This window comes from Callorhinus ursinus, unplaced genomic scaffold, assembly GCF_003265705.2.
Source record: "Callorhinus ursinus isolate GAN/ISIS: 27379988/994484 unplaced genomic scaffold, GSC_fseal_2.0 scaffold70, whole genome shotgun sequence".
NCBI lineage: Eukaryota > Metazoa > Chordata > Mammalia > Carnivora > Otariidae > Callorhinus > Callorhinus ursinus.
Window position 1 is genome coordinate 1 of NW_027397132.1, and position 141,181 is coordinate 141,181.

General features: G+C 44.7%; 6 protein-coding genes and 1 non-coding gene across 37 annotated transcripts; 2 read left to right on the forward strand and 5 right to left on the reverse strand.

Annotated features, from left to right (window-relative positions):
• Nucleotides 1-3,495: 3,495 nt before the first annotated feature.
• ZSCAN25 (zinc finger and SCAN domain containing 25) lies at nt 3,496-15,907 on the reverse strand. 4 transcript variants are annotated; one of them, XM_025863750.2, is made up of 7 exons: nt 15,841-15,907; nt 14,245-14,354; nt 12,740-13,155; nt 11,381-11,582; nt 10,692-10,783; nt 9,107-9,233; nt 3,496-5,226 (listed from the first exon to the last, which is right to left on the reverse strand). In XM_025863750.2, the coding sequence occupies exons 3-7, from the start codon at nt 13,124-13,126 to the stop codon at nt 4,394-4,396; spliced, it is 1,641 nt and encodes a 546-aa protein (XP_025719535.2). In that variant the 5' UTR covers nt 13,127-13,155; nt 14,245-14,354; nt 15,841-15,907; the 3' UTR covers nt 3,496-4,393. The 4 variants fall into 4 exon arrangements, with proteins under 4 accessions (XP_025719535.2, XP_025719536.2, XP_073742375.1 ...); XM_025863751.2 differs by having other exon boundaries at nt 12,740-13,189; XM_073886274.1 differs by lacking the exon at nt 11,381-11,582 and having other exon boundaries at nt 12,736-13,155.
• Nucleotides 15,908-20,425: 4,518 nt separating this feature from the next.
• On the reverse strand, nt 20,426-52,980 carry TMEM225B (transmembrane protein 225B). 5 transcript variants are annotated; one of them, XM_073886335.1, is made up of 9 exons: nt 51,918-52,280; nt 51,555-51,716; nt 34,388-34,609; nt 32,521-32,599; nt 30,990-31,200; nt 29,346-29,492; nt 28,852-28,923; nt 28,388-28,525; nt 20,426-20,778 (listed from the first exon to the last, which is right to left on the reverse strand). In XM_073886335.1, the coding sequence occupies exons 3-9, from the start codon at nt 34,549-34,551 to the stop codon at nt 20,606-20,608; spliced, it is 984 nt and encodes a 327-aa protein (XP_073742436.1). In that variant the 5' UTR covers nt 34,552-34,609; nt 51,555-51,716; nt 51,918-52,280; the 3' UTR covers nt 20,426-20,605. The 5 variants fall into 5 exon arrangements, with proteins under 5 accessions (XP_073742436.1, XP_073742438.1, XP_025719529.1 ...); XM_073886337.1 differs by lacking the exon at nt 28,852-28,923 and having other exon boundaries at nt 29,314-29,403; nt 51,918-52,980; XM_025863744.2 differs by lacking the exon at nt 28,852-28,923 and having other exon boundaries at nt 51,918-52,251.
• An 867-nt stretch (nt 52,981-53,847) lies between these two features.
• ZNF655 (zinc finger protein 655) lies at nt 53,848-70,605 on the reverse strand. Of its 10 annotated transcripts, none has more exons than XR_012376283.1 (7): nt 70,214-70,602; nt 68,632-68,769; nt 67,353-67,438; nt 66,821-66,947; nt 59,673-59,777; nt 57,043-59,158; nt 53,848-55,468 (listed from the first exon to the last, which is right to left on the reverse strand). XR_012376283.1 is itself a non-coding variant. In XM_073886329.1 (7 exons), exons 2-7 carry the CDS (start codon nt 68,765-68,767, stop codon nt 55,309-55,311), a joined length of 693 nt encoding a protein of 230 aa, XP_073742430.1. In that variant the 5' UTR covers nt 68,768-68,769; nt 70,214-70,599; the 3' UTR covers nt 53,848-55,308. The 10 variants fall into 10 exon arrangements, 8 of the variants coding, with proteins under 8 accessions (XP_073742430.1, XP_073742429.1, XP_025719523.1 ...); XR_012376282.1 differs by having other exon boundaries at nt 53,848-55,542; XM_073886329.1 differs by having other exon boundaries at nt 57,043-57,121; nt 70,214-70,599.
• Nucleotides 70,606-74,429: 3,824 nt separating this feature from the next.
• LOC112816937 (uncharacterized) lies at nt 74,430-79,360 on the forward strand. Its single transcript, XR_012376285.1, has 3 exons — nt 74,430-74,558; nt 75,533-75,721; nt 77,443-79,360. It is a non-coding gene; the product is annotated as an uncharacterized protein (transcript).
• A 5,972-nt stretch (nt 79,361-85,332) lies between these two features.
• ZKSCAN5 (zinc finger with KRAB and SCAN domains 5) lies at nt 85,333-107,719 on the reverse strand. 8 transcript variants are annotated; one of them, XM_025863731.2, is made up of 7 exons: nt 107,633-107,719; nt 105,895-106,410; nt 101,542-101,680; nt 97,043-97,125; nt 96,632-96,767; nt 90,870-91,478; nt 85,333-87,644 (listed from the first exon to the last, which is right to left on the reverse strand). In XM_025863731.2, exons 2-7 carry the CDS (start codon nt 106,306-106,308, stop codon nt 86,518-86,520), a joined length of 2,508 nt encoding a protein of 835 aa, XP_025719516.2. In that variant the 5' UTR covers nt 106,309-106,410; nt 107,633-107,719; the 3' UTR covers nt 85,333-86,517. The 8 variants fall into 8 exon arrangements, with proteins under 8 accessions (XP_025719516.2, XP_025719517.2, XP_025719519.2 ...); XM_025863732.2 differs by having other exon boundaries at nt 105,895-106,407; nt 107,633-107,680; XM_025863734.2 differs by lacking the exon at nt 107,633-107,719 and adding an exon at nt 106,670-107,244 and having other exon boundaries at nt 96,632-96,764.
• A 5,108-nt stretch (nt 107,720-112,827) lies between these two features.
• On the forward strand, nt 112,828-122,410 carry ZNF394 (zinc finger protein 394). The gene is made up of 3 exons (XM_025863757.2): nt 112,828-113,477; nt 115,647-115,782; nt 121,327-122,410. Exons 1-3 carry the CDS (start codon nt 113,025-113,027, stop codon nt 122,406-122,408), a joined length of 1,671 nt encoding a protein of 556 aa, XP_025719542.2. The 5' UTR covers nt 112,828-113,024; the 3' UTR covers nt 122,409-122,410.
• Nucleotides 122,411-127,642: 5,232 nt separating this feature from the next.
• Nucleotides 127,643-139,776, reverse strand: ZNF789 (zinc finger protein 789). Of its 8 annotated transcripts, none has more exons than XM_025863760.2 (5): nt 139,673-139,776; nt 137,118-137,195; nt 132,321-132,447; nt 130,265-130,378; nt 127,643-129,011 (listed from the first exon to the last, which is right to left on the reverse strand). In XM_025863760.2, the coding sequence occupies exons 2-5, from the start codon at nt 137,184-137,186 to the stop codon at nt 128,008-128,010; spliced, it is 1,314 nt and encodes a 437-aa protein (XP_025719545.1). In that variant the 5' UTR covers nt 137,187-137,195; nt 139,673-139,776; the 3' UTR covers nt 127,643-128,007. The 8 variants fall into 8 exon arrangements, with proteins under 8 accessions (XP_025719545.1, XP_025719549.1, XP_025719546.1 ...); XM_025863764.2 differs by having other exon boundaries at nt 139,709-139,728; XM_025863761.2 differs by lacking the exon at nt 139,673-139,776 and adding an exon at nt 139,486-139,650.
• Nucleotides 139,777-141,181: the final 1,405 nt, after the last annotated feature.

Below are 141,181 nucleotides of genomic sequence, written 5' to 3' on the forward strand. Positions count from 1 at the left end.
TGAGTTCTAGTTTCAAAGCATTGTGGTCTGAAAATATGCAGGGAATGATCCCAATCTTTTAGTACCGGTTGAGACCTGATTTGTGACCTAGGATGTGATCTATTCTGGAGAATGTTCCATGGGCACTAGAGAAGAATGTGTATTCCGTTGCTTTGGGATGGAATGTTCTGAATATGTCTGTGAAGTCCATTTGGTCCAGTGTGTCATTTAAAGTCTTTATTTCCTTGTTGCTCTTTTGCTTAGATGATCTGTCCATTTCAGTCAGGGGGGTGTTAAAGTCCTCCACTATTATTGTATTGTTGTCAATGTGTTTCTTTGCTTTTGTTACTAATTGCCTTATATAATTGGCTGCTCCCATGTTCGGGGCATAGATATTTACAATTGTTAGATCTTCTTGGTGGATAGACCCTTTAAGTAGGATATAGTGTCCTTCCTCATCTCTTATTACAGTCTTTGTTTTAAAATCTAGTTTGTCTGATATAAGGATTGCCACCCCAGCTTTCTTTTGGTGTCCATTAGCATGGTAAATGGTTTTCCACCCCCTCACTTTCAATGCGGGGGTGTCTTTGGGTCTAAAATGAGTCTCTTGCAGACAGCATATTGATGGGTCTTGTTTTTTAATCCAATCTGATAGCTTGTGTCTTTTGATTGGGGCATTTCGCCCATTTACATTCAGGGTAACTATTGAAAGGTATGAATGTAGTGCCATTGTATTGCCTGTAAGGTGACTGTTACTGTGTATTGTCTGTGTTCCTTTCTGGTCTATGCTGCTTTTAGGCTCTCTCTTTACTTAGAGGACCCCTTGCAATATTTCCTGTAGGGCTGGTTTCGTGTTTGCAAATTCCTTTAGTTTTTGTTTGTTCTGGAAGCTTTTTATCTCTCCTATTTTCAATGAGAGCCTAGCTGGATATAGTATTCTTGGACATGCCACCATCTCTAATGTGTTCTTACCAAAATATGAGAAGTGAATCTCTGTTACACCTCTAAACTTGTAAGTTTTTAGTTAATACAGAGGGCAGAGAACTATATTAAATAATGTCATGGGTATGCAAACAGCAAAATTCAAAGACAAGAAATTCTACAGGATGAATAATGCAGTTGTTTCAATGAATGAATTTCAAGAGAAAAAGAATAGGAACTAGAGATTATAAGACTTAGAAGACAAAGCAACCAATTGCACCTTATGGATCTTATTTGGACCGTAACTCAAATACGCTTTTAAAAAAGTATGTAGTTGGGGCACCTGGGTGGCTCAGTTGTTAAGCGTCTGCCTTCGGCTCAGGTCATGATCCCAGGGTTCTGGGATCAAGCCCCACATCAGGCTCTCTGCTCAGCAGGAAGCCTGCTTCTCCCTCTCCACTCACCCTGCTTATGTTCCCTCTCTCGCTGTGTCTGTGTCAAATAAATAAAATCTTAAAAAAATAAAATAAAAAATAAAAAGTACATGGTTTTTAAGAAAACATTAATTACAAATTAAGGAATTATTCCTTTTTATTGGTATGATAATAGTATTGTGGGTTTTCTTTTTCAAAGAGTTCTTACCTTTCAGAGGTACACACTTAAATATTTATAGACAACATTTGGGAGTTGTTTCAAAATACTTCAGTAGGGGTGGAAGACAGGAAGGGGAGGTTGAAAAAAACCAAGACTGGCTATGAGTTTATGATGGGTAAAGCCAAATAATACATGGGGATTCATTATATATGTTTGAAATTTTCTATTATAAAAAAATTTCTAAATAGAAAAACATAGAAAATAAAATATTTAACATTTGAATAAGTAACAAAAGTATTACTAAAATTCCATGGAAATATTTTTTCTTTTGAGGCTTTTTCGAGGCATCATCCATAAATTTTGGTCTCAAAGCAGATAGGGGAACCTAAAAGAAAAAGCCAGCAAGGCCTAGCTCCTACCAAAGCTTCTCTGAAGAGATTCCAACTGGTTGAAAACCCTAAGTCCTATTTGACTAAGGATATGATCAAAGAGAATCTACAAATTTAATTTAGGTGAACAGAAAGACCACTGATGAGCAACTCCCAGCCTGTAGCGGCCCCAGACTCCTTGACTAATTTTGGAATATAGACCTCCTAGAGAAGACCAAACTCAGGCCACATCAGCCCCAGGTCCTACAGACCACAAGCCAGAGACTTAGGGAAAGCCTTCCCCTGGGTTTGGCTGCAAGGTGGCTGTAAGCTTAGCCAAGCTTGTCTGGGAAGTGGGAAAAAAAAGCTGATTTTACATCTGGACCTCAATATTGCTAGGTAGCAGCAGCCTAGTGTCTCAGACAGTGCATGACATCTCTAATACACTCATGCCCTGACTACTGCAGGCTCATGGGGATGGCTGAGAGGCCAAGAAGTCATCTGCTAAATTAAAATGACACATCATGGCTATCTACCATGGCTATGGCTATCTAAGAAACATGTGATAAAATAATGTGTTTCAAAGTAGACTGAGTAATGCAACTCTGTGTTGAAGTCATCATTTATCTTAATTTACAATGAAAAAATGGGGAGAAAAATACTCAGGAAAAGAATCTAATACTAAAAGGCACCACAAAGGACACCTGGATGGCTCAGTCAGGCATCTACCTTCGGCTCAGGTCATGATCCCGGGGTTCTGGGATCAGCCACCATCGGGCTCCCCCTGCTCAGCAGGGAGTCTGCTTCTCCCTCTCCCTCTGACCTTCCCCCTTGCTCGTGCTCCGTGCGCACGCTCTCTCTCAAATAAACTTTTAAAAAATAAATCAATAAAAATAAAAACAAAAGGCACCAGAAGGCAAATCACATCTTGTAATTATAGTACTCAGACTCTCACTCGGCAGCCAGCATTTGAAGGCACAGCACTACAATGCTGCTGTGTGGTCCACGTTCATTACACAGAATTTTAAGCAGAATATTCCAGAATTTTAAACAGAAAGGAAACTCTTTAGTGATGGCAAAATAAGAAAGCATAAACAGTTACAAATACTATACCTTCTCATTATTATGTATTTTTAAATGCCTACAAACATCTTTATTTTTCCTAAACTGGCACTCATGCAAAACAGATCACTACCACCTCATCATCCATAGTTGGCGACCAAGATCCTCTCAGATGACAAGGAGATGTATCAACAGAGACTATTTAGTAACAAGGGGTAGGTGACGAATGAATTTCAAGGCAAGACACTGACAGGACCAAGAACAAAGGCACAGATCCCAGATCCAGTGTTTATGGGAGTATCCACAGGTTCTACCTTAGATGGTTCTGAAGATCAAATATATTCACTAAAATGTAAGCTCTACAAGGTCAAGGATCTTTTCCCCCTATTTTATTAACTGATGTATGGCAAACACCAAGCCGAGTTCCTGCTGGGCCTCAACAAATATGTGTGGAATGAATAAAGAATAGAAAAAAAGGCACCTTATATACTGTAAAATACCATCAAATATAGGGTATTAATACCAGTTCATCTTTTGGATTCATTTAATTAGATCTTTATATAGAACTGAATGTTTTTTAAAATACTTTCATGTTTATTCAGTGATCAATAACAAAATATTAATTTACTAATGGATGGGTGAACAGTTGTTACAGTACAAGGAATAATGGGGAAACTTTACAGATGAGGGTACAATTGTACAGAGACAAAGGGGGTTACAAATAAAGTAAAATCAACAAAGCTGCCTGAGAGATCCCAACTGGGGAGGGAAAGATCCAGGCACCTGAGCAGCAGGGCAGAACAAGTGAGCACCAGAAGACTATCCTCTCACACAGCACTTAGCACAAACATAACTTGGAACGCCTGGAGTTATTAATGGTTCTGTGTTTTTCCATTGCTAAATCACAAGCTCCGGGAGGTTCAGGGCTCATGTGTCTTGTTCACCACTGTGTTCCCAGCACCAAGCACAGAGTAGCTGTTCAATAAATATTTGTTAAATGGAAAAGAAGGAAGGCAAAGTCTGAACTAATGATCTTGCAGGTAGATACAGCCCTCGTAACAATGAGGTTTAAGTTTCCAACGTGGGAGAAAATTTTGCTTTAACTACCAGACTTAAGAGGTGGATATGAACATTCCACCAAAGGAGGCTCTGAAATTCAGGATATCCTTTCCCCAAAAGACGGTGAGAAACTGTTCACATCACTTGGATAAAAGACATGAGGAGCTGTGCTCTCTGGAAACTCAAAATAAATCAGGTCTTCCCCTGGTTCTGTTTTCAACAAATGGGAAGAAAATGGGTCAAAGTGCCTTTCTGCACCCCATCACTCTTCAGCCCCCACTTCAAAGCCCTTCAGTGAGTAAAGACGAATGCATCCTCCAATGAGGTCTCCCTCCATTTGTGGTCCTGAAAGGTCCTGCACCTTCCAGGACCTTCCATTCACAAAAAAGGTGCATTTCAGCATGGCACCCTTACTGCACCAGGGTCTCCTGGCGATGCTGAGTTTTCTGGTGCCGATTGAGGATGGACCTCTGGTTAAAGCTCCTCCCGCAGGCAGGACAGTGGTAGGGCTTTTCCCCAGTATGGATCCTCTGGTGTCTGACCAGCCGCTCCCCTTTACTGAACCGCTTCCCACACACCTGGCACCCGTACGGCTTCTCGCCTGTGTGGGCTCGCCGGTGCACAGCCAGGTTTGCGTTCCTGCTGAAGCTCTTGCCACACTCACAGGTGTAGGGCTTTTCCCCCGTGTGAGTTCTCCGATGCACCTGCAGATGCTGCCTCCGGCTGAAGCTTTTCCAGCAGTCACCACACTTGTAGGGCTTCTCCCCCGTGTGACTCCTCTGGTGGACCTCGAGGTGGTGCCTCTGGCTGAAGGTTTTCCAGCATTCATTGCACACATAGGGTCTCTTTCCCAGGTGTGTTCTCTGGTGCTTCATGAGGTACTCTCTCAAGGTGAACCCCTTCCCACACTCGACACACCCATAGGATTTCTCTTCTTCATGAGTTCTCTGGTGTCTGACAAGATTTGAGCTCCGACTGAAGCCTTTTCCACACTCGGGGCACTGAAAAGGCTTCCAGAAGGAGCTGTGGGTCTTGAGGTCATCCGGCAGGGGTATGACGCCATGCTGCTGAGGTGGCGGCCCTGGCATGTTTCCCACAGAACTGCTGGGCTCCTGCTCACAGCTTCTTCCCAGCTCAGGGCTCTGAAGTGTGGCTTCCCCAAACCTCTCTGACGTCACCCGAGCAAGCGCCCCCTTGAGGTCTGCCGGCTGGGTTTTAGACTCCTTTTCCTTGCTCCCAATGCCTACAGGACAAAGGAGATACAGGCTGATTCTACAGCAACTATGAAAGTAAATTTATACGTTAGAATTTGGCTCCTAACGTATCCCCCTAACAATTCCTTCTTTTTCCCTTTGACTGACAACCTCAAAACAGTTTCCTTTCACTGACTCTAAAACCAGACTTTGCTCTACTTCTCTCCATCTGTTACTGACTGAATGTTTGTGTCCCCAACCCCCCAAATTCATAGGTTGAAGCCCTATGCCCTAATGTGATGCTATCAGGAGATGGGGTGTTTGAGAAGTAATTAGGTACAGTCATAAGGGTGGAGCCCCCCAAATGGGATTAGTGTCCTTATAAGAAAAGGAAGAGAAATCAGAGCACTTTGCACACACAGGTCATGTGAGCATGATTCCTCATGATAGGATTATTGCCCTCGTGGAAGAGGCAGAGACACAGATGGATCCCTCCATTGTCTGCCATGTGAAGACACAGGGAGGTGGCAGCCAGGTGCAAGAGAGGAAGAGGGTGTTCTCCAGACAATGAATCTACAGGAACCTTCATCTTGAACTTCCAGAACTCTGAGAAATAAATGTCTGTTGTTTAATCCACACAGTCTATAATATTCTATTGTAGCAACCCCGAGCTAAGACAATCTCTGTACCTTTTAACAGAACAGTCTGCCAAATTTTAACAACCACTCACTTAACGTTCTACTAACTCGGACTTTCATTTCCTTCTAAATCTAACTCAATGATTTCCTTGAAGAAACCAGCCCTGCTTGCTCTCTTCAGCGATTATATACTGAATTAGCACTTTGCTTATCCTGCACTTATTTACACACAATCTTGTTGAAAATGCTATTTTACATTCATCAAGGTGTTCTGCCTTCCCTAGAGATTACAAACCTATTCCAGGGATGGTGAACTACTTGGGAGTTCTCCATATCCTCCCTACACTTGCTCAGCAAGTGGTCCCTGCTCACGCTGCTCCCTCCGCCTAACCAGGTTTTATCAATCTGGGTCTCCTGGAAGCCTGGCATAGGCTTACTGGCTGCTGGATGAATGAACAAACCCACTCTGTCACTGACTTCTACCAGACTGAAATGCCCGTGAATGCTACTGAAATGCCCCAACCTGTCTAGACGTCCTTCCTCTGATCCCTCTTTCATTCTCTCTAAATTAACTCAACAATTATTTACAGAACAGGAGGAAGGCGGAAAAAAAGGGAAGGCTCTAGGGAGCAAAATAGCCAAGACAAAAAAAAAGAGAAACAAGGGGCGCCTGGCTGGCTCAGTCCGTGGAGCATGCGACTCTTAATCTCAGATTGTAAGTTCGCGCCCCAGGTTGGGTATATAGATTACTTAAAAATAAAATTTTTAAAAAAGGAGAGAGAGACAACAAGCAGCACTTAAGGATGGAAAGGGTCCTTTCAGGTGACATTGCTAAAATGCAAAAAGAAAAACATCACATGCCTCCTGACCTAAACAAAGATGAAGGACTCTCACCTCTGATGGATTCTTTTGTAAATTTCCCAGGAAAGTAAAACTGCACAAAACATTAAGTATAGAGTTCAAAGAATTTTCATAATGAACACAACCACGTAAACAGCATCCAGCTCAAGAAACATGACCAGCATCCAGAAAGCCCTCTCCCATGCCCTCCAGTGACTATATCCTGCCCCCCTAGGCAAACATGCTACCTGGACTTCTACCGCCATAAAGTGCTTTTGCCTGGTCTTGAACTTTATGCATTGGATTCAGACATTGTTTATGGCTGCTTCTGCTCATTATTATGCTTTTAAGATTCACCCCCATTGTGGAATATACTATAATTACACTATGTTCTTTTTTGTGAGTGTACGGTATTACACTGTAAGGATGTATTGGAACCTATTTGTTAACTTGGCTGACGTTCATTTGGGTAGTTTCCAGTTTTGAGGTGTTATGAATAGTAAAACTGAAACTAAATGTAAAGCACGAGCTTTACCTAGACCCTGAGGAGATATGAGTATGCATATTACATGTCATGGAATTCTGGTTTCTCAGGCCCAATCCTACACAGCTGTCAATGCAGGAGCCACACGTTCATGGGGACTAAATCCCAGGATGATCTGAAGGTTGAGACAGCCAGTAGAAAGTATGCGTGGGAAATGGACCTCAGCCCACCAAGACAGCATAAACACTTAGGGAAGTGCTTAGGTTTTTTGAAACAATGAGAAAAGGACAAACATACAGCCAGACTCCCTAGCACAGTCAGAACGGCCAAGGGCATGTAAAAACCCTCTAGCAGTAGGAGGGCAGAATCTTCCAGCACACAGCAGCGTTGGTGGCAGAATTTTGTCCCTGAGGGGAACCAAGGTGCAGGAATGCTAATACCACCACCTGGGGCACACTGCAGGAGCTCCTGCGCTGCACAGTTATGTCCGAGGGTTTCCACGTCCTCTGCCATTACAGAAGTCTTACATCTCTTTGTAACGTATGTTGGCAGCCTTTGGCCACTCACATCACTGCCATGGCATGACAACCCTGTCCTGGACCCAGTTCTCCTAAGTCCCTCCTCTAAGTGCCCCTTACACTACTCCGTAATGACCATTATCACATACACTTGGGCTCTTCATCCGAGCTGCTAAGATCGTAGAGGCAAGGACCTTTAAGACTTCATAGTCGCCGGCAGAATGTTGGTCACATAGTAAGTGCCAAAAAAATATTTTGGAATGAAAAATAAATGAATGTTGACTGACTCACAAAGAAATAATATTTGTAGAGCTAATATATAACACTACTATATTCGCCAAACATTAATCCTCACAACGCCATGAGATTTCCCATTTTGCAACTGAGAAACCAGAGCCCTAAAAAGGTCACCTGTGGTGTCCAAGGTCACAATCAGTAAGTGATGGAACCAGGATGGATTCTCATGTGCTAAAGGCAGTACAGTGATACTCTCACTCATCCCTCAACATGTTTCAAGATGAAAATGGGCCAGATGGGGTGGGGTCAGTAGATGAGCAGTCAGTACATAGAAAGTTATGAAAGGAAAAGAAGCAGAGGGAACGAAGGAGAGGGCCATTCCCAACCACGTTTCTTTTCCTCCCTCCCTCCAGCCGCAGAGATTCCTCTCCACTCTGGCAGTCCCTAGCCCCCTGCTCCCCGGCTTTCCTACCAGGGCCTCTCCTTGTACTTCCCTGGGCTCGCTCTTCCCTCCTCTCCTGCTGCTCCTCCTCCTGTGGGCTCTTTTCATTTGCATCATGGTCTCACCCTTCCAGCTCCAACCCCAGGTAAAACCTGGCCACCACCTGAGACAGGCCCAGCCCAGGCTCTGCTCGCTCTGTGACATGGGAGCACATGGACCTCTCCGGTTTTTAACATCCTTCTGTCCATCCTCCTGCCATCCTCTGCACACACACCTCATGCTCTGAAGGCTTCCCTGCCATTAGTCCTGCCCCAACACAAAACTGCCAAGGTGGGGCCAGCACCCAGAGGGCACTCAATAAATCCCTACTGAATGAACAAGATCAGAGGATCATCTTTTGCCGCTCTTTTGCTCTCGAGCCTGGGTACTCTTCAGTCACAGACAGAGTAGGTGCTCCAGGAATCCTAACGACCGACCTGTCTCTTCACAGCCTGGTGTTTTCTTGCCCCCTTGTCCGCACCTCTCCTCACAGGAAAGCACATGGCCAGCTCCTTAAACCTGGATCCACGCTCTTTCCTTGGACCCATTTACTCATCTTCTTTTGTCAGTAGTACCAGGTTCTGAAATCTGGGGCAAGGGCAAGAACTCTGACCTGGTCTAGCTAAAACTTTGGGCAAGGTTTATGCCTGTGTCATTTCCTATTCCTGTTTTCAAAATTCCAAAATTGCAAAATTCCTCAGTTTCTTACCTTTAGGATGGAAACAGTCTTACCTGGAGCTGAGACCCCACAGTCCCGGGGCTCCACGTATTCCCCAAAGCAGTCTATCTGAGCTGGGGTCACATGCCTCCACTCCTCCTCAGGGAAGGCCAGGGCCATATCTTTAAATGGCCCCAACCCCTGAAACAATAGGAGATTACTACAGATAGAAAAATAATCCTAAGGTAGGAAGAGTCTAAAAGCAGGACAACAGGGGACAACATTTTATGGAAGAATGGAGCAAGAAAACGGAAGGAACTGAGTCGTTAGTGGTCTTGGGGGCAGAAGGGCCTACCTCTTGACAGTTTAATGACAGGGAAGTAATGGATTCATCTGAGCCCCTGTATTTCCGAGACTTTGCTGCAGCCACCGAGCTGATACCCTCACAACCACAGAACCCAATTCCCATTTTTCAAGTGCCTCCATTCAAGCCTCAGAGCAGATCCACTCATCTAAAACTGATTTTTCCCTCAGAGGTAAGTAAATATTTGGGCAGGCCTTGTCTTAAGAACAATGTTGTGTTAAAATAAATTCAATATCATTCAACACCATGAAGAACTATTATAGGAGAAGGGGAGGGTCTGGCAAAATTAAAACATGTTGTCATCCTTTATCTCCATCCTAGGAAAACAGGAACAGGAAATGACACAGGCATAAACCTTGCCCAAAATTTTAGTTAGACCAGCCCTGATTCATTTTTTTTTCCTGCCAAATGACAGCTTTCCTTCTACAAGAACTCTTCACTTTAAAACCACTGTCCCCGGGGCGCCTGGGTGGCTCAGTCATTAAGCATCTGCCTTCAGCTCAGGTCATGATCCCAGGGTCCTGGGATCGAACCCCGCATTGGGCTCCCTGCTCGGCGGGAGGCCTGCTTCTCCCTCTCCCACTCCCCCTGCTTGTGTTCTCTCTCTCGCTGTCTCTGTCAAATAAATAAAAAATCTTAAAAAATAAAAAATAAAATAAATAAATAAATAAATAAAACCACTGTCCCCTTCAGAAAGTGCCTTGCTGGAAATCCCCCACCTCCCTGGTAACAGCACCCAGTGGACATGGCAAGAGTGCCCCATCTGTGCTCTTTACCCCCATCTGTGGCAGGCAAAGAAGTGCAAACAAGGCCAAAACTCCTGGTGTAGCCAGGATGGGGGCCAGTGGGACCACTCTGCTCAGTGCTCCAGGGAATCCCGAACGGAGGGTTCAGAGGAAGAGTAGCAGCAGAAGTATCCATAAAGGCTATCTGCAAAGGGTTACTGACCAAATGCCACAGCCTAGATCAAGCCTAGGGGGTTTCTATCAATAAGGTCTTCTTCCTCACAATTAAAAGAGTAATCCTGAGTCAAGCAAAAAAAAAAAAAAGACAGAGCAATAAAAACGAGTGTATTGAGCCTTATGCCTGGACCCTTAGGGTTGACCCATAAGGCTCAACTCAAGTTAACTGAGGATGATAAAGTGGAGAAAACAAAGCTGTCATATCCATCAGAACAAGAAAGGTGGAATAATTCAACCTGTGGATGGCACTTCGTTGTGCAGAGAAACCTTAGGGAAAGTGAACCTCATTCAAAACAATGTCATGGTCCCCAGAAGGACAGAGGTACAGCTCACCTGGGATCCAGCGGTAAGGAACCCAGCTGCCATCTCTTGGTCCCTGGTGTTCACTGGAGGGAGGCCAGGACCAGCCTGAAGACCTGGCAGAGCTAAGCAAAGGGAAAAAAGCATGAGCAAGATTAGCGCTGTCTTGCAGTTAGCTTGTTCAAAGGTGTCCATTGCCTGACAAATAGAACCCTAAGAACCTTAAGGAGACTCCATACAGATGGGGTTTGGGTACAGCCTACCCTGTTCTCAACCAAGAAGACAATCCCAACCCAATATGTCCTGCCCCTTGAAGACCAGCCATGCTCCCTGGTCACACTCTGGAAATAACCCCCTTTGAGATTCAGTAACACAATGAAGTCACATATTACTTTTAGGGATATGGTTTGTCTGCCCACTTACAAAATATCTCCTACATGTCACCTGCATATTTCCAGGAGGTTTCTAGAAAGGGATGTGAGGGAAAAGAAAAGAAAAGAAACGGAAAGAGAGCATAATCCCAGGTATCCCCTGCAGAAATCAGAGTCAAGATATAGAAAACAATTTCATTTCATCTGTTTCCTACTGAAGTCAAGGAAGTAACCAGGAAAACTCATAATTACAGCCCACAGGTCATTTAATTTATCAACTGCTGGACTTGTAAAGGACGGAGTCACAAAGCAGTTTTCTGTGTCCTTACTTCTTTACTGTTTGCATCTTACCCTGCTCCTGGAAGGGTTGGGTCCCAGCTCCAGGATCCTGACTGAGTTGCTCCTCAGTGCCTTGGTCTAGGCCTTGAACTCCTTCCCCATGAGGCATCCCCCACTCGGGCTTGATCTCCACTGGCCCCAGGTGGACACCTGGTTCCCAAGGGCCTCTGCCAAGTGCTGTCTCCTGTTGTTCTCCCTGCACGTGGCATGGAACCTAAGGACAATCCCCAACACCTATTAGAATGAGGCCTGGGTGAGGGATTTGAATTAAGACCTAAAAAGAGAACCAAGAAAAGAACTATTCCAGCTGCAAGGGAGGGGAAGAAAAAGCTGGCTAGGTTCTTTCCCAGGATGTCAGTGGGAAGGTGAAAAAGAGGCTAACCTCTTTTTATCAGGCTCTATGCAACTGTTATGTGTCCCTGCCATTTTGTAAGGGTCCCTTCAGCCTGACCGAATTCCACCATGAATAATATCACAAAGAGGCTAAATACTGTTTGGTTGAGAACTTTAGCCCAAAACACTCCCTACTAGGAAAAAAAATCCCCCAATTATAAATGCTAAAAGTAAAAAATACAAACCTTGATTCCGTAGCGAATTAGCTAGTGAGAAAAACTTGCTCTAAAAATAGCAAGGAAAATCAGGACAACTCACATTGAGACACAGTCACAAAAACAGGCCCTTTTTGGTCTACTTTAAAGCTCCTGGGTTGGGAGTAAAAAAAAATTCTTAGGGTTATGGAGGAAGTCAGGGGTAACTACAGGAGGAAAAGGAAGGATGAAGTGAAGAAAGATGGTTACTTGCAAGCAAAACAGTTAAGTCCTGCTCTCTTCCCTCCCAGCCAACAATCAGGTGACTGTACCAAAGAGTCACAGACATGTTGCCAAAGTCCCAAGGAAGCATCTGAGATGCAACTGCCTGGTATTACCAGACCACCACCACAGAATCGCTAACGTGAGCCACTTGAGCACTGTGCAGACCATGCTTCTTAGTAAGAACATTCACCCAAGTGGAATTCTCTGCATTCCCACATGCATCTCTGCCCAAAGAGGAATGAGTCTATGAGGGACCTTAAAACTGGTCACAACTGCCTTCTTTAGGCCTGAGGCTCACAAGGGAAATATGGCCAGGCCTCTGTCCTGATGACCAAAAAGGAAGCTAACAGCCCTTCTACAGGCCCTGCACCTTCCCTGAGAATGATTTTTCTTCCTGAAAACTCCACTGCCCTCCAAACAGTACCTCAGGGAGTCTGGGAGCAGATGAAGGAGACTGTCTACCTCATCTACTCCCCCTGCTTCCTCAAACTTTTCAATTCTTTACATCTCCCCTTCCCACACCAATGAAATAAGACCCAGATACCCCCTTCTCACCCACCGCCTTGGCCTCCAATGTTCTCTCTGTGAAGTCCTCCACCATGGCCACAAGAGCCTTGCCACTCTCCAGGCCATGCTCCCGAATCCAGGCATAGAACTCCCGTGGCAGGATGGTTAGGAACTGCTCCAGCACCAGCAACTCCATGATCTGCTCCTTGGTGTGCAGCTCAGGCCTCAGCCACTGGCGACAGAGTTCCTGGAGTTCCCTGAGGGCTTCCTGAGGACCAGCTGCCTCCTGGTAGCGGAACTGCCGAAACCTCAGACGAAAAGTCTCCGGACTAGGGTCCTCCCTTCCCCTGCCCCACGGCAACTCTTTCTCTAGCTTCACCACAGGAACACCCATCTGCTGCTGAGGGTCTTCTGCCATCCTTGGACGCTCCTTAAGCATCTTCACACCCCTCTCAGAAGACTGAAGGTCTGTTGGGAAGACCAGACAAACAAAAATGGCAGCCTAAATGAGACAAAGGAAAAGTCAGTCCATCCCAGTTCTGTGTCTACATCAATGGATATTCTGCTAGAGAACATGACAATTACTTTCAAAAGACTGAACGTATATCCTGAAAATCACGTCAATTCAATTCAGTAAGTATATGTTAACCAGCTAGTATGTGCAAAAAAATGTATAGGATTTACTTTATACCCACAAACACTGCAGGATCTCATTAGGGAGGTAACACTAGTACCAGAGAATATAAAATCGGTTATAATTAGATCAGTCATGCCAGCCTACTCTTCCAAAGGTATAATATACCTTCAATAAACACATATGCCAGACCTGCAGAAGCTAGAAATATAACACAGATTGGATGCCTGGGTGGCTTAGTCGGTTGAGCATCTGCTTTTGGCTTGGGTCATGATCTTGGGGTCCTGGGATCAAGCCCCACATCTGGCTCTCTGCTCAGTGGGGAGTCTGCTTCTCCCTCTCCCTCTGTGCTTTCTCTCTCTCTCTCTTGCTCTCTCTCAAATAAAGAAATAAAATCCTTTAAAAAAAACAAGGAAATATAATACAGAACAAAACAAACAAGGCACTTACCCTTTGATACTTATATACTAGTGCAGCAGAGAAAAAATATATAAGCAAATAAATTAAAATTATAAATGGAGATAAGTTCTAGAAAGTAAATATGTAGGTAGCTCTATTAATGGATGAACAGCTTGAAAAACCATTTTCTGAAAAGATGACACGTAGGCTGAAACCCAAAGGATGAGAATGAGCCAGTCATTCAGATTTTTCCAGGCACAAGGATTGAGGCCAGAAATTACTCTGTGTATCTGAGAACAAGCCAAAGTGCAGTATGGCTTCTGCAGAGTTAAGTGAGGGACAGAGCTGCACGAGAAGAGGTGGCAGAAGCAGGCAGAACCAGATTATCCAGGAACTGGGACACACTAAAAATTACAGCTTAACCTTACTTCGGCGGGAAGCCACCTATTTTACAAAGGTCATTTTGCCTGTGTTGTGTCAAGGGACTACAGGTTAGAGGGGATAAGAAGGGAAGCAGCACTTACAGTGGTCCAAGCAGGAGAGGCTCGGGATGGTGGCAAAGCAGAGTCAAGACATATTTTGGAGGTAAAACCAATAGACTTGCCAGTGGCTTGGATGTGCCCGTGTGCTCAGCCTAAAGAAAACAAAAGAGTGACACATATGTCATTATAACTGATTAAAAGATTTTTAACCTGTGGGGTGCCTGGATGGCTCAAGTCGGTTAAGGGCAGACTCTTCATTTCCCTCAGGTCACGATCTCAGTGTCCTGGGATCCAGCCCGTCTTTGTGTTCCACACTCAGTATGGAGTCCGCTTCAGGATGCTCTCCTTCTCCCTCTGCCCCTCCACCCCCTGCTCGTGCTCTCAAATAAAAAAAAAATTTTTTTTACGGATTTTTAACTTGTGTAGGCTCTACCAGTTAGAAAGCCTTTGAGCACACACTCTCATTTGATACTTAATAACCACTCTGGGGGCACCTGGGTGGCTTAGTCGTTAAGCGTCTGCCTTCAGCTCAGGTCATGATCCCAGGGTCCTGGGATCGAGTCCCGCATCGGGCCCCCTGCACGGCGGGGAGTCTGCTTCTCCCTCTGACCCTGCCCCCCTCATGTGCTCTCTCTCTCTCAAATAAATAAATAAAATCTTAAAAAAAAAATAACCATTCTGTATAAGGAGTATTACTCCCCCTACTTTTCAAACGAAGAAACTGGAGATGGAAGAGATTAGTGGCCAAGGTCCGCAGCCTAAAGGATATGGCACAGATAAGCCACAGGGGGAGCCAAAATGAGAGAAAGGTTAATGTCGGTGCAAGTACTCATGAAAGAAGGGGCTTACGCTAGACTGGAGGATGAGTACTATTTAATTTCATGCCGGGTTCAGGTTGGGGGTGCAGGGTAGGCTGGGGAGACGGACCTAGGAGTCCAAAGTGGGGAAGGGGCTCAGGTTTTAGAGGAGGGAAAGATCACGCTTAATGCCACAGAGAATAAACTGGCAGGAGGTACTTCCGAAGCTCCTACTTAATATTCTACTGGGTGTTTGTGTACTTATATAACCTTCCTAAACCTATTTTACGTTTTCAGTCGATTCATTTTCTCTGCTGCACCAACTGAGATTTCTCTTTCATGACTTCCCAGCTACGGCATTTATTCACTCCCCTGTTGCACGGAGGGCACTACGGCGCAGATGTTTACCAATGTGTCTCCGACTACCAGATTCCCCGAAGGCGCGAAAGGTCCTCACTCATCTCTCATCCCCGGCACTTGACGAAGAGAAGGCTTAAAGAGAAGCCGTTCTTTACGTGAGTGTCCCACGTCTTGCTCTAAAATGGCTACTTTCAATTTTGTGAGAGATCCGCGCTGGTTCCAGGTCTCGAGTTCGTGGACGCCCCCGGCGCTGAAGTAACCCTGGCCGGGCCGGCCCAACCCCGCTCCCACCTGAGCCCCCGCGTCCCGCCCCGCCATGGCCTCCGTGCCGCGGGAGGCAGCTCCGGGGAGACGCGCCGCCCGCTGCCGCAGCCCCGCCACCGCCGCCGCCAGCCCCGCCACCGCAGCGGCCCGCAGCGGCCCCGAAGCCCGGCCCGCCGCCGCCTCCGCCTCGACCTAGCCACCCCAACCCGCCTCTCACCCGCAGTCCCTCAGCAGCTCCCGCCTGGCCCGAGCCCTCAGCGGATCGGAAGTGGGCCACGGATGCTGTCAGACAGGTGCGTGAGGAAAGAGCCCCTTCCGCTTCCTCTCTAGGACTCCCGGAGGTCGGTGTGTCTCTATGGTCGCTGGTCCCCTGGGCCTCTCCCCGGAGACCGAGTGCCTCTTCCCGGGCTAACTCGTCCCTTAGAGGCTCGCGGTCCTCGCGATCGTCAGGCCCTTTGGCGCCTCTGTGGCTTTGCATCTGCTTTCCCTCCGTGAGAAGGTCCCTCCAGACATACTACCCGACGCGAAGCCTGTGTCAATGGGCTTTAGAGTCCAGTCGGTCAACACGTGCTTATTCCGCGCTTCTTGTACTTTGTGCAAGGCGCAGGGGCCGAGGGTGACAGAGGGAAGCACCGAATGCTATAGGTTCGCATAAGAGGGGCCTCCACCCGAGTAGTTGGGAGGAGGGAGTCAGGGAAGGCTTCCTGGAGGAGCCGGCACCTCAGCTCAGATTTGAAGAGTGGACCTTTTAAAAAGTGAGGTGAGTGTCCCTAGTGAGTGTGGAGGGACTGACCTTATTCCCACACCACCCAGGCCACTCGAGCAGACGGTTAAACTAAGTATTTCGGTTGATAAGCTAAAGGCAATGGGAAGCCATGGAAAGGTTTAAAGGTGGGAAGGGACACATTTTGGAAAGATGTTGCTGAGAACCCTTCGAGAAAGACAGAGCAAGAAGGGAGGGAGGTGGAGAAATGAGACGGCTGATTGTGGCATAAAAAGAGGCTTAAAGAGGCAGTCCAAGAGAGAGAGGGTCAGACAGACCTGGGGCATTCGGTGAGAACAGAGATTGCAAGGAGTGATTCAATAGGAAACTTACTGAGGAAGTAAAATTGCCCAGGTTTGAGGACTGATTGGGTCTGGAGGATGAGAGAGAAGGTGGAATAATTTAGTAAATGACCAAGGCCACATTTATCCATAAGGATGAACATTTAAAAAGCAGACAGCTGATTGGTCGTCTGGAAAGAGATAATGTTGGCCTTATACTGCATCCAGGACCAAGTCCAGCTGGGCTCACGGGATCTCAGATTCTTTTATATTACAAATTACATGATCAATCCACCTTGGGAATAGTGTCGGATAGCCACCAACCACTAACATGCACTCACATCTGAGAGGTATGAGACAACCTTGTCATCTGGGGCCAAATGAAACTGCCCAATTGGCTCAATCTGTCTGGGAAAACTGAACTATTCCTAGTGATATCAAAAACCTTCCTTCAGTTTGTCATGGAGAAGACACAGGGAAGAGAGCATTCTGGCAAAGGCAGGAGGAGATTGGATCAGATCACAGGTTTCCAGGGCAGCTTTGGAGAGGAAAGGGGACTCCTCTGAATTGGAAAGAAAAGATTCAAAGATGAGTGATGGTCTAGGTCGGGGCTCAGCAAACTTTTTCTATGAAAGGCCAGAAAGTAACTATCCTAGGTTTTGCTGGACACATTTTCACATACTCATTTTTGCAATCCTGTAAAAATGTCAAAGCCATGTTTAGCTCACAGCTAGCACTAGATTTGACACAAGGGCTGTAGTTGCCTGACCTCTGAAGTAGATGGTTTTAAAATCGTACTACGGAGGTGTTTGAGGAGTTCTTTCTTTCTTGGCCTCTTGCCCCAGTGATATTACCTGCTGAGAATGCATGGGACAGTGATAGGCTTAAATAATGGAGTAAAAACTGAAATATCTATTGTGAGGAATGATGTAAGAAAAAATTATATGGGCGCCTAGGTGGCTCAGGCGTTAAGCATCTGCCTTCCACTCAGGTCATGATCTCAGGGTCCTGGGATCGAGCCCCAAGTTGGGTTCCCTGCTCAGCAGAGAGCCTGCTTGTCCCTCTCCCTCTGCCTTCCCACCCCCCACTCGTGCTCTCTCCCTCTCTCTCTCAAATAAAATTTTTACTTTTTTTTAAAGATTTTATTTATTTATTTGACAGAGCGAGAGACAGCGAGAGAGGGAACACAAGCAGGGGGAGTGGGAGAGACTCCCACTGAGCACAGAGCCCAACTCGAGACTCAATCCCAGGACCCTGAGATCATGACCTGAGCTGAAACCAAGAGCCAGACGCCTAACCAACTGTGCTACCCAGGCGCCCCCCTATTTGTCTTTCTTAAGGAACTTCATGCACGGCAAAAGATTGTATGTTTTACGTATTCAAATTCATTCATCCTTTTTTATTTTTTTTAAGATTTTATTTATTTATTTGAGAGAGAGAGAGCATACGCATGCACGCGCGCGCACACACACACACACACACACACACACACACACACAAAAGCCCAGAGTAGGGGGGTTGGGGAGGAAGGGGCAGAGGGAGAGGGAGAAGCAGACTCCCCGCTGAGCAGGGAGCTCAATGCAGGGCTCAATCCCAGGACCCTGAGATCATGACCTGAGCAGAAGGCAGATGCTTAAGGGACTGAACCACCCAGGCGCCCTTCATTCACTCTTTTTTAAAAATCTCTGTGCCTTCCAGGGGCTCCTGAGTGGCTCAGTCCGTTAAGAGTCTGCCTTCGGCTCAGGTTATGATCTCAGGGTCCTGGGATCGAGCCCCACATCAGGCTCCCTGCTCAGTGGGGAACCTGTTTCTCCCACTCCCTCTGCTCCTCCCCCTGCTCATGCTCTCTCTCTCAAATAAATAAATAAAATCTTTATAAAAAAATATCTGTGCCTTCCATAGTCCCAATGGCTAGCAAGTTTTCCTCAACACCATTTGTTGAAGGTTCTATTTTTCCTTGTATAAAGTTGCCTCTATATTTGGACTCCAATTCTGTAATCTACCTGGATCCTATGTCAAGACCTGCCAAATTGTTTAATAACCACAGTTTTATACTTATCTTTTATATTTGGAAGAGCTTTTCTACATCACTGGCCCTTCTTTCCCATGATATAAAGAGAAGATTTTTGAAGAAAAATTAAGAACAGTAGTCTAAAAACTGCAAAGGAAACCAGACAAATTCCAACCTCATGCTCCTGGCCCTGAGAGATCAGAATATAACCAAAGGAATGCTAGGGAAATGGCAATGTCAAAAAGAAGACAGATTTTCAGGGATGCTGAGCAAATGAAGGCACTCTTTCCTAGCAAGGAACATGGTACTAAATGAGTCGAGAGCATCGTGAGATCCTGAGAGAAAAGAAGGGGAAAAGGGAGGAAGGAAAGAGGGAAAGAGACAGAGGGGCAGAAGGAGAGAGAAAGAAAATTATCTGATAGAAGACATCACCTCTCTGGTTCTTTAATAAGAAAAATGGGTAGAATTATACCTGGCCTATCTTTAGCAGGATAAAGTAAAATGGCAGATATAAGAGTTGCTTTGGCATTAACTATAGAAATGAAGGTTATAGGGGGCACCTAGTGGCTCAGTCAGTTGAGCAACTGACTCTTGATTTCAGCTCAGGACCTGAGATCGGGCTCCCCATACCTGTTTCTGAAGTTGTACTCCTCAAGTTATGATAGCTTTCCCCCCGCTTTGTGTTCCTTACAGAGCAAAGTGGGGAAGCATTGCTGGTGGGTATTGTTCAGATGAAGGGTGGATATGAAGTCTGCAGAGCGCTTGGATCACTGTTCTAGCTGCACCACCACCCCCCCCAAGCATTCCTACTTCCCAGCCACACCCATCCTAGCTGTGGGGCTGAGAGCTCCCCAGTCTGTAAGCACCATCAGGACACGTTAGACATGCCTCTGGCTTTAGTGAGAGGATGGAACACCCATATGTTAGTTGGCTAACTTGCCTCTGCTTGCCCCCAGGGGGTTACAGACCCATTAGGCTCAGACTTCCAGACCTGGGGGCTTCATCCTGAGAAGCATTCACCTTTAACCACTCCCAACCCTTCCCTCCAACACATACTTAAGTTTCCTGTACTGAGTCACACCTTTGTCTGGGGACATCACTTTCTTTTTTTTTTTTTTAAGATTTTATTTATTTGAGAGAGAGAGAGAGATACAGCAAGAGAGGGAACACAAACAAGGGGAGTAGGAGAGGGAGAAGCAGGCTTCCCAAGGAGCAGGGAGCCCGATGCAGGGCTCAATCCCAGGACCCTGGGACCACGACCTGAGCTGAAGGCGGACGCTCAAGTGGCTGAGCCACCCAGGTGCCCCCATCACTTTTTCTTTTTAATGTCACTAACTCAAACACCCTCTGTTGGGGTTATATTCTGTTCGGTTTTTGTTTTACAAAAGCTCACTTCACTTGATCTTTTTGTCATATTCCTTCCTCCCCTCCTGTCCTCCAGGCTGGTTTTCTTGAGGTTTGGATTAACATTCAGTAGTCCTTTTATTGAAAACACCTGCAAAACAAAACAAAACACACACACACATTGGGGCGCCTGGGTGGCTCAGTCGGTTAAGCGTCTGCCTTCGGCTCGGGTTGTGATCCCAGGGTCCTTGGATCGAGCCCCGCATCGGGCTCCCTGCTCAGCGGGAAGCCTGCTTCTCCCTCTCCCACTCCCCCTGCTTGTGTTCCCTCTCTCGCTGTCTCTCTGTTAAATAAATAGATAAAATCTTTAAACACACACACACAAACCACTCAGGAAACAGAATAATTCAAAAAACTTTTAATAAATTGCAAAGACAAGCAAGACAGAATCACTGTGAGTAAGGGGAAGGGGAGCACTGATCTGACTCAGGAAGCTTATCAGAAGCCGCAGAGACTGGCTGCCCCTAAGGCCCCCACGCAGGCACTCACAGAGCTGAGGCTGGGTGGAGGACACTCTCCCGGACTAGGTAATTGTTTCTTCCTTCAGCAGTGTCTCCTTTTGTATTGAGCTCAGGTCTCCTCCCAAACTCTCCAGATTCTCCAGGTGGGGGACCCCTTGGGTTTCCTCGATACTCCGGGAATTGGGCAACCGATGGCAGCTAAGGCAGGCTGTTTCTTGAAAGAGGCAGATGGCACCTGGGTAACAGCGAAAGTTTGGGTCAGGCTGGAGAGTGAGGTCAGGAACTCCCTCCTCGAATGTGACCCCCTTGTCTGCACCCGCCCTCCCTAGTTCTCCCCTGCAATATAGAGTATTACAGAGACAAACAGAAAACATAATGCATCACAAGACAAGGCATACAAAAAGATGGATAAAACTCACAGAACCATAGCCAGTGCTGGAAGGCATCTTAGCAACCAGCTAACTATTAATAGGTAAGAAAACAAGGTTTAAGAGGAAGGTCAAACACAAAACCCAGGCCTCTTGATGCCCAACTCAAGACCCCCAGTAAAGTAAAAGAACGGAAAAAGAGAATTAATGTCATAAAACAAATGTAGACTTCTTGAGTGAATAATAAATGCTGTATTAAGGTTAAGGCTAAGAGAAAGAACAACTTCTATGTTCAGCATGATAGCAGACTACATACTCTCCCAATAAAAACAACTAAAATTCTATATAAGATATTTCTTCAGGGGGGAAATCAGAGGGGGAGACGAACCATGAGAGACGATGGACTCTGAGAAACAAACTGAGGGATCTAGACGGGAGGCAGGTGGGAAGATGGGTTAGCCTGGTGATGGGTATTAAGGAGGGCACGTTCTGCGTGGAGCACTGGGTGTTATACGCAAACAATGAATCATGGAACACTACCTCAAAAACTAATGATGTACTGTATGGCGACTAACATAACATAATAAAAAAAAAGATATTTCTTCAAACACCTATTTGTAAATACATCATCAAACTGGCATCAGGGTAAGGCATTTTTAGGAACAAAACCCTAGTGAAAACAGAAACCTAGAGAGTTTAAGCAAGCACACAATTAGCCTTCATGTGGGAGACATACACTCAACCCAGGTAACCCTGAGTTTCCATTCTGTTGGCCATTTGGGACACAAAATGAGAGGAAAAGCTCGGGGCCTGCTCAAGATGAGCAATCTAAGAAGGGTCTGCCATATGAAGCTAGAACTTTCAAGTTACCTGTATTGACTGAGAATTCATAAACAGAGGCTAGCTGTTCTGTGGGTCTGCAACTAAAATTCACAATACCTGTTGTGATTCTTGGCTAGCTGTGCACCCAAGCACCAAGCAGAAGCAAATGCAAATCCCTTTCTGAAAAAACACTTTAAATACAGGCCTCAAAGAATTTCTACCCCCCCAAAAAAAAAGAATCCAAGGAAAATGAATTCACAAACATACCAAGAAACAAGACACCAGAAGCAAAAGCCTGAAAAACAGCAGCCGATGGACTCAGACCAGCATATCATATCATTCAGTTGTTAAACTTATAGGACACAGAATGCAAGGTATGCTTAACATGTATAATAAAAATATGTTTAGAGAACAGATTAAAAATATAAGTGAGGGGGCGCCTGGGTGGCTCAGTCATTAAGCATCTGCCCTCGGCTCAGGTCATGATTCCAGGGTCCTGGGATCAAGCCCCACATCGGGCTCCCTGCTCGGCGGGAAGCCTCCTTCTCCCTCTCCCACTCCCCCTGCTTGTGTTCCCTCTCTCGCTGTGTCTCTCTCCGTCAAATAAATGAAATCTTTTTTTAAAAAAATCAGAATAAGAAAGTAAGAGGATAAATTAAACAGCAAATTAGATACAGCAAGAGATAAAATTACTGGATAAGCCTAAGACGGATCCAGAGATATGATTAGAATGCAGCATGGAAACACAGAGGTGAAAAATATGAAGGAAAAAAAATCAAACATAAAAGACAGAAGGGTGGATGCGTCTAATAACATGAACTTCAGAAAGAAAGACTGAAAAAATGGGGAAGAAGCAGTATTTGAAGAGACAATAGTTAAGAATTTTCCAGTACGGGGGCGCCTGGGTGGCTCAGTCAGTAAGCGTCTGCCTTCGGCTCAAGTCATGATCCCAGGGTCCTGGGATCGAGCCCCGCATCGGGCTCCCTGCTCGGCGGGAGCCTGCTTCTCCCTCTCCCACTCCCCTGCTTGTGTTCCCTCTCTTGCTGTGTCTCTCTCTGTCAAATAAATAAATAAAATCTTTAAAAACTATATATGTGAGGGAAAAGAGTATAAAAATAACATGAATTAAGGGAAAATATAATTTCCAGTTATAAAAACAGATTGAAATAAAAATTTAATAGGTGAAGCAGCCAACCAGACACAGCTGAAAAGTGAATGGATGAAACTGAAGATACATCTATATGAGTTATTCAGAATGCAGCCCAGAAAGACAAAGAGATGGAAAGCATGAAAAGAGAGAGAGAGACATAGGATAGAGTGACAAAGTCTAACAGATGTCTTCCTGGAGTTCACAAAGGAAAGAAAAGAGAAGGAAAGAACATAGAGATATAAAAGATTAAAATGATCGAGAAATTTTGAAAGACATCATTCCTCAGACAGTTCATACCACAAGTCATGATACAAATATCCACACCCAGTACCTAAAGTACCAAAGGAAGTCTAAGAAAAAACAAAGATTGCTTCAAAAAGAATGATATTTTTAGAGTCAACAACAATGGGAGTGGTAAAATAATAATAATAAATAATAATAATAGAATAATATCTTGAATGCTTGGGGATACTGACAACTTAAAAATGTAAGTTCAGCAAAACTAATTTTCATAAACAAAAATGAAAGGAAGATAATTTCATACAAACAAAATATGAGAGAGTGTATCTCTAACTGACCCTAACTAAAACCCATTATAAAGGATGTATTTCAGGGGGCACCTGGGTGGCTCAGCCGTTAAGTGTTTGCCTTCGGCTCAGGTCATGATCCCAGGGTCCCGGAATCGAGTCCCACATCGGGCTCCCTGCTCAGCGGGAAGCCTGCTTCTCCTCTCCCACGCCCCCTGCTTGTATCCCTCTCTCGCTGTGTCTCTCTCTGTCAAATAAATAAAATCTTTAAAAATAAATAAATAATAAAGGATGTATTTCAGGCAGAAGGACAGAAGGTTTGATAAGCAACTAAATTGGTAAATATGTGGGTAAATTTAAATAACCAACAAATATCAAATGCATAAAATAACAATACAATCAAATATATAGAATTAAAAAAGAAAAGAGAAGAAACTAAAATGTGCAAAATAGCATATAAATTGGGAAGGCTTTACCTTGTATTATTTATAAAGAAAATAAATATGTTGATGAACTTTCAACTTTGTTTAGTAAGCATGTTAAAATATCAAGAGTAGCTACTACAAGAATACAAATAGACTACATAACTTCCAAACTAAAGAGGGGGAAAATATAATGAGAACTGTATTGATAAAAGTCAATCAATTCAAAGCAATGCAAGAGAGGTTGGGGGGGGTGGGGAGCAGAAAAAACTGAAAACAAAAAGTAAGGTGGTAGGAAAAAATAGAAATATATCAGTAGTCACAATAAATGTAAATCAATAATAAATGCTCCAGTTAAAAGACAACAATTATAAAACTAGATGAAAAAAATATAATCATCAGCTATATGATTACATATAAGTAAAAGATTAGAAAGATATATAACAGGCAAATACTAACCTAAAGAATGTAGAAGTAGCTAGAGTAATATCAGATAAAACAGACTTTAGCAAAAGGGATTACTAGAAATAAAAAGGATCACAGCATGCATAATGATTAAAAGTTCAATTCACCAGTAAAACAGAACAATTCTTTTTTTTGCCTTTAAAATCATTTTATACACAATTTTCCCAACTTGTTCCCCCCCCCCAAGTTAATAGAGCATGAATGGCCCTCCACATCAATACATAAAGACTTACTATACTTTTTAACAGCTACATAGTACTTCATTACATGAATGTAACATAATTTTATATATTTCCCTTCCTTAGATAATGCTGCTGAGAACATTCTTGTATTTTCCCATACTTGTGCTAGTATTTCCATTTCATTGGGTTTTGAAAGGCTTGTTCTATAGCTATAACTGGTAGACTATCCTTCTTCATGTTGAACTGAAAATCTGTCAACCTGTGAATTTCTCTGCGGCTGCCACTCCTTTGATGTGGTTTTCTACTTCGCTGTGAGCACGAGTCCAGGCTTATAAAAAATTGTGAATACAATTTCATTATACATATATTTGTCTCTTTTACTGGTAAACTTGAACACATGTGTTTTCTTGCTTTATCCTTGAAGCAAGTATGATGCAATTAAAACGTGAGTTAACTTTGTTAATAACTGAATTTCTGGACAGGTATGCTTTTACAGGAGACTGTGATTTTGTGGATCTTTCCACGTTGCTTCAACTCTGTTTCTTGGCCTGAGTGATGCCAACCACATTTGTGCATTCTGTGGTAGAGCAAGGTCAATTGTTAGGCTGTCATTAAGCTGCTTATGAAGACAGTTTAGAAGAGTTTTGCAGGCAAAAATCAAGAGGAAAGTTTCCATATATGTGTAAGCTCTGCCCCTCTGAAACTGGCATCTGAATTGCCAGGAATAGTTCCTATCCTGTTAAGTTGGAAGTAATGAGAAAGGAAAACAGGGCATATAAGTGAATGAGATTGAGAACTGCCTATAGGAAGTAGGCCCTATGGTACTTTTATTTTTTTTCAGCTTTTTAAAATTAATGTAATTTTCTTTATTAGAAAAATATACTTGGATATCTTTACCATTTCCATTTTTTGAAAAACAAATTCATTATTTTCAGCTATTGTTTTAATTTTTTTTAATTGTGGTAAGAATGCTTAACATGAGATCTACCTACCTAACAAATTTGCGAGTGTACAGTAGTATTGTTAACTATAGGCATTATGTTGCGTAGCACATCTTTAGAACTTACTTATCTTGAATAACTAAGACATTATATCCATCGAACAACATTTCATCTCACCCTCCTAGGCCCTGGCAACTACCATTCTACTCTGCTTCTACAACTTCAACTATTTTGGTCATCTCATATTGTGCAGTCATGCGGTATTTGTCCTTCTGTGACTAGCTTAAAATAGGACAATCCTAAATCAAGATTAGAACAATATAATGAATAAGCTTGATCTAATGTTTATAAAAGTTGCACTCAACATAAAACATGAAAATGGACCTCAAACTAGGCTATAAAACAAGTCTCAATAAATCTGAACACATTAGGATTATATAGACCATGATCTCTCATCACATTGAAATCAAGTCAAAATCATTTAACACAAAGATACAATAAAAAATTATATGCTTGGAAATGTAAAAGTATAGTTTAAAATAATTCATGGATCAAAAAAATCATAAGGGGAACTAGAAAATATTTGAAATAGAACAGTAACATAAAATACTGCATATGAAAATGGGAGCTACAAATGAAGCAATTCCTACAGGGAAATTGAAGCTTTAATTGCCTACTTAGAAAAGAAGAAGTAGGGGCGCCTGGGTGGCTCAGTCAGTTAAGCGTCTACCTTTGGCTCGGGTCATGATCCTGGAGTCCCAGAATAGAGCCCTGCATTGGGCTCCCTGCTCAGCGGGGAGTCTGCTTCTCCCTATGCCCCTCACCCCTCTCATGCTCTCTCTCTCTCTCATCCTCTCTCTCTCTCAATTAAATAAATAAAATGTTAAAAAAAGAAAAGAAGTAAGCAATGAGTTTAGATCCTGACTTAAGAAGCTGGAAAAGGAATAGCAGAATAAATGCAAAAATGTAGTAGCGAGGGAGGTTCAAAATAAGAAGGAAGAATTAATTAAATAGGAAACAAACATAAAATATGAAGGTTCAAGAAAGCTAAACGTGGGCGCCTGAGTGGCTCAGTTGGTTAAGCGACTGTCTTCGGCTCAGGTCATGATCCTGGAGTCCCGGGATCGAGTCCCGCATCGGACTCCCTGCTCAGCAGGGAGTCTGCTTCTCCCTCGGACCTTCCCCCCTCTCATGCTCTCTATCTCATTCTCTCTCTCAAATAAATAAATAAAATCTTTAAAAAAATTAAAAAAAAAAAGAAAGCTAAACGCCGGTCCTTTGGAAAGACTAAAAATGTGGTAAACCTCTGACAAGTCTGGCAATGAAAAAAGAAAAAATTAAGTATGAAAAATGAAGCACGTAACTACAGATGCACCACAAAATAAAGTTAAAAAAGAAAACATTTCGAGTAGCTTTATGTCAATCAATTTCAAAATTTAGCAAAATATATAAACTTATAGAAATATATATAAATTACCAAAACTAACTCAAGGAGAAATCAAATACCTCAATAGTCCTATAGTCATTAAAAGAAACTGAATCATGAGCTTAAAATTCTCCCACAGAGAAATACCATGCTCCTTCTACAAACAAGCTTAGTTGTACAATTAAATACTTAAGATGGTAAAAATGAATGAACCCTGATGTAATGTATGGTGATTAACATAACGATAAAACAATTAAAAAAATGAATGAATCCTAGAGTTCCTTGTATTAACATGGAGGTTATACTGTTGTATAAACACAGAATGATCATACAAAGTTTTAAAACAAGTAAAACAAAGTAATAAGTTGTTTAAGGATAAATACACATATAGTAAATATGATTATCACAAACTTCAGAATAATCGGTTCCTGAGGGGAGACAAGAGAATGAGATCAGGAAGAGCCACAGGGTTGAGGGGGGAAAGACTTCAAAGATACTTAATATTCTACCATATTTCATCAATGTTGACAAGCCCATTCCTTTCACGTTTCTGAAATGAGGATGTGCCTTACGAGCTAGAACACCTTATAATTAATTATTCTTGGCATCCTTTTTTCTTTCTCGGTGATACATAAATAAGAATGTAACTTACAAACAGTGGATTCCATGAAAATATGGCTAGTTCTTAAACTAAATGGTGGAAATGGGCAGACAGTTTACTTTTAATTACCTAGCTCATATATTATAAATATTTTTATATATTCAGTGTATAATAAAATCAGGTTAAAATAGATTATGTTATGGGTCAGGTTAATATAGCAGGAAGATGGGGCGCCTGGGTGGCTCAGTTGGTTGGGCGACTGCCTGCGGCTCAGGTCATGATCATCCTGGAGTCCCGGGATCGGGTCCCGCATCGGGCTCCCTGCTCGGCGGGGAGTCTGCTTCTCCCTCTGACCCTCTTCCCTCTTGTGCTCTCTCTCTCTCATTCTCTCTCTCTCAAATAAATAAATAAAATCTTTTAAAAAATATATAGCAGGAAGATTAGGAAAAAGGACAGAATTAGAGAGTATTGAGGGCTTAGATGGTGATGGTATATAAAGATAAGACAGTAAGGTGAAGGTGAGGTGAATAAGATCATAGATTCCAAGAGAGAGAGATAGGCACCGAAACCTGTAGGAGTCAGGACAGAATAAGATAGAATATGAAACCTGGAGGTTGGTTCTAAAGTCAAGGGGGACAAGGATGAGAGATAGGGCTGAGCTCTAGAGCAGTGCTGTTCAGTAGAGCTTTCTGCAATGACGGGAATTTCTATATCGGCACCACTAAATATGGCAGCTACCAGATACATCATAATGTTACCAAACACCTGAAATGTGGCTAGCATGGCTGAAGAACTGAATTTCTATTTACTTCACTTTAATTAATTAAATAGCCACAAGTAGCTAGTGACTACAGTTTTGGACAGCACCACTCTAGAGCGTCCATGGCTCTTGAATCCAGACAGAGGACAGGGAGAAGGGCACCAGCCCCAGGACACTCACCAGCCACTATGAACAGAACGATGGCAAAGCCAAGGACGTAGTAAGGCCACTGCACGGAGATCTGAGGGGGGGTGGGCTTCATCCTCAGATTCTGGATCTCCAGGGCATGCAGCAACAAGGCCAGGAAGGCACAGACCCCTGCAGGGTCACAGGGAGGCACTCTTGCTCTCTTCCCATGGTTCCCACCTTTGCCCTTAATCAGACAGAGTCACGTGGCCCACAACCAGTGTGGCTCCTGTGTGGAGGCTCTTTTCCCCAGCCCACATCTGTGCCCTCTCAGAGCCCGTAACCTCTACCCCACATGCCTGTCTTTCCCTCCATCCCAGCTCATTTCAAAGCCCATGTGCCTCACCTCCCAGGGGCCCCAAAACCAGAAATCCCTTTCCCGGGTCCCCTCTGTGCCCATGCCATTGGCTGACTCCAGATGGGGCCCCCTGGGTGTGATGCTTTGGGTACAACTCAACCTGATCTTCCCACTGTGAGCGTTCCACCTCCTTCATGTGATGGGAGCCTCCCAGGGTAGGGCCATGGCCAGCCTTTTAAAGTCAAAAGGTTCCAAAGGGCAGAGATGGAGTCTTCCAACCATTTGTCCAAGAAACACTTATATTCCACTTATATTATATATTTCACTTCCGTATTATCACTGTGTGCCAGATTCTATGACAGTTGCTGGGATAGAGGTTATGGTAAAATGACCCCCAGACAAATGGCCCCAAGCCAACACAGTGAGTGCTGTGCTAGTTGGAAGTGCAGGGTGTCAAGCGACCCCCGGGAAGAGCGACTGTCATCCTGGAGGGCAGGCTGCCTCAGAGAAGGCAGCAGGAGAGAGGGGCCCTAAAAATTCCCGCTCTCCTGACATCACAGAAACCAACCATCTCCCTGCCTTTGGGTGCCCCTCTCAAACCCTCCCCAAAGCTGAGGCTTGCCTGAGGACAAGGCTTGCCTGCCTGTTCCACACCTGTGAGGAAGCTGATGAAGGCTGACACCAAATTGCGCTTCCGGGTCCTCGGAAAGAGCTGAGATGCAAAGGACACCAGGATGAAGGTGGTGAGGAAAGACAGGATGACTGCAGACAGCAGGAAAACGCGGCCGAGAATGATGTGCACTGTGGGGGAGGGAGGCTGGGCTGCAGCTGGGCACCCTGACCCGTGACAGGGGACAGAGCCCCGCAGAGCCTGCACAGAGAAGGCCCCCGGAGCTTGGCACCCTCAGTCCCACAGTGCGGCCTGGGACCATGGCTCCAACCCCACCACTTTGCCTCCAAGAGTGCTCTGGTCCCAACATTTTGTTCCCTGTGACATGGAAGGGTATGGGGGAAAAAAATTAGATGGGCAAACGGTCATTTTAATAAACAATAAAAATTATAAAATTTGCATGTGAAAACGTGAAGAATTGCATCAGTACTCGTCACACTGAAAAAAGCCGCAGGTGGAAAATCAGAACTTGTGAGGTTAAGATGTTCTGAACTCTGGGGGGAATGCTTGTTTAATTATCCTGGTTCACAGAAGTAATGAAACACACCCAAAATAGCAGAGCCAGGGTCTTGATGATCCCCTACTATTGGCGTGACTCAGACCCATGTTAAAACAAGTTTGTATACCCTCCTAAGCATGCAGAGATGGACAGCTGGTCGTAGGACAAAAAGACAAAGGTGTTGCTAAAGACCCAAATGTTCTAGATTCTACTCTTGGGTTAAACCAATGGTTCTCAGTCGGGGGCAGTTTTACACCCCCACCAGGGATATTTGGCAGTGCTAAGAGGTAATTCTGGTTGTCGCAACTGAGGGCATCAATCGGGTAATAGAGGGTAAGGGTGCTGTTAACTGTCCTGCAAGGAACTGGAAAACCCCCACAAGAAAGATTACCCAGCCAAAGTGTCAGTAGCACCAAGGCTGAGGAACTCCAGATCAAAGAGCGCACACAGTGTGGCCCATCTTCCCCAAAGAGGTTTCTCCTCTTCTATTACCAGGAGAGAGCCCCTAAAGGCTCTTCCCCAAAGAGGCTCACCTCTTTTCCAAGACAGACATCCTGCTGACCCTCCCAAGTCCCTTGTAAAACACGGCCTCGGGTGCGTCCACAGTCCATTGAGCTCATATTCATGTGCATTCCCTTGAAAACGCGGTACTCGGGCCTAAGCACCTTATCTGCAGAGCTGCCACCCAGAGTTGGACAGGTGTTTGGCAGAGGGGACAAGTGGGGGCTGAAATCCAGCCTGCGCTCTACTAACAAGGTTGTTCCCCAGCTGGGAGCTGTGCCCACACAAAAAGGTCCCATGTCGGGGAGCTAACTGCAGCCCTGAGAGGTGATGGGGCCTCACACAGTAGGGCAGGACCCCCACCCCTCCATCCTAGGTGGAGCCACTCCTACCCCAGAAATAAACTTTGTTGCTGACACATTTGCTGCTGACCCTGGTGGTCAACTTGATACTATTAACCTTTTGCTAGCCACATATTTTCCTCTAACCTCCAGAGCAGAGACTCAGAAAATGCCCTTATGGGCTTATTAAATTCTGTCCTCTCTGACTCCATCCAGTCCTCTGTCACCCAAGTCCCTACGCTGGCCCCATCTACCCCTGTCCTGTGCCTACCTCCATCCCTCCTTACCTGATAAGGGTCGAGGCTTCCAGCATTTGATATGGAAGCAGTTCTCAAACAGGCCACTGAAAAACACCTCGTGGGACTCCTCGTTTACAAGCCGCACCCAGAAGGGAAAGATGGAGACCAGCAGTATGAGCAGGTAGCCCAAGGAGGTCAAGGCGGGGGCTACGGCCCACGTGAATCCCTTTACGTCTTTGTCCTCTAAAGTCAGCATCACCTGTTCAAGGGAAAAGGGAGGGGCGAGGAGATGACGCCTGCAGAAATGTTAGCACATACACGAGCCTCAGGAAATGTTGATTTCTCTGCGTGGATAAACTTTACAACCTTACAGACCTCTTCAGCAGACCTAAAAAAATGCATAAGACATTTTCTGCTGCTAAGTCACCGGGGGATCTTGGGCAAGTAGGGTCCCTTCTCTGAGCCCCAATTTCAGCCTCAATAAAATGAGGTTTAGGTTGGACTAGGCCATCCCCAAACCTCCGCCAACTCTAAAGTTCTCGCCACTGGATTCTGTTAACAATCACCCCACCTACAAAGACCCTCCACACTGTGCTCCACAGGCAGCTAACAGCCAATAGCCCTGGGGTTTCAGGATGACCACAGGGGTGGTAATTAGGCCAGGGTCTGAAGTGTAGAAGACAAGGCCCTCAGAGTGAGTCGGCTGCTCTCTCTGGTCCACACCCTGTGCAAACATCTGTGCTCATGCCCAGGCACTGTGGCCTCTCTCGGTCCTGAGGCAGACCCCCTCACTGCAGCCGGGGCAGGGAGTGTCTCTGAGGTTGTGGGACTTGCAGAGGGCAGAGTGTGGGTGCACTCTTGCAACCCCCCTCCCAAATCCGCTGTTTATAAACACGTGAACAGCTATTCCTCTCTGAGTGCCGTCAGACTGGTTTGCAAACATCCTCATGGGCTCTCACCTCCTTCCTGTCACTAGCCTCTCTTCTTCCCACCTGAATAATCCTTCCCTCCGTCCAAAGCTCCCCTTAGATCTTCCCTCCACCCTCCAGGCCACACTGATGAGTCACCTCAACTGCCAGGTCTGTTTCCTTTGCTCTAAAATGATGGAGTCGGTCAGCCCCGAGAGCAGTCCTAGCTCTAAAACTCTCTGGTAGGAGAGGTCATGGCTCCATCCTGACTCCCATGCTCCAGATGGGACGAAGTTCGCTAGACACTGTCAGCAGATGGTCTGTGCCCCTGTCTGTCCTCCCACAACCTCAACTTGTCTAAAACTGGCCTTCATGTCTTCCCCCATTTCAGCCATGATCCGTCACCATACACCGGCCTGGAGCTCACGCTGGCCCCTCTCTCCCTCCCCACCCCTCCATCTCATCGGCCTTCCTCCCAGGAAGCCCCCAAGCCCCCACCCTCCCTGCCTGACGCCCACAGGTCTCCTTTCCAAGCACCTCCAGCCTCCACACGGGCCTTCCTTCCCTGGGGGTGCCCTCTCTGCCTTCCCTGTAAAGCTCAGCTTGGCCCCGTAAACCACATGCAGCCCTCCCAGCCACTAGCCACTGTCCGTCATTCCCTCCACACTTACTGGACGCCCCATGCCCAGCTCAGGCCAGCGGCAGCGATTCAGGGATGAAAAAAGACAGGAACTCGCAGGCTCTTGGTAACTATGGGGGAGAAAGACACACAAACAGGTCACTGGGTACAATGCCTTCCTCCCCCCTGCCTGGGTGACTTCAGGGCCAGGTGCACCCAGCGCACCACATCCTGTCTGTCATTGTCTCCCTCCTCCACCCCCCTACCACCCCGCGGCTCTCCAGCGAGGAAGACCTTGCCAGCCTTTTGGAACAGCCCTTAGCACAGGGATTGGATGACTGTGCCCCATGGATATACAACTTGGGGGATGCACTGATCCAGGCCAGACTCAAAGGACCCTAGCCATATTAATACAGCAGGGAAACGGGAGGCTGGGTGGCTCAGTTGGTTAAGCGACTGCCTTCGGCTCAGGTCATGATCCTGGAGTCCCGGGATCGAGTCCCGCATCGGGCTCCCTGCTCAGCGGGGAGTCTGCTTTTCCCTCTGACCCTCCCTCCTCTCATGTGCTCTCTCTCTCTCTCATTCTCTCTCTCAAATAAATAAATAAAATCTTAAAAAAAAAAATACAACAGGGAATCGGCAGATCCCTTTGTACTGCTGAAATGGAGAACAGGAGAGAAAGACCCACCACTGGTCCAGGATCTGATAGTCAGTCCGCGCTGGGGCAAGGACCAGAATCCCACATGGTTGCCCTCCCTCTCACTTCAGGCCTCAGGCCAGGAGTTCAGATTGGTGACTCTCAAATCAGGAATTTAGTGGAACCTGTGAATTCTTCCTACTAGATATGCTCATTTGCATGTGTGAGAGAGGGAGAGTGAATTGGGGGGGGAGGGATAGAATTGCCAAAACTTTTTATTTTGCCAAAAGCATTCAAAACAGGGACGCCTGGGTGCTCAGTCGGTTAATCCTCTGATCCTGGGGTCCTGGGATCGAGTCCTGCATGGGGCCCTCTGCTTAGCAGGGAGTCTGCTTCTCCCTCAGCCTGCCGCTCCCCCTGCTTGTGCTCGCTCGTTCTCTGACAAATAAATAAAATCTTAACAAAAAAAAAAAAGCATTCAAAACAAAACAAAAACAACTGTCAGCAACTATCACACTGTCTTAATTATTATTTAAAAAGACCCAGGAAAGTAAAAGAGTTGCTCCCTCCTGGAGCCTGGACGCCCGGGAGCCACCATGGGCCTGGGGGAGCTTCCTCAATCCCGGTTCCCTCTGGAAGAGGCCCTGAGCCACCCTGCAGCAGCCTGAATGCAGCCCTGTCCCCTCCCAAGGCCCCGCGCAGCCCCCGGGTCAGCAGGGAACTGTACTGGGGGTTGAAAGAGGTGGGCAACAGAAAGTATATCTGGGTCGGAATGGTGGGGGTACCTGTCAGGGCCTCAGGGAGGCTCATTTCCTTTCCCACCAGTGATTCGGGGCAACTTGGGCAGCAAACTGACCCCAATTTGGTCAGAGGATCCTTCCTGCTGACAAGCCTCCTCGGCCCTTCTCTGGCCCCAAAACCACGGGGACATTTTCCAGACCCCAAAATGGACCCAGATCTGACGATCCGCCCCCACCCCGCAGTGAGTCCCAACAGCCCCCTAGGGTTCTGTGTGGCCTGGAGGTGGGGGGTTGGGGGCCCTCTCTACGCCCCCCTCTCCGTGGAGCCACGCCACCCCTCCCTCCCCTCCCTCCTTGGGCACCGTTGGGGTCTCCTGGGCAGGACTTCCCTTCAGGAGGGCCCCCATGCGGCGGGGCGACCCCTCGCCCGCCCCTTGGACCCATGGCCCTGAGCTTCTGTTGGCCCTGGAGGCCCGCAGCGAGAGGATGCGCCGTCCGCCCATGGAGTCGGCGGGGCCCTGCGGAAGCGGGCAGGGACTCACCCAACCTGTGGCCGCGCCCTCCGCTCACCTGGCCCTTGGCCCAGAGGCACCTGGCCTCGGGGGCTGTTCGCGGGGCGGGCCTTGCTCAACGGTGCGCTGAAGGGGGTGGGGGTGGAAGCGATCGGGAGCCGGGCGGAACTGAATTCGAATTCCAGCTCTGCCATTACCAGCAGGGTGATCTTGGGTAAGTTACTTCTCCTTCCTGGGTGTCAGTTTTCTCATCTGTGAAACGGGAATAATAATAGTAACCCCTCCGGTCGGATGGCTGAAAGGGTCTAATGATAAGCGCCTGGAAGAAGCGCCCTGACTTCTCAGGAGCCTGCCAAGTCACTCCCCTTCTCCAACACCCTCACAGCGCCCCCTCCCGGCCCCACCCCTGCGGCCTCCTGAGCCCCTGTCCTGCGCATGGCCCGATCACCCTCAGGCCTCCCTCATCCTCTGTCCCTCTCCCCTTCTCTGCGCTCCCCTAAGAAGGCTGGCGGCACCTCTGACCACGCGGGCTGGGATTAAACTGCGGGAAGAATCTTCAAAGAGAGGGCACTGGGTGGAGGTAGGGCTGGTCTCCAGCTTTGGGAGACTGGTAGGGGCCGGAGTGGCCACACTTGGAGCTGGATAAGCCACCAGTCCCCACCTAACCCTAACCCTAACCCCACACACACACCCCACCCTGCTTTGAGTCTGCCCTCATCAAGGAAATGCATTTGTTAACTCCAAGATTTTAAAAAGCCAGTACCATCTCTGGCACTTCCTCCCACCTTTCCACTAGCCCTGGACATAGTCAAAAACAACAGGAAGGCATGAGGTGGGAGGGACCACTGATTTACCCAATCACCTGGGAGAGGCATGTGACAGGCCCCTGTACTGTCCAAGATTCTATTTGTCATCAGGTTCAGGACCCAATTTGTAGAAGCTCACCAGGGAGGGCCTCTACTGGCTGAGGCGGCAGGACCAGAGCTAGGCCAGGAAGACGCCCCTGGAACACTTTCTGCCTTGATCTCTGGCAGATAACTTTAATCTCCTCCACCCGGTTGGATTTCATTCTCCAGGTGATGGGGGAAACAGTCCGCTTCCAGACTCACATCCCTATATTTAGCCGCCTTGGAGAAAAAGAATGTTTTCCTCACCCTATTCTCACTCCTGCTTGGTCCACGATTTCCCAGGGAAGCATTCTAATAAGCCCAGCTCGGGTCACATGCTCATTCCACTCTGGTCAGAAAAGGTTAAGTCAGCTGTGGGTTAGGGTTTAGGGTTAGGTTTAGGGGTTAGGATTAGGTCATTGAGAAGCCAGCAATTTGGATCACCTATCTGGAGCAACATAAGAACTTTCTTAAAGGAAGAAGGATGGTGTTCTCAGAAGAAGGGAAAATTACAGCAGACCCTGACAGTGTTTTCATATGCACTGTTATCTAATACTTTAGATATCATTACACAGTAAATCCAAATGACAGGCATTATCATCCTCATATTGCAGATGAAGAAACTGAGTCTCAGGTTAAGAACTTGCCCAAAAGATCATGGATGGTTGCTAAAAACATTAGCCTGTAGAAGAAAAGATTTGCATGGTGCTAGAATTTATCATCCCTAAAAATTACTAATTCACTAATTGCAAAGGGAAAACACCTTTACGTAGGAGTGATCTGGCAGTCGCTACCTTTAACAGGTGAACAAACAGCACTACTTAGGGTAGAATAATTTGACGTCAGTTGCCTACTGAGATGATACAGTATGGAGACATGACATGTGAGGTATTCTTGCTAAAAATGCTTAATCAAGCCACTAAACCTTGTTCCAATTTAGAGGAAATGCAGGGGGTTGGGAAGAAAGTTAAAAGTTAAATACCACAAGAGGGACGCCTGGTGGCTCAGTCAGTTAAGCGTCTGCCTTCGGCTCAGGTCATGATCCCAGGGTCCTGGGATCAAGTCCCACATTGGGCTCCTTGCTGAGCGGGGAGCCTGCTTCTCCCTCTGCCTGCCTCTATCTCTCTCTCTTTGATAAATAAATAAAATCTAGGGGAAAAAAATACCACCACAGGAAAACAGACAAATCAGTTTTGTGGAAAATTCTAAAGGATAACTGTTCTTGACTCCTCCAAAGTCAAGGTCATTAAAAAAAAAAAAAAGGTAGAGGAACTACTCTAGATTAAAAGAAACTAAAGGGACCAAAAAAAAAAAAAAAGAAAGAAACTAAAGGGACATAAAGCCAAATGTAATGTGACCCTTGATTTTTCCCCCCCAATTCAAAATAAAATAGCTATAAAACATTCTTGGGGCAACTGGGGAAAGTCTGAATATGGACTGCATTTTAGACGGTATTAGGGAATTAAATTCTTTTTCTTAGGTATGTTAATAGTGTTGCAATTATATAGGAAAACAACCTTACTCTTAGAGAAGCTCACTTTCAAATAATTCAGAAAACAAGTATACGGATAGAACGCAGATATGGGAAAACAATAATAATTATTGATCTGAGTAGGGGATATGTAGGGTGTTCATTTATACTATTTTTCAACTTTTTGGTATATTGAAATCTCTCAGATAAAATTATTGTTGAAGAACATATAGGGGCACCTGGGTGGCTCAGATGGTTAAGCATCTGCCTTTGGCTCAGGTCATGATCTCAGGGTCCTGGGATCGAGCCCCACATCGGCCTCCCTGCTCAGCCGGGAGTCTGCTTCTCTCTCCCCACTCCTGTTCTCTCACTTTCACTCTCTCCTCAAATAAATAAGTAAACTCTTGAAAAAAAAATATATATATATACACACACACACATACAGCTGGACCCTAAACTCAGGTGTATCATTCAGCTACACAGTATCTGAGTGCTTTCTCAAATGTCAGATACGGTGTTTGCTGCATACAGTCCTTGCCCTCATGGAGCTTGCAATCTAGCACAGAGACAGGTAACTGAATAAATCTTTTTTTTTTAAGATGATCAATGCACAAAAGCAGCATAGCATGCTACAAGGATTGCAGAGGACAATTCAGTTCAAAGGAAGACCTGCAAGGAGGCAGGATTTAGACGGAATCTTATCCCCGAAAGGGGGACTGCATTGTGCAAAGGTTTTTACTCGCTCTACAGCAAGCACTACTATACATGACACACACGTGTGCACATGCACACGGAAAAGTCTCACTTACCTTTGCTATGTGCAATGCACATAAATAATTTCTATCCCACTCTGGTCCTGCCTACTTTTTTCTTTTACCCTCAGTGCTGGTTCCAACTCACTCAAAAAGATAAATTAATCTTTATTTTTTTCAAAGATTTTATTTATTTAACACAGAGAGATAGCCAGAGCAGGAACACAAGCAGGCGGAGGAGGAGAAGGAGAAGCAGGCTTCCCGCCGAGCAGGGCGCCCGATATGGGGCTTGATCCCAGGACCCCGGGATCATGACCTGAGCCGAAGGCAGACGCTTAACGACTGAGCCACCCAGGTGCCTCTATGATAAATTAATCTCATGACCCACTAGCTGCTTTGACCTACATTTGAAAAATACTTTGTTCAAGGACACAATGAATTTTAAAATGACTGGAAGGAGTAGCCCCAAGAGGACCTAAGAAATCAATGGGCAGAGCTGGGACGTGAAGGGTCTTGTAATTTCATCCTATGAGAGGTGAGATTAAAGCAGTCACGTTTGGGTCCCAAGGCCCAAACTTCTCTTCCTCCTCCTATCTTCCCTTTGCACAAGACTCCTACCTCTTTAAGCAGAGCACAGGAAATGCCTCTCACTCAGGGGTCCCAAGGCTGTGTACACAGCATGGCCAGGGACTACCAGGCCCGCCCCCACTAGGACTGCAAATTTTAGAATGTGTGCACAGGTTTAGGTTATAGCCTCCTCTGGAAGCATTTTCATATTTTCCCAGGTCCAGGGTAGAGTTCAGGCAAGGGAAGAGTAACTGCCTGCTGGAAAATGGGGTGGAGTCCCCATGAGCTGGGGCTCTGACTTCCCCTACGCTCTGTGCTTCCTTGGGCCAGAGCTTCAAAGGGAAAATCCAAATCGCCCAAACTGCAGTTTTACCAGGTAACGAACTGGGAAGTGAGCAGGTGCCTGCCCACCCCCCCCACCCCCAGACCGAGCTTACTGCCCGCAGGGAATCCAATAGCTGGCCCCCTCCCACAGCTCCTTCCACCTGGGACACCCTCTCTCCACTTTCACATAGGAGCACTCCATACTCCCAGCGCCTTCCCCTTGCTAGCCCTTAGTGACTATGCCACAGATCCTATGCGGTCTTTTTGTGTCTTTTTCTCAGCACCTGTATATTGTATAGGTTCTCAACCTTGGGTGCACATTAGAATTACCTGGGAACTTGCAAAATCCCAATATCCAGGCCAGACTCCACACCATAAAATCTGTGAGATTGGAACGGAGGCATCAGTACTTTGAAAGTTCCCCAGGTGATTCCAGTATGCAACCTAAGTTACGAATTCCTGCACTACTGGGTCCTGTTGCAGCTAGGAGCCATGAGGGGGCAGGGAGGTGGGGTTACTATGGGGTCAGGTGACCAGCCATCCTGGTTTACACAGGACTGAGTATTTCCTGACATGGGACTTTCAGTACTAAGACTGAGAAAGTCCTGGCCAACAGCTGGGCTGAGTGGTTGCCCTTGTGTTTACCTGAGGTCTAAGGGCTTGGTCAATTGGCCACTTGTAATACTTGCACCCAAAGAACCAGAACCCCACTTTAGTGGGTTGTTTTTTTTTTTTAAACATTTTATTTCTTTACTTAATCTCTATACCCAACACGGGGCTTGAACTTACAACCCCGAGATCAAGAGTCACATGCTCTACTGACTGAGCCAGCCAGGCATCTCCCCAACTCCCACACACACCAACTTTGGTGCCTTTGATGCTGCTAGACAAACTCTTTTCTCCCCTTTCCTGGTCTCCACAGACACCTCTGCCTTTGGAGCCCGGCACGTGACCCCTGCTATTCTCTGCCAGTCAGAATCCCGCCTAGCCTTCAACCCCAACTCATCAAGCCTGCCTCATCCCTGAAGCCTCTCAAGACTCCACAGAAGGAAAGGGCCCTTTCTGTGGTGAAGGGAGTGGGGAAGGACTCAAGGAGGGTTGTGTGTCGAGTGGAGTAAGCAGGCACACTGGCTCAGAGCTCAGACCTGACCTCACATAGTGCGAGTCCATACTCGGGACATCCAGAAGGCAAGGCGGTCCTTAGAGCAAGGTGACCCTCAGTGCTGATAATCACCTATCGATTACAGAGGAAGAAAAGTAGAGGAGTGCAGACAGGAGATCTGAGACAAGAAGATTTTGGTGTCTGGTAAACAGATTCATTCCAGAGCCATCCACTCAATACCCACTGTGTGCACAGTACCAGACCAGGCTTGGGGGCTACGGGACAGGCAATTTTCAATTTTAAGAGTCCACATTGTAAGTATAATTTTCACTGATATTTTAGATAATCATTAATCCAAACTAACTGGAGGAAAAATAACCTGATTTTTTTGTAAACAAAAATAACCCTTTACTTGGGGAGCCTGGGTGGCTCAGTCAGTTAAGCGTCCGACTCTTGATCTCAGCTCAGGTCTTGATCTCAGGGTCATGAGTTTGACCCCTGCGTTTTAAAAAAAAAAAAAAAAAGGCAAAAAAAAAGCATTTACAACAAAGTAGGAATTTCTCTCAGATACCTGATCTAACAATATACTACCCAGTAGAGGTACATTTGGAATGTCTTTTAATGATTAAAATATTCATAGTAAATGGGTACTCAAAAGTTTGATGTTTTTCTTTTTTTTTTAATTTTATGGGGGTGCCTATCTGGCTCAGCTAGCTGGTGGGGCGTGTTAACTCTTGATCTTGGAGTCGTGAGTTTGAACCCCACACTGGGTGTAGAGATTTCTTAAAAATAAAAAATCTTTTAAAAAGTTTTATCCATTATGTAGCACACTATTCAACTGCTTTGCTATTCAACATTTTCCTCGATAATACACAGTAATGAAGCTCTGCCTCGGGTTATGATATAATTTTTCTTATAAAGGAGTTTGAACCGTGGCTTTTTCTCAAAGGAAATCTTAAAAATTACTGAGTTTTTTTTTTTTCAAAAACAGCCAGAAATTAACCACTTCTATCTAAACTTAAAATAACTGCATACTTGTTACAAGAACAGTAAGCATGCATTTGACTAGGATTCAATCAGAGAAGTAAAACTACGAGGAGACACACACACACACACACACACACACACACACACACACACACACACAGCCCAGCAAAGGCAGAGGATCCAGGGGAAGGTAGACCAGTTGCAGGCCCAGCTGCTGTGTCTCCCTAGTGAGCTGAGTCAGCTGATTAGCAACAACATGAATGAGCCACAAAATATAGTGACTGCTGCTTTTCTTCCACCTTCCTGGTCTAAGGATCTCCCTCTAGCCCACAAGAACCAAAAAATACAGGAAAGGGAATTATGGCAAATGTAGTTCAGCCTAGTTGACACATAACAAAGCCCGTAACATGTCATACTGAGAAATTGTCTGGTCTAGAAAATCTGCCCATTTATTAAGTTCATTTATGTCATATAAAACAAAAAGAGATTCAATAGTCTGCAGAACACCGAGGGGCGAAATGCTGGTCTAAGACCCAAGAGCCACTTCCATTAATAGTTACAACAAGTTGAATAGATGAGATAGGAGAGTTACTGGGTTCAAAGGTCACCCTGCTGCTCTCTTGACCTAGAAGTCTGAATCCAGAATTCCCTGATTCTTTCTTCCCTGGGATGGACCTAACTCATTCCATTTTCAGAGGACAACTATGAAGATTTGGAAAGCAAACCACAGAATCTCCCTCTGATGCAGATCTTCAACATCAAATAAGCAATAGTGCTAACTGAAGGTTCCGCTTAGCCATCACCTTGGTCATGCTGCATTATGTCCCTTTCACGCCCCTCTCTGACACACTCTCCTCCGAAGTGAATCTGCTGATGCTGAAACTCTCATCTAAAGGTTTTTGTGCATTGAACACACCCATGAGATTTGTCTACTATATGGATTTTCAGGTTTTAATAAGAGTTGGACCAGCACTGAAGGCCGTCCACCCTCACAAAACCCAAAGGGCTTCTCCCCATTTGCAAGCTCTCTGACATTCAATCAGAGCTGAATTCTGACCAAAGGCTCTACCACCTTCATTTCATTCAGTTTCTCTTTGGTGTGGATTCCCAGATGATTGGAAAGGTATGAACTGTACTTGAAGGTTTTCCCACATTCTTTGTGTTCAGCAGCTTTTACTCCACTGTGAGTTTTCTGGTGCTGAATAAGGTGAGAGTTCCGACTGAAGGCCTTCCCACATTCACAACATTCATAGGGTCTCTCTCCAGTGTGAATCCTGTGGTGTTTAATAAGAAGTGAACTCCTACTAAAAGATTTCCCACACTCACTGCAATCATAAGGAGTCTCCCCTGTGTGGACTCTCTGGTGTTCAATGAGGTGCGACTTAACGACTGTTAAGTTTTCCCACAGTCACTGCCCTCATATGGTCTCTCTTTGGTGTGAACTCGCTGGTGTTCTATTAGATTTGAGCTCTGGTAAAGGCCTTCCCACACTCGCTACATGCATAGAGTTTCTCCCTCATGTGGATTCTCTGGTGTCAAACAAGACTTGAGCTCCGACCAAAAGCTTTCCCACATTCATTGCACATATAAGGCAGCTCTCCTGTATGAATTATCTGATGCTGGAAGGTTTTTCCACAGTCACTACATTCATAGCGTTTCTCTTCAGTATGTATTCTTTGATGCTGAATAAGGTTCGGACTATGGCCAAAAGCTTTTCCACATTCATGACACTCATAAGGTTTCTCTTGTGTATGGATCCTTTCATGCTGAATAAGGTATGAGTTCCACCTGAGTAATTTTCCACAAATATTACACATTTGGGATTTCTCTTCAATTAAGAATTTGTGGCTGTTGGATAGTTTGTGATGTTACGAAAGTTTTGTCCATATTCACAGAGCCCCTTTTGTTTTGTTCACATTCATCTCCTTCGTGTAGTCGCAGCCCTACTTCAAGAATTTTCTGCTTTATAATTAATTGATCCTCAGTCCAGGTCTCACCATCTGACAGAAAATATAAAAAAGGTAAAATGTAACAAGAAAACCTCCTGGTGGGGAACAGGATGATCAGAGTATCCCAGAAGTATTTGGTTCAAAAAAGTATGAAAAATGGCCTTGCAATATAGGGAAAAGATGGATACACGTTGAACAGATTTGGAGAAAGCGGTGGGGAAACTAAAATTCAGGTTTATATATGAAGTAGCTAACCAGACAGACATACTGGGATTAGCAGAAAAGGGAAGCAGAGTTTGAGGGAAGTGGAGTCATCTCAGAACTTTAGAAGGGAGATGCTGGGGGCTACATGTGGGGAGGGGCAGGGACCGAATAAAGAGGAGAACCTCACCCCAGAGGTTCTGCCCACATAGCACCCTGGCCACATGATCATCCCTGAGGTAACAGAGAAGATTCCCTTCGTGTAATCAGAGACCAACACCTTCCTCACCAGAGTATCTCTCTCCACACTCAGATGTTCACATGCTCACTCGTGAACACAGACACACTCAGACCTCATATGCATCTTTTAGAAATACTGCAAGTGGGGAAGATCTGATAAAGGAAGAGGGGGGAGGAGGAAAAGTTATTTATAATATGAAGCACAGGGTACAGAGAAATATTCCCAAGTCGATTTCGACTCTAAGAGAATATACAAAAACAAATCCTGTACCCTGCGTTCAAGGAAGACTAGAAAAACATCTCCTGTTTAATACATCTCTCCTCTTAACTGAAATACGGCTTACTAACGCTAGAGAGGTTGTTTTGCAATATTATTAGAGAAAGTAGGCCCACTGCTAAGAGGGATCTTTATGAAAGGAGGAGCTGCTGAGAAATAGCCAATGCAGCATTTCCAGCAGCAGTGAAAGCCTAACACAATAAACAGCCCTGATTTTATTTGTCAATGGTCATTTTCTTTAAGGAATTTAATAACCGTCTGTGATATCTTATCACAGAACCATATTTACACCTGTTCTCCACCTCTAACTATGCCCTCATCCTCTGTGTGTTCAGTTTAGATATTGTCTTTTTTTTTCTTCTTTAAATTTTTTATTGTTAGGTTAATCACCATACATCACATCATTAGTTTTTGATGTAGTGTTCCATGATTCATTGTTTGTGCATAACACTCAGTGCTCCACGCAGAACGTGCCCTCTTTAATACCCAACACCAGGCTAACCCATCCCCCCACCCCCCTCCCCTCTAGAACCCTCAGTTTGTTTTTCAGAGTCCATCGTTAGATATTGTGTTTTTAACAATTTTTTCCTTGTGATAAGAATTTTTAAGATCTTCTCTCTTAGTAACTTTCTAACACACAATACGGCATTATCAGCTATAATTGCCAGGTTGTACATTATTTATAACTGGAAGTTTCTACATTTTGACCCCCTTCACCCGATTCCCCCACTCCCATCCCCCCATGTCTGGCAACCACCAGTCTGTTTTCTGTGCCTGAGTTGCTTTTTTTTTTTTTTTAATTCCACATATAAGTGAGATCACACAGTATTTGTCTTTGTCTGATTTATTTCACTTAGTGTAATGCCCTCAAGGTCCATCCATGTTGTCAAAAATGGCAGGATTTCCTTCTTTTTACAGCTGTACAACATTCCACTGCGCATATTCACGTATATTTGTATGTACACCACATCTGCTTTATCCACTCATCCATCGATGGACACTTAGGCTGTTTCCACGTCTTGGCTACTGTACATAATGCTGCAATGAACACAGGGGTGCAGGTATCTTTTGAGACAGTGCTTTCATTTCCTTCAGATAAATACTCACAAGTGGAATTGACAGATCTTACGTAGTTCTATTGGTAGTTCACCAGTTTACATCCTCGCCAACACGTGTTACTTCTTGTCTTTTAGGCGACAACCATTCTAACAGGTGTGAGGGATTACTGGCTTAATGTTTTACATCCGCTTGTACATGTGTTTAACTGTTTCTCTTATATGTCACACAAATTGCAAACAGTTGGAGAACACCAACTAGGTCTAAAAAGTTAGGTACCCAAAAAAAAGAGATAAAGGCATCAATCGAGTCTAAATATTAGCTAGGCAGCCAATTCTTTTTAGCAAGATACCATAATGAACTGGTACTATAAATTCGAGTCACTCACGATGCACAGTCCGACAGAACTTTCTGTGGTTATACAGCTGGTCCACATCTGCACTGTCCATAGAGCAGCCAATGGCCACACGTGGCTACTGAGCACTGGAAATGTGGCCAGTGCAACTGAGCAGCTGAACTTTTAATTGTATTTGATTTTAATTAATTTCAATTTAATTAATGCATGTAGCTGGTGCTACCCTAGTGGACAGCACAACTCAAGAGCTTTCTAAATCTGCCACATCTGTCCCCCAAACCTGGGGGCACCTAAACTTAGAAGCCCTTCAGAAAGTAAAAGAGCAGGGGAGCCTGAGTGGCACAGTCATTTAAGCTTCCAACTCTTGGTTTGGGCTCAGGTCATGATCTCGGGGTCATGAGATCGAGCCCTCCATCGGGTTCTACACTCAGCTTGGAGTCTGCTATTCTCTCTCTCCCTCTGCCCCTCTCCCTGCTCTCTCTCTCTAAAATAAATAAAATAAAATCTTTTAAAAAAATTGAAAGATCCATAGCCTGGGAATGCCTCCATTTGGACTTGGATTTGGAATACTTTATGAAGCAGGAGACGTGCTTTCTGTGGTTGGCTTGGGCAAATATTAAAATGAGGGTTTCTTCTACATCTTTCTGACCTGGCCCCTGTCTTCCCAGCCTCATTCCCATCTCCTTCCTTACACGAAGCCTCTTCTCCTTTCTGTTGGACCACACTATTTGTTCTCTCCCAACTTCTGAAGGCTTAAATGTTCTAGAGGATGCGCCTTTTACGTGGCCCACGGACAGAGAACTGACAGCCTGCCCGACATCTTCAAGAATGTAAATCCTACAGCTCTCAGGCCCTGTTCAATATCACTTTCTCCATTAAGCTGAAGGTGATCCTTCTCCCATAACTCTTGAATCCTTCCCCTTACCAGCCCTGTGACACTTGACTCATTCACATTTATCTTACTGAGCACCAGCAACATGCCAGGAACAGTTCCAGGTGCTGAGATACATCAGGGGGTAAACAGGCAAAGACTCTGCCCTCTAAGATCTTCCATTATAGTAAGGGAGCTGGACAAGAAACCTCGTAAATTACATTCTAGCAGATGACACAGTGGTATAGAGACAAAAGCAAGGAAGGAGGTGTAGAGTGTCAGAGGGAGGGAGAGGGCAGAAGGGTTGCAATTTTACACCCCATGGTCAAAGAAGGACTAAGAAAATGACACTGAAGCAAAGACTTAAAGGAGATAAGGTTCCTGGGAAAGAGCATTACACATAGAAGAATTAGCAAGTGCAAAGGCCCTGGGTGTTCAAAGAGGCAAGTATGACTGGAATGCAACGAGCGAGGGGAAGAGTAGTAAGAAATGAGGTCAGAGACATAAAAAGGTAATCAGAGAACACAGGGCCCAATAGGCTACTGTAAGAGGTATGCTTTTACTGAGTGAGATAGGAAGCCATGGGAGGCTTGTGACCAGAGGAAGACAAAACCTGACATTTTAACCTGCCGGCTATGTTGGGAAGAGACAATAGGGAAGCCATGCCAGAGGCAGGACAACCAGCCAGGAGGCTACTGCCATAACCCAGGTGAGGGATGATGGCCCCCTGGACCAAGATGGTAGCAGAGGTGGTAAGTACTGGGATTCTGGAAAAGAAATGCTGATGGTCGTGTGGACAAGATTACTGATTGATGGGTATGAATATGAGAGAATAAAGCTTTCTCTCTGGGTTGAGAGGCTGGAGGGATTGTGTCCCCATCTCCTGAAATGGGGGATATTTATAACAGACTACAGCATCTTCAGTAATCTAAAAAGACATTTCTAAGTGGCTCTCACACCAGTCTCTTCAGATCAGTATGTCTCCTCTTCCTGGCGTATGAGTATTTGTTATACTGTTCTTGCAACTCTCCGGTAGCTTTAGCATTTTTCAGAATAAAAAGGGAAGGGGTGACAACGAGCAGTGAGTCCTTTCTCTGCCCCCACATCCACTCAGTAAATAAGTACTATTGCTTCCACCTACAACACATTTCTTGGATTTTGTCCCTACCTTCCTGTTATCACTAGTAACGTCCTAAAGTCAGATCCTAATCACCTCACCTCCCATACCACACTCAACAAATCAGATTCTCTCCCTTGATATACAACGCTCACCGGCTGGCTGCCTATTAAGAAAAGCTAACATAACATACTTCAATATCTGCCAAACGAAAGCTAAGCCCTTTGCCTGGCATTCCTTTCGCACAGTCTTACTCTACTCTGCCTCACCATCTCATCTCCTGTCACATCTTCTCCACAGTCAATGTGAACAGTTTCCTGAACGTGTATATCCGCACACCTGTACTTCTCTTCCACCTATCAAAATCCTATTCAATCTTCCAGACCCAGTTCAAGGCAGCCTCCTTCCTGAAACCTAACCCTACTCTAATCCCAGCTGGAAGTGAGCTCTCCTTTAAATCTCTAAAGCATTCACTTCCTGTCTCCTTCATGGCATTTAGCCACATTGTCTTTGGGCCTCTCCTCAGAAGTATTTTTAGTTGTGTGTGTGTTCCCTTCAATTTATGCTGAAAGCATCTCTAGATTAAAAGATGTCTTCCATTTCTTTGTCTCCAAGCCCAGTGCTATGTAAAGAACCCTGCGCACATTCGGTGCTTCAAAATGCTCCTGATTATCTCCCAGCAATCAAGAGAAGAATCTGTAAGTCACTGAGGGTCCCAAATAGACCATTTATAAAAAGTCTTCAGGACTGAGGCTCAAATAGAATTCAGAGAGGTATATCTCCTCATAGGTCAGAGCCACTTACAGAAAAAATATCAAAAACGTGGATTCAAACTTGGTGGAGAGCCGGACCCTCTGGAATACCTCAGCAGACAGTGGCTGGTCTGAGACAGAGCTTGAGAAGCCCAAGAAGAGAGCAGCTGCCCCCTGAAATAAGCAAATCAAATGTGTCCCTGTGGTCAAAGGTTTAAAAAAAAAGTTTCTTCGCTGATCTGCTTCTAATTTAAAGGGAAGGGGTAAAAATCTATGCAGTTCTTCAAGTTTGTTTAACTACAAAGCCATGGGACCCCAAGTATATTTACTTCTAACAGTAGAAGAAATGAGCAATTCTTATTGTACTGGGTCCAATGGTGTCATTTCCCTGCCCCACCCCCACTAATTCATGTCCAACTGGTACCTCAGAATATGACCTTGTTTGGAAGCCAAGTCTTTGCAGAGTTAAGATGAGGTCATAATGGATTAGGGTGGGTCCTAAATCCAATGACTGCCATCTATATAAGAGAAAGGAGAGGAAGATTCAGACATGGAAACACACAGGAAAGAAGGCCATGTGACAACGGAGACACCGACTAAGTGATGCAGCCTTAAGCCAAGGAGCACCAAGATTTGCCGGGGACCATCAGAAGCTGGGAACAGCCAAGGAGGGATTCTTCCCTACAGGTTTCAGAGGTAGCACAGCCCTCATGGACTTCTAGCTTCCAAAACTGAGAGAATACAGTTCTGCTGTATTAAGCCATGAAGTTGTGGTAATTCGTTACAGAAGCCCTAGGAAACAAATACACTCCCTGTTTGATTTAACCAATCAGGAAACGTACATACCATCTACTATGTGCAAGATACCGGTAGAGGGATTATAATGGTGCTTCAAAGCACAATTAGGAAGGACAACCCCTACCTAGGTGAGCTGGAGATGGAAGCCTCAAAGAATGACGTTGAGCTGGATCTTGAACTATGATCAGGATCAACAAGGTGAAGAGTATTCCAGACAAAAGTAATCACATCTGCTAAGGCTCAGCAACATAGAAGGGAACACTAAGTTCAAGGAATAGAAAACGAAAAACAAAAACAAAAACTCCATGTGAGTGAAATGTATGCCCCATGTGGGCAGGAAGCAGGAGATATAGCAGAAAAATAGAGTACAGCCAGACGGGGCACATGGGTGGTTAAATTAGTCAAGCATCCGACTCTTGATTTTGGATCTTGGGGTCCTGAGACTGAGCTCCACATCGGGCTCTTCGCTGAGCATGGAGTCTGCTTGGGACTCTCTCTCTCCCTCTGCCCCTGTCTCTGCTTGCGCTTTCTAGTGCTCTCAAAAAAAAAGAAAGAAAGAAAGAAGAAAAGAAAAATAGAGTAGAGCCAGATATGAAGAGGCATGTATACCACACCCAGGGCTTTGGACAGAGACTGACATGATCAAATTTGTTCCCAGGGAAATTCATTCTGGCAGCACAGTGGAGGACAGCCTAGAGTAGGGGACATGACCAATAGCACAGGGATGTGTCAACAATCCAAGAAAACTAGAATGGGTCTAAAATGAGGAAATGGCAATCATAGGCAACAGAATCAGGCCTTTCTGAAGAGAAACTGACAGATTTGGTGGCTGACTGAATACGGAGGGAAGGAGAATAGTAGAGTACAACTCCAAGTTTTCTAGCAGGGGGCGCCTGGGTGGCTCAGTCGTTGAGCGTCTGCCTTCGGCTCAGGTCATGACCCCAGGGTCCTGCGATGGAGCCCCGCGTCGGGCTCCCTGCTCCGCGGGGAGCCTGCTTCTCCCTCTCCCACTCCCCCTGCTTGTGTTCCCTCTCTCGCTGTGTCTCTCTCTGTCAAATAAACAAATAAAATCTTAAAAAAAAATTAAAATTAAAAAATTAAATTAACCAAGGCAGTCACTGGAAGGTAGGGAGGTGTGGGCCTGACAGAAAACAAGGAGCTCCAAAGCACAACCATGAACATCTAGTATTCAGGACCCAGATGGCGGCAAGAGCAGCAGATAGCGGTTAAGAGAAGTCCTAGAAGGGGATAGGATCACCCACAGGAGTGAAAAAAAGGTTAAGAACGGTCTTGGGGAAAAATTGTTTAAAAACAGATGGAGAAACAGGAGTGGGGAAGGCCCGGAGAAGGCAAGAGGAAGACCAGAAGAAAACGGTGCTTCCAGGGGCGCCTGGGGGGCTCAGTCGGTTAAGCGGCTGCCTTCAGCCTGGGTCATGATCCCAGGGTCCTGGGATCGAGTCCCACATCGGGCTCCTTGCTCAGCAGCGAGCCTGCTTCTCCCTCTCTCTCCCTCTGCTTGTGCTCTCTCTGTCAAATAAAAAAAAAAAAAAAAAAAAATTTAAAAAAAAAAAGAAAAGAAAATGGTGCTTCCAAAACCAAAGAACAGAGGTGCAAGGAAGAGTGATCACATCAATAAAAAATTAAAGCCGAAAAAAATGTGTCCAGTGGCTTCATTAGCTAAGCCATTGGCAACTTGGATACCATCAGTTCTGATGGAGCAGAAGCAGTGCCCTGCATTACAAAAGCAATAGCAACTAGTGATGATTTTTTTTTTTTTAAGAGGTATGACAGTGAAGGGAACAAGGGCGATTTCCCAATTTCCCCCTAATGCTCCATCAACCACCAAGTCCTCGGGTTTTCGTGTAAATGTCTCTTGCATCTGTTTGTTTCCTTCCTCACAGTTCAAGTCTGTTTCAGAAATTTCACCTCGGAGGCTGCCCTGTGCGGGATGCTGGGATGTGTGGCGTTTGGATAGGCAGAGAATGTAGGGGACAGTAACGTACATGAGAAAACGGACCAAAGGCACAACGGTGGAGAGTGCAGGGTCTCTGGCATTACTCTGTGCAGACACACCAGTCTTGCTGGTTTGTTTTGGGGCACACTAAGGAAAGACTTTCAAGGTGGGTTGAGGCCACACTGCAGAGGACCCTGGATGCCAGGTTATGGAGTATGGACTGAATGCAGTGGGCACTGTGAACCAACATGAGTAAATGAGCATTTTAGGAAGGTTAGTGCAGGCACTTGGCCTTTTAGAAAGACTAGCAACAGGGAGCCTATGGTAAGCATCTATCCCCTCTCATTTAAAACTTGACCCCTTTCTGGGGCACCTGGGTGGCTCAGTCAGATAAGCATCCGACTCTCGATTTCAGCTCAGGTCATAATCTCAGGGTTGTGAGATCGAGCCCCATGCCGGGTTCCGCGCTGGGCATGGAGCCTGTTTAGGATTCTCTCCGTCTCCCTCTGCCCCTCCGCTGGCTCACTCACTCTCTCTAAATAAATATAACAATAGTATACTACTTAAAAAAGGCCAACTTGATTCCTTTCTTACTCTAAATTCTTTCAAGGCCAAACTTGTGACTTTCTAAGACTTCCTGGGCCAAAACCCAGTTCACAGGATCTCCTCTGGTAAACTTCTACATAGTTTACTGTCCACAGCCTCTCACAGGTAACTATTCCAACTCAACTCTTAAGTTTGTGGGTGAGTAGGGGTTAGGTTTTCTTTCAACTTAGTCTCAACACCTCATACTAACAGCTCAATAAATACCTGTCAAGTTAAAAATTAGTCTGAAAACATAGTTTTTACACATAAATGTGTAAAAGAAAATCTCCCCAAATATAAGCCATCTCAGAGTCCATGATGTGGATTATCTAAGCCTTTGTCACCCAATTAAATAATCCAAGTCCATTTTTTTAGTGGCCAGACATACACCAGATAATGGTGGGATGGCAGATTGAAACAAAAATGTTGATACTAATAGTTTAACCTCATTTTCCATCAGCAGGTGGCTGGCTTATCTACTGTACTCCACAGGCAAGGCACCCGCTTGGAGTTTATATGTTGGGTGGTAAATGTATCTTCCCTAAGGATGAAGGAGAGCTTGGGTAGGATGAGTGGAGGAGCCCGCTCTTTTCCTGGCACTTGAGATATGGGACATTCTTGGCTGAGTTCATTTATTTATTCACACATTTACTGAGCTTCTCCAAAGGCCAAGCAAGTTGGCAGGTGCTGGAATGACAAGATCCTCCAAGACTTAGTGCTAGGACAGTACTGTGCTGCAGGTCTGCTCCACACAGTCAAGAGAGGAAACGTTGGTTACAGGCTTTATTTACATGTAATAGAGCCTTGGGGTTTAAAAAAAAAAAAAAAAAAAAAAAGGTCGTTTTTCACCAGGACAATTCTAAGTGTAAAGTTAATCGTGTCCATCTGATCCGAGGCCGCGGCTGGAAGGACAAAGTTTAGACAAAGAAAGCCAGCTAGGTCAGCTCCTCACCCTTGCTCTTTCGGGGCTCCTGCTTGGAGGATGGGGACAGGGACTCCGGGGTTATCTGCTCAGGCAGCTTCTCCATGGGCTGGATCCAATCCCCAGTGCTGCTCCAAAGACAAGACCTCCTCTAAAATTTCTTCAGAGCGCGGCACAACGGACGGGCAGTCACTGCGGGAAAGGGAGGGGGAAGAGGGCAGATGTAGGGGAAACGGCAAGCGAAGATTTTCCAGGAGAGGCTCCCACTTCACTCTCCCGGGGCTGGGTAGGCCCGCGGCCCCAACCCCACGCCACCGGCGTCCCCTCGGCCCGAGCCCCACCCCCCGCGGCAGGGCGGACCCGCAGCCCCCAGTCCGGGACCCCGATACTCACTCGCGCAGCCGCTCCGCAGCGGCGGCGCCCTCGGTCCCCGGGCACGACTGGAAACTCGGGCTCCCCGGCGCGCACTTCCGGGTCCCGTCTAGGCAGCTCGGAGGTCTCCTCTCGATCGCGGGTTCTGCAGGGGCCTCTGGGGAGCTGCGCCCAGAACCGCGTTGGGATGGCGCCTCCTTTGGCGTTTGTCCTTACCCAAGGAGGCATTGAGGGAGGATGGGTCTAGATTTCTCTATTTGCCCTTCATCGCTCATGTGGACCTAGGATCTAAATTGGTTGTTTCCTTCTTTCTCACCCCCACTGTCCCATATGCACCTCATTTGCCGCCTCCCTTGACCCCTGCCGTTTTACCACCCATTCCCACCTCCCTCCTTGCAAATCACAAGGCAGGGATGACCCTGCTGGGCCCGAATCCCTTCCCTACGCCCGCAGTCCAGCCTGTCCTCTCCCTAGGTCGCTTCAACCGGACTGGTGTTTCCCCTACATTACTCCATTACCTCCCAATTGTGCCTGAGTATGTAAGTAAGCAGGAGTAACATTGGTACCAATGGGCTAAAAGAGAAAGAAAAGCCTTAGAAATAGGGTCAAGATGTCAAACACTAAACTGTGCCTGGACGAGTTTGCCAGAGATAGCTTTGATATGTTGAAGCAGGAAAAATGTTAGGGAAATGAGTTGTTCATGATGGGCGGGTTTCCTGCTAAACTCAGAAACAGTTACCAGTTTTGGAGTAAACTGGCATTATCTCATTAATTTTCACAACAATCCCATGAAGTTCATACTTTTTCACAATTTTAGGTGCCAAAAACTGCGGACTCAGTAAGCAAGTAAAGGCAGCCTTTAGAACCCTGGCCAGTTCAAACCAGAGCCTGGAGTCAAACTGCGCCTGGGGGGAGGACAAAGGTTAGACCAGGTGGAGATTGGTAATAGGATCAAGTGTGGGAAAGAAAAAGACAGATACTGTCATTACGCCCAAGTTGTAAATTTATAAACATGAATGGGATACAAATATGAGGTTAACTATTTTCTAAAAGTGAAGAGTGTGGGGGCACCCATGTGGCTCAGTCGTTAAGCGTCTGCCTTTGGCTCAGGTCATGATCCCGGGGTCCTGGGATCAAGCCCCCCCCCCGCCCCCCGCATCGGGGGCTCCCTGCTGGGCGGGAAGCCTGCTTCTCTCTCTCCCAACCCCTCTGCTTCTGTTCCCTCTCTCGCTGTCTGTCAAATAAACAAAATCTTAAAAAAAAAAAAAAAAAGTGAAGAGTGTGAATGGGATGCATCAGCAAAATGAAAAATTCCAGTATTTATTTTCTCATTGACTTGTACAGTACGCTGTTTGAAACTACCCTTGCAGTTTCAGAGTAAACACTGGTTCACTCATGTGCCCATATTTTGAAGGGAGTGTCAGATGTGATGCCAGTGGATACAAATGTTAGCAAGAAGAGACCGATGTCAAGGCTTGCTGACTCCAGTAAGGAGTGCCTACGGGGAGGCAGTTCCTACCACAGTCTAGGATTCCTGATGACCTCTCAATTCGTATTTAAGTTCTCCAAAACCAGAGTATCCCTCCCTGGACAATGCTAGTCCTGCACTGCTAAATGCTTGCTCCTTAATTCCCTCTTTTTTTGATTTTATGCTAAACACTTACATTCTCACTGGTTTTTATATTGGTGTTTATGTTCGTAACTTTTTGGCACTTAAGATATAACCAGTACCGGTGCGCCTGGGTGGCTCAGTCGTTAAGCGTCTGCCTTCGGCTCAGGTCATGATCCCAGGGTCCTGGGATCGAGCCCCGCATCGGGCTCCCTGCTCCGCGGGAAGCCTGCTTCTCCCTCTCCCACTCCCCCTGCTTGTGTTCCCTCTCTCGCTGTATCTCTCTCTGTATCTCTGTCAAATAAATAAATAAAATCTTTAAAAAAAAAAAGATATAGCCAGTACCTTTTACATTACCTCATTTAATTTTCATGCTATTATTAACCATCGTATAGACAAGGAAACTAGAGGCTAACATGCCCAAAGTCACACAGCCAGTAAATAGCGAAGTTCAAACACAGAAATGTCCAATTCCAGTCACTGCTGTGACAACTACTCTGTTTTAGTCTTCATCACTTAATAGATGGTCTGATTTATGTTAACTGTGCCCATGGGCTGGCACTGAACATCATTGCATCTGGCAACTGTACTACTGAATGAATGAAAAGATAGATGAGGTCACATTTTCAGAGGTGGGGATTCCATTGGGCTTTGCCATTATGACACCCGAGGGGCCTCCTTTCAACTTCATTCTTAAACTTCCTCAGTTGCCCACATACTACTTCCTAGGGTGAGGCATTCCTCTAGAGAGCTTATTACCTTGAAGATGCCAAACTCTTTCATCTGAAGGCCTTCTGATATGTTCTTTTGCCTGAAATACTCTCCCTGCTCCTCTTCCAGTGGTCCCCATCTCTCCAGTCTATGTCTATCCACGCTTTTGCTCAAGTCAAAAACCTACAAATCAAACTTGATTTTCCCATTACCCACCTTGCTCCATTGCTGTAATTTAGTCAGAAGTGATGGGAAATCTAATACATGTCCATCAATCAGCAAGTTCCAGTTAGCAGGGAAAAAAGAGCACATTCTGGACATTGAGAAGTGGAAATGTAAACCTAGTAATGGGAGCTGGGACAGCTAACAGGAGGTAAGAATTTGGGAGCTCTGACCTGTGGCATGTCATTGTCAAAATCATCTAAGCCTGTTTCAGGGAGCAGGATCTCTGACTAGCTCCCAAAAGATACTGGGATATTTTCTCTCTAGTATCCCAGACAGCTCTGGGAGCATTCAGATTAATTGCAAACTGGTAATAGTCAACCACTGAGGATATAACAGGGAATGAAGAGCTATTAAAGAAAACTTCTCTGGGTTCTGGGATGTGTCTAATATCAACATCATGATGATGGAAAGCCTGGGAGTCAGGCCTGACTTGAGTCATTAACTTGCTGAGTGACCCTAACAGATTCTTCAACCTCTCTACACCTCAGTTCCTCTGTAAAACGGAGCTAGTTCCCTTGCAGAGGTGTGAGGATTAAGTTTGAATATGAACATACATATGCATGTAGGTAGGTGGATAGAAGACAGACTAAATTTGGTGTACCTCAACTATTACATTTCTTCTCTTCCCTCCCTTTAATCTTCAAGATTAAAACACTAAAAACACAAACTCACATTATATTGGACTGATTAAATATTGCAAGTTTAAAGAGACAAGTTAATTGTCCTCCAGGATTATTTTGGTTTCTCATTTTTTAAAATGTGTTTTACTTATTTTAAAAAAACACACACACACATTCTGCCTAGTTCTACTGAAACCTCAAACTATTTATGTGCCAACAACATCCCAATTGAATAATCCTTAAAACCTTAAACATTCAGACTTTGTTCCCGAAGTCTGTGGAAGAGCAAGTTTTGTATCAGTGTGAAGGAGAGTGATCCACTCCTGTTGTGAAGCAGGTTTCTGGAAGAAACGGGAGTCGCAGCCAGGAAGGTGATTCCAAGATTTCCAAATGCTTCTGGCTGAGGCCTTTACATATTTTTTGAAACAGATTCTGAGTATCAAACACACCTTTATTCAAGTGGAAGTACAAAAGCACATTCCTAAAACCAAATGCATACATGTGATTTTTACATATTCTGCTATTTAGGGATTAATCTGTTTCATAATCACCAGAAGTGACCATTGGTCTCTGTACATAAGGGCATACACATGGGGAAAAAAAAAAAAAACATGCATTTTTCATTTGCTTTTACATTTAAATCAATGCATTTAGATCTCTACTTTGCCCTGATAAGATCCTATGCTTGCTGATGACTAAAAGGCAAAATACGGTGGTAGAACTATCTTAGAGCTTAGCCATAAGAGGATTACAGAATAAGCAGTAAATTGTTATATATTTGTTGAGAATCCCTAGTGAATATTATAACATCTGAACTATGAAGGCCTCACTTGCTGGAATGACAATAAGAATTTTAAGTAACACCTGTCTTATTCACAAAGTGTTATGAAACTTAAGATGGAAAAATATAATAAAATGCTTTGACAACATCTAAAGAATCATGAATTCTTGGCTAGGTGTTGACAGTGACATCCTGACATCTGTGATCACTTTTATCAATCAAAAAACCAAATTCTTTTATATGGCCTGTAGACTCGTAAAATACAGAAAATGCGATGATGAACAAACAATTATACACAAAGCCCCCACACTTCAAATACTGTCCTGGATTGACGGGAGAGGGGGGTAAAAATCCAAACAGATAAAGAAGCAATCGTAGCAGTTAAAATTTTACCAGGAAGACCTGCCACTCTCTTGAAATACTCTCTCCAGAGAGATTACAGAAGAACAGCTTTTGTTTTCTTTTTTGAAAAGCTGCATTCCCTTATGAAGTTCTGACTTTTCTGTGTATGTTCTTTATATTTTGCCCTATCAAAAGCAGACCTGAGCATTTTGCTGTCCTTCAACAGAAGTATATAAAGTAATTCTAAACTTTGACATGCAGAACAGGCGCTGAATGAATGTAGCTAGACCATCAGGAGTCTTGTTGGCTCCCTGATGTCCTTATCTCTTTTGGAGGGCTGTGGATGCAGACAAGACAGCTATTGGGTGGGGTGTCATTTGAAAATGTTTAGCTGCCTGACGCAAACACAGTAGAGATGGAATCCTTCAAACTCATGGATGGACAGAATGTGGAAATCCAATTCTTTTTAAAGGTAGATGCTTCACTTTAGGAAAGAAGACACCAGAACACCAACATCAAGTAGGGACGGCAAACCTGCTGGTGAGAAGCTTAAAACTAGAAAACCATCATTTGAAGATACTAAGAAAATGGAGAAATTAACAGGAATCCAAGTGTTGTGGCTGGAAAACAACAGGAAAGTAGAATGCTCAGAAAACAGCAGACCTAAGAGTCTGTTTTGGAGAGAACTTGGGCTGAGAACAGCAGAAAAATCTAAATGAGCTGCTTTCCAGAAGTTATGTTTTTACATGGGTGTGTTAACAATATCTTAGAGAAGCTATAACAGGAACCAAATTTCAGGAAAAATAAAAATGTTCATAGGCCATAAATGAGTTCCATAAATAAAGTTTATATACCTACCTACACCACCTATTAAATAAAAGAATGCCATGAGGAAACAGCATTGCATTCACCAAGTCACTCCTCAGACTATCTTCTTCTGCAATGAAAAAATCAGGGCTATATATTAACAATTTTATATAAAATTTTCTCTCCAGTATTTTGATGTTGAGTAAAGCCTGAAATGTGGAGGTACATTTTTTCCATTTGCATTATATCAGATTCTGGTCTGGTGTGGAGATTCTAATGATGAAAAAAGACTTGAACTCCCACTGAAAGATCTGTCACCTTTGCTACACTTGAATGGCTTCTCCTGGGCACAGATTCTTTGACGTTGAATAAGGGGTAGAATATGACTGAATCCTCCCATGCACATACATGCTTATTACATTCATAGGCTTTCTGCATGGAATGAATTTGATGCTGAACAAGGTAGTTTCTTTGACTGAAGGCTATTTCACATTTATTACAGTGATGGAATTTTATTCCAGTAAGAATTCTCCAATGGTGACTAAGGTATGAAAATAGCATGAAGCATTTACCACATTCAATATATTCATAGATTTTCTCATTGGTATGGGTTTGCAGATATCGAAGTTTAACACTGACAAAACAGTTTTCCTACATTCATCACATTCAGAGGGTTTCTCTCTGGTGTGGATTCTCTGATGCTGAATAAGGTTGAGCTATTGACTGAAGGCTTCACCACCTTCAGTACATATATAATTTCTCCCTGGTGTGAACTCTCAGATGTTGAATGAAGCCTGACTTTGACTAAATGTCTCCCCACGTTCGTCACATTCATAAGGTTTCTCTTTGGTATGAATTCTTTGATGTTGAACAAGGTGTGCTCTCTGACTGAGGTTCTTTTCCCATGCATCACAATCAAAGGCTTTTTCTCTGGTGAGGACTTCTTGCTGAAGAACAAGATCTGAGCTATGATTGAAACTTTCCTCATAATCATTACACTCATAAGACTTCTCTTTCCCATGAATTTTGTGATGCTGAATAAGGCATGAAGTTTGACCGAAAGCTTTTCCACACTCATTACATTCATGTGGTTTCTCTCCTGTGTGAATTCTTTGATGCTGAATAAGATGGGAATTCAATCTGAAGTCTTTTCCACATTCATTACACGTATAGGGCTTTTCTCTGAGATGAATTCCTTGATGTTTCATAAAGGTCAACCCACAATCATTGTATTCATAGGCTTTCTCTTCACAGTGGACTTTCTGATGTTCGGCAAGGTATGAGGTATGATGGAAGTCACTGCCACATACTGTACACTTACAGGGCATCTCTCTGTGAATCTTCTGATGTTGAGTAAGATGTACACTACGACTGAAAACTCTTTCACAATTACTACATTTATAAGACTTTGCTCTAGTGTGAATCCTCTTATGTGGAGTTATGTCTGAGCTCTGACTACAGGATTTATCAGATGCTTCACAGGATTTATCAGATGCTTCACATTTATAGGGTTTTTCTCTAGTGTGTATTCTTTTATGTCGACTAAGACTTGAACTCTGACTGAAAGATTTTTCACATTCTTTACATTTGTAGGGTTTCTCTCTAGTATGAATTCTCTGATGTCTAGAAAGGGCAGAGCTCTGATGGAAGACTTTCTCACATGCATCACATTTATAGGATTTCTCTGTGGCAGGAATGCTGTCACATTTACTAAGGTGGGAGAGATCCATTAAGCTTTCCTTATATTCACTACTCTGAACATCCTGTATGAGATTTATTTGTTCTTGTTTACCAGCAGCTGAATTCTGGTTCACACCCATGTCATACTTATCAGTATCATCAATATTCTGTATTCTAAGAACTCTCTGTTCTGTATCAAGGGTAGAGTCCAGATTGAAGCTTTTTTCAGGTTCATTACATTCATTGTCACTGGTGAAGGCTTTCTTGCTGATTGTTATCTGCCTAAATTCTCTCTCCAGGAAGAGAAATTTCCTTAGGATTTCCTGAAGCCTTTCTAATCTGTCCTCAGGTTTAGACACTTCTCTAGTCCCAGGAACTTGGGCAATATCCTTTTTGAGTCTTCCTACTCTCACTTTGTATGAATGTACTTCTTCCAAAATTTCCTGCTTAGGAATCAACAGCTTGTTCTCTTCTCTGGTCTCTCCATCTGATTCAACATATAAATAGAAAATGCAAATGTAATCTGTACCCTGTGCTTAGGGGGGAAAAAAAAAAAACCTCAGAGAGGAGAAAACTAAATAATCTACAATCTACTAATATGAGAGTTTATTTACTCTGAAGCACAGGCATAAAATCTCAACAGCAGATGCAAGGACATGAATAGGAGCAGTGAGGTAATATACAAATGGTTCAGGGTGTGGTAGAAACAGAGGACATTTTTGGCAAAGAAGATAACCAATTACGGTGTTTCAAAGCAGGTAATAGGGAAGTAGTTCAAAAGAATTATAGATAAGCAACTTGAACAGGGACCCAGTACAACTTGTGGATGGGGGATAAAGTAAATGCAAAGAATTCATCAAAACCGAAGGGAAAAGGAAGGAGCTCGCCATCTAGTATACAGACCAAGCTCTCTTCATTCTGACTGCCAAAGCAGCTACAATGTGGCTCAACAACTTGACTCTTACTTCCTAATTCCATCTGATTGATTCTACCTTACTCACCTGAGCAGTCATCTCTTAAGACTTCTCTATTCTTAGTTTCCAGATCAAAGACCTGTAGATCTTGTTCCCGCTGGGAGATCCCATCAGGCTTGGAAATTGGAAATCCTGCTCACAGAGAAGGAAATGGGATGTGGCGATTTATCCCCAGACACTACACAAAGACACTTCTTCTTCTCTTAACTAACAGTTAATGGAGAGAGAAAGTAAATTCTTAGAAGACATTAGGGAAGGGCTGGAGAGTGAGAAGGGCAAAGATCCTCTACAGAGAGCTCCTACCTGTGCTCCAGGAAGAGGTGTGTTACGGGGCAAGTTGATGACTTTGGGAGAAGTATTCATTTAAACATTACTCAGACAAGGGAACTGGTGCTTGAGTGTGTACCTGTCTTCACAGAAGTGATCATTTTCACTCTTCAGCTGTTGCCTATAGATCAATCTTTGTATTAGACCTGGTCTACAAGTATTAGACCAGGTCAAAAGGGAAGTCATCAAAATATAACTTTGCTGGACTGGAGGAAGGTGAATAGTCAAGCACCTGTTGTGTGGTGAGCTAAACTGCAGCAACAGAATCAGTGAGGATTGATATTCCAAGAACCAATCTCAAGAAACTTCAATCTCAATTCGCTTCAGTGCATATGAGGAAACAAAAAATAACATAACACATTCTTACCCATTAGGAGTTACACTCTTGTTTATTCAACAAACATCTACCGGGTCGCCTCCCATGTGGAAACTACGTAGAGACAGATATAAACAACTAACTATAATACGATACAGAGAGACAAGTGCAATGAAAGTGCACCTTCACATAAAAAATGGTCTTTCTTGGCTTACATAATGGACTGCTACGATCTAATCTCTTTTAAAGCAAAAGCAAGAAGCAGTCTGATCCTGAGGGGGGCAGAACTATTATAGTATCAAAGGGGAAGTTTTTATACGTCTTCAGACCAGAAATCTTCTAGTAGCACACATCCATGGGCTAGCTCAAGCCCGTCAACTCCAAAAGCCTTTTTCTCCACTTACTGTCTACATAATTTATTATTTGTTCCTCTTACGCTGACACGTCACTATATAATGGAGTTTATAGATTTTTATTTAACTGGCTTCAGGAATTATCATCCCTACTTCATTTATAAACTCTTACTAGCAGGGACCATGTATCTTATATCTTTTAATTTTTTTGACTTATTTACTTAAGAGCTACTTAACGAGTGCCAATTTTGTGTCCTAGCGTCAACATATAACAGATAACCAGTTTATAAGAGGGCACTGGGCCTGTAAAATACGACAAACCAACAGCCATCCTCTTAGGATTCCATGTGAGAGCCTATGAACAGGCAGATACAGAACAGATAAAAGAAAGGCATTTACTGTGCTTCTGAATTCCTGCTGGGCATTAATAGTCTATTCTCCCCTTTGGACGCTTATTTAGTTGAGGTCCTCCATGTCAAATGAAATAGTTTTCAAGTTTAAAAAAAAAAAAAAGCATGGCATGAAGCAGCAAATATCCTCAGAATTCTGGTAACAGAATTTGTTAACTTTTAGCTCAGATATCAAAGTGTTTCTAAGTATTTGATAACTGAAGTGATCAGACAAATTTTGCTTATTTATTCTATATCTATACCCACATCACCTATACACAACAAAAAAGACTGTCTCCATGTGGAAAGAAGGGTTTGACTGTAGATTGTGTTTAAGTTAATGCAGTCAGGAATAAGAGAAAATGTTTAGTAGGCAGTTAGAGATAAAATACTACAGTTCTGGGGGCACCTGGGTGGCTCAGTCGGTTAAGCGTCTGCCTTCGGCTCAGGTCATGATCCCGGGGTCCTGGGATCGAGTCCCACATCAGGCTCCTTGCTCAGCGGGGAGCCTGCTTCTCCCTCTGCCCACCGTTCCCCCTGCTTGTGCTCTCTTTCTTTGACAAATAAATAAATCTTAAAAAAAAAAAAAGACTAGTTTTGATGAAACAACAGGGTTCAAAATATAGACTTAAAAGTTATCTGTATCATCAGTATCATTAAAATATTAAGCTAAGGTTTACTGCACATTTGGTAGGTGCAAAGTACCACACCAAGGACTTTACAAATTTTCACTAATTGAATACTCATCATAATTCATCATAAGCGAAGTCTTTCAGAACCTGGCTTTCACATAATCTGCTAGTAAAAAATAATGACTGTGAATGAAATCTGTCCCTTCCTCCAACATATGTACAGAAAGACAACAGGAGATCAACACACCGACAATGGAGTAAAAGGTGAAAATAAATAAAAAAGAACAGAGAGGGGCGCCTGGGTGGCTCAGTTGGTTAAGCGTCTGTCTGCCTTCGGTTCAGGTCATGATCCTGGAGTCCTGAGATTGAGCCCCACCTCGGACTCCCTGCTCAGTGGGGAGTCTGCTTCTCCCTCTGCACCCGCCCCCCAACTCCACTCCTGTTCTCTCTCAAAAAAAAAAAAAGAACAGAGAAATAGTGATTATAGAGTAATACATGGAGAGCCAGGATCCAACATATTTGGAGTCATGGATATTCTAATTAAAAGCAAACTAAAAGATCACTTAGTGTCAAAGAAATGAAAGTCTCTTTAAAATAAAAATCCAAACTCTTTTACAAAAGTATAAGCAATATTCAATCGGAGGAAATTCCATTATAAAGAAATAATTTAAACATACTCCTGAAATTTGTTTATATTAAAAAATCTGGTCTGGGGCACCTGGGTGGCTCAGTTGGTTTAGCATCCGACTCTTGATCTCAGCTCAGGTCTTGATCTCAGGTTGTGAGGTCAATCCCTGTGTGGAGCCCACTTAAAAAATTAAAAAAAAAAAATTTTTTTTTTTAAAATCTGATCTATAGCTCTTATCACATGCAGTCCTTTCCAAAAAAGCATTTAAGTAACTACCATGAGCCAGGTACTTACACACACAACATAATTTAATCTAATTTAATCCTTGGCATAAACCCAGAAAGGCAGACAATTATTTTTCATGTTTTATAGTTGAAGAAAATAGGTATCAGTTTAAATAATCTACTCAATGTAGACAGTTGATAAGATGAACCCAAGTCTGATTCCACAGTTTATATTCTTTCTAGTCTAACATTCTAAGGGTCACAGGAAGCATTAAGGCAGGTTTTCTTGCCATTGGCCTGAATGCCTTTTTCCTAAATTTTAAAGTCAGAACTCTATGCTTTCAAAATATGCATTTGCAATTAATTTTTCCTATCCAAAATTATTTAATCTTTTATTGAAACCTTTTAATTTTTTTATTTTTCTTTTAAAGATTTTATTTATTTATTTGACAGAGACAGAGACAGCGAGAGCAGGAACACAAGCAGGGGGAGGGGGAGAGGGAGAAGCAGGCTTCCCACTGAGCAGGGAGCCCGATGCAGGGCTCGATCCCAGGACCCTGGGATCATGACCTGAGCCAAAGGCAGACACTTAATGACTGAGCCACCCAGGCGCCCCAAAACCTTTTAATTTTTTTAAATTTAAACCTTGACAGTTCTCCAATTAGCTTTATTTTTAACTTAATCTGGTCTTTAAAAATAACATTTAAAATTCACCTCATTATTTGTTTTTTCGCCTACACCAGTTATGCTGAGATTTTAGCCACCTGGAAGCTTTATGCCCTTCTTCTTGGTCCTTAATAGACGAAAGAAATCTCTCCTTAGTAATATTGTTCTTATGTAGATACCTATTTTTTTTTATTTTATTTATTTATTTGAGAGAGACAGTGAGAGAGAGCAGAGCAGGAGGGAGGGGCAGAGAGACAAGCAGGCTTCCTGTTGAGCAGGGAGCATGACAAAGGACTCGATCCTATGACCCTGGGATCATGACCTGAGCCAAAAGCAGCTGTTTAACCGACTGAGCCACCCAGGCGCCCCTAGATACCTATTTTAATGGACTGTATTCCTACACAATTTTATTTCTTCTTGAATGCCTGTTCTTTCTGCTCCCCAACTGTACAACCTAATGCCCATCTGTCCAATTTTTCATGGCTTTTTCTAATTGTCATCAGAGTATAAAGCCGTTAAGAATATAAAAAAACCACATGTGAGGTCCCTGGGTGGCACAGTTGGTTGAGCATCTGACTCACTTTTGTCTCAGAATGTGATCTCAGGGTCGTGAGATCAAGCCCCGTATCAGGCTCTGCGCTCAGCACGGAGGCCGCTTGGGACTGTCTCTCCCTCTGCTCCTCCCCACCACTCTCTCTCTCTAAAGAAATAGATGGATAAATCTTTAAAAAACAAAAACAAAAGCTAAAAACACCATATGTGGTTGGACTACTTGTCCTAAGGGGCAAAATAATGAAAAAGAACATGCGCTTCAGGTTCAGATCTGAGTCCTATGCCTAGTTCTGACCCTGAGTGGATCACTTAACTTTTGAGCCTCAGTTTCCTCAGGTATAAAATAGAATAACATTTGCTCACAGGGTTATGGCAAGTATTAAATGAGATATGTATAGTACCTCCTAACACACTGGCTCCTCAATAAATAGTAAATAGCCATGGCAGTAAGACATTCTATACAAAATCATTTTTGTCCTCATGACATCAACTTCAAAAAGCAAAGGGTATGTGCCAAACATTTCCTGATTTATCAACTTAACAACCAGAATTCTGATAGGCATGTTTCTAATGATGTCATCTAATAAGGCACCTGCCACACTGACCCTGTGGGAAATGCAATCCAGACCACTTTCCTGGTCTTAACCTCCGGCACTAAGTCACAAGTAACTTCCCTTTGGGTATGACCCTCAAGCCAGTAATTCACTCGCTGTCAACAGAACAGCAAGTTAATTTGGTAATGAAATTCTTTTTTAGAATTAGATTGGTAATGAAAAATATGACTTTTTACTTACTTTTTTATTCTTTTATTCAGCCATTCATACTCTGTATGTTTACTACTATATAGTAAAAGCACTTACCCAAAGGAAGAAAGTTTTGATGTCTGTGACAACTGAGCTACTGCCGTGGGGAAAAGATGTGAACTTGACAGTGGGGCTGCTAAGTCCGTATTTTACAACACCAAACATTAAGCTAATTAAGTGTATAAACTTACATTTCAGGTGGAGTCTGCTGAGCCCACAAATATGAAAATGATTTCCTGAGAACTGTAAAAAATAATTAACTAAAAAGATGCTGCTGACTTGGTCACAAAAGCAAGGTGAACAGGAGAGTCTGTTGTGTGCGTCTGTAGCCAGTATGCGTGCGTGTGCATGCGTGTCCTGTACTTGTGCAGAGGTGACACAGGAAATGGGATAAAATTCAGTCTAATAGCACGCTGTGCTACTAGGCTGACTAAAGTGCTAAGAAGTTTGTTTACTCCAAAAAGTAGACAGGTTAACTGTTGGAAATTATGTAATTATTAGATAAAATTAACAGTTTACAATTACATCACTTTACAGTTTACAAAGTTGTTAAATATACATTCAATTTGATACCCTGAAATAAAGAAATTAAACTCTTTTGCCCTCCCATTTCCCATCCATCAAGGACAGAGCTAAGGAACACTTGATTAGAAAAGGTCATTTAAATGCATCAAACTGTATAGCACCACAAAGAATAAAGGGGACAAAGTCAGGGCCCTGGAGGGGGCCATGGGGACTTAAAGGAGAAGACAAGAGTGTTAAACATGAGGAAAGCCTAGGGGTCACTGAAAAGTCAGACAACAGAAGGGGCTGGTCATATTCACTACAGAAAAGAGAGGTGCACAGCATATGTTCCACATTCTAAAATAACATGAAAAGATCATAACTGAGGAGCTGCAGTTGAACTTTGTGGTTTCTCAGAACACAAGTAGATGACCACCAACCGTGGCTTATGAATGAACTCAGAACTCAAGTTCAAAATTCATCTGGCTGCAATGGAGGACCTCCTTGGCCCTTCCGAAATTTAACAAAGGTCATCTGAGGAGCTGCAATTTTACATAGTGGTGGCATCCTGAGAGCATCAATCAAGTGTAATATCTTACAATCGTGGAAAAGGAGTTTCCGAGCGGGGACGAGCAATATCGATGGGAAGCCGATACTTGGGCCATCTCTTGGAGATTCCTGCTGAAAGAACTGCAAGTGTTTCTCCAGAGAAAGCACTTGCCTGGGTATGACTCAGGGCCGGGCAGGAATTCACACTATGAATCCGGGTGGTAGGAAGGCGGAGAAGTATGCCTACAAAGATCAAAGAGCCAGGAATGGGAAACACACTAAAAACCTTCCCAGTGGGCAGGCTGCCTCCCCACAGGTAAAAAGCCTTCTTTAGTCCTGAGCATAATCAAGGAGACAAAGGAACACCCTGGATGCCACCAGCATAGGCAAAGCCAAAAAAAAAAAAAAAAAGAGAGAGAGAGAGAAAAGAAAAAGTGTGATTAAATACATACATACAAAAGATTAAAAAAAAAAAAAAAAGCAGAAGCAGAGACTGGCAAAAAAAGAGGAAAAGGAGCAATGCTCACATCAAGGGGGCTGCCAACAGCCCCACTGATGCTGCTCTAGAGCACTACCGGGTGCCTAATCCAAACCATCCAAACAACAAAGGAGAGACTCGGTTTAAAGCTGAAACTTCTTCTGCTCCGGGTGAGGTTACTTAGGACTACCATCTGGATGACTCACTGAAATAGACTTGCAGTGAGTCATGTCTTTAAATGAAGTCTCTCAAACTCTGCCTCTTGGAGATGAATTTAGGAATGTTAAGAGGTGAGGGATCATTCAACAAGGATTTTAGCCTATCTTTAAAAAAAAGATTTCCTCTTCCAAGGAAAATGGAAAACTTTTAGATACGGGGGCACTGAATTACCAGGAAGGAACGTGTCTGGTTGTGGACTGGGAGGCTCTAAAGTCCCTCTCATAAAAAAAGGAAAAGATAGAGAAGGTGAGAACTTAGGCAAAGCACAAGCAAGTTTCCCTTTTCTAACAGGAAACAGATGCCCCATGAAAGCAGCAATCGTTATTTAAAGATAAGGAGTAAAATGTCTCCTCTTGAACCCCCCCGCCCAAGAAAACCCACTCCCAGAGGAAATGATCTTGAAGATGGAGGATTCAGAGGTTCTAAGACCTGGAATCTGAACCAAACTCTACTTTCTCAGAGACCTCGCACCTCCTCAGAAACAAGGAAGTAAAGAAATCCTAACAGGTAAACTGAATAATAAGAAAGTCCTTACCCAGTGAGACCACGTTCCCATAATTCTCTAACATCACTTCTCTGTAGAGATCCCTCTGAACAGGGTCCAGGCATCCCCATTCCTCTCGAGTAAGGTGCACAGCCACATCCTCGAATGTCACAAACTCCTGAAATAACACAGCCTGGCTGCTCTGGGGAATGAGGCCACTATAGCATCGTAGCCAGAAAAAAGGAGAAGACACAGAGAGGGTGTCGAGGGTGTCCAATGTGTAGCAAAGCTGGGGAGGAGGGAAAACAGACTAGAAACTAGGGAATCAGTTCCATAACCTTTAACATCTAACAAACACCCATCACAGCACCAGGGATAGAGAAGGAACAGTGTTTACTGGTGGAGGTGGGGAAATGGGAAGGTGGTTTCTGTGAAGTCCAGGTCTCTGAAGAGGATCAATTCCCAAACTGGGGTCTGCTATTGAAAAAAATTCGAGGCAGGGTTTACGGATGGGATGAGGGAAGGGCCACAGTCGATCAGTAGCAACAGTCCCTGAGGAAAAGCAGAGGGTTCCTCAGCTCACCTGGTACCTGGCTGTCAGGAGCGTAGCTGCCTGGTCTCCTGGGCTTCCCTCATGGGGAAGAGCAGGCACCTGGGGAACAGGTGGAGCTGAGGGAGGAGAGAGGAGCCAAGAGTGAGAGCAACCCTTCCCCAGGGCTCCCTGACAGAAGAGGGAGTCAGTGGGACCCTTCTTCACATCAACATTCTAGTAAAACCAATGAACGTTTATCAGGTACTGAGTGCATCTACTCTGCTCCTTCTCAGCATCAGCATGCCCTCCTTACCCATGTTTAGACCCATGATTCAGGATTTTCTTATAAAATCTCGATTTGACTTTATTCTCATGACAGGACATTCCTCTAACAGGAGAGTAAGCACTATACCTGTTTTGCAGATGGGCAAAGCAAAGCATAAAGACTTGCAGTGACTTGTCCAGGGCAATGACTATTTAGTTGACTTCTGAAGCTTTCCCGGACACTGTTCTGTAAATTTCAGTAAGCCTTCATGTGAAAAGGCACTGTCTCTGCAACCACTGTGTAAGGCTCCCAAGAATAAGGAATGGTCATCTGTTTCCTCACAACCTTTTCCACACTCCCACAACACCCCACAGCACTCTACACACGACGGCACTCAACTGGTGTTGCTGACACATAAGTTATTTCGGGCACTGCAGTTGGCCACAGCAATTTAAAACAAGGTTCTTACAAAACAAAAAAAGTACAAGACATGTCAACCTATCTATACGATACATAAAGATGTTACTGTTGAGTCAACATGTGATATGTATACACTCGTACAGGCGTTGTGCTCGACCAAGGAATTAAATGGTTGCTTTTTTGGCCAAAATTAGATTAGTCACAAACACTGCAGCTGCAACAGAATGGCAGGTGGCAAAGCTCGCAAAGTCATCAAGGAGGGAAGAAACTAAGTAAAGGGAACAGGGGGAGAGAAGGGCTCTAAATCTAAGAGGAAGTAAAAGCGAGGCAAGGATTTTGAGATGCAGCAAAAGCAGCGTATCTTAGAAATTGCTCTGGATGTGAAACCAGGATAAAGTGAAGGTTGTATGAACGAAAAAAAGCCAAAGCAGAGTGAATGACCACCACTCTGCCTATTAAGAAAAGATGGGCTGTCCTTAATAGAAGAGCCCAAGACCAGGACTGAACTGAGTCACATCTGACCCTCCCTTCCAGACCTCCCCTAGGGGCCATCTTCTTATTGAAGTTCCCGGCCTCTCTCATACCAGGCCCGGGAGCCCCACTGCATCCCCATTCTCTTGGATTTAAGTGCTCTCTAGGCCTTACCCCCGTTGAGCTCCTGTTCCATGTCGGTGTCCTGCACGAACGGAGGCTCTGGGGACAGACCCTCAGACAGGCTCTCCAAAGACTGAAACTGGACAACTGGCGATCCTGCTGCTTCCTGGGCGGATATTTCCTCCATCCCTGTTATGGAGGACAAGGACCATCACTGCCCAGTGAGATTGCGAGAATTTATTGCACTAAGTTAAGCCATCCCATTATTTTACATCCTCAGGACTTAGCAAAGTATCTTACACACGGCAGGTACTCGATAAAAACAGTTAATAATAACCAACCACCTAAATAAAACAACAGAAAGAAAAATGGAAATTATTCAGTTTCAAATATTTAAGAACCAAATCATATGGTCCAAGTGTGCAACTTTAAACTCCACAAATTCAGAATTTGTGGTATTTCAAGAAAAACAAAAATCAAGAAAGTACAACTTAAAGATTTCTGAGGAAAGTTTAAAATATTTGAAATGCAGAGGGGCGCCTGGGTGGCTCAGGTCATGGTCCCAGGGTCCTGGGATCGAGCCCCACATCAGGCTCCCTGGCTCCTCAGGAAGCCTGCTTCTCCCTCTCCCACTCCCCCTGCTTGTGTTCCCTCTCTCGCTGTTTCTCTGTCAAATAAATAAAACCTTTAAAAAATTTTTTATTTTTATTTTTTTTTTTTAGAAATAACATTTATTTTTTTTTAAGATTTTATTTATTTATTTGAGAGAGAGAGAGCACACGAGGGGGGGAGGGTCAGAGGGAGAAGCAGACTCCCCGCTGAGCAGGGAGCCCGATGCGGGACTGGATCCCGGGACTCCAGGATCATGACCTGAGCCGAAGGCAGTCGCTTAACCAACTGAGCCACCCAGGCGCCCTAAAAAATTTTTTTTAAATATTTTAAATGTACAGACTTCTTTCAAGGGTCAAGTTTGTACCCAGAAAAACATGCTGGTTATGATTACCTTTTTTTTTTTCCTTTTAAGGCAGGCCCCCGAGGAATTACTTGGCAAACACTCTGCCCACTCTGAATTCCTAAATGGGCTTGCCTAATGACAAAATTCCCACTCGGTCGGGGTGGGGTGGGCTCGGGGTCGGGGTCAGACCCTTCACCAACGCAGACGAGGTGGGCAGGCCGCTTCCCACGGCCCTGACAGTGATCCAGGGAAGAGCCGCGCCTCAAACAGGTTTGGCTCGTGTCCTTCAAACCCAAGGACGCCACAGGGCTCCGTCCCGCTTCCACAACCCTCAGAAACGGCCCTGGCGCCCTGCCCTCGGAAGGCCTCGCCCGGCGCTGCCCTCCTCCCACTTCCCTGTTTTAGGCGAACACGCGCTCCCCGAAGAGCAAGGCAGGCCACAGAGACCCAGCTCGCACCAGGGCAGGGTCACCGGGCCCCGGCGGCGAGGCCCTCAGTCCGCGGGGTGTCAGGGTGAACCCTGACTGAGGAGAAACAGGCCCTCGCAACCCTGGCCCCGGAGCGCTCCTGGGGACGGGAACCGCCGTCGGCCGGAACCGGGCGCCTCCCCCTCCTTCCCGGGAGCCTAAACTAACGACGACGCCCACCGCGACCCCAGAACGGCTGCCAGGCACTCACCCGAGCGGAGGGGCAGGCCAAGCGGCCGTCCCGTCGCTGGCACCCTCGCTCTAGGAGCAGCCCGAGGGTTTCCGGGGTCGCTCTAGACCGCTTGGAGGCCGGCGCTTCTCAGTGGCACTTCCGGAGGCGGAGTCCGACGGCAGTCGGCCAAAGGCAGGACCCGGATGAGGGCCCCGTACCGCGGGGTTCTCGTGCTTGGGTTCCCTCCCCCCCCCCCCCCCCCCCCCGTATACTTCTCTGGGTCTGACCTCCCTCGGTGCTGACCCCTCTGGCAGCCTCTGTAGCCAGTATACCAGTAATGACCGCGACAGCCCCGGATTTGGGAAAGCGGCCCCGCTGGCCCTTCCCTGGTTCCAGCCACCCCTCGAGCCCCCGCTGGGTGGTGGCCAGCCCACGTGGTGCGTGTCCCGGGGGTGAGGAGGCGTGGCGGACCTCATGGTCCCACTTCCTTAAGTCCGCGGGTGGGGAAACAGCACAGGGGTACAAAGTACACCGATTGCTTTTTTAGGATTTATTTATTTTAGAGAGGGAGATGGGGGTAGGGGCAGAGGAGAGACAGAATCTCAAGCAGATTCTGCTCAGTGCAGAGCCTGCTGTGGGGCTCGGTCCCATGACCCTGACATCAGACCTGAGTTGAAACCAGGAGTCCCTCCCTTAACTGTGCCACCCCAGGCACCCCCAAAACACACCGACTAAAGCGAGGGTGGAAGGCGTTTGGGTGGTATGAGGACCACAGAAAATCGTGGGATCAGAAACTATTAATGTTTTGGAGGAAGGGACAGGGCATTGAGGAAGATGGAGTTTGTCAGAGAAATTGATCGTGGAAGACAGCTGCGTTCCTGGTGGAAAGACTGGACTCTACAGAAATGGATAGGTAAAGCAGGGCGCATGAGGACAGGCAGGCCGGGCGCTAGAACAGAAGCCCTGAGGGCATTGTGACTTCCCAGACCCTTCCAGAATGGGATGTCTAGTGGTGGAACCGGATTTGCAAGGGGCTTTAGATATTAGTCCTTTAAGTTTACAAATCAAGTACGATCCTGTAATGACATTTGACATTTCAAATTAAATATAAGAAAAATCAGAAGTATAGTATTCTACGTGCTTTTTCAAATTCCATCAGCCTCTCAGAGATTCTAATATGCCTTCCCTTTCTTTCCTTCTTGAGTGTCATCGATCTAATGCAACTTCCTACTACGACACAATCTCTAGTCTACAGTATCCGGCACAGTGGAGTCAGCATCACAGAAGATGCACTGCTTAGTTGCTTGCTGTACAGCTCCAGTTAGAACCTTTTTCTTGTGTTGAACAAAAATATACCCCCTGGTGATGTTTGTTGTTCCTGTTGAGATCCTGAGACAGTAGATGGCACCATTACTTCCTCCTCTTCATTAATAGCTCTTCTAATATTCTAGGATCGCTATGAGTTTGGGGTTTTTTCCTGAGTTGCCATTTCCCCACAAGTTGTACCAATTAGACTGCTGCAGTTCTGCAGGAGAGGTGAGCAAACTGTGCCAGTGGTGCATTTGTGTCTTAAGTTTTAGCTGACTCAGGCCGTTTGCTCCAGTGAGAGTACCTTAGGAGGCTCTCATTTAAGAGTCCACTTCTCGGGGGGCGCCTGGGTGGCTCAGTCGTTAAGCGTCTGCCTTCGGCTCGGGTCATGATCCCAGGGTCCTGGGATTGAGCCCCACATTGGGCTCTCTGCTCAGCGGGAAGCCTGCTTCTCCCTCTCCCTCTCCCCCTGCTTGTGTTCCCTCTCTCACTGTGTCTCTGTCAAATAAATAAATAAAATCTTAAAAAAAAAAAGAGTCCACTTCTCGGGGCACCTATGTGACTCAGTCAGCTGAGCATCCAACTCTTGGTTTCAGCTCTGGTCATGATCTTTGGGTTGTGGGCTCCGACTCTGCACGTTGAAGAGTCTGCTTGTCCCTCTCCCTCTGCTCCTCCCTCCGTGCTCTCCTCTCTCTTTAAATAAATAAAATCTTAAAAAAAAAAGTCCACTTCTCTTCAGTAGGCATCAATCCCTAACAAAAAGTAGTTAGAAACTAATTTTGATTTTGAGCAAAATTTTCAACAGTTCTTCAGATGACTAGGTGGCAACGGTTAGCCAACTCATAAAGTTTGTCGTTTTTATCTTACACTCTGTTGCTTCAAAGAAAAAATATATGAACAACTATTCCCAAGGGATTGAGCACTTCCTTGGTCTTTCCCATATGCCCACCATTGCACTAGGCATGGATAGTTACGAAAGAAAGAAAATATTACACCAGAATTGACACAGGCTCTAAACAAGGGTTTGTTTTCCCTGACTGCTTTATCTCCACCAGCACCATCATCTGAGGGTTTATAGGATGCCTTATCCATTAGACATACCTTAAAATGAGGAACCCACTTTATGGTCAAGGAGGTCTGACAATGAGCTTGTAACCACAGAATTCATGGTGCTTACTCATCACCCAGAAGCAGCTATCCAATAGAACTGTGGAATGGCAGGGGCACCTGGGTGGCTTAATTGGTTAGGTCTACTTTTGGCTCATGTCATGATCCCGGGGTTCTGGGATCGAGCCCCGTGTCGGGCTCCCTGCTCAGTGGGGAGCCTGCTTCTCTCTCTCCCTCTGCAGGTCCCCCTGCTTGTGCTCTCCTGCTCTCTCTCTGTCAAACAAATAAACAAAATCTTAAAAAAAAAAAAATGACAACTGTGGAATGGCATATTGAAGACCCAGCTAAATTACAACCTGCAAAGTTGGGGAGCTGTCCTCTAGGATACAGTATTTGCACTGATACTTATTGAACCAATAACATATATATGATATTTTGTCTCCAATAGAAAGATTAAGTGGGTACAGGAACCAAGGGGTTGAAACAGGAGCAACCCCTATTACTATCATAGGCAGTAACTCACTTGTGGAATTTGTGCTTCCTATCTCCAAACCCAGAGTCTCCTTGGTTATGGTTCTGATTCGCAGAAAAGAACATTTCTTCTAGGAGCTACATTAAATGTTCCAGTGAACTGGAAAGTGAGAATGTCACCAGGCCACTTCAGGTTCCTTGTGCCAGTAGATCAACAGGCAAAGAATGGAATTATTATAAAGGTCCCCCACAGTCTCTGCCACACACGCTACATAAATACAAAAACATACCGGCCATCTGCATTCAATAACCTACGTTCTTGAACCTTTTAGGCACTTTAGTGTAGGAATGAAGGGGGGGGTGGTAGGGATGAAAGGGTTTAGACAAGAAAAACAACGCATAACAATGTGATGGCTCTTGGAGATGACTTGGAACACTGGAAGGAAATTTGAGGAAGTTTGTAGAGGAAGAAGTTCTAGGACTACAAGGTCTTCAAGGAGGACCATAGTTTAGTGAGCCAGCCAGGGATTAAGAAGCAAAAGATCTACTCAAGTGGTTTATTGATGAGGAAGTAGAAAGAAAACAGCGACAACCACAGCAAGGTCAAACCTCATAGGGAATGGGATATTATTTAGGGCTTGGAAGGTTACTCAATCGACTGGACATTGGTTGCCTCTGTAGCATGTGGCTCTAACTCTGGTGGGCTTTCCATTGTGCTCAGACTTGTCTTGGAATTTCAAGCGTGTCAGTCTTTCAAGGTCTTGCTTATGGTTTTATAAAAGGTGAGGTTTCTTCATCTTCTCCTCAAGTAATGGTAAACGCCGTATAACTATTGTGCTAACATTTTGACAGCAAAATTGGATTTACTGTAGTAATTACATTATTATGAGGCCGAAAACTCCCTGGTAACTTTAGTCAAGCTCAGAATCTCACCACTATCTAGTACTAAAGAAGTTTATTGCCCATAGAAGAAATTTTTGAAAATACTGCCCATTCAAATGGCAGTACATAATCAGGGTCCCCAGAGAAGCCGCCACTTTGGCTTTGTGAAACCATTCATTCTTGCCTTTGAGATTCCTCAATCTACATTTTTTCTGATACAGACACACCATCACTAAGCAGTATTGTTTGATAAGAACTAGAATTCTTATGATTACTGCCATCAATAAACGTGTAAGTAATTGAGCAGGATGGTATCAAAGGAAACTTAAGCCTCCTTTTTCGAGGAGGGAAGAGCTGAGCTGAGGTGACAGATCCCCAAAGCCAGACTGGCGATTGGAGAACAAGGCCGCAGTCCTCCCGCGTTCCTAGAGAGAACCCCGAAGGGCAGCCCGGCCCCGAAAGGCTGGTGTTGACGCACTTCCGGCTTCTGTGAGCCAGACGGACGTGCGCGCGCATTGAGGGTTGTGGCGAGCGGAGGCCTGCGTGCTGCTTTTCGACCTCCCCAGACTCACTTCCCTCTTCTGTCCCAGCACCCTGGACTTCTCCGGGGTTCACGGTGAGACGTGGGTCCGGCCAGGGAGGATGGGCGGGGACGGAGGTGGATGTGTAGAGCCGTGTTCCGCGACTTCCCTCGCCAACGACCGCCCCCGACGGGTGGAGGAGGGTCCACGTTCCCATCCTGCATCCCAGCCTCGGCCGGAGGACGCGCACTCTCCCAGCAGAGAACAGCCCCGGATCCGAGCGGGAAGGGAACGGCGTTTTGTTTTCCGGCTAGGATGAGGTGCCTCTGGGACCGGGAAGAGGCAGTCCGCTGCGTGCCCCGCCTGGGCTCTCTTGTCCTCGGTTTTCACTCCGGGGGTAGCGGACAAAAGGAACCTGGGCTGATGTCTGTGTTCCCCAATTGTCCGCCTTTGCTTTCCTTCTGGTGAGGGCTTTTTTACCTGAGTTCTTAAGGACCCAAAAATGTAAAATGAGGAAGACCCACCACCAAGCTCCACGGGCTTTTTTTTATTTTTTATTTTTTAAGGGTACAAGTTTGCTAAGCCTCATGAATGTTTGCAGATCATGTGCTCACCCCCAGACCCATCACCAATAATGGTGGTGATTAGTGTTTGAAACCTAGTGAATAAAGTGATTTTGGACGCAGTAGGAAAAGATGATAGACACTTCACTCTTTTCCTTGCAGTTTCTGAACTTTCTGATTTTTAAATGTCTGATTTCAGACATCAGGTGGATTTTTCAGTTGTGCAAGGTAATTGTGCTTGACCTCAAGCCGTGAGTGGTGAAGGGGATTTGTGAGGATGCAGTGGAAAGTGTGTTGGGCTAATAGGAGACCATTTCCAGTGCTCTCTGTGCCACTGATTAGCAGGATGATCTTGGACAGAACATCACCAGGTCTCAATTTTGTCCTAAGTAAAATTAACTAGATTATCTCAAAGGGTCCTTCCAACTTGGAAATCCACTGGTAAGTGAATTTAACTGAAAAATCCACCTGGGCCAAACCTAATGTCCCATCTCCATTTCCTGCAGTGCCACCAGAAAGATACTTTTATTATTGAGAGAAAGTGGCAAAGGACCAAACAAACAAGAAAACACAACACAGATCAGTGCTGAAAAGATTGTATGCAATTAATCAATCAGTTGCAGAGAATTCATTGAAAGCATATCAATGAAACCTATTTGCTGGAGAAGTAGGTTGGTTACACAGTGCAATGGGAGGTAAGTAACTTACCCATGGACACATAATTTATTTCTGTACTTTAAACCTGTGCTATTATAATACTCCTCCCATTCTTATTCACATGTTTTACAAATAACTTTACAGTTTAATTTATAAATGGCATGCCCTTCCAAATGTTGAAATCCCAGACCTATAACAAATTTGTTGATCTTTCTAAAAATGGGCAGCAAATACTGACCTTGTATTCAAACAAGTGTTTTTTAAATGTCTATGAGTTGCAAGGAACTACATAGAATGACTTACAGGCAACGATAAGAGCAAAAGCGCAAAGGGATAGTCTAGTTGAGATAAGGCATGAAACCATTACAAATGAAATTTCAGGGTAAAAGCCATAAAAATATTATACATACCAAACTAGGAATGGAAACAGTGAGTCTGAAGTTGAGAGAGGACTGGGTTCTGGGATCATTCAAGTAATCTAAAGTAAAACCCTGTCTTTCTGCTGCCCTTGCCCAGAATATTAGCACCACCACTCCTTGCAGGCCTACAGGTCAGGGAGGAGTGACTGTGCCCCTGACCTCAGCCCTGTATCTTTGGAGTTTCACTTCCTCCGTGTCCCTTCATTTTGATTCATACTCCCACTATGAGGGAACGCATCTAGGAACATGTGATCTGATTCCCCCTTCCCCGCCTTTAAAACTTTGACCCAGATGTCAAAGACTGAGATGCCTTTTCCTTCATCTTAAAAGACCACAGACAGATGGGATTTTTCAGAAGATCTGTCACTAAACATGGAGAGAAATGAGCAAAGAAAATTTAATAGTTGGAAGGTGAAGTTCAGCAACACAAATGGTGACAGAATATAAGTGCTGTGAGATGGGGACCGAAGCAGGGGGGGCTATCAGGAAAGGTTAAGTGGGTTTTGGTATTTTTAAAATACAAATACAGGTTTTATTTTTTTCCCCTGTGCCCCAGTGGGTCATCCTGTACACCCCACTCAGATGGTCATTTTAAGAATGACCAGATCAGGGCGCCTGGGTGGCTCAGTTGGTTGAGCGACTGCCTTCGGCTCAGGTCATGATCCTGGAGTCCCGGGATCGAGTCCCGCATCGGGCTTCCTGCTCGGCGGGGAGTCTGCTTCTCCCTCTGACCCTCTTCCCTCTCGTGCTTTCTCTCTCTCATTCTCTCTCTCAAATAAATAAATAAAATCTTAAAAAAAAAAGAATGACCAGATCACTCTTTTATAGTGACTAGATTAACAGTGTAGCAGCACAGTTAGGACCCTGGGCTTAAGACTTGGGTTTGAGTAGTGGATCTACTATACTTTGGTGTTAGACACATTATTTAATCTGAGTTGTTTTTTTTTAAGATTTTTTTTATTTATTCATTCGAGACACAGAGATAGAGAGCATGAGCAGGGGGAGAAGCAGGCTCCCAGCTGAGCAGGGAGCCCAATGCGGGGCTCAATCCCAGGACCCCGGGATCGTGACCTGAGCCGAAGGCAGACGCTTAACCATCTGAGCCACCCAGGCGGCCCTCTGAGCTTTTTAAAATAGGAGTAATCATGTACTGCGTAAGGTTTCCGTGGGCATTAAATGAGCTGTATACAAAAACATTATGTAATGAAGTGAATTTGTCTGCACATGGATACCAAGACATTGGACTTACTGAATTGTCTTCATGACTACTCACATGAGGTGTCAGCACTACACTACAACGTTACTTTTTCATACTGCTATTAAATTTTTCTACTCTGCAGGATAGCAAAAACTGGTCTCCTGAAACATCTAGGACAAAAAGGACAGTCCTGCAGACAGACCGTGTTTGGATCAAGTGAGCCAATTCTTTGAACCTGAACACTGCTGAGTCAAGGCATACCGCAGATTGGTCTCCCCAGGCCACCCAGGAGATGGAAGGCATAGTGATCGTGAAAGTGGAGGAGGAAAATGAAGATGAGGAAGACCATTTCCAAAGGGAAAGAAACAGCATAGAATCATCCCAACCATTTCTTAGTCGGTCCACAACCATGAATGAGAGGGCCTTGTTATCATCATACTTGGTTGCGTATCGAGTAGCAAAAGAAAAAATGGCTCACACAGCTGCTGAAAAAATTATTCTTCCAGCGTGTATGGATATGGTACGGACAGTGTTTGATGATAAATCAGCTGATAAATTAAGAACCATACCCCTTAGTGACAATACGATATCACGTCGAATCTGTACGATCGCAAAACATTTAGAGGCGATGCTTATTGCGCGGCTACAGTCTGGGATAGATTTTGCAATCCAACTTGACGAGAGCACTGATATTGCAAGTTGTCCAACTCTCCTGGTTTACATCAGGTATGTGTGGCAAGATGATTTTATAGAGGATCTGTTGTGTTGTTTAAGTTTAAATTCACACATAACTGGATTAGCTTTATTTACTGAATTAGAAAAGTGCATTGTTGGTCAATATAAATTAAACTGGAAAAATTGTAAAGGAATTTCAAGTGATGGAGCAGCAAATATGACTGGAAAACATAGCAGGGTTATTGAAAAATTGTTAGAAGTAACATGTAATAGGGCTCTTTGGAATCACTGTTTTATTCATCGAGAAGCTTTGGTGTCCAAGGAAATTCCACCGAGTCTAATGGATGTATTGAAAAATGCAGTGAAAATTGTTAATTTTATTAAAGGAAGCTCACTGAACAGTCGACTTCTTGAAATATTTTGTTCAGAGATTGGAGTTAACCATACCCACTTACTGTTTCATACAGAAGTTCGTTGGTTGTCTCAAGGCAAAATACTGAGCAGAGTATATGAACTCAGGAATGAGATTTACATTTTTCTCATCGAAAAGCAATCTCATTTGGCAAGTGTTTTTGAAGATGACATTTGGGTAACAAAACTGGCATATTTAAGTGATGTTTTTGGCATTCTTAATGAGTTAAATTTGAAAGTACAGGGGAAAAACGATGTATTCCAGCATCTTGAACATATTCTAGGATTCCAAAGGACATTATTGTTGTGGCAAGCAAGACTTAAAAGTAATCGCCCTAGCTACTATATGTTCCCAACTTTGTTGCAACACATTGAAGAGAACATTATAAATGAAAACTGCTTAAAAGAAATAAAATTAGAGATAGTGATGCATCTCACTTCTTTGTCTCAAACCTTTCATCATTACTTTCCAGAAGAGAAATTTGAATCATTAAAGGAAAATATTTGGATAAAAGATCCATTTGTTTTTCAAACCCCAGAATCAATCATTGAGTTAAACTTGGAGCCTGAAGAAGAGAATGAATTATTGCAGCTCAGTTCATCATTCACACTAAAGAATTATTACAAGACGTTAAGTTTATCAGCATTTTGGATTAAGATTAAAGATGAATTTCCATTGCTAAGTAGAAAGAGTATATTGTTGTTACTACCATTCACAACTACCTATTTGTGTGAACTAGGATTTTCAATCTTGACACGATTAAAAACAAAGAAAAGAAATAGGCTCAACAGTGCACCTGACATGCGTGTAGCCTTATCCTCCTGTGTTCCTGACTGGAATGAACTTATGAACAGGCAAGCACACCCCTCACATTAAATCCAATCTCCATGAAATTTTGGTTTTGTACTCTTTTAAGGGCTTTTTTTTTTAGTAGATTGTATTTAAATATTAATAAAATTATATTTGGAATTTACTGTGTTTCATTTTCCTATGTAGTATCATTTCAGGAAACTTGTTCCACTTACGCGAATCAGATGTATGTGTATCCAGAATAATGATGTGAAAATACATTTCTGCATATTACTGTCAGTTTTGAAAAATAGTACTTTTTTTTTTTAAGATTTTATTTATTTATTTGACAGAGACACAGCGAGAGAGGGAACACAAGCAGGGGGAGTGGGAGAGGGAGAAGCAGGCCTCCTGCGGAGCAGGGAGCCCAATGCGGGGCTCGATCCCAGGACCCTGGGATCATGACCTGAGCCGAAGGCAGACGCTGAACAACTGAGCCACCCAGGTGCCCTAGAAAAATAGTACTCTTAATACGTAGTCTTATACGCAGATCTGTCCCCATCTTCACCGCCACTGCCTTGCTTCTTCCTTTCAGGCAGAGCCCCATTCAGGTTCAGTTTCTCACCATCTATGTACTTATGTGTTCTTCCTTTTTTCTTCTCATTCCAGGAAGTGAATCTTGATGCTAATCATGGTTTAACACCATTCTCACACTGGGTTTATTTAAGCATGGGCACGTGTTATAATTCTAGCTAATGAGATGCCCATGTAGAACACTCTGTCAGGATATTTTTGTGAAGGGGTCCCTTGCTCTCAAAGGGACACAAGAGGAGACAGTGTTAGGGGCATAGTTTCTGAATCTTCCCAAGTCCCTCCTTAAAAACAGAGCAACCAGGATAGCCAAACGGAAAGTCATGGACATCATCTACAGCAAAATCAGGTGACAGGGTACTACCAACAGTTAAAAACTAACACGGTCTCATGCCATTGTGTAAAAGGAAGCAGAAGAAACAAGCATCTGATAGATTTGAAAGCTGCAAAATAAAAGGTACTCATGCAAAATTTCAGTGAGCTGTATTGAGACCAGCAGCTTAAACCAAGAACAGCTTGCCCACTTCAGTAGAGGGTGAGTTTTGGGGATTAGTGATAAACGCTGGAAGCAGGATGGACCCTGTGAAAATAGAATCCAAATTGACTAAGACAGGGACAGGGGAGACCAAGTCTTATCTCTGTGTCCTTGAGGATTGTTTGGTTTCCTTTGCCCACAATCAAGATCTTTTTGTCTCCTGATTAGTGACAGTTGACCTCTGGCCAAATTCCAAGATACAGGTTTGCCTGAGCACCATCCTCATGGGCTGTGGCAGTTCATGATGGGTCTTTTCTACTAAAATCCTGCCCCTTCTGGATCAAATACCTCCTTCCTTTGTGTTCTCTCATGATGACATAACTAGTACACATATCTCACCAGCACCATTCAACCAGGGACAATTTGGAATTGCATTGACCCCTTCGGGAGAACACACATGCACATCCCAGTCACCCATCTTTATCTGGGAAGATATTGGAATGGGGAGTGAAGCTCACACAATTTGCTGCCAGAAAGAGAAAGCTGTGAAAACATCAGATACAGGCCCTTTCTCTCACTGTAGTGTGGAGCACTGTCTAGGTTAGGACTGAGGAGAGCTGAGGCTCCAGGCTCCATTTCAGAGGTAAGTTATGGTCAAGTCCTATCTCTGTGCCTCCATCAATTCATCTGTAAAATGAGGACTGAACTGCTTGCTTTCCCTGCAGAGCTTTCGAAGACCACAATTAAATGTTGTAGAACTTAAAGCACTATATAAACAGGGTGTAAGTACTCACAGAGGGGTGCCTCGTTGGCTCAGTCATTAAGCGTCTGCTTTTGGCTCAGGTCATGATCCCAGAGTCCTGGGATCAAGCCCCACATGGGGCTCCCTGCTCAGCAGAGAGCCTGCTTCTCCTTCTCCCACTCCCCCTGCTTGTGTTCCCTCTCTCGCTGTGTCTCTCTCTGTCAAATAAATAAAATCTTTAAAAAAAAAAATACTCAGAAATACATAAGAAAAAAGATATGCCACATGCTGCCATTCAGGCTTCAGAACTGGACTGACGAATTCTGTCTCTGATCCTTACTACCTATCTGACCGTGGAAAATTTATTAATTTTCTGAAGCTCAGATTGCCCAACTCTAAAATTGGGACACACATGGGATGCCTGGATGGCTCAGTCATTGAGCCTCTGCCTTCGGCTCAGGTCATGATCTCAGGGTCCTGGGATAGAGCCCCACGTCGGGCTCCCTGTTCAGTGGGAAGCCTGCTTCTCTCCCAATCCCCCTGCTGTGTTCCCTCTCCAACTGTCTCTCTCTGTCCAATAAATAAATAAATAAAATCTTTTAAAAAAATAAAATTGGGACACACTACTAAGTAGTTATTATAAATGCATTGTATTGTAAATCTACATGTGTTGGAAATACACTGGAAGCCAGTACGTTGTAAATACACTCCTAAGTAGGACTGAACTGTGTCTCCCAAAATTCATATGTTGAAGCCCTAACCCCCAATGTGACTGCATTTGGAGACAAGGGGGTAAAGTTAAATGAAGTCACAGGGTTGGCCTCATCTATAGGACTGATGTCCTTACAAGAGGAGGAAGAGCTACCAGGAGTGCGCACACACACAGGAAAGGCCATATGAGGGCACAGCAAGAAGGCAGCTGTCAGCAAGCCAAGGAGAAGGCTCAGTAGAAACCAACTCTGCTGTCATCTGGATCTCTGATTTCCAGCCTCCAGAACTGCAAGAAAAACCTCTGTTGCTTAAGCCACCCTTTCTGCAGCATTTTGTTACAGCAGCAGGAGCACATTGATATACCACGCAAAGTACCCAACACAGAAATAAACACATTATCAAATGCACAACAAATGTAACTCTTTTTTTCTTAGAAACAAGATTATAACCCAAAAGGTTTAAGGTTGCTTATCTAGACTGAGTGATGGCTTTGTCCTAACACAGTCCTATTTTCTCCTGGTCGCACTCACAACCAGTGATATATACTGTACTTGTAATATTTCTGGCCAAGGATAAAACAAAGCAGTTGCTATACTGCACCAAACTCATGATTTATTATGCTCAGAGGTACCAAGAGACAGATGTAAAGAGGTAAAACTGTCCCTGACATCAAGTCCAAAACATGCTAGTTTCTCAATTTTGGTCTTCATCCTTGAATGTCCCTAATTTTTTTATCTGCTGCATTTTCTGTATCTCTGTAGGTATTTCCTTACTTTCCTAACCTTACTTTTTCGCCCTGTGTCATTCTGATTTCAAATAGTGTCTCTTAGTTCTACTTACATGTGATCTGACAGGTTCAAATCTGTGGTCCCTCTGATTTGTGTAATTTCCTTTTTCTGGAACTTCTCTAGGTTATGTCCTTTCTCCTTAGGCCCAAGCCACCAGAACTGCACTTATTGGTGAAGTCATTCTACGATTCTGTACAAGGGCAGAAAAACACTAGTTGTACGTTTTGCCTCCCATGCCTTTTCTAATGGGTCCCATCATTAGGTTTAAGTCAAAGCACAAAGCTGGGCTGGACAGGGGCCGAGGGCCCCGTCAGGGAGGCGCTTCCCTCCACATCCTGCTGGGGCCAGACGCCACGGTGCTGACGATGCATCTCATGACCCCTCCGCCACCCGCACACCAGAACTCAGAGCCGCGGGGTCGACCCGGAAGAGGGAAGATGAGCAGAACCCCAGACCTTCAGGACAAATACAAGTCCCAGAAAGCCCACCGGAAGTGCCTCAAACCAACCCCCTCCACCTCATTGGTGTTCTCCAGGAATCCGGGAGGTCTCGCCATCTCGGTGGTTCCTTGAGCCACCCTAGTCTGGGAAAAAGACCAAGTTAGAAGCATTTCCTCCCCAGTGAGAAATAAATAAGGGAACTATGGGGAGAGGTGCAGGTCACAAGTTCCTTCTGCAGGGAAAGTACCTCAAGCTAATGACCGGAGCCTTAGTTGCACTCATATGGTTCCAGTACTTTTGTAAAAACAATAGAAAAATTTTATAGAGTCAATCACAGGCTTCCTCTCAGCCCCCAGTACCATAGCAAACATTTCTATACAATTCGACCAACATGCTCCATGCACCCATTTACTGATGTAATTAATTGGAACATAGATTCTACTGTTCTGTTCCTTTTGCCTTAGTCCCCTCCAACTTTTTTAATATTAAAAAGGACAAGGAAGTAGTGTCTCGAGCCAACAAATCTTGCTCTAACTTGCCCAAACTCGAGCAAATAAAATGTATGAGCCTAATGTTTTGTTTCCCTTTCCTTTTGGAGGTTTGGAAGAGAAGGTATGATGGATGTGGTGACTAACAGCAAAAAGCTTTCAAACATTAAAATCATAAAACTTTTTTTTTTTTTTTTTGGTCTTCCTGCACCTAGGAGCAATAAAGGAAAGCTGTAAGACTACAGATCAACATAGTTTTCAGCTCAGGAAGATGTTTCTGGCAATCAGAAACTGGATAACCAATGGCCAGGAAATGTTTTCTCCAGTTCAACATGTTTATTAAGCATTTGTTACATAAATGTGCCTGCAAACTGGGGATTCCTCCATCAGGGTGGGAGGTTGGGTTTGAGAATCCCATGGGACCTGTTGACAATTTTAAGATTCTGTAACTATGATTTTATGGTATCTTGGATCAGAACTATTTTTCACACAGGTGACAAAAACAGTTTCACCACTTTGCAATGTCTGATGTTTAATAATAAAAGACAGGTGTGCCTGGGTGGCTCAGTCAGTTAAGCGACACTTAATTTCAGCTCAGGCCAAGATCTCAGGGTTGTGAGATAGAGCCCCGAATTGGGCTCCATGCCTAGGGTGCTTAGGATTCTCTCTCCCTCTCCCACCCATCCCAGGTCAGGTGCCCGCACGCGGGCAACTCTCTCTTAAAGAAAAAAGCTTTAAAAAAATAATATAAGACATAATATAGTGTAGTGCCTAAGAGCTTAGCTTTTGGAGGCAAAGTGGAAAGTGGTCTGGCTGGGTTCAAATAGTAGTTCTGCCACATGCTGTGTGACTTTGGGCAAGTGAATTAAATATTGTAAACTTCAGTTTTGAAATGAGGGTGTTAAGTAAAACCACCTCATAATGTTGTAAGGATTAAGTGAGATGATCCACATAAAAGCATATGATGTTTAGAACATGGTAAATGCTCAATAAACATTAACACCAGTCTTCACTGAAGTTTTCATTCTCCATTAAGTCTTGCAACTAGTGGCTTTCAGCAAGAGCCACCCAATTCCATAACCTTTCCATTATTTCATTTCCCCCCCAAACCTTACATAAGACAGCAGCACATCCCTTTCTACCTGTATCCCATCCCAGTTCACCACAGTGAATGTCCGACAACTGAACAGCCACCTCACACCAGAAACTACCATTACTCCGCCCACCATCAGTGATGGGGGTCCTCCCTGCCTCCTGGTTGAGTGGCCAACTCCACAATCCATTCTTACAGTCAGCCTCCTAGGACCACTCATGGCACCAAATGTCTTAGATCGGGGACTTCCTAAAGCAGAGCCTGAGAAAGGGATTCAGAGCCATGTGATCTGTTGAGGAAGTGCTCTTCAGGAAAAGTTTTTTGTATCTTTTTTTTTTTTAAAGATTTTATTATTTTTTTAAGTAAATCCTACGCCCAACATGAGGCTTGAACTCATGATCCCAAGACCAGGAGTCGCACACTCCCACATCTGAGCCAGCCAGGCATCCCTTCCAGAAGTCTTTATGGGAAGGAATGAAACAGGATAGAGAAAGGCAAGAACCAAGCACGGATGCAGTCTCAAATACAGTCCTCAAAGGGAGGGTTCTGGAGCATAAATGCACCACAGTTCCCCCCACCCCCCACTGAGACAGACTTAGTGAATCAGCCTTTTGTACCCCCCATATCAACCAGCCACTGGCTGGGGGGTGCGGAGGACAGCTCCCATCCCAGCTGCGAGGCAGCTCCCATCATCTGAGGACAACTTTCCAGAGTCTCTGGAGAAGGGGGAGAGTTGTGAGCACTCAACAGCCAAAACTCAGAGTAGCTGGGGGATGGGCATGCCAGCCTGATAAAGGGGATCTGGGCAGGGCACCAACGTACAACACATACAGTCAACAAGTATTTATTGTTTATTGGAAGCCCAGCAGTCAGTAGAAGCAGTTCCCAGAAGCACTCTTTCCCTGTCTCTAGAAAAGAGGCTCAAATTGACCCTCTTACCCATGTCATCTTTCCCCCCGGCCTTCCCACAAGACAGCACTAACCGGAACACGAACCCTTCTGCTCCTGGTTACAGTTTACTTTCAAATCCAACTGCAATCCAAACTGACACTTATTCAATACGCCATTATCCTGTGGAGGAGGTCTATCTCCAGGGCCACTGGGAGTTGCTAACACATCCTCCCTGGACCAAGATTCTTAATTCAACTTGGTCTAATTCCTTCCATGAACACAGCTGCCCTCATTCTTGTGGGTGACGGACTGAAAACCAGCCCACAGTTTGGCCTATTTTCTCTTCACTGTTCCCAAGGTCCCTCTCTCTTCTCCTTAAGATGTGACTGACCAACAGTTTCTCTCCTGGATTTACACGCTTAACTCCTCTTGGTACTAGCCAACTTTGTTGCTCATAGAATCAAAACGAAAACAAGGTAGAGAACGCTCCATGGAGAAATTAGAGACCATATAATGCAACGGAAACACATACCATCCAGTCTCTGAACCCCGATTTTGCCAGGATATAAATACCTTAAGTCGATTTCTTTTCAAAGGCTTTAATACTCAAGATGGGAACAATAGCTGGAGCATTCTAGTGGCTGGGATCATCGTTTCTAGAAAAGGTTCATTGCTGAGGTACCAAAACAGGTATCATGCTGAAGAGTTCTCTCTTCCTTTCACTGTGCTCTTCCCTGAATAAGCTGTCAAACAAGGCAGAAACTACAAATAAAGCTTATTTCTACTGCATTAGTGAGGCTTTTCTCAGTGTCAATGTTCTGAGATTCAACCAAAGAATGAGTGCCACCTGAAGGCTCTCCTTCATCCACCACATCCATAGGTGCTCTCTAGATTCTTAAGCATGAAGAAGCATTTCTCGATGGGGAAAGCAAACAGATATCTATTCACTGTGGATTCTCCAGTGTTCCTAAGTTCTAACTGAAGGATTTCAACATATCTGTAGGTTTGATGGTTACGTTGGAGAGAATGCTGGAAGTTGTTATTACATTCATTATAGGAGGAGGGTTTCTCTTAGGAAGGCTTCTCTAAAATTGAGTAAGAGCTGTTCTACAACAGAAACATCTATACACTTAAGGTATTTATGGGATCTGTCCTCTCGTGACTTCTCAGATGTTTGAAGAGGCTACAACTCCAACTGAAACTCATTCCACATTCTTTACATTGAAAGGGCTTCTCACCAGTATGGATTCGCTGATGCTGATTAAGATGTGACTTCAGAGTGAAGCCTCTGCCACACTCATTACATTGATGCGATTTCATGTTGGAGAAGGTTTTTTGGTGTTGTTTTACGTGGGAACACTGGCCAACACTTTCTCTACATATATCACATTTATTGGTTTTCTCTGCAGTGTGAGTTCTGTAATGCTGGATAAGGTCTGAACTATAACTAAAGGCTTTGCCACAGATATCACACTTATAAGGCTGCTCTTGTAACTCCATCTTCTTATCTTCAATCACTGTCAGGTTCCAACTGTAAGCTTCCTCACAAATGCCATTTTTTTCATTTCTCTGACCCATATGGAGCACCTGATGTTCAATGAGGCTAACATACTGAAAAAAGATCTCTCCACACTCATGACACTGATGGGATTTCTCTCTAGAGTGGAGTCTCAGATGCCCCGCAAGGTGGGACCGCCTCCCAAAGCCTTTCCCGCACTCATTACACTTAAAGGGTCTCTCCCCACTGTGCACACTCTGATGCTGAACAAGATGGGACCGCACTCTAAACGCCTTCCCACACAAGTGACAGGTATAGGGTTTCTCACCAGTGTGGACTCGCTGGTGCTGAGTCAGATGCACCCGCTGATTGTAGCTTTTCCCACATTCGTCACACCGAAAGGGCTTCTCCCCTGTGTGGATTCGCTGATGTTGAATCAGATGTGCACTCTGAATAAAGCTTTTTCCACATTCATTACATTTATGTGGTCTCTCTCCTGTGGCTGATTTTTTGTGCACATACGTGACTGCGTTGAAATTTATCCTCTTTGAAGAGGGCTGTCCTAGTATCTCTTTCATAGGAACTCCCTGCTTTCTATCCAACTTGCCTGGGTGCTCATGGCCTTCTCCAAAATCTTGACCTTGAGAAACAGTTCTTTGGATTCTTCCTGATAGTTCCACATCGGCTTCTGAAAATTCTGAAATTTTCTTCTTGACATTCAATTTTGTATTCTTACTTCTTTTGTCACTGCCTGAAATAAAGAGGAAATGCAAATGTCACCAGTTTGTTGTGGGGGTTTTTTTAAGATTTTATTTATTTGAGAGAGAGAGTGAGGGAGAGAGAGCATGAGCAAGCGGGGGGGGGGGGCGCGGTTAGGCAGAGGGAGAAGCAGGCCCGCCGCCGAGCAGGGAGCCTGACGCGGGGCTCGATCCCAGGACCCCGGGATCATGACCTGAGCCGAAGGCAGCCGCTCAACCAACCGAGCCTCCCAGGCGCCCCTGTCACCGGTGCTTTTCCAGTAGAAACCCGAACCGTCAGGAGAAAGGACAGTCGGGTGAAAGCATGAAGTGCAGGCAGTAACAAAGTGGAGGGAGGATGCCTGCACGTGGCTGATGCCGGCGGGAGCCAAAAGAATTTGTCTCGTGAAAAGCATGAGATGAAGAGGCTCGCTAAGCAGGATGGTGAGAGTGACTGAGGCGACGTAATTGCTAGACAGGAGCACCACACCCCCGCCATCCAGGAAGGAGGGAGAGGACTCCGAAGGCAAACAGGGCTGAGGCAGAACAGAAACACAGCTGGATGGAGAGAGCAGGTAAGAACCGAAGGACAGGAAGCACAGGACTCTGAGGGGGACAGGCAGTGGGAGGGATACGTGATGAGGACCCAGGACCAAGGAGAAGTGAGCCAGTAAAAACTACTGTCGAGAGGGTGGGTGATAGGCCCCTCTCTGCTCTCGTCACTCTTCGCCCTCACCTGAGCTTGTTTCCCCACCCGGGCATCGAACCTCTGAATGCTCACCACCCTTCCGATCTGCTCCTGGGCCCAGACCACCAGCGCCACAAGGGCACAAACTGTGTGGTTCTGTTTACTGCTCTACCCCAACCACCTAGCACCACAGGCTCACGACAATGAGGGCTGCGTGAGCGCACAAAAGATCCCTCTCTTGATCCAAAAAAAAAAAAAAAAAAAATGGCGGGGGCAGGACAGGTGAGTGTTAACTAGGAAACTAGTCGTAAGAACAACTGTCGAGAAGATAGGAAAGAATAGAGACTACTTTAAAGTAATTGCTTCCCCAGGTCCGGAGTGCTATTGGATGCGTTTCCCCAAGGAGGCGGCCACCAAGCAGAAGGGACAAAACTGGCAGAGGAGAAAGCTCAGCTCCAGCCAGACTCTAAAGGCCTTGAGAACTTCATAACCTTCTATTCCATGATAGGGAAGGTGCTAGTCACTGTTAATGAGAATGACAAGTAGCTGCGCTTGGGGACGTCAAAGGCAGATTTTAAAAATAAATACTTTAAAGCCAGTCTTAAGAGTTATGTGAAAAATATTAATAAGAGCCTCTAAGTTCACAGCATGATTGACTGTGATCTCTTCCATACATAAGTTTAACATCACTTGAACAGCTAAGAAAATATAAGTAAATGAACAGAGAAAATTGTTCAACCTTACGGATAACCAAACTAATGAAAATGAATACAGAAAAGACATCTCTTCTGCTTACCCCATTTGTGGGAAAAAAAAATGTCTGGGGCACCTGGGTGGCTCAGTTGTTAAGCGTCTGCCTTCGGCTCAGGTCATGATGCCAGGGTCCTGGGATCGGGCCCCGCGTCGGGCTCCCTGCTCGGCGGGAAGCCTGCTTCTCCCTCTCCCACTCCCCCTGCTTGTGTTCCCTCTCTCGCTGTGTCTCTCTCTGTCAAATAAACAAATAAAATCTTAAAAAAAAAAAAAAAAAAGGTCTGATCACCCTGGGAGAAATATAGTAAAACTAATATGTGGTGACTGGAAAAGCAATTTGGCAGTAGGTATCAAGACCCATAAAAGTGTTTTTGGCCTTTCATCCACTAATCCCACTTCTGGGCATCTATTATAAGGAAATAATCCTACTTTTTTTAAGGCATAGGTTTGTTTTTTTTTTTTAAGGCACAGTTATCAGGACAAAAGAGAAAAAATTAGAAGTTCAACCGAGGGGGCACCTGGGTGGCTCAGTTGGTTAAGTGACTGCCTTCGGCTCAGGTCATGATCCTGGAGTCCCGGGATCGAGTCCCACATCAGGCTCCCTGCTCAGCGAGGAGCCTGCTTCTCCCTCTAACCCTCCCCCCTCTCATGTGCTCGCTCTCTCTCATTCTCGCTCTCTCAAATAAATAAATCTTTAAAAAAAAAAAAAAAGAAGTTCAACTGAGGAACAATTAAGTGTTGATGTCTCCAAACAACGGCAGGTTGTCAGAAATAACAAACAGGAGAGCCAAGCCACACCGGACAAAGTGTGTCTAAGATTTAACTGTACCCTCTGAATACACCTACATAAAAATAAGCTTATAATAAAAAAGATAGAAGGAATATGCTAAATAATAACAGTTCTATTAGGATGGTGGGATTGTGGGTCTTTTTTTTCCCTCCTGCTTTCTTTCCTCCAAACTTCCTGTTCTAGTATTATTTTATCATTTTGAAATAAAATGTGAGTTAACAAAATTGAGAAAAGGAGAAAGAGGGAGGGAAGCATGCGAGAGAGAGCCAAAATCTTCATTTACTACAACAGAAAGGCAAGAGATAATGTTTAAAATCAGTTAAGTCGGGCAACAGATATATTATTGACAAATAGGGAATTAACAGGGATATCTGGGTGGCTCAGTTGGTTAAGCATCTACCTTTGGCTCAGGTCATGATCCCGGGATCCTGGGATCAAGTCCCACATCGGGCTCCCTGCTCAGCAGGGAATCTGCTTCTCCCTCTCCCCACCGCTTGCCCACGCTCTCTCTCTCAAATGAATAAAATCTTTAAAAAAAAAAGGGGGGGATTTACCAGAAGAAACATGTAAGAGAGCTGAAAGTACGTGCCTCTGCCAAGAGGGAAGCTGTGGGGAGGGTGGAGAGGGCATAGGTTGGCCTACCCACTGGACCAATTAAAGTATAAAACAACAAGGGACACCTGGGTGGCTCAGGCGTTAAGCGTCTGCCTTCGGCTCGGGTCATGATCCCAGGGTCCTGGGATCGAGCCCCGCATCGGGCTCCCTGCTCCGCGGGAAGCCGGCTTCTCCCTCTCCCACTCCCCCTGCTTGTGTTCCCTCTCTCGCTGTCTCTCTCTCTGTCAAATAAATAAAATCTTAAAAAAAAAAAAGTATAAAACAACAAAATGGACTGTGATCTCTGCCCCTTAGCTACTGCTCCCAGTCAGCACAACCCATCTGTCCTGCTGCTCTAAGCTCATAAAACCATTTTCGCCTCCATCTATTCTCTGAACACAAACTCCCAATACCTACATCTTTGGGATTTCTCTCTGAAGTGGCGTTTCAGGTGCTCGATCAGATGGGAGTGCCGACCGAAGTTTTTCCCGCACTCGGTACACCCGTATGGCCTCTCTCCGCTGTGCACACTGTGATGCTGGACGAGGTGTGAGCTCACGCGGAAGGTTTTTCCGCACACCTGACACTTGTAGGGTTTCTCACCAGTGTGAACTCGCTGGTGCTGAGTCAGATGCACCCGCTGATTGTAGCTTTTCCCACATTCACCACACTTAAACGGTTTCTCTCCAGTATGGATTCGCCGATGTTGAATGAAGTTTGAGGCTTGAAGGAAAAATTTACCACAATCGTTACATTTGTGACCTCTCTCGCCACTTGTGTTGTGCTTACGGTTAACATCCGTGATGGTACCAAGATCTCTTTTCTGGGAAGGGTTCTGCCTTGATTTCCCCACTGCGGGGTTTACCTGCCACCTCTCTACCATGCCATGAAGGTCACTAACTTCTCCAAACCCTTGACTCTGGGGAACATTTCTTTCAGGGCTTCCTGATGTCATCCAGTGGGGTTCAGCGTCATCGGAAATCTGCTTTACAGCGAGTTCCACGTTGTCATGCCCAGATTCGTAATCTGAAAGAAGAGAAGGAAAACGGATTAGCTATTCCCCATACTGGAAGAAACAAAAAGACTCAGGACGTGGGTAATTATGAAGCCGACATGTGCTAGCACCACAGGACTTGGCATAGGCGGCTTTATGCTCCTGGGAGAGGACAAAGAATCCTCCAGCAGAAACAGGCAGGCTGGGGACAGAAGAGCAGGCAAGAATGTGTCAAACGGATGAAACTGGGAGAGCGGTCCTTCTATTTAGTGAAGGCGATGTCCTCTTGGTGGGGTACTTAACAGTACCTGTTTGTGCACACCTGTGCAATATCAAATTCTTCACAAAATGTGGTATGTATCGGGTTGTGCAGCTAACCCAATTTTCACCTTCTTCTTCCTGTTCATTCATAGCCTGGAGAAGAAAGATGATATTTCCAGCTTTTTTAATCCCCCAAGAATCTCAGTTTGGTATGAATAACTCTAAAGGAAAAAAAGTATTCTTTCTATACCCAGAGAAGAAGCCAGTACTGACGAGCTAGCTTAACACCCAACAGTCATTGATGAATACAGACGCCGGACAAACTGCAATCATCTCCCTATGTAACTGGATCAGCAACCTACATTTCACTTGAAGCACAGACATTTAATATGCTTTGCAGAGACAAATCTTCAGTAATTAAAAAATACAGAATATTATTTTTTATATGCTAGAGAGAGAGAGACCAGGGTCTATTGAGAACTTTCTAATAAGATTTGGGGGGGGGGCACTTGGGTGGCTCAGTCGTTAAGCGTCTGTCTTCAGCTCAGGTCATGGTCCCAGGGTCCTGGGATCGAGCCCCACATCGGGCTCCCTGCTCGGCGGGGAGCCTGCTTCTCCCTCTCCCACACCCCTGCTTGTGTTCCTTCTCTTGCTTTGTCTCTCTCTGTCAAATAAATAAAATCTTAAAAAAAAAAAAAACCTTTTGTAAACAGCAAGGTTGTTTTCAAATATTACAGAATAATGGCAATGAAAGCTAACATTTGCTGAGTGCTACGATGGACCAGTCCTATAAGTGTTTTACGATTTTATGGCATATAATCCTAACAATGACCTTTTGAGGTAGATACTATTACTAACCTTTTTTTTTTTTTTGACAGAGTGAGAAGTTATAATTCTTATTCCATCAAGAAAACTTGAATTTTAATTTCTTAAAACTCTTTGACCTTAATTCTCTTCCTAAAAAGACATTTTAGCAGTAGAAACAAACATATAATCAAAAAGAATCGTTTTTTCCTCCCCCATTTAAGTAGGCAGGTAATCTCTGTCATCACAGGATTTCTTTTTCTCTTTTACTCACATCTGCTTACGCCCACACATTTTATTCTTACTAGAATTCTCTCCCATCCAACAAGTCAAAAAAGCACATGGTTTTCTTTTTCCAGGGGTGAATTCGAAAAAAAAAAAATCAGATTGGCCCAGTGCACCTCTTTGGTTCTATTAACAATTGCCCTTTTCCTGATAAGGCGATTATATAGGTTGTCACACCAATGGGTTTACAGATTTGCTTTTTCCCTCTTTCCCCACCTCTTTACCACGTACGTGACAAGCTTTCTGTTGATTCTCTTGGTTTATCTGTGTATCTGACAGAAGACTATGCTTCTTGCTCAATGCTCTGCCCAGCTGGTTAGTAACGCAATGGTGGGGGGCAGGGGAGACAAAAACAAATCAGGCAGATTTGGTGCTTTAAAGATTCAGGCTCTTCAACCTCACTGCTGCCCTGTTGGCATTCTATGTTCCTACAGTTGGCTCCTTTCCCCACTCATTTTTCTCATCAGCTATGTCAAAATATCTCCACTATGGCTTCCAAGATATATCACTGTTATTTTAAAATTCCACTAGTGTATGGCATGTTATCATGTTATCATGTTTTGCAAAAACGTGTGTATACAGAATATGCCTAGAGATACAATCCAGAAACTGGTAAGAGTAAACAGAAGATTGAGGAGCAGGGTAGGTGACTCAGTTTTCACTTTATACCCCTCTATACTATTTGAATATGTTTCACTATGTGCATGTACAAGGTTCTCCAACGTATTCGAACCTCTTCTCTGCCACCTACTTCATCACCTGCTCATTCTCAACAGGTGACTGTCTCCTATTTGAAAGAAAGGCAAAGCTCCTTGAACATCCTACAGACCAACCAAAGACTTGCTGGCAGCCTTTCTCTGTCATCCTCCCCTCACCTCATGGTGGAAGAGCTATCTCTGACCAAGGCCAAGCCTCCCTCCCGGACCCCCGACCTCCCCATGCAATCCTGTTTTTGAGGGATCACTCTCATCAATGATCTCCTCTTCCTTGCCCCAACATTTCAAACTCACTCTTTACTAGTTCTTTTCCAGTAGCATTTAAGTATGCTTAAAACTCTCCCACTGAAAAAGAGAACGTACAGAGGTGCCTGGGTGGCTCAGTCGGTGAAGCATCCAACTCTTAATTTTGGCTCAGGTCATGATCTCAGGGGTGTGAGATCAAGCCCCATGTCGGACACCACGCTCAGCGGGAAGTCAGCTGGAGATTCTCTCTCTCTCCCTCTCCCTTTGCCCCCCCCCATAAAAAAGAAAAGAAAGAAAAAGAGAGCATACAAAACCAATCTAGCCATCTAAGCTATGTACCCTTATAGTGATAAGCCCCCTTTCTCATTTCCTCCACAATGTTCTTGAAAGTTTATCTGTGATGGCTTTCTCAAATTCCTCTCCTTTGCAGTCTTCAAAGAAACTGTCTCTTGTTCCCCAACGTCCTGGACACTCCACTGAAATGGCTGTCTCCAGGATACATCTGTTTTTCTAAAATCTCATTTCTGAATCTGATGGATATTTTTAAAATTCTGACCTTCTCTCTCTTTTTAAAAGATTTTATTTATTTAAGAGGGAGAGCATGAGCAGGGGGAGGGGCAGAGGGAGAGGGAGAGGGAGAAGCCCCACTGAGCAGGGAACTCGACGCAGGGCTCAATCCCAGGACCCCAGGATCATGTCCTGAGCCAAAGGCAGACATTTAACCAACTGAGCCACCCAGGCACCCCAAATCCTGACCTACTCAATGCTATTAGGAACACACAGGCATGAAAATATAATCTATTGTGGCCTTCCCAGAGAAGTTAAGGGGCAGAAATCATCAAATGTGTTCTTAATGTAGAAGTACACTAGAGTTGTAAAAAGAGGTTGTAATGAACAGATGGATTTTTTAAAAAATCGGAAAGGACAAATTTAAAACTGCTTGGAAAACAGTATAAAAAAGAACTGTGCCAAGTTCTGAAAGCCTGACACCCATTAAATGCCTGCAAAGTAACTGAAAAAAAGGAAATACTACCAGGCTCAAATTAGACAAGTGAGGTATTTGAAATTCATTTAAAAAAAGAATGAAAAAATATCTTCACTGCATATAGCATTTGTGCTACATAAGTAATCCCTTGAGATGAAATACCACCAAGATCCCCACAGATAAAGCCGCAGAGAACACATACAAGTAAATCGAAGAAAAGGAAATACAAATATGTATCACTAGTATTAAAAGAAATGGAAAATTTCAGAGAGTAGGAGTCAATTTTATTTTTTAAATAAAAGCCTGCAAGTGAACTAAAACTCTTTAGAACAATGTAAATTGCTATAATGCTTAAAAGAAATTTGGCATTCTATGGGGTTGGCTGGCTCAGAGGAGCACGCGACTCTTAATTTCAGGGTGGTGGGTTTGAGGCCCATGCCTGGTGTAGAGATTAATTAAATAAATCAACTTAAAAAAAAAAGACAGATTTGGCATTATATATGTATTTCATCTAAAGTCTACCAGAGTGCTTGGTATGTGGTGGTTCTTTTAAGAAAATTCATTCAAAAGAAGCTAAAAGCCATATGCTCCAAAATATTTGCTACGGTGCTGAGATTTTTTTTTTAATTTTTTATTGTTATGTTAATCAGGTGCTGAGATTTTTATTAATTTGCTCTAGGCACATAATCGAGTATGAGTTTCCAGGATCATAATTTAGAAACAGGTTCAAAATCTCATTTGGGGCACAAAATTCAAGAAGGGATGGGACATGTAAAATGGAGATGGCAAGGCAAACGTCATGAAAGAAGCACCCATGGTCTGAGAATGGGGACGGAATGAACAACCAGCCACCCATGCACTGGGGAAAAGGGAGATCCTCTAATAACGCAGTTGCCCCTTGAATAACATGAGTTTGAACTGCACAGGTCCACCGACACACCGATTTCTTTGGATACATACGGCCCTGTAAATGCAGTTCTTCTTCCTTACTATTTTAATAGCACTTCCTTTTCTCTAGCTTACTTTCATGTAAGAACACAGTATATGACACATATACAAACTATGTGTTAATCGGCTTCATGGTTTTTCTAAAATTTTTTATTATTTTTTTTTATTAAAAAAAATGGGGGGGCTCTATGTTACCGGAAGGGTTCAGGTCAACAGTAGGCTATGAGTAGTTAAGTTCTGGGGGAGTCAAAAGTGATACACAGACTTTTGACTGCGTGGGGGGGTTGGCACCCCTGGCCCTGTGTTGTTCAAGGGTCAAATGTACTCTAATAAACAGTTACTCAGTGAGGTCGGAGATGCTTTTATTCAGTCAAAAATTATGCAATTTGTCGGGGCGCCTGGGTGGCTCAGTCGTTAAGTGTCTGCCTTTGGCTCAGGCCATGGTCCCAGGGTCCTGGGATTGAGCCCCACATCGGGCTCCCTGCTCCGCGGGAAGCCTGCTTCTCCCTCTCCTACTCCCCGTTTGTGTTCCCTCTCTCGCTATGTCTCTTTCAAATAAATAAATAAAATCTTAAAAAAAATAATTATTCAATTTGTCCAGTAACAGAATCCAATAACTACTACGAATCTGTTAAAACCCAAGCCTGTTAGTTCTGAGTTCTTTTATCTTAAAGCACTAAAACGAGAACATATGCTGGATTACAAATACTATCCCCCAAGTATCATCAAGACGTCAGTCATACCCTGATGATGACGGAAATGATCAGAATAAGCTGAATAAGAATAAAAAAGGGAATGTCAATTTACTCTTTCACAGAAAAAAAAATAAGCAAAGTCACAGTAATTAAGTCACATACATGCTTTTATCTGATGTGCCAGAAATACTTTTTATAACAAAATTAAGAGGTCCTAATCCAAGCACAGATGAAATCATTCTTACCCATGGAAGTAATACTCCCATAATTCTCCTTCCTGTCATCCCTATAGAGGGACTTCTGGGACTGGTCCAAATGTCCCCATTCCTCCAGGATGAAGGATACAGCCACATCAGCCACATCTTCAATTTTCACCAACTTCTGAAACACGAGATCGCCACTAAATTTCCATTCCCTAGGTTCAAATTTGGAGTGAGGGGAACGATTGGGAGCATGAAGGGAAAAAACAGGAGGGAGGGTCTGTGCTTTAAAGAGGAGAGGGGAGCACCGGGTAGAAGGGAAAGCAACATTCAAGTAGGAACCCCAGAAGGGCCCGGTGTGCAGTGAGAGATAGAACTCCTAGTGGAGATTCAGGATTAGGGCAGCTACTTGTCCAAGATGTGGGTCCTCACTGCGGGCATGGGACACCGGCTCACCTGGGACCCAGCCGAGAGAAGTGAGGCTGTCAGCTCCTGGCTGTCCTTCCGGGGAAGGGAAGGAACTTGGAGAGCAGGTAGGGCTGAGGGGGGAGAAAAAGAGGTGTCAGTGAGAATATCTTTGCCCAGTTCCGATTGCCATCATGTTCCACTTTCGCTCAAGAATCCACGATGGCGCCTTGCTACAGCAAGGCCAAATTTTTCTGCTTGGCTCTCAAGGCCCTCTGCGTTGTGACTCCTCCCCCACCTAACTACACTCACTCTTCCCGCCGAAAAACTAGACTCCCTGCTTTGGTCAGGCTAATCCCTGCCAGTGACCTCAAGACTGTGCCAGTCCCCTGTAAAGGATGCAATTTGCTCTGCCAAGATCAAATCTAGTCATCTCAAAGATTAACCAGTCCCATAGCTTCCACGAAGCTGAAGCGCTACTGAGAGCCCAGGGCTTCTCAAACTTTAATGCGCACACAAATCATGTGGAGGGCTTGGTACAGGGCAGATATGGCTCAGCAGGTCTGTGGTGGCCCCCATATTCTGTACCTCTAACAAAGCCAGGTGATTCTGGCGCTGCTCCTTGAGCCACGCTTTGACTAGCAAGGTCTTAGTCCACATTCTCTTCCTTCCAGAAGCTACTATGGTTGATGGAGAGTCAAGCAATTAGTAATGCACTAAATCTACATCGCGTGTTATAAGAACAGGCAGATAAAGCAATTCTTGCCTTTCAAAAACTTCACTGTCTAGTGGGGAGAGCAGACATGTAAGCCTTACTTCCAGCACAGGGAAAGGGTAATATACTTGAAATTCACCCAAGTTCCCACAGGAGCATGGAAACAGGGGCACCTCCAGGGTGGAGAGGGAGAGGTGGGGGCATCGGCAAAGTCTTTCCACAGGAAGTGACTCTGGTAAGTAGGGTTGGGGTGGGTTGGGGGGATGAGGGTGCTCTCTGGGCAGAGTGAATGGCATGTGCAATGCCTGCAGGGTCTGATCTCTAGATGTTGGTGACCCGCTGACCCCTGCTGTGTCACCTCCGCTTGTTCTTTGTGCGAGACTGGTGCTGCATACGGTCTCATTGTCTATATATGCCCTGATCTGGACAGATCCACCTGGTATTAATCTTTAACCTGACAGTTTAGGATGTTGCTATGGTTTCCCTGGTCCTGAAGATGTATGTGGTTATGCAGCATGCTTCTGTCCAAGGACTAGGAAGTAATTAGCAATGACACAAAAAGAAAGACATCATGGTTAGAGACGAAAGCCAGAAACAGAGATGGCAGCTGAAACAGGACTCAAAGAAAGGCACGAATGTAGTCTGTACTTAAACAGTGATTTTGATTTTGAGTATAGACTACATTCCAATTACAACTGGAATAATTATAATAATTACACTCCAAACAATACCACTTATTTTATGAAGTTCCTGTAAAACCTTTGGTTTCTTTAGCTTTTCTGCCAATGACTTCACCCTTCCCACGCTGGAATTAGTCCCAGAGACAGAAAACCAGCCTTCGGTGCTATGAAGGGCACGAGGAATGCAGCCGTCCCCAGTGCACAGAAATTAAAAACTGAAACAAACCTCGTAATTTGGTTGGAAGAAAGGAACTGGCTGGGTCTAGCTAACAGGGCAGAGAAGAGCAGCAGCACCTAGGGACAGAAGGAAGAGCAGCCTAGCATGAGGAGACTCCGGCAGCAGAGGTAGGAGGACAGGAGTCTGCACTTGGGGGGGGGGCTGCAGGAAAGGCCAACGCAGCACAGCTCGGACTGGGGTAGAAGGATAAATGCAGAGCTGGATTGCTGGGCTTACAATCCCAGCTCAGTCACTGACAGCTCCGTGACCTTGAATGAATTACCTAACCTGACTAGGCCTCAGTTTCTTAATTTCTAACATGAGGATAACAGTAGTACCTATTCTATTGGGTCAGTGTGGGCCTTAACCCTTGCTATGCCGACTAAGTGTATTAGACACAATTTGGGGTTTGGCGTTTCTTTTTTAAACAGTGTTAACTCGGGACGCCTTGCTGGCCCAGTCGTTAAGCGTCTGCCTTCGGCTCGGGTCATGATCCCGGGGTCCTGGGATCGAGCCCTGCATCGGGCTCCCTGCTCGGCGGGAAGCCTGCTTCTCCCTCTCCCCCTCCCCCTGCTTGTGTTCCCTCTCTCGCTGTGTCTCTCTCGGTCAAATAAATAAATAAAAATTTTAAAAACAAAAAAAAACAGTGTTAGCTATTTTTTTTTTCAGTGTTAACTATTTTTAAAGGCTGGAATTATATGACTTTTATCCCTTTAGAGATCTTCTGAAGAAGAAAAAGAAAATTTATTTTAGTATTATTAAAAAATAGAGTACGACTCATTCTGTCTTGTCATTTCTATATGGATCCACTGGCCTCTTCTACACATGTAGGGTACATTTTGAGATCTGAGTGATCTTATTTTTCCTGTATCATAAAACATTTTCCTAATTCATCATCCTAGGAATTACCACATATTTACCAATCATTACTCATTAATTATTCCCAATGATAGCAGAAAAAACTAAAATAGTAAGAAAACAGGAGAATAAAATAGTAAGAAAACAGGAGAATAAAAAACTAAAATAGTGAGAAAACAGGAGAATAAAGGAAATAAATAAACAGGAGAATACTTAGGATGATGATGTAAGAGTAAAATAAATCATCGTTCTTCACTAGTGTCCAAGTGTTAAATTCATTGCCCAGAGTTGTGCAGCATCTTCAAGAAGGTATAAGACTATTGACACCTGCTTTTAGCTTTCATTGAGCATAGTTGTGAATTCAGAATTTTGCATTTTCCACCCCTATTAGCAAAGAGAAAAAAATGTGCAGGAAAAGACACTTCACTATTACTAGATTAGTAAGAAGACGATGTGAAAAGACGGAGCAGTGGATTCCACACGGTAATGATGAGACTGAAGCCGAAGGGCAAATCTTTGAAGGAGTCTACAAACAATATCAGGGGTAAATTTTCTCAAACATAACAACCAACGATAAACACTCTGATTTCTAATTTCAAAAAGGAAATATGACATTCTCATCCACTGAATTATTCAACAGGAAGGACTTCATGAGGCAAGATTTTGCAACAAGATTCTGGACCATCCCATTTTGTGAAAAGGACAGTATTCATTTTTCTAAAGGGAACAGGGACAGTACTGTGTAACGGTATTCTTTCATTTTTTTACAACGTTTCTATTATCAAAATGTACTTGATATAAAGAGGTTCTTATCAAAATTTCCTTGAGAATTATTTTTTATTATCCTTTGATTCTTCCGTAAATGACTCATAAATAACATACACATGATAACATATATAAAGTAAAATAACAAATAATATAATAAAATAAAAGAGTAAATATATATGTATAAAATAAAGGATCCCTTGGCCCCGGGTGGTAAACAGTGAAGACTGTTTTTTCTGGTACACTGAGGGCTTAATGAATTCCAACAAGTAAAGCACCTGGGACACTTGCCGACACCCAGTAAACTCATATAAGTAACACTTCTGTTATCGTTACCACAGTGAAAGGAAAGCTGGAGAAGGTCAGAGCCGTGGGGCATGTGAAATGGAAGGCCTGACCCCTAAGGGGAGAACAGAAGCAAGCCTGGGGGCGAACCTGGAACACAGGTTCTCCACATTCTGAAATCCCCAAGCTCTCAATACCAAAGGCCTTCCTCTCGTTAAGTTACACACTGAACTAATTTGACAGCAAAACCTGACCAGAACTGATGGGAAGCTCTCTAAAGTTTTTATTTAATCCACTCACTGTACAGCTGCATACATTTCACTAATGTGTGTCACTGTGGAGTCCCACCTCAAATCCTGCTGGTACTGTACTATATGGTATATAAATCCTATTCCCTTAATAAATCTGAAAATTTCTGAATCCTAAGATATATCTGATAGAGTTTCTGATGAGGATTGAAGACCTGCGGACATGTGCGTCATAAATAAGGTACGCAGTTCACTTTCTCCCTTCCTGTGTCTAATCCAAGTTAATAAGGTGGAGAGGCGGGTAGGGGACGAGAGAGAGAACAGTCGCTCTAAAGGTCACTGTGAGGCACTGTTTGAAATAAGATTTCAAGGTGAACGACTGAGCAGCCAGAAACGAGCACAACCGGGAACGGGAGTGCTCTTCTTACACCAGCCGTTAAGACGACAAAATCGACGAGGGGGAGCCGGAAGGCTGTCGTAAAGCAAGTGCGACGCTTTCGTAAAGGACTCCCGTAGGTCTTCTGACAGTCCCTGCATTTAGAGCTGTCGTCGTGACGACAGCTTTGCAACGGAACCATGGTGCACAGCCTAGCCTTCCCACGAGCTGACCTCTCTCCGAATGCCAGGGACTAGATGCCAAGGCCCCAGCCCCTCCCAAGCTCCCGATCCTGCTGACTGCAGAGTGGCTGCCCAGCCCGAAGTCTCACACAGATACCGCTTACCCACGTGGCCAGGGCACCCACTTCTAGCCACATCTGTTCCACCGAATCACACGTCCTCACCATTTTCCTCCAGGAGATGAGGCTTCTGTGGCTCCTGTTCAGACTGGGGGTCCGCAGACAGGAGCTGGTGGCTGAGGGACTCCTGCACAACTCCAGGTGGCACCATCTTCTGAGGAAGCACTTCAGGACACACCACGATCTAACAAGCACAACCACACCAATCAGCACATTGCAGGGAGGGCTATGGAAGAATCCAGTAAATTCCCATTCTTCTTCCATTCACTCTTTTGCCAAATATTTAATGTGCATCTACAATGAGCCAAGCAAACTGACTACACAGTGGCTTAATAAACACAGTCTCTTTCTAGGTGAAGATGGCTCCCATTAAACATATCCACGCACAAATACATAATTACAAACTGTTATAGCTCAGAAAGGAGAAGAAAGCAGTGCCTTAAGACAGAACAGATGAAACTACTTTAGAGAGGGTGGCCAAGGCAGGCTTTTCTGAGGAAGTGTCGCTTTAAGTAAACACCTAAAGGGCAAAAGAAGCCCGCAGGGAAAAAAGTCAGAAGTGTCCAGGGCAGAGAGAACGACATAAGCAAAGACTCTCAGGCAGAAACAGGTATCTGGTACAGTCAAGAAACCATAAGAAAGCCAGGGTGGGCCAAGTTTAGTGACGGGGGAGAGAAGTGAGAAGGGAGGTTGCAAAAGCCAATATAGGACACAGGAAGCCATACTCAGCTCGTAGTGGACCCCGTTCAAGTAGGACAGACCAACACCGAGACCAGGGCTAGTTCTTGTCTGACCTGCTAAGTACTCCATCTTTCTGTTCTGGGCTCTCGGTCAACCCTAGGGGACACACAATTACCCTGCCACAACCAGTCTCCACAATCCGTCTTTTCTGGAAGGTACTAGCTCAGCAGCATCCTAGCAGATACTAAAATCCTGCCCTGAAAGAGAACTGCCATCCCCCTCTTCCCGTCCCTTAGGTTTCAAAGCACTTTAAATCCTAACCCTCTTAGCACTGGCAGAAGTGGAACAGGAGTTACATCAGCAGGTGGCTGCAAAACAGTTGCGATCATTCTGCATGGAAATTTGTGTGTCCTTGTGGACCCGCTCAGGATAAGAGTTAAGATGATGCCAAGTATGTCAGAGGGCACATTGGCACGGAAAAGCAAAGCAGCCTTGAGGTCCCCTGACACTAGGACAGAGAAACCAAGGAGGAGGGGTAAAGGATAAAGCCTGGGAAAAGGCCTGCCAGAGACAAAAACCGCCTGGAGATAAAGCTGAGGAACAATGTTGGGGATATAGACGACAGGCAGAGAGAAAGGCAAACAAAGTGAGCTGTGGAGGCCCTTAAGAAAATCCCCTGTATGGGCCTCAAATCCCTGACTACCACTAGGAAATTATTTTTCTCTGTGTCCCTTCGAAAGATGGGCTGCATATCACAATGAGAGAGGTAAATAGCAACTGTAAATCCTGTTTCAAAAATCCTGTTTTTAACTGTACTTCTGAATATTTATTACTATAAAAAAAAGTAGGGAGGGCGCCTGGGTGGCTCAGTTGGTTAAGCGACTGCCTTCGGCTCAGGTCATGATCCTGGAGTCCCGGGATCGAGTCCCGCATCGGGCTCCCTGCTCGGCGGGGAGTCTGCTTCTCCCTCTGACCCTCTTCCCTCTCGTGCTCTCTCTCTCTCATTCTCTCTCTCTCAAATAAATAAAATCTTTTAAATAAATAAATAAATAAATAAAAAGTAGGGAAAAGTTTGTTCGTTAAATGTCCCAAATTAGGCTTAAAAAAGGAATAACGAGATGTCACCATGAACCTTTACTTTCTGTCCTGATGGAGGCAATAGAAAGGTTCAGACATTCCCATCTGGAGGACAATCATTTGGCCTGGCTGAGGGTCAGCAGCAATTCCCTCTGCTGCCCACTTGCCTCATGGAGTGAATTAAACTAGCTGAAGAGCCTAATGATGTTCTGGAAGGCTGAAGTACCCCTTACCCAGAGATGAAGAATAATGAGACTGGGACCTTACAATGAAGTGCAATGGCTCTCAAGAATGAGGGAAGGGCACCTGGGTGGCTCAGTTGGTTAAGCATCTGACTTTGGCTCAGGTCATGATCCCAGGGTCCTGGGATCGAGCCCGATGTCAGGTTCCCCGCTCAGCAGGGAGTCTGCTTGTCCCTCCTCTTCCCCCTGCTCACGCTCTCTCTCTCTCAAATAAATAGAATCTTAAAAAAAAAAAAAGAGGGAAATTCTCCAACTAGCTTCAAACTCTTGTGACCTAAGCTCTCATGATTTTGTTTCTTTGCTCAAAAAAAAAAAAAAAAAGGCTTAAGAGAGTGTGACCCTAGCAACAAGAAGGTAGAGGGTCAGGTTATAAATGAGAAAAGAAAAGACAAGAAGATATAGCAACATAAAGACATCGATCCTCTCTAAATTAATACATGATTTACTGGATCCCCCCTCCAAAAAAAACTAACAGGATTTTTGGAGTGGTGAAAACTTTAATAAGTAATTCTAAAGTTCATAGGGGGGCGCCTGGGTGGCTCAGTTGTTAATCGTCTGCCTTCGGCTCGGGTCATGATCCCAGGCTTCTGGGATCGAGCCCTGCATCGGGCTCCCTGCTCCGCGAGAAGCCTGCTTCTCCCTCTCCCACTCCCCCTGCTTGTGTTCCCTCTCTCGCTGTGTCTCCCTCTGTCAAATAAATAAATAAAATCTTAAAAAAAAAAAAATAAAGTTCATAAGGAAAAAAGAAAATATTGAAAAAAATCTGGAAGGGGGGAGGGTAGCCCTATCAATACCAAAACCCTTTACAGAGCTCAAGTAACTCAGATACTGACATATTAACAGGTAATAAGGTCAATAAAACAGAAATAAAAGGACCATAAATAGACCCAAATACATGCAGAAATTTGGTATGTAATAAAGATGGCATTTTAATGAGAGGAAAAAAGGGATTACTATAAGTTGCTGGGCCAACCGGATAGACATCTGGGGAAAGAAAGTTACAACCGTATCAAACACCGTGCACCAAAAAAATAAATAAAAATAAAAAAACTGAGAAGAGACTATTAGAAAATTTTCTTATAATATTGTAGTGGAGAAGACCTCTCTAAGTATGGCACAAAACCCAGAAACCATAAATTAAAAGATATAAATGGACTACATAAAAATTAAAAACCCTGCAAAATAAAAATCTCCACAAGCGAAGCCAAACAAAGTGGAAAAATAAACTTGCAACTCGGACGACAGACACACTGCTTACTTTTCTCAAATAGGTAAATAATGTAAACAGATAATTCACAAAAAAAGGTAGACACATAGGGCGCCTGGCTGGCTCACTCAGTGGAGCATGTGACTCTTGATCTCAGGGTTGTGAGTTCAAGCCCCACACTGGGTGTAGAGCTTACTTTAAAAAAACAAAACAAAACAAAGGGTACACACATAGCCCTTTAAAATACATACTGAGGTCAAACTCACTCATAATATGAGAAATGCATACTAAAATTGCACAGAAATGGAATATTGCATCTTTCAGATTAGCACTAACAAAAAGTTGGATAACATCACATTATCAGGCTGTGAGCAAAAAATTCTCTCACACCCTGCAGTAGGGAGAAAAAACTGGAATAAGCTCTACCGAGGGCAATCTGTCAACAGCTGTCAAAATTACCAATGCATATGGCCCCCGAGCCAACAATCTGACTTCTTCTCAGCATTTATTCTATAATTAATAGTGTATGTAAAAGACAGTCATTGCAGCTTGTTACAGTAAAAGTTCAGAAACATCCTAAAGGAATGACTTAAATGGCTTTCAATGGGAGTTAAATTATGGTACATCCATCCACACAATGGACTATAACACAGTTTCAGAGAGTGAGGCAGGTTGCTTGCACGAACATGGAACACACCAAGATACGAGAAAAAAGCAAGAGGCAGAAGCGCACAGTGATTTAAACACATCTGTGTTTTCTTAAAGCATGTCATCTACACGTATGCTTATAGAGAGAGAAAAGAATCTATCTCTGTAAAGGACATACAGGTATCAGGTGACAGTGGCTGCATCTGAAGAGAACTAGGCAGCCGGGGAATTGGGGGCAGGAGGAAACTTACTTTTCATAACAACCTTATGCACCTTTTGAATTTTGTATCATGTCATTCAAAAAACAGAAAAGAGTAATTTTAAAAAAATAAATAAAATCGCTGACTGTCTTCTCCAGATTAACACACTGGACACTGCTTCTCTTTGCTGGAGTGGCAGGAAATCTCCACAGTGTACCTAATCCCAGGAGAACAAAAGAATATGGATGAAGCACCAGAGCTCAGAGGATCTCACCCCTGCTCAGCAGCACTAACTCTCTTCCTCTCCTTCCTCATTGCTCCGATGTCTCCCCCTTTCGCTCACCTGTTGTCTGCGTTCCTCCAGTTCTTTCTGTATATTTTCTACCACAGCCACAGCCTCTTCTCCACTCTCCGGGTGATGTTCTCTCACCCAGGCCTGGAACTCTTCAGGGAGGATGGTCAGGAACTGCTCCAGCACCAGCAGCTCCAGGATCTGCTCCTTGGTGTGCAGCTCGGGCCTCAGCCACTCGCAGCAGAGCACCCGGAGCTGGCTCAGGGCCTCCCGGGGGCCGGAGGCCTCATGGTACTGGAAGTGCCTGAAGCGCTGGTAAAAAGTCTCAAACACTGGAGGATTGTACTCCTGCATCCACGTGCAGTCTTCTTCTTCCACCTTCACTATGAGAAAGTCTTCTTGCTCCTGTGAAGTCTCAGCTGGAGGGTCTAAGTCTATAACTTCCCCAGACTCTGTCATTATCATTCCAACTCAGAGGGAGGTCTCTCCAGGTTAGCTGTCACAGATCAAATCTGTTTTCTGCCCTTTAAGATCTTCTGAAGGGCACTTCCATTAGTGTGCAACCTACTGATATATTGGAAATCATTATTAGCAAAGAGATGACAAAGAGGTCATCGATACTAAAGACCACTCAACAGTGCCATTTACTTTAAAATATAGACTACAAGACAGCCGTCACTCCACCCATCACATTACTAATAGAGAATATTTCCAACATTTAAAAAATGTAAAGAAGAGCAATAAAAATCTGACATCAGGCCTAACCGAATACAATTTTAATGGTGAGGAACATGACATTTCATATAAATAATAGGACAAGACTTACTAACTAGTCCAGACGCAGTCTTTGCTTTTCTCTACCACAAGCCAAACTTAAGTCAAAACAGGGGTCAAAAACATTACAACGGCCAAAACGGGTCCTGTCCTTCATGACACAAGAGCATGACAGACCAAGAGGAGACTTCATTAGTCCCGAAGAGAAGCACAGTTATAAGTACAGATTTGGACCTGGATTCTTCAGAAGCGCCCCTGGCCCCATAGTCACGGAAACCGGGCAGGTCAAGGTTAGAGACAGGACCCCCGTCTGGACACAAAGCCCATCCCCTTTCCTCCAGGCACCAGTCCCGGGGACCTCTCCTGCAGACCAAGCTCCCGCAGCCACGCTTGGGAAGATAGGTTTCTTCCCGCAAACGGAGAGAAAACCGAAGCCGACACTTCGCAACACTTCCTCGCCGGAAGTAAGCAAGTCCAAGCTTTCCCTGTCCAACGGGGTCGAGCCATCAATCCCACCGCCGAGAGCACTTCCGAGTCCTCTCTAGGAATCCCGGAGGTCCTCGCCCCGCAGCGGGCGGGAGCTGCCCGCCCCAGACCCCGCCCCCGAGGAATTGTGGGCCAACCGGCGGGGAGTTGGGGTGCCTCCGGGACGCGGCTGTTCCCCGCCCACCGAGCCGCCGGTTCCGCGCCACCAGAGCCGGGAAGGAAACGGAGCCGGCTTCTCTCCACCCGAGCCCAAAGCCATTTAAACAGCCCGGGCTCCTCCCCTTTCCTTGGAGTGGGGGCAAGGGACCGGGCCTTAGCTGTCCGGAGTGGTTGCTAAGGCAAGAGTTGCTAATGTCTGATTGGCCGTAGAACTTGCGCTCCCCCACCCCAACGCTCTGTGCCCCACTTCCAAGTAGGTTCGCCCCTTCCTGAGGGCCCGCAACCCTAATTTCTCTTTAATTTTAAATCCTTCGTTTTTTTCCACCTGCATCCTCGTCCCTCCCTGCACCCCGTCTCCAGACACACCCACCTCCTCTCACCGCCGCAGTGCTCACGGGGCCGAAATCACCGACGTCAGACACCGAGTCGCAGGAGCCTACAACTCCCGTAAAGCCCCGCGCAGGCCACGCCCGCTAGCCAATAGGGCCACGGGTCTCTTTGCGGCCTCGGTCTCGAGAGCCTATCAGAATGCGGGAGGGTAAGGAGGCGTTTCTTCGAGCGCCTCCGCCGGGCAGGCGGATGGTGGCGGAGTGGGTTGCTCTCCAGGCTGGGGAGAGTGGAGTTGGGAGCAACGCATTCCTGCGAAGTAGAGGACTCGTCTATGCAGGGCTTCTCTAGCCAAAGGGATGCCCTTCTTAATAACCTCTCGTTTGTGTATGTGTTTACAAACGCCTAAATTGACACTGCGGTATGTCGGCTGTGGTTTCACTTTTTACATTTACTTTGCGTATACTCACTTTTAAACACTGAGCCTTTGGTCCGTTCAAAATTATCTTGGTGTATGGTGTGAAGTATAGCTCTAACTCTGTCTTTTTCCAAATCGCTACCCAGTTGTCTCATCATTTATGACAAAGTGTCTTTACCTCCCATTGATTTGTGATGCTGCCTTTATCATACACTAAATCCTCGTGTTTTGTGGTCGATTTCTACATTTTCTATTCTGGTGCAATGTTCTATCCCTGTGATAATATGATGTTTTCATTTATTGAGGATCAGTCGTTGGTTTTAATATCTCTCTTTTTTAAAGATTTTATTTGACACAGAGAGAGAGAGCACAATTAGGGGGAGCGGCAGGCAGGGGCAGAGGGAGAAGCAGGCTCCCCACTGAGCAAGGAGCCAGATGCGGGACTAGATCCCAGGACCCTGGGATCATGACCTGAGCCAAGGCAGATGCTTAACCGATTCAGCCACCCAGGCGCCCTTGGTGTTAATACCTCTTAGGGCAAATGTCCCCAGTTCTGTTTCTTCTTCGAGGTATTTTTGCTTCTTTAGTTCTTTTCCAAATTTAACTTTAGATTCAGTTTCTCTAGTTCCAGAGAGAAGTCTCTATTGGGATCATTTTTAATTTATATTCACTTAGAATTGACATTCTTATAAAGTTGATTTTCCTAGCCAAGAACATGGTATGTTTTTCCATTCGTGGGGGAAGAAAGCCTAATTTTGGATCCTTCAGGAGTGTTTTAGTTTTCTTCATATATTTTGCACATAGCTTGTTACGTTCATTCCTAAGTATTTTATCTTTTTTGTTAAAATTGTGAATTGAGGGGCGCCTGGGTGGCTCAGTTGTTAAGCATCTGCCTTCGGCTCAGGTCATGGTCCCAGGGTCCTGGAATCAAGCCCCTCATCGGGCTTCCTGCTCAGCTGGAAGCCTGCTTCTCCCTCTCCCACTCTCCCTGCTTGTGTTCCCTCTCTCACTGTGCCTATCTCTCTGTCAAATAAATAAATAAAATCTTAAAAAAAAAAAAGAATTAAGAACATTTAAAAAAATGTGACTTGAGTTACTCTGGTTTTTAAAAGTATGTCTGTTAGTTTTTGTTGCATAAATAAACCACATCAAACTTAGTGACCTAAAAAAGCAACCACTTATTTTGCTTATGACTCTGTGGGCTGGTGATTTGGTCCACGCATAGCTGGGTGACTTTTCTGCTGGGCTCCTTTTGTCTGTGGTCAGCTGTGGGTGAGATAAGCACTTCTCCTTCTGGGGATTGGCTGATTGTCAGTTGGAGTGCTAGGAGGCATGTGGGCCACACGTTTTCCATCACCTGGCAGCCTAGCTCAGACTTGTTCACTTGGTGGTGGCAGGTTACAACAAAAGCAAGAGACCAGAAGTTGCAAAGGTTCTTGATCCTGAGGCTTGAAACTCAGACAGTGTCACTTCTGCCGCATTCTGTTGGTCAGATCACGCCACAAGACCAGCCCAAATTCAAAGGGTGGGGAAATAGACTCCACTTCTATTCAACGGAAATAGACTCCAGTCCCTCAGGGAGGAACTGCAAAGTGTATTTCTATTCTTTTTGTTTTACTTTCTTGGCCATTTTTGCAATATACCGCAATAAGATACTATCAAGAGGAGAGAAAAGGGTGATGATCCAGTTAGTACTGGAAATGGACTTTTCACATAACCATCGGCCTGCATGGCAGGGTAAAAGGTCTGGAAAGAGCTGCACTTTGAATTTTGTCTTTATATTAAACCAGACCTTCAGAGAGCTGAATCTTAAACCACACTCTTTTTCTTCCTTCACAGAATTAGCTCTTTTGAATTGTGCTTTAGTACTTGTCATCAGCTAACATTGAAAGGGCATTAAAATCCATTAATTTTATCTATTACAGAGATCTTAAGACACTGTCCACTATGTCACACAGTGTCCTTTTCCTGGGCAGTCATGGGAAATTTCTCTTCCCACTTGGTATCAAGAATAGCTGGATTTCTCCTAAGCTACTATTAATAGTTTGCTTTTACCCAAGGCACGCTGCATATCATGTAACTGATCTTGTTTTCCTCTTGCATTGGCAGCTGAGGCTTTTCGGAGCCAAATTGTGAGCTATCTTTTGCCAGTACACAGGAGTTTACAGTAGGCAACTTGTAATCTCATTTTATCCCTGGCCCCATTTATCCTTGCCCTATTTTTAAATTATTTTCCCAATTCTTTTTTTGAAGGTGAGACAGTATGTCATGATTAGAGCCCATAGTCACACGACCCAGAGGCAGGAGCTGGTAGAACCTGACTGGTAATCAGCTGGTGAGCAGACCACCTTGATGGGAGGGGATGAGATATGCTTGTATTGCCCTCACAGTACTTGCTATTCACTTCCAGATTCCATAATTAGTTATATAAATGGATATTTTCTGAAGCTAGGTTTGCCTGTACTTAGGAATTTGCATTCTGTCCTTAATTCCTTTGCCCATCCTTGGCCACGTGGCCCTACTGGAAGCCTCATCCTGCAATACTGGGGAAAGAACTTTTGACTTCCTGCTGGATTGTGATAACATTCCCACAGAGATGAATAAGTAGACTCATACAAAGTTTCTACCTTCCAGGGACTTTCAGACCATTTGGAGAGATCAGATATAAAGTGGGACCAGGGGCGCTTGGGTGGCTCAGTTGGTTAAGCGACTGCCTTCGGCTCAGGTCATGACCCTGGAGTCCCGGGATCGAGTCCCACATCGGGCTCCCTGCTCAGCAGGGAGTCTGCTTCTCCCTCTGACCCTCTTCCCTCTCGTGCTCTCTGTCTCTCACTCTCTCTCTCTCTCAAATAAATAAATAAAATCTTTAAAAAAAAATAAATGTGGGACCAGTTATGTCATTAAATTATTTATATATTGCTCCAAATTTCTAGAATGACAAACCTGAGCCTTGAGAATAATGAAGTTGTTTTTCTAGAGGTGGATTTGTCATAAAGATAAATCCTGAAAAATCTGCCTTTGCCTCTTTCATGGCCTGTTAATGTCTAACCAAAACAGATCCCAGACTAGTACAGCCACTTACCTGCTAAAGCATAAAGTAGGGGTTGACTCCCTGTGCTTTTGCACAACTTTTGGATAAATCATTAGCTTGTAATTTAAACTTTAGTCCATAGAGATGTCTTATGGAATTCTGACCTTGCTTGGGACTTGGCATTCATAAATCAGGATATTAATTGTACTCATTTAAATAGATAAATTTTTAAAATGAATTTACCTACAACATATAATTTGGATAATTCTTCACTTGTTAAATAAATAATGCAGATGATTTCATGTAAATGTTAAACCAATGCACAGTATTTTTTCATTTCAATTGCATGATTTGTCTTCTGAACGTTGTTAAAGTATAAATGGATATGAAACATGTAAAACATGACTATTGTATTTTTATTATATATTGTTTCTTGAAGCAAGAAAAAAACCGCTAGAAAAATCTTTCTCTATTAAATAGCTAGATTGTTTTCTGCTTCTGACTTTTCTGACTACATGGGATCCAAAGGTTAAGCTCTTTCCACGATACTTAAATAAGTCTTCGGTTTTTATATTTTCAAACACACTATAATGAGCTGCAGTCACATAATAGAGTCCTGGAGTCAAAATCATATCATCATAACATATTTTTAAATAAAGTTTAAAAATGACCAAATTTCCTGTTGCAAACTGAATTAAAGTTTAGTTCAAATGCTTGGAGGCAAGATACCTGCGGTGGATCTCCATTCCTTCCACAGTTTCCCCTGAAATACAACTCTGCTTCACATTGTCACACAAAATATTTATGTGTCCCGATAAGGACAAAGGTAATCTATTTACACACACTATTTAAATTTTGTACTGGTCAGAAATGTTCATCTGATCACTGCTTCTCAATTCATGTGTATACAAATCACCTGGGGATATTTTAAAAATACAGATTCTGAGGTGCCTGGGTGGCTCAGTCCGTTAAGCCTCTGCCTTCAGATCAGGTCTTGATCCCAGGGTTCTGGGATTGAGCCCAGCGTCAAGCTCCCTGCTCAGCCAGGAGCCTGCTTTTCCCTCTCCTGCTCCCCCTGCTTGTATTCCCTCTCTCGCTCGCTGCCTGTCAAATTACATAAATAAAATCTTTAAAAAATAAATAAAATAAAATATGTCTTCAGCCCACATGGACATTTTAAGCTTTAATCTCCTAGGTGAAGTCTTTCACCGTACCCTCGCCATCAGCCATGACTGATTATTTCCACCCCTGGTCGTACAAATGTACTGTTCATACATGCCAAAGTGTTGCATTTACCACCGTGTCCTGTAACGATCTAAGTGTCTGACTCTCTTAGGAGACTGAGGATAGAGACTATGTTTACTCAGTTTTGTAGCCGTAGTGTCAAGCAGGATGCCTGGGAGTGTAGCAGTTACTCTACAAAGCTTTCTTGTATAAATAAATACCATATGGATGGATGATTGTTTACCATTCACTGTACAGTTGGGAGTTTTATCTTTTCCTGCAACAAAATTTACAAAACTTTACTCACGGACAATGTGTTTAAAAATGACATTCAAGTTGTAAAATAAGAGTATCATTTAGTTCTGTCGCGCTCAACGACCGTAAGCGCCTCCAGGAGGGTACACACACAGTATCTCTGGAAGTGACGGGACGGCAAACCACCGAGATGGACCTCACTCCTCCAGGGCGCCTAGAGAGGCCCCGGAAGTGCCCGGGAGGGGAGGGCACCGCAGGGAGTCGGTCACGCACTTCCGGCCTGATTTTTTAGTACTTTTTGTCACCGGGCGTAGCGGGTTGTGGGGGCAATACGTGCGGGTGGGAGGAGTATCGGAGGGGTCGGGTAGGGTAGGGCCCTGCTGGGGACGGGATGGTCGGGAGCCGCTGCTCTGGGGAAGTCTGATGAGTTCCGCGGCTTTTTGCAGGGTTTGGTGTCTTGTCCCCTGAAGGCAGAACTCCGGGAAAGTCTGCAGGCGCCAGAGGAAGATGAGTTCGAGCTTGACCGCGAGTCAAGTCACTGACGCTGAGGCAGGAGCCTGGATGGCAGCTGCGAGGTCCAGGGTCGCCGCGCCGTCTCTGCGTGATGGACTTTTGATAGTCAAAGTGGAGGAAGACTCACCCGGAGGTCAGGAGCCCGACGCGCCTGGGGACTGTCAGGATCCGGAAAAGTCGCGACAGCATTTTAGGCGGTTCCGTTACCAGGAGGTGGCTGGACCTGAAGAGGCGCTAAGCCGGCTCAGGGAACTTTGTCGCCGGTGGCTGAGACCCGAGATGCACTCGAAGGAGCAGATCCTGGAGCTGCTGGTGCTGGAGCAGTTCCTGAGCATCCTGCCCCAAGAACTCCAGGCCTGGGTGCGGAGGCACTGCCCGCAGAGCGGGGAGAAGGCTGCGGCCGCGGTGCGCGCTTTTCAGAGAGCGCTTGATGGGGCCCCACCCCAGGTGAGGAGTGAAAGTATTCTGGTGGCGGGGGTGTAGGGAATAGAGGTGTACGGGCTGCTGTGAGTTTCAGGCCTTCTTTCCTTACTACATTTTGTCCTAACTTCGGGATGTGCGTGAAACTTTCTTTTCGTTGGAAACAGTGACAAGTAAATCTATCCAGGAAATGATCCTTGAGTTATAGACCTCTGAGCACAAAACCAACGTGGGAGCATTGTTTACCCATCGCAGGACACCCTGTTTAACTAGATTATTTGGGGAAGAAAGGTGACGGGTGGAACGTGGCTTCATGTCGTTAACGACTTAGGCTAGAGCAGCAATTCTCTACCACTTTGTTTTACGTTTTAGAAGTTTAGCGACCCCCGTCCTCCTACAGTTGGTAACGGTATTCCGGAGAGGCGAGAGGGGCTATAATGGAGTTTACTGATCATGCCTATGTGGTGAAGCCTCCATAAAAATCCCAATAGTGTGAGATTCAGAGAGCTTCCAACTGGTGAACACATCCTTGTACCCAGAGGGTGAAAAACCGCAACTCTTTGGGGACAGAAGCTCATGTGCTCCTGACCGCTCAGACCTCACTATGCATTTCTTCATTTGGCTGTTCATCTGTATCCTTTATCATATCTTTTTGTAATAAACTGGCGAATCTAAGTGTTTCCCTATGTGCTGTGAGCTCTTCAGGCAAAGAGTCGAATTGGGAAGGGGAGGTGATGGGAACCTCTGATTTGTGGCCAAGTCAGACAAGAATTGTGGGTAACCTGGAGACCTACTACTTGTGGTTGGCTTCCAAAGTTGGGAGGGGAGGATAGTCTTGTGGGACCGGGCCCTTAACCTGTGGGATCTGACTCTATATCCAGGTAGATAGTATCAGAATTGAGTTAAACTTTAGGACACCCAGCTGGTATTACAGAATTGCCCGATATGTGAAAACCCCTACATCTGGTGTCAGAAGTGAAGTATTGTAGTGAAAATATTCAGAGTATTGAAAGTAGAAGAGACACACAGGAATGTGATTTTCCTTTACAAGGAAGCGGAGGCAAGGCTCAGGAAAAAACAAATTTTATTATACTCAGATCTTAGAAAGAGGAGGCACATCATGACCCTCAGAGCTTCCTAGGAAGGACACCTGGGGTGGTCAGGAGGCAGAAAACTGGAGCAAAGGGGAAAGTTTAGGCCAGAGCCTGTACTGAGGTTTCCCAGGGAAAGACAAGGCAGCGTAGGGGGAACAGTCTAGGATTGGTTGGTTTGAATAATTTCAGCAGGCTCTAACCTATAGGGTTGGTCCCTAGTTGGTTTGATACCTGATCCTAGAATGAAGAAGATATAGTATACAGGCCAGGTAGAGGAGGTATGGCTTGAGATTAAATAGTCTTGGCTAAGCCTTTTGCTCTCTCTAAGAATTGACTAGCTGTGGGAAGGGCAGTCTCCCTAGCCAGAAAGATTTTTTTTTTAAGATGTCAAAACATAACATATAGAAAATTTAAAAATATATTTCCCTTTCCTATCTTTTAGTGAGAGATCCTTGGAGTCCATTTGTGACCCATCACTGAAACCTAGACTGACATCTCTCCACACTAGTGTTAGAACCTTCCCTTTCTAAGAACTATGGCTTTACCTTCTGTGAATGGCCAACTTACATTTAAATAAGCTACCTCAAAAGATCATCTTTCTGGATAATTATCTTATTATGCAATGGTCAAGGGAAGGGAAAGTAAATTTTACTGAACACCTGCTGTCAGTGAGCTACCTTCATCTTCTTAAATTATTTGTATGCGTTTCACACATGAGGTAACCGAGTCTCAGAGCCAGCCCTGCAATTTGGGACTTCCTGCTTACCTGTATATTTTTAATCTAGATCAGATTTCCTATTTGATAAATCACAGTGATACAACTCAAAGATTTTGCTCTTTCCCCACATTAGTGTGGACGGTCCACAGAAAAGCTTTTCAGGATTGCAAGAGAATTTCAGTCTCTGTCTTTGTTCCTTTGAAACTCCAGTCAGTACAAGACTCACTGGAAAAGACTCAGTAGCCATAGTTGTTAACTTGATTCCCAGGGCTTTCTGCTCAATGTTTGCAGATTCCTCTGGAGTCTGGCCTCATCCTGAGATGAGTGGTCACGTATGCTGTCCTGGGACAGCAGGCACTGAGTAGAGGTCTCATGTTGTTTCAGGAGTTGGTGACGGTTGAGAATATGGCTGTGTCTCTAACCTGGGAGGAGTGGGACCGTCTGGACCCAGCTCAGAGGGACTTCTGCCCGGAGAGCGCACTGAAGGACCGTAGAAACACGGTCTCGCTGGTCTCGCTGAGTAAGTGCTGACTTTGTTTCAAGCTGTGTGTGATTTGTGGAGGGCCAGTCACACACCCAGGTTGAGATCCGTTAGTGTCTCTTTTGTGAGCCAACAGGACCTTGCTGCTCTATATTGTTAGATGATAGATTCAGCTTTTTATTTTGGTTCATTTTGAATAAAATAGATACAGAAAAATAGAAGAAATATAATGGGCACCTGTGTATCTACCACCCGGGTTTATCAAATTTTAATATTTCACTATTTTAATATATTCCTGTATGATTCTTTTGCACCTTGCCTTTTTTTTTCCAGCGTTACATTTTTGAGATTTATCCATGTCGACACATGTAGCTCTCGTTTATTCATTTTAACACTTGTCTATTTCACTGTATGAATAGTCCAGAATTCATTTATCCACTGTCCTATCAGTGGACATCAAAGCTTTTAGGTTTTCACCGTTACAAATAGCATCACATCAAACATTCTTGAATCATTCTGTGTTCATTTATAGGAACTCCTAAAGAGAATAGACTTAGACATGTTTGCCCATCTTGCTGTTCAGGACTGTAACCAGTTTGGGCTCCTACCAGCAATATGTGAGAATTCTTTCTCTGCATCCTTGTCAACATTTACTGTTCAGCTGATGGCGTGATGTCGTAACACAGTAGCTCACGTGTTCCTTTTGAAATATTACATTACATCACACATACGCTCAGAACCTGCATTGGTTCTCTGTTTCACGCAGAGTAAAAGCCTAATGTGACAAGGCCCCGTCACCCTGCCCACTCCTCTCCTACTCTGCCCCTCACTCACCGTGCTTCAGCCCACTGACCTTGCTGCTCCTTGAACATGGTGGGCATCCTGCCTCCTGTTCTTTCTCTATTTGATCCCTCTGCCTGGAATAATATTCCTCCAGATCTCCACTAAGCAAACTCCTTGACTTGTTTCAAGCCTTTGCTCAGATTTCAGTCTTCAGTGAGGCCTGACCTGACCATCATGTTTAATACTGCAGTTTGCCTTTTTTGTTTTTTTTTTAAGATTTTATTTATTTGAGGGAGAGAGAATGAGAGAGAGAGCACATGAGAGGGGGAGAGGGTCAGAGGGAGAAGCAGACTCCCCGCCGAGCAGGAAGCCTGATGCGGGACTCGATCCCGGGACTCCAGGATCATGACCTGAGCCGAAGGCAGTCACTTAACCAACTGAGCCACCCAGGCGCCCTGCAGTTTGCCTTTACTGTCTCCTTCTCCCACACTGCTGACTGATCCCTTAACTTCCTCGACTTGGTCCATAGCATTTGTCACCCTCTGACTTCTTATATAATTTATGTTATGTTTATTTTATTGTCTGACCACCTCTTCTAGAATGTAAACTCCACAAAGTGGGGGGGATTTTGTCTGCTTGGTTCTAATATATCCCAAGACTTTGGAATAGTGCTTGGCACACAGTAGGTGCTCAATAAATACCAGGTGGATTAATGAATGAATGGTATCTTATTGTTTTAACTTGCATTTCCCTGATCCCTACTGGGCTAAATATCTTTTCAGATTTTTGTTTTGAACATTCTGTGAATTGCCTGTTTATATCCTATCTCCCTTCCTTTCCCTCTGTTATTTTTTTAATTGTTTTGTGGAAGTTCTTTGTATTTTTGTTATTAACTCTTTGTCGTTTTACTGGTTATATAAGTGGCTTTTCTTTTCACAATGACATCTTTAGTTATGTAGAATTTAAAAATTTTAATATACAGTTGACTCGTACATGCAGGGGTTAGGGGTACCAGCCCCTTCCCCCCCAGTCAAAACTCCACATACAACTTTTAACTCCCCAAAAACTTAATTACTCATAGCCTACCATTGACTGGAAGCCTTATGGATAACATAAACAGTCGATTAACACATATTTTGTATGTTACATGTATTACCTACAATGTTCTTAAGAAAATCATAAGGGGGGCGCCTGGGTGGCTCAGTCGGTTAAGTGTCTGCCTTCGGCTCAGGTCATGATCCCAGGGTCCTGAGATCGAGCCCCGCATCAGGCTCCTTGCTCAGTGGGAAGCCTGCTTCTCCCTCTCTCACTCCCCCTGCTTGTGTTTCCTCTCTCGTCTCTCTCTCTGTCAAAAAATAAATTAAAAATCTTAAAAAAAAATGCATTCAACATGCACAAAAAAAATCCTTCTTAAAGAAAATCATAAAGAGAAAATACTCTTACAGTATTGTACTGTCTTTACCAAAAAAACCCGTACATGAGTGGGCCTGCACAGTTTAAACACTCGTTTGAGGGTCAGCTATGCTCAGATTTTTCAATCTTTTATTTGGTGGTTTGTGTTTTTCCAATCTTAGGAAAATACCAGGCCCTTCTCAGTCCTGATTCCAACTTTGCAGAGACAACAACTTTAAAATCTTTTATTTGTTTTTCACTAGTATTTATTTTCATAGTTCTAAATAGGATGCTTATTGGGCTATTTTTTTCCCCGATTTCAGGCATTATCCCTTGACTGTCTCCTGAAGAAGACAGGAATTATGCCTCCCAACACACACACACACATTTAGCCATCTGTGATTCTCTCATTATAGTTAAATCAGTCCTTTTGTATATTGATGTGTAATGTTTCAGTGTTTCAGCTGTGAAAATATTACCTGTATTCACTCACGTAGCTTATATGATTATATGTCTTATTTTACAACTTTTAGTTTTGCTTTTCTAACTATTGAACATGAGTTCACGCACAGGCTCCCTGTTAGAAATGTAAAACTGTATGTTCAGATGTATCAGATACACCATCGGTTTCATACTCCCCTTGGAGGAATCCTCCAGAAGCTTCTTCTGCTCCATTGTGAATGGGCTTCTCTCCAGGCTTGTTACACAACTGTTGTCCCCAAAACCTTCTTTCACTGTCACCCTGGAATTCCTTTTCTCTTTCCTGGACCATTTTCATCCTTGGTTTACCTACCTCAGTTTGATGGAGGACATCTTCTAGTATCTTCTAGAGAACATATACTCAGGAGCTTAATTTTTTGAAAGTTTGCATGTCTGAAAATGTCTCTATTCCTCTCGCACGTCCGAATCATAGTATGGCTGGATTCCCCATTAGAAATGATTTTGCCGACAGGGTTAATGGGTGGCTCAGTTGGTTAAGCATCAGACTCAACTTCGGTTCAGATCATGATCCCATGGTCGTGAGATCAAGTCCCACGTCAGGCTCTGGGCTCAGCATGGAGTCTGCTTGGATTTTCTCTCTGCCCCAACCCCTGCGCACACTCCCCTCACCCTCTCTCAAATAAATGAATGAATGATTTTACATTTTGAAGACTGAATATTCTGGCTAGCTTGCCATGTTGCTAGAAGAAATTGGATGCCATTGTGATATTTTATCCTTGGTGTGTGGTCTGTTTGTTCTGCATAGAAGCCTTTAGAATCTCCTCTTTACTCCTGCTAGCATAAAGTTTCAGAATGAAGTGACTTAGTGTGAGGGGTTTTTTTTTTCATTCATTTTCCTTGTAACATAGACACCCATGTCTTTGAGTTGCGAGAAAATTTTTCTAGTATTTTTTTATATACTTAGCCACCTGTTTATTTTTACCTCATTTTTTTCCTGTTTTCTTTCTGGGATTTCTTTTATTTGGATGTTGGAACTTGTGGACTGATTGCATCAGCTTCTTCCCTGCCCCTTCTTATTTCTTTTTTTTAAGGTTTTATTTTTAAGTAATCTGTACACGCAACCTGGGGCTCAAACCCATAACCCTGAGATCAAGAGTCACATGCTCCACCAAATGAGCGAGCTAGGTGCCCTCTGCAAAAGCTCTTTTTATTCTGATATAATCCCAATTGCTTATTTTTGCTTTTGTTTCCCTTGCCTCTGGAGACATATGTAGAAAACAGCCAATTCAGAGAAATTACTGCCTGTGCTCTCTTCTCGCATTTTTATGGTGTCAGGTCTCACATTTAGGTCTTTAATTCATTTTGTGTTTATTTTTGTGTACGGTGTTAGAAAGTGGTCCAGTTTCATTCTTTTACATGTAGCTGTCCGGTTTTCCCAGCACGGTTTATTAGAGAGACTGTCTTTTCCCCCATTGTATACTCATGCTTCGTTTGTCATCAAGTAATTGACCACACAAGTGTGGGTTTATTGCTGGGCTCTCTATTCTGTCCCATTGATGTATGTGTCTGATTTTGTGCCAGTACCATGCTATTTTGATTACTACAGATTTGTAGCGTATCTTGAAATCTGGTGTTGTGATATCTCCAGCTTTATTCTTTCTCAGCATTGCTTTGGCTCTCAGGTGCTGTTTTATTTGGGAATTCCCATATGTTAGGCCTGGGCTGGCAAGTTTTACCTCAGAGAGATTTATTCAACAAATATTTTGAGTGTCAGCGATAAGCCAGGTGCTCTTCTAGGTGTTGGGGACATAATGGGGAATAAAACCTATGAAATCCCTGCCATAAAAATCCCTTCCCTTTCTGCCTGGAGGATGTTGGCTTCAGAGCTCACAGTTTGGGGCATGAGCAGGGAACAGTGCACTGAGCTTCTCCCAACTGTGTGTCCATTTTCACTTGATTCTCCTGATAGGAAATGGTCCCTGTCCCCTGTTCTCAGCTGTGCCTGACATCCCCAACCCAGAACTTATCTAGTTCAGTCTCCCTGGAGTGTAAGCTGCAAAAATTCTGGATTGGGGTGGAATCTGGTGGCTTGACTGCTCCTCTATAGACTCTCAGTCAGTCTGAGATTTGTCTCCCACCCAGACCCTGCCTCCAGACATTGGAGGCACGTGGTATCTGTTACGATAACTCATCATGTGACTAGAATGTCTCTTGTTAAACCATCCTTCATTCATGGGGTACAGGATGTCCTGCCCTACTTTCTTTCTTTCTTTCTTTCTTTTTTTTTTTAAGATTTATTCATTTGACAGAAAGAGCACAAGCAGGGGGAGAGGCAGAGGGAGAAGCAGGCTCCCCGCTGAGCAGGGAGCCCAACGCGGGGCTCGATCCCAGGACCCTGGGAACACGACCAGAGCCGAAGGCAGACGCTTAACCAACTGAGCCACCCAGGCGCCCCTGTCCTGCCCTTCTTGACACCCCTTCCAGATATGCCTCTGTCATGACATTGTGCCTCCTACAACAGTGGAGTGGAGCAGGGGGAAAAGAGATGGGTTTGTGGGTGTAGGCACAACATAAAAAGAAAGAAACGGGGTTCATACTGGTAAATACGAGCACATCTGGCAGGTTGATTCAAATAATTTAACTTGGGGAGTGGTTCATGGAGAATATTTTGGGGGGTTATTTTACTGCAGGCACTTGCGTGTTTCACTCTTGCAAAGGGGTGAAATGTCAGCCATTTTATGTTTCTTTTTTTTTTTTTTTTTAAGATTTTATTTATTTGAGAGAGAGAGAATGACAGATAGAAAGCACGAGAGGGAAGAGGGTCAGAGGGAGAAGCAGACTCCCTGCCGAGCAGGGAGCCCGATGCGGGACTCGATCCCGGGACTCCAGGATCATGACCTGAGCCGAAGGCAGTCGCTTAACCAACTGAGCCACCCAGGCGCCCTATGTTTCTTTTTAATGTTTCAGGTTTGGAAACCAGAACCGAGAACAAAGAATTTATTCCAAAGCAAGAGGTTTTAGAAGAAGTAGAGCCGCAGGGGCAGCTACAAGAAGGGTCCCACTGGAAGGCTCCCCCGTTTTCTGGGTGTGGTGATACCCACGAGAACAGGGTAGAAAAGCAGTCAGGAAATCCCTCACCGCTGAAACTTGAAAATTCTCCTGAAGAGGAAGGACTCTCCAGCACCACAGATCTCAAGAATGGTCCCATGGAGGAGGGAGACTCCAAAAATAATGAATTTGGGAACACTGCCCCGAGTTCAAACTTTGTTCCTTATCAGCACATCCAGACAGTGGAGAGGCCCGTTAACAGGAACCAACAGGGGGACAGTTGTAAACAGAGTCGAGACCCAGTAAAACGTCAGAGGGTGAAACCTCACAGCTCTGTTGACAGTGAGGAACATTCCCGCAGGGCGGGTTTTTCTGAGACCCGGCGGCAGTTCCGTGAAGAAAGGCCTTATAGATGTGACCACTGTGAAAAGAGTTTCAAGCAGCGTTCTGACCTTTTTAAACACCAGCGAATCCACACGGGGGAGAAACCCTACGAATGCCAAGAATGTGGGAAGAGCTTCAGTCAGAGCGCCGCCCTGATTAAACACCAGAGGACACACACGGGCGAGAAGCCCTACACCTGCCCCAAATGTGGGGATAGCTTCAGACAGAGCTCCCACCTCAACCGGCACCAGAGAATCCACGTGGGAGAGAAACACTTCAAGTGTAACGAATGTGGGGAAACCTGCCGCACTTCCAACCGCTTCAGACACCAGAGGATACATAAAGGGGAGAGACCCTATACGTGTGAAGAATGTGAGAAGAGCTTCAAACGGTGCTCAGACCTCTCTAAACATCAGAGAGTCCACACCGGCGAGAAGCCATATGGGTGTTCTGTGTGTGGGAAACGCTTCAGTCAGAGCGCAACCCTCATTACACACCAGAGGACCCACACTGGGGAAAAGCCTTATAAATGTCTTGAATGTGGGGAAAGCTTTAGACAGAGTCCACACCTTATCCGACACCAAAGGATCCACAGAAATAAAGTCCCCCTGTTCTGACATGGCTGCTGTCTGGCTATTTTGGTTGGTTGGTTGGTTTTTTCCCATTGTCCAGAAACTACATTCTTTGGTATTTGGAGTATTTCAGTCAATTGTGGATCGTATTTCCATGGGCATCACACCCAAAACAGTCAGTCTGACTTGAGTCTCAGTAGCTACTCAGAGCATCGAAGTGAAGCAGGAATTCGTAAATGGGGCGCCCTTCCCAAGGATGGTCCCATGGAAGGGTCTTCTGACGTGTGACAGTGCTGTCCTTGTCTCTTCTTACCTCCACTTTCGAACCCAAACCTTACCCACTCCACTTACTTCCCTGAGAGATATTTTAGTCACTTAGAGTTGTCTTTCCTTTCCTTTTTTTTTTTTTTTTTTTTTTTTTTTTCCCTCGATGGTGGACAGGATTTCAAATACACAATAATCCAAAACACCGTGTAAAGTTTGGTGCATACAAGAGGCATTCTACATTTTTTACTTTTTTAAACATTAATTTTGCAGAGTTTCTCTTTCTTTGCTCAGGTCATGATCCTGGAGTCCCAGGATCGAGTCCCGCATTGGGCTCCCTGCTCAGCGAGGAGCCTGCTTCTCCCTCTGACCCTCTCCCCCCCCCCCCCCCCCCCCCCCCCCCTTCCTCTCTCCCCACTCAAAAAAAAAAAAAAAAAAAAAATGAAAAACAAAAGAAAGGCCCAACCCAACCCCCCCTATTCCTGTCACTGTTTTATTTTCAAAGTTTGTTAAATTAAGGGCACTGTATTTGAAAACTTTTGGTTTTTGGTGAAAGTCCTCCCTAAACCTTTCAGTAAGCTTTGTGTGTTGGCGGGGAGAGAGGGAGGCATTTGTAATATCAAATAGCCTAAACCACGTTTTTTTTCTGTCAAGGCTTCTTCATGGGACATAAGGAAGTGCTCTGGAGCGTGTTCCGCGAAAGGTCACGAAAGGCAGAAGCTCCTTCAGCTCTTGCTTGTTTTGCTACCAGTATTCACTGACATAATACTCTGTTCATAAAATGCACCCATAGACATTTTTCCATTTGACTTCTAGCAACCCTATGAGGTAAGTAGGGACTTACATCATTCCCAGGTAGAGAGGAAGAAATGAAGGCTCACAGTTGACGCTTCAGAACTTAGGTGAGCAGGGGCACCTGGGTGGCTCAGTCAGTTAAGCACCTGACTCTTGATCTCAGCCCGGGTTTTGATCTCGGGGTTGTGAGTTCAAGCCCAGTGCTCCATGCTGGGTGTGGAGCCTACTTAAAAAAAAAAAAAAAGGAACTCAGGTGATCTGACTGCTTGTCCAGTAACGTGAGTTTCTTCCTTGCAGTTAGCACTGAGCTCCCACCCCACCATGCCTTGCCTCTTCTCCCCGCCCTGCCTCCCCTCTGCCCAGCTGGAGCACCTCTGTGGTAGTAATGGTGGAGGGCCATCGGCTTGTGCACATGCATCATGATGAGAGACACCAGCTCTAAAAGGGTTTCAAATTTGATCATTCTTTAACTTCCCAGAGCCATCTTTCCACCCATGTGACTGGTGAGGGAAGGATATGGGGTTGGCTTTATTTTTATTATTTTTTTTAAAGATTTTATTTATTCATTTGAGACACAGAGATACAGAGAGAGAGAGAGCATGAGCAGGGAGAGAGGGAGAAGCAGGCTCCCCACTGAGCAGGAAGCCCGATGTGGGGCTCGATCCCAGAACTCTGGGATCATGACCTGAGCCGAAGGCAGACGCTTAACCATCTGAGCCACCCAGGCGCCCCTGGGGTTGGCTTTATTGTCCCTGGTGGATTAAACGAGGCATGCCACAAAGCCTAAGCCAATCTTATCTTTCCACTTTTTTAAAGATTTTATTTACTTGAGAGAGCGGGAGAGAGCACAGGCAGGGGAAGCGGCAGGCAGAGGGAGAGGAAGAAGCAGTCTCCCCGCCCAATGTGGGACTCCATCCCAGCACCCTGGGATCATGACCTGAGCCAAAGGCAGATGCTTAACCGAGTGAACCACCCAGGCTGCCCCCTCCCTTTTTTTAAAGATTTATTTATTTGCGAGAGAGAGCACAACCAGAGGGAAGAGGGAGAGGGAGAAGCAGATTCCCTGCTGAGCAGGGAGCCCGACTCGGGACTCAATCCCAGGACCCTGAGATCATGACCTGAGCCGAAGGCAGACAGTTAACCAACTTGAGCCACCCAGGCGTCCCTTACCTTTCCACTTCTACACACGAGCCTGTATTGTATCTAAGTTCTTTTTGAACCTGTTTGGGGTTTTTTGTTTTTGTGTTTTTTGTGGTTGTTTTTTAAGATTTTATTTCTTTATTTGACAGAGCGCACAGGGAGGGGGAGCAGCAGAGGGAAAGGGAGAAGCAGGCTCCTCGCTGAATAGGGAGCCTGATGTGGGGCTTGATCCCAGGACCCTGGGATCATGACCCGAGCCGAAGGCAGTCACTTAACTAACTGAGCCAACCAGGCGCCCTTTGTTTTTGTTTTTAATCAAGGGAATATAAGGACATTATTGATATTTGGGAAAATAACAGGAAAAGAAATTACCCATAATCCTCCCACACTGATCACCCGTTACTGGCATTTTGTCATATTTCCTTCTGATTTTTTTCTCTGCATACTTATATAATGAAAATCATAGTGTTTATATTTTACATCTTTTTAATATTATGTCTTAAGGATTTTACATGGTTTTCATAACCTTTACGCTTAATGGCTGCACCATTTTACATCAAGTGGACATAATGATGGAGACATTTTCCTTTTATTGGACATTTCAGGCATTTCTCCTCATTGTTGCAAGCAGTGCTATAGTGAATGTCATTGTGATCTGGATTGTTCTTTAGAATCTAAGGTGAGATTCCCAGAAGTAGAATTCCTTGATCAGTGTGTGAGCTAATACACTTTCCTGGTTTCTTTCCCCCAAAGCGAGTACCAAATTACATTCTATTCTGAGGGTCCTACTCTAGCCTTGTCACCTCACCTCATCTTAATTTTCTTTCCTTAAATGTTCAAAAACCAAAACTAAATTATTTGCCTTCCAGAGCTCACTTCCTTGATCCTGGGTGTGATGGAACAGTAGTGCACGTCTTCTCCTTGGACCCTCCTTGAAACCAGCAGGAGGGACGGTGAGAGGGCTGGGCTGGGTGCCTTCAGGCTTTGGGGTGTAGACGGCCCTCTCACTAACCCCACCAGAGAGTGAGGGACCAGGGGGTCGTGAGGCATCTGAGGTTAAGGGACGTGGGGCAGGGCCATCTTCTAGGCACACACAGTGGGGTGGGCCAGGCTGAGCAGGTGAGCCCATTTCCCATTGTGCTAACCTGGCAGGATTCTGAACAGTCTTTGGCAACCATTGGTGCCCCAGCAGGTGTCCAATGGACTGTGGGATCTTATGGCACAACATGGCTTGGGAGCCTCCGTGGCCACTCATCGTGGATGCCCACATATCCACATTGCCACTTCAAGTGGTTCACCGAGAACGTCTGTTATCTTCAGAATCCACCCTGATTATTCTGGTGGGCAGAGGGCTTATCATAATTGGGCTCCCCACTTTGATGATTATTTTTAATTGTCCAAGGCCCACTTGCCAGACTGTAGAGCTTAGTTCAGCTATTGGCCACAGCCCAAGAATAGCCTTTAGGGCATGCCTCCAGTTCTCCTACAGCTGAGTGTATGCCTGTAACAGACTCCCCAGACCAGATCGCTGATTTCCAAATCAGTTCTCATCCATGCAATGGAGAGCTGCCATCAGGAAACCAAGGTGCCATTTTTTAAATGTATGTATTTCTTTTTCAAGATTTTAAGTAATCTCTATACCGAACATGGGGCTCAGACTTGCAACTCTGAGATCAAGAGTCACATGCTCCACCGATTGAGCCTGTCAGGCTTATTTATTTATTTATTTATTTACTTACTTACTGCTTTATTAGGGAGCTTTATGGCTCCCACTTAGCAGTGGAGGGAAGCACTTTTCAGAGGTCCCCATCTCCCTAGGTTGTTTTAAGTGGGACTTATCTCTCATTGGCTTATTTTCCCCTCAGTCAGAAGTCAATTTTGTTTAGGTTCTTCTAGCCAATTCATGCTGACCGGTACAAAATCACTGCTTTTTGAACACAATATACAGTCTATTACTATTTTCCTCCTGCAAGGCTCAAGATTCCTTAATTTTCTGAGGTGCCACTTCTTTTTTCTCAATAGATCTTTATTTTTATAGGTTGGGTGAGAAGTCATGGAATTGGTAGGAGCAAGAAAATAAAACCAAGAAGAAACCAGAGGGGATTTATAGAAGAGCGTCCAAATAGCAGTTTATATTGCAGAACTAAGATGATGCTTAGGAATGGGTTTCTTGTATTGGTGAGCTGTAGGGAAGAGTCATATGGTCAGTTCAACCTATGTAACCTAAGGCTCCTTGAGGACTACAGTCAACACTTTCTGAGCACAAGCAACTCACTTGTGGGGAGAAGTGTTGAAATACTGGCAGGGGAGTATAGAAGAGACAGAGCAGGGAAGACTGCTAATAGAGCAGCTGCCAAGGTGAGTGACTGTGTAATCCCACGGCAAGACCGAAAACAAGTGTAAAACACATGCTTCAGAGATATTCCACCCAAGGGGAGAGGATCCTATTTGTGAAATTCCCATCAAGCATTAGTTGAGGCCTGCTCCCACGATGTAGTTACCCTACAGAGCAGTGGCCTTCTGTGGTTTTAGAAAAAGCCTGCAGGCCGAGACACACAGTGCAAGTCAGATGAAGCCCAACAGAGGGAGTAAGCACAGGACAGGCAGGCCAACAGCATCTGGTAACAGTCGACTTAGAACTCCGAGTAGAAATCTAGTAGCACGCTAATTTTAGTTTCTGGGTACAATTTAGTAATTTTTTAAAAGCAGGCTCCACACCCAAAGTGGGGCTTGAACTCACGATGCCTCAGCCAGGCGCCCAAATTTTAGTAATTCTTAATAGTTACTTGAGAGTAGCCCTTTACTTTTAAAAAGTCAATGTAGTATCAGGTAATTTTTCTACATACAACCAAGAAAAGTATCTTTTCACATCTTTCTTTGCCTTAAAAACATTTTTCCCCCAGTTGTACAGGAAATAAGAAAAGTATTCCTACATCGTTCATAATCCATCAAATGGTCTCCAGCCTAGGGAACCACAAAGTTTTTATGGCTCCCTTCCACCTGGACTTGGGACAATGAAGGTATAAGGAGCTCAAGGGAGACTGAACATGACAGCCTACTACATGTTCTATTAATTCTTTTTTTTTTTTTAAGATTTTATTTATTTGACAGAGAGAAAAGACAGCCAGAAAGTGCACACAAGCAGAGGGAGCGGGAGAGGGAGAAGCAGGCTTCCCACGGAGCAAGGAGCCCGATGCGGGGCTCGATCCCAGGACCCTGGCATCATGACCTGAGCCGAAGGCAGACACTTAACGACTGAGCCACCCAGGCGCCCCACATGTTCTATTAATTCTTGACTCCAGCAAGAAGGCTTAGCTACAAAAAGAGGGTCCCCACAACAAAACCACTTCAATTCCCGTTTATTAGTTTTCATAAAACAATGAAGTTACACATAATTACAAGAGTGGTAAGTTCTCATCTTTAAATGGTCTTTTTCCAGTTAGTATCACATTGATATCCGTTCTCTGTGAGTACCCTGATGCTTAATAAAGCTTGTGCGCCAGATGAAAGATTTTCCACATTTGTCACATCTGTAGGGTCTCTCTCCAGTATGAATGACCTCATGGCGATGAAGATTTGCCTTAAAACTAAAAGTTTTTCCACATTCTCTACATTCAAAAAATTCCTCCTTGGTATGGGTTCTTTGATGCTGAATGAGATCCACATTCCGGCTAAAGGACTCTCCACATTCGCTGCATTTGTGAGTGTTTTGTTTAGTATGAATCTGTTGATGGCTCAGAAGGGTCGAATGCCGACCGAAGGCCTTTCCACATTCGAGACATTTATGGGGTTTTTCTCCACTGTGGGTTAACTGATGTCGAATAAGGGTTGAATTCTGACTAAACGTTTTTTCGCACTCACTACATTTATAGGGTTTTTCTTTGGTATGGATCCTCTTATGTTCAATAAGATATGCCATCTGACGGAAAAATTTTCCACAGTCATGACACTTATATGGCTTTTTTTGGGGGTGACACTGTTTATGGACAAGAAGAGTAGACTTATGTTTGAAGGCTTGCCCGCATATGTCACATTCAAAGGGATCCTCTGATGTGTGAATTCTTTGATGTCGAATGAAATTTGCCTGACGCCTGAAGACTCTTCCACATTCACTGCATTCATAAGATTTTGCGTTTGTAAGAATTTGCTTATGCCGCAAAAGCAACGACCTCTGACTGAAAGGTTTTCCATACTCCTCACATTTGCCCTGCTTCTTCCTTATTTGAGCACTGTGATCTTGAGTAAGTTGGAGGTTTTGAAGGAAGTCCTTGTGGCATTCATCACCAAGAGTGGGGAATGCAAGTCTGTAAATGTCCACCAATTCATTACATTTATGTAACTCTTCTGCAGATCTGTTGGCTGTTGTCTGCTTCACCACTGACGACTCTAAATCTTCAGAAATTTTCTGCTTTGGAGTTGGCTTTTTCATCTTGCATCTGGCTTCAGAACCTAACCCAATAAAAAGAAAACACAGAAATGACCTGTGCACTGCAGAAGGAAAAAAAAAGAGAGAAGCCACCTGTGTGTGCTATCAGACACCCAAATGAAGCTACGAAGTGCCTGCTTAGTTACATCATCCGGCTAAAGAGGCCAAAACTCTGATTTTCACAGGGCTCCCAGCTTCAATAGCAGAAAAAGTTCTGGACATCAACTAGCCGACAGATAAATGCCCAAGTGTGTGCCCGAGAAGTGAGAATCGCATAAACCCATCACGACTACCGGAAAAATAACTTACTCTGGGTACTCAGTAGTGTGATGTAATGTAGGAGAGGGAGCATCTTCTACTTTCTCGATAAGCAGGTTTTCAATAGTTCTGGGAGAAACAACTCCTTAAAATGGGGAGTGTAAGACAGAATAGGAAAGGAACCAGACGGAAGTAGGCACAAAAGCCAAGGGAATACAGCAGTGGTTCTCAACCAGGGGTGATTCTGCCTCCTGGGGGACAGCTGGCAATGTCTGGAGACACCTTTGGTGGTCACAACTGGGGTGGTGCTACTCAAATCTAGTGGGTAGAGCTAAACATCCTACAATACACAGGACAGCTCCCCACAATGAAGAATTATCCAGCCCAGCACGTCAATAGAGCAGAGGTTGATAAACTCTGGAGCAGAGGATATGGAAGAAGGTAGAAGCAGCAATCAGGACATAGTAAGTAGGAAAAAGCAGGTACATCAAGAAACACTGTGGGACTATGGAAAGCAAAGGAACAAGAGAAAACAGAGAGGAAGGATAAGTAACGAGGGTAGAATAAAGAATATCTCGTTTGGCATAAGAACTGTCAGACTGGCTGCTTCAGAGAAGGATTCTACTGCAATGGAATGAGGCTGAGCTTTGCAGACTTGAAATCGAATCCGAACTATTAATCTACTGTGTGACAGATACCTGAATCTTTTCAAAGTTTACTTATTCATTTTTAAGTAAGCTACACCTAACGTGGGGCTGAAACTCATGACCCCAAGATCAAGATTCGCACGCTTCACCCGACTAAGCCAGCCAGGAGCCCCTGAATCTTTTAGTTTCTTCATCTGGAAAATAGGGCTAATGGTCACATGTACTACTTTCAGAGGGCAGCAGGGATGAAAAAGTGGGAGGAGATACACCAAACCCCTGGCTCAATCTCTGGGGCAACACAAGGGGCTTCATTAATGTGGCTTTCCTGCCTCCTCAGGATTTCCACTCGACTGGGCCTTCTCCTCACCCACCTGGGCAAGCACTACTGGAAGCCTTCCTAGTCCCAGCTCTTGGTAGATCCAGGATCCATGGTTCTTCCCACTGCTCCAGCAGGCAGATCACCTCAGGTTTGGGAAACTGAAATCCTACTCATGGAGAAGTAAATGGGATGTGGTTAGTGAGTTACGGAGAGATGACCTAGACCTCAGCTTAACCCCCTTGGGTCTACAGTGGCAAACAGATAAGGACAATAATCAAAAGGGCTGGTGGGAATAGAATTTGGCACAATCTGATAATCTTTATGGAAAGTCTCAACAATCATCACAGCCTTAGATGTGGTCATTTCACTCTTAGAGTCTATGGAACAACTGGGACCAAGATGAATGGACCAGAGCCATTCAGCAGAGTTGTACGAGTGCACAGCTGGAAATAAAGTAAACATCAACAGGGCAATGTCTACAGCGTAGCATGTGAATGCAGTGAAGGCAAAAGTATTAGGCAGATACTAAAAATCCATGTGTTCAAGAATATTGAAATGGGAAAATGTTCCCTATGTGTTATAAAGCCGAATGCAAAACTCATGTGAAGTACGATCCAAATTTTGTTCTTAAAAACTATGCATGTGTGTGTATATGTACATAAGTATACATATATATGAAAAGACGAGGAAAAAGTCCAACCAAAATGTTAACGGGGATCATTTCTGGGCAGTGGGCCTGCAGAGGATTTTTATTTCCTACTCTGTTATTGAAAAGTCATTGGGTAATACAAAGAGACTTGAAAGTACCCATACCCTTTAACACCAAAATTCTGTATCTTGGGGAATAGTCACAAATTTATATAAGGATTTATGGTCAGAAACATCCACTAGAACATTAGAATATAGAAAATGATAAATTCATAAGCAAGCCAACAACAACAACAAAAGCCAAACTAAATATCCCCAAATGGGAAAATGATTAAATATTATAGATCATACAATAGAATCACATTATGGTCATTTACTATATTTATGGGGGCTTTTAATAGCACAGGGTAAATGCTGATATTGTAATGTTAAGATTTAAAGGAATTACAGAATTATATGAAGAATATGTTCAGCCACATTTTTTAAGGGGGAGAAAAACTAGAAGGAACTATTCCAAAATATGAACAGTGTTATCCTTGAATGTTCTCCCCTCCCTGTCATAATTTCCTGTACCTTCTATGTATTCAAGGCTGCTCTTGTAATGCTTTTATAAGGAAAACAGACATCAAAAACTGCAGAGGTGGGCGGACAATCCCACAAGAGGTGGTTAAGACTGTGGCAAGAGTGTCAGTGTGGGGGTCAAAGCTGTGGCCCCAGAAAGAAAGCTATTTGTGGAGGAAACGCCCACAGGAGGAAACTCTGCACTGGAATAAGACAAAGGCAGGCTCCCCAAGGAGAGAAGCAGTGAAGGTTCAGAAATGAAGTCAGTTAAGAGTCGTTTCCTGGATACCTGGTGATGCTGCCAACAAGGAAGGAACCCATTTCCAGAGAGAAGACAGAAAAAGAACCTAACCTTTGGAATCCAAATCAGCCATAATCTTTTCAGCTCATACAGGCTCTACAGATGTGGAGGATGTGGATCGGGGTGGGAGTGGATTAAGCGTCTCTGACCTCTAAAACAAAAGGAAACTATTCTTTGTGTACAATCCCTTATTTGAAAACCTTGAGGCCAGACGTGTTTCAGGATTCAGATTTTTCTCCAGATTTTAGAAAGGCAACTTGGTGTGTATATTTTCTATTACATACTGCCCCCAACAGGGGTTGGAGCTGTACCCTTAATCAAACACATTGATATTTCTGATGCTAAATAGATAGATACAAAGACCAAGTGGGAAAAACAAAAACAAAGACCAAGTGGGAAAAATAAGGATGCGACATAGCTTCCTGTAGGAAGAGATCAGGTTTTACCACCTGAGGACTTCACAGGTTGGGTCTTGCCGCCAAATGAATTATGAAAAAACAACTAGTTTTCCGAGTTTCTCTGATTTTGGAATTGCACGTAAGGGACTGAGGACTTGTGTAGACACTCAGAGCCAAATCTTCAAGCCACACGTCATTACCCAACAAGATCATGTTTCTGTAATTCTCCAGCATCACATCTCTGTAGAGGTCCTTCTGAGCCCACTCAAGTTTGTTCCACTCTTCTCTGGTGAAGTACATAGCCACATCCTCAAAGGACAGCAACTCCTGAAAACAGAGACTGATTATAGGCTCAATTCTTACAGTAACTTTGTGAGCTATCACTATTATTCTACAGGTGAAGTTTGAGGTGGTCAAGTGACTCGGCCAAGTTCATTCATTCTTCTCTACTATAGAGTAGACACACTTTTTCTGTAAAGGGCCAGACGGTAAATTTTTCAGGCTTCCCAGGCAATTTGGTCTCTGCTATGATTATTCTGCACAAAAGCAGCCAGGAACAACGGGTAAGTGAATGGGCACGGCTGTGTTCCAGTAAAACTTGACTACCAGCTCCAGGTCCGTTTGCTGACTCTGCTCTTATACAATACTACCTTTAACACGGAATATGTTTCTGTCCCGGGCCCCCTAGGAAAGAGATGGCGCATTCAAGGAGGTCACTGAAGATAAGTTAGCACGCAGGCTATTCACAAAGGAAGGTGCTTCATGGAAACCAACAAGGCGGGCTCTCACGGGGAACAATCACCCACCATGTCTGAAGGGGGGAAGAAGGTAGGGGAGGGGTTATTGGAATCCAGAAAGTTGTTGGAGAGGAAGCAAGACTGGGGCCATGTGGTCACTGTCATCCCACAGCCCAGCAGGCAGGGAGCCGTGGGAATAAAACCCAATACCACTTTCCTCCAGGTTTCTAGTCCCCTGACCCTCTCCACCCCATTGCCAAAAGCCAACTGGAAGCCAGAAGGCAAGAGAACCCATTGATGGTGTATAAAGGTCAGCCTCCGAGGGCACAGACCAAAGTGGGGGAGGGTGAAGCATACATCAAAGGTGGGCAAACAGAGACTGTTTAGTACAATCTATATGGCAGAAGTTTCCATTTGCAATTGTGTTCAACTCAAGTGGGCGGAGAACAGAAGGTGCCTCACAGTACTGCAGCCCTTGGAGCAGAGGCCTGGTGTCTGCCCACCACACTCCCGTCCCTTAGGAGAAACTGTGTAGCCTGAGGGGCTATCGGAGCAGGGAAAGGGCGATCCCGTAATAGGAAATGCCACCACCACCCCTCAGGAAACAGATACCAGAATTCCCAAATTACAGGGCCCTTCTTTCCCCCCTACCGAGCCCGACTTCCAGAGTTACCATGTCGAGCTCCCTCCTACCCCCATCCCAAAGGTCCTCCTCCTACCACAGCGGTCCTGTGGGTCTCCTCAGCTGACATTCTCTGATGCTACGTGAGCGTAAGCATGAGCGTGAGCAAGCGCTGGGGAATAAAATGGCTTAATCTCCCACAGAGTAATCTCTATACATGCAATCGTATGGCCTTTAATGTTGCCCCAAACTCTCACCCTCCTATTACTCCCCAGGGTCTTCTGTACCTTTACCACCCTCATTCTTTCAAGAAACACTGGGCACCAATAAGTTGCTAGCTTTCAAGCCATAGGCCAGCAATAAAGGGTCCCGTCCTGCTGAGGTCACAGGATATAACTGTTCAGGCTGTGCACAGCTCAGACCTTCAGGACACCATTTACATCATAGCTGTGTGGATGGGGGCCCCTGGAGTTGCTACCTGCACAACCTGTATGATTCTATAGCAGCCCTGGTCCCGCTTAGGGAACGGACCATCCAGGGGGAAAGCTGGAGTCAACACGGTAACGATCCAGTGGGAGGTACTCAGAGGAGCCTAGGAGGGCATGTGGTTCACCTCAGCACTCCCTTCCAGAAGTCACTGCCGGTTATGTCCCAGGGAAGAGCCCCCAGAGCACATGCTCCCTAATCCCTCTCACTTCCCCACCACCCCCTCCAGGCATCACCTGTGTTCTCACTCATCGGAAAAGCAGCTGTTCTCCTAGCCACCCCTCCGCTCTGCCTCTGCTTCCATTCCCTTGTGTCTCCCCCAGGGTCTTTTTTTTTTTTTAAAGATTTATTTATTTATTTTGAGGGAGTGAGAATGAGAGAGAGAGAGAGAGAGAGAGAGAGAGAGCACATGAGAGCGGGGAGGGTCAGAGGGAGAAGCAGACTCCCCGCCGAGCAGGGAGCCCGATGCGGGACTCGATCCCGGGACTCCAGGATCATGACCTGAGCCGAAGGCAGACGCTTAACCAACTGAGCCACTCAGGCGCCCCTCCCCCAGGGTCTTAATCCAATGACGAGGACTCTTCCATATCTTTACTCTCTTTCCCCTGTGATACTGTGATTTTTAACAAGAAATATGTATTTAGAGGCACCTGGGTGGCTCAGTCGGTTAACCCGTTAACTGACTGCCTTCGGCTCAGGTCATGACCTCGGGATCCTGGGATAGAGCCAGGCTTCTGCTGAGCGGGGAGTATGCTTCTCACCCTCTTCCCTCTCCCCCTGCCTCTCCTCTCCCCCCGTGCACATGCTCTAATAAATAAAATCTTTAAAATATATATATATGTATATTTAATCTTCATCCTCATTTCTGGCACAGAGCTCCTAAAACTCTTGGAATTCCTAAGGGATAAGAGCAGGAGCATCTCTTCATATTTGGCCTTCTGTCCTTGGTTTCTGAAATAGCTCCAGAGTCATGAAAGAGAAAGGACTGTCTCCTTAGTCATCACAAATTCTTTTCGCCACACCTGAGTTTACGTTAATGAGGTGATCTTTGGAAAGGCCCTAAGGATGGCAGGCTGGTTGCCAAGGGAACCAACCATGTGGTTAGAGGGTTTGAACCCCCCAGTTCAGAGGAGGGAGAGGGGCGGGAGGTCGAATCAGTCACGAAAGGGCAATGATTTATTCATTCAAGCCCATGTAATGAGCCTCTATAAAAACCCAAAAGGATAGGGTTCAGACAGCTTCAGGGCTCACGAGCGCGTGGAGTGCTGGGAGCATGGCACACTCAGAACACGGAAGCTCTGAGCCCCTCTTCTGTCTGGCCGTTCCTGAGTTACAGCCTTTTATAATAAACCTAGTAAAATCTAGTAAAAGTAAACTGTGTTCTTGAGTTCTTTGAGCCACTCTAAGCAAATTAATCGAACCCACGGAGGGGGTCATGGGAACCTCCAAATACACAGCCAGTCAAGGTACAGGTGACAACCTGGACTCGCAATTGGCTGGTGGCAGAAGTGGGGGAGGGGCAGTCTCAGGGGACTGAGCCCTTACCCTGTGGGGTCTGATGCTAACTCCAGGTAGAAAGTGTCAAAACTGAGTTAAATTGCAGCCCCCACCCCCACCCCACTGGTGTCACAGAATTGCCTGATGTGTGGGACAAACCCCAACATGTCTGGTGTCCGAAGTGAAGTGTGGCTTGAAAGTAGAAAGCAGAGAAACACGGGAGTGTCTTTCCTAAACACTCACTTCTCCCCTCCCTCCTTCCCCTTCATCAGCAAAAATGCCAAAACCTCTCCTATCTTTTTTTTTTTAAGAGTTTTTTTTATTTATTTGAGATAGAGCACGAGCCAGGGGAAGTGGCAGAGGCAGAGGGAGAAGCAGTCTCTCCACTGCACAGGGAGCCCAATGCAGGGCTCGATCTCAGAACTCGGTCCCAGGACCCTGGGATCATGACATGAGCTGAAGGCAGAAGCTCAACCAACTGAGCCACCCAGATGCCCCCAAACCTCTCCTATCTTTAAAAAGACATTCCTGTGCCTGCCTTCCCCTCTGGTTTCTGTTTTCTACCCTTCCCTCAAGGGACAAGTTCCCAGGAGAAAACTACACACACTTCCAGTCGCTGCGTAAGCCACTGTCTGGTTTAAGCCTCATCACACCTCTGCAACTGCTCTAAGGCATCCCTGCCCCCACCTACTTGGCAGAGCTTCGGGACTCCTCAGAAAGTGCGGACATGCTGGAGCAAGGCAGTCAAACTGCAATAACTCAACTTCCCTCCCTCCTGTCCGACCTTTCTTTTCTTTTTTAAGATTTTATTTATTTATTTATTTGAGAGAAAGAGAGAGTGAGAGAGAGAGAGAGAGAGTCCAAGAGGGGGTAGGGTCAGAGGGAGAAGCAGATTCCCCGCTGAGCAGGGAGCCCGACGTGGGACTGGATCCCGGGACTCCGGGATCATGACCTGAGCAGAAGGCAGTCGCTTAACCAACTGAGCCACCCAGGCGCCCGTGTCCGACCTTTCTTTGAAAATTGTTAGGATGGCTTCCTAACTTGTCTCCTTACTTTTAAATGCAACTTTTTAGAATCAACCTCCATAATGTTGCAAATTCAATAACTAAGCTTCCCTTATGCCCTTTAGTACTCCCAGATCAGAATTTATCTCTGTAATGCAAGAGTCTGTTTACATATCCAAAAAAAAAAAACCCTGTAAACTCCTTTAGGGAGCGTTTATCTCCCCACACAAAGGATAGTATCTGGTACATAGTAACACTCACTGACAGAAACAATGAGCAACTATGGTAACAGTATCTAAAATTGGAGAGTGCTTAAAGTAGAACTAGATACTATGTAAAGTATTATTTACCTATTTCACCAAGTGCCTCACTTAATTCTCATAACTCTTTGGGATAAGTGGTATCATCCCCTTTACAGATAAGTAAACTGAGGCCCAGGGAGCTTATGTAACTTGCTGAAGGTAAAACATCTACAACAAAGCCTGGATTTGAACCTGTCTGACCCCAGAGTTCAAGCTCCTTAACAGCACACTTTCCAAGAAGGAAAAAAATCCCCAAATTAATAAAGATGGCTCAACCTGAACAAAGGAGTCAAAGCCATTGCCTGGCTGCAGGACTACCCTGAGGAAGGGGAGGAAGAGCCCAGCTCACCTTCCACCCAGCTGTCAGGAATACAGCTTCCAAGTCCTGGTCTCCGAGATGGGGCAGGATTGCCGCCATCAGGCTGGACTGAAGGAGGAAAAAAGATAATGAGTAAAGGCCAGTCCCAATTTAAGCCTCTCTCACCAGGCAGCCCTGGGACAGGGAATTCCAACAGGGCCAACACACCTGAGCTAGTATACAGTCACGGTGTTTGGTGCTGAAATAGGGGATAAAATGAAAGAAGCTGCTAGAATAGTCTTTTTTAGGAACTTCTGAAGTTGGCTCAATTTCCAAAGCTTTATCCCAGGGCCCTGCCCTCCCCTTCTCCCTAGGATATGTTCTGTAGCACCTTATTGAAAGACTGCATACACAAAGGGACAAGACCATAGACAAGAACAGAACTCTGGCCCACAACCTGCAGCCACCAGCCCAGAATCCAATTCACACCCCATTTGGCAATCAGCCCCAAACCAACATCGGGTCAATAACGGCCAACTTATACTTAATTCTGACTTGCTTCCTACAATTTAGGACCAGCAGAGAAAGCCAAATACACTCCCCTACCCAACCACATAGGGTGTTCTGCTTCTATTTATTAACCTCCAGCTTTCCCAAGCCAACAACCTCCAAACTGGGCACATCTGAGCTTTCCTTTTTTTCCCCACCATAAAGCTTACCCCTGCCTGCCTTTGAGTCTCTGCCAAACAAGCAATGGTGGCTCACACCCTTGCTATATAGCAGGATCTGAATGAAGAGCCTTTGTTTGTTCTCGTTGGGGGGGGAGGGGTCATGTATTTCTACATCCTACAGGATCAGCTCAGAGAGTATAAAAATGACTTTAGGGCAGTTAAAGATTTCAGTCTCCCTATTATAGACACAGAAGCAACCATTGTCAAAAGAATATTCAGAGAGCTTTACTTGATATGAATATTTATTGAGAAACACACAGCAAACAAGACTTCAAAACCAAAAGCAAGAAGACACTGAGCTCTCAGCAGCCACCACTTAGTTCATAAGGCGTGAGGGGTAGCAGAATATGCCACCCCAAGATTATTTTGAGCTGTGGGCACTTGAAAAGCGGCAAACACAGAGAAAGGCTTTCTCTGAGCTCCCCTTATCTGCCTAAAGACCGATCCTCGAAAAGGAACTCAATTGTCATAAATTCCCCTCCCAGGAGATGAGACTAGATGTTGTTGACACCACACCCAAACTATCCTAAACCATCGGACCTCCTGTCTCCTCTTCTAAGGACCCTTTCATCTTTCCTAAAATTCATTTACTCTCCTCTAAGAGGCCTACATCCTCTCTCCCCTTTCCCTATTAAGAGGGTATTTAAGCCTGAATTCTAAGCCACTCCAGGAGTTACTCATTTTTCCGTGGTTATTTCCCACTTATACATGTTAATAAACTCATTTTTCTCTTAATCTTTTATTGCCGGGATCTCAGCTGAGAATGGAGAAAGAAGGTTATTTCTCCACCCCTACACACGAAATGAGGAAGTACCTTGTTTTCTATTGTGACTGTTTACTAGAAACTTACAACCCTTTTAGAATAGAAGCACTGTACAAGTTTACTTGTTTTTAGCTGATTGGCCAGGAAGCTACAAGGTCACCATGACATGAAGACAGCTTAAGTTTCCTAGAAGAGTCAGCATTTGGGGAAATTACGACAGTTCAAGTTTTGATTCCACAGCTAAGGGTGGTTGGCTAAGGGTATACCCAAACTGTGGTCTCCACTTTGGTTTTTCTGGATCATTATAAACTCAACATCGTTACTCTCGGGAAGTACACAAGTGATGGGATACAGGTGATTTTCATTTTTTTCTTGTGCGTTTCTGGCCACGGGTGAACCTTGCTTTCTGTGAGTGCATTTGTAAGAAAGTCTCTCGAACCATTCACGTTCCTTAAAAACATTATTTGGAAGATACTCTGGCTTTTAAGCGAGGAGGCACTCCAAAAAATGTCCTGACCAAGGGCTTCAAGATTGGGGAAGGGACCTCAACCCTTTCATTATCTAAATGATACTGTCTACCGTGAGCATGGTGCAATCGGAAGTGAGAATCCAAAACGCCACTTCACAATAACCTGAACTCCTGAAACGTTAAATCACATCTCCTTTTCCCCTATAACCAAACCAAACCACAGTATTCACCAACCATTCATTCATCGGACTTGTTCTTCCCTACCGCTGAAGACCTGACACCACGGAAAATATTCACAAGTTGACATCTTCAGGAAGACGCTCCGTAAATGCCCTGCGACCTCCCCTGAGGGTCTCTCGAACCCGGACCCTGCCGTGGCGGGGCCGCCGGGGTTTCTCCCGCGCCACCCACCCCTCGCATCACACTAGCTCCTCTCTCCCCACACCTGCTCCGCACCTCCGACCCTCCGCCGCGCCACCTCCGCCAGGAAGTCCTCAGTATCCACCTGCTGCGGCCCTAGGGGCCGGGCTCCCCTCTCGAGGTTCCCGGCCGGACCCGCGCTGCGGTCCGCGCCCCTCCGATGACCACCCCCTACCCGAGGGCGCGAACGCGGAAGAAATCCCCGCCACTCGCCCGCCCTCACCCGCGCGCGTGGAGCCCAGCGTCTCCGCCCGTGTACCCTCTAGGAAGAGCGGAGGCTTCGGAACTCTTTGGTCGGGTTAGGAGAGCGGCGGCCTCTCGTCTCACGCACCCGCCGCTCAAGTCGGGGCCAATCAACGGCCGCGCAGCGCGCCGGCTGGGCCACGTGACTTCAAGGCCCCGCCCCGGCCGGTTCCCGCCCAGCCGAGCAGTGCGCAATCTCCAGTAAGAAAAATCACCTGAAGACTTTAAAACTCTGCCGCCGAGACGCTCGTTTTCCACACCAGTTGGATCAGAATTTCTAAGAGTGGGCCCTCGTGCAACTGGGTATTTTTAAAAAAGCTCCTCTTTTGAGTGTAGAGTGACCAACTTTTTGGAGAGCTAACCCTGGACACAGTCCTACCAGACGAATAACATAGTACGTTGAATATAATGAATGATTACACATCTGTGTTACTTAACATAAAAATATGAAAAATAGCTATTTATCTGAAATTATGTTATTCAGAAATTACGTGAATGCTATTTAAACAAACTAACATAGGGGTGCCTGGGTGGCTCAGTCGTTAAGCGTCTGCCTTCAGCTCAGGTCATGGTCCCATGGGATCGAGCCCCGCATCGGGCTCCTTGCTCAGCGGGGAGTCTGCTTATCCCTCTGCCTGCCACTCCCCCTGCTTGTGTTCCTGCTCTCGCTCTCTCTCTGTCAAATAAATAAATAAAATCTTAAAAATAAAGCAACATAGGACTAGTTATCAGTGGCAATGAGTTGTAATTTATAGGAGGATTTGTTTGTTTTAAGATTTTATTTATTTGACAGAGAGAGACAGTGAGAGAGGGAACACAGGCAGGGGGAGTGGGAGAGGGAGAAGCAGGCTCCCCGTAGAGCAGGGAGCCAGATGCGGGGCTCGATCCGAGGACCCTGGGATCATGACATGAGCCGAAGGCAGACGCTTAACGCCTGGGCCCCCCAGGCCCCCCTGATAGGAGGATTTGATAGGATTCCCTGTTTAGCAAAGAAAAAAAAAGTAACAGATTAAGAAAAACACTTGTGTGAAATCTCCCTTTAAGTCTTGATTTCCATGGGCCAAAATACTAGAAACAGAGAAAGAAGGAGAGGGCGAGAGAGGGATAGGGTGTTTGTTTTGCCAGTATCATACTAGTTGTTTGACCTGGGACAAACTAGTTCACTCTTCTGTATGTTAGTTTCCGTACATGTAAAATGAGGAGACTAGGACTATGAATTTTATAGGGTTGTTCTGAGGCGTAGCACCCCCTTATCCTCTGTTTTACTTTCCACAGTTTCAGTTACCCGAGGTCAATCATGGTCCAGAAGCAGATGATCCTCCTTCTGACATATCCTGAGAAGGTCAATAGTAGCCTAACACTACCTCACAATGCCTCCATTATTCACCTCACTTCATCTCATCGCATAGGCATTTTATCATCTCATATCATCACAAGAAGAAGGGTGAGTACAGGACAATAAGCTATTTTGAAAGAGAGACCACATTCA

Coding starts and splice junctions, on each gene's coding strand:
- ZSCAN25 (XM_025863750.2), bottom strand. CDS start 13,126: ATGCTTAAGGAGCGTCCAAGGATGGCAGAAGACCCTCAGCAGCAGATG. Junction 10,784..11,380: donor CCAACCCTTCCAGGAGCAGG/GTAAGATGCAAA, acceptor CCCTTTGCTTAG/CTCTGCCAGGTCTTCAGGCT. Junction 9,234..10,691: donor TCCTTACCGCTGGATCCCAG/GTGAGCTGTACC, acceptor CTATTGTTTCAG/GGGTTGGGGCCATTTAAAGA.
- TMEM225B (XM_073886335.1), bottom strand. CDS start 34,551: ATGGCAGAGCTGGAATTCGAATTCAGTTCCGCCCGGCTCCCGATCGCT. Junction 28,526..28,851: donor GCTCACAGTGGGAAGATCAG/GTTGAGTTGTAC, acceptor GTGACCCTGCAG/GGGTCTGTGCCTTCCTGGCC. Junction 20,779..28,387: donor CGTTCTGTTCATAGTGGCTG/GTGAGTGTCCTG, acceptor GCTGTTACCCAG/GTGCCATCTGCCTCTTTCAA.
- ZNF655 (XM_025863738.2), bottom strand. CDS start 68,767: ATGGAGGAAATATCCGCCCAGGAAGCAGCAGGATCGCCAGTTGTCCAG. Junction 67,439..68,631: donor GGAACAGGAGCTCAACGGGG/GTAAGGCCTAGA, acceptor CTCCTCCCTCAG/CTCCACCTGTTCCCCAGGTG. Junction 66,948..67,352: donor TCCTGACAGCCAGGTACCAG/GTGAGCTGAGGA, acceptor GTGTTATTTCAG/GAGTTTGTGACATTCGAGGA.
- ZKSCAN5 (XM_025863731.2), bottom strand. CDS start 106,308: ATGATAATGACAGAGTCTGGGGAAGTTATAGACTTAGACCCTCCAGCT. Junction 101,681..105,894: donor TGGAGGAACGCAGACAACAG/GTGAGCGAAAGG, acceptor TGTGCTTGTTAG/ATCGTGGTGTGTCCTGAAGT. Junction 97,126..101,541: donor TCATCTCCTGGAGGAAAATG/GTGAGGACGTGT, acceptor CTCCCCCCTCAG/CCCTACCTGCTCTCCAAGTT.
- ZNF394 (XM_025863757.2), top strand. CDS start 113,025: ATGAGTTCGAGCTTGACCGCGAGTCAAGTCACTGACGCTGAGGCAGGA. Junction 113,478..115,646: donor TTGATGGGGCCCCACCCCAG/GTGAGGAGTGAA, acceptor ATGTTGTTTCAG/GAGTTGGTGACGGTTGAGAA. Junction 115,783..121,326: donor GGTCTCGCTGGTCTCGCTGA/GTAAGTGCTGAC, acceptor TTAATGTTTCAG/GTTTGGAAACCAGAACCGAG.
- ZNF789 (XM_025863760.2), bottom strand. CDS start 137,186: ATGGCGGCAATCCTGCCCCATCTCGGAGACCAGGACTTGGAAGCTGTA. Junction 132,448..137,117: donor TCCTGACAGCTGGGTGGAAG/GTGAGCTGGGCT, acceptor CTCTGTTTTCAG/GAGTTGCTGTCCTTTGAGGA. Junction 130,379..132,320: donor CAGAAACATGATCTTGTTGG/GTAATGACGTGT, acceptor CTCCATGAGTAG/GATTTCAGTTTCCCAAACCT.